Below are 116,328 nucleotides of genomic sequence, written 5' to 3' on the forward strand. Positions count from 1 at the left end.
TTACTGCCCGAGCTGCCAGATGTCGGGAACACACACGTATTTGCACACATGAGGAAAATATGTTATTACAGCACATGACGGAGGCGTAAGGTATGCCACATAGATGCCCAGCACGTGTCATGACCCACTTAAACTCGGCAGGGCACGATGAGGGTGCTGTTCATATACTGCAAACTCAGTTATTATTTTCAATAACAAATAAGCATACTATATTTACACTGCATTACAATGCATGGGAACACCAGAATTTATCACATTTCACTGCAGGGGCAGAAGAGACTTTCAACCTGTGCTCTGCAAGACAGGCAAGGTGCGACCACTGCCCCAGGCGCAGCAAGTCCACGGAAAAGAGTAGGAAGGCTTGGATGTACATCCCCTGAGAAGGCTGATGGTTTTAGCTGCTTGGCCATCATGAGCAGGGTGGTCACAGCTACTCCCTTTCTTTCCAAGGACTCACGTCACCAGGAGGTCAGTCAACCTGTCCCAGATATTCCCTTGCAACACCAGGACCCTGAGGTGGTGCCCCTGTGCCTGCACCATTTGCAGGAGGTCCTGGGTTTGAGCACAAGCAAGACGACTGGAGTATTCCCAAATTAAAAGTATACTCTATGGCCACAAATGATTTGGTGCATGGGAAAGATTAATTGCTGGGAGCTGTCTGGATTGATGTACTCCCAAGCACTCCAGATACTCCAAAACAGATTGTACCTTACCTCCCTCCTCCTCCAACATGCATCCCATGAGCCTGAAAGCATATATTGATGGAGAGTTAAATTTTCCTTCTGGCTCATTATTTTTGTTGGTGACCACCACCATTTCCTGCTAAAAGAGAGAATCTATAAATACTAGTAGCCCTTTTGGAATGACAGTTTAATGGCATTCCAGAAGAACAGTCAGAGGAGCTGTTGGGAGTAGGGTTAAAACACAGACAGGCACAAAGTTGGGGGCTTTCAAGCAGCTGGCTGCAGAATTCCATAACATTCAAGTCCAGTCGCACTTGAAACATGGTCTATCTTAAAGTTTGCTGGATTTCCCCTGTCACAGATTACCACAGTAGCAAGACAAAGTTGGTGCAAATAGGGCGTTTGGGTCTGCGTAGAATTTTTAATTAACTGGTATAATTGGAAGAGACTGTTGAGCTTCTGGAAAGATTAGGTGGGGGTTTCTAGACCTGAAAAAACTGTCAGGCACCTTTTACCCATACTCCATACATTCCTCATTCTCTGTGAAAATTCCCACCTTTCTCCAGTTCAGCTTCTGACATTCCCCTTTGTTTGCACTGACTTTCTTCAGTTTCCCTCCTGGAGGGTTTCTAACATAGGCTAATTTCCTTTTCTTACTTTCATTTTTATAAGGTCATTTCCTGGAATTCAAAACATCATTTGCTCAATGAAGACCAGTATTTCAACAGTATTCAATATGATACGAGGTGCTTCATACTCTATAAAGTCCATATACAAAAATGCAAACATCCTATATGTATCAGCTATTTCTATTTTTTTGCTAACAGTAGATCTCTGTGACAGAAATATTAATCTAGTGGAAATAACTGAATCTAAAGAAAATTAAAGTACCTTTTTGTTATGGTAAGAACACTCTTGTTTTGTTGAAAGCTACCATTCTGCCCTCACTGCCATGAGAGAAGAGTTTGCACACTTTGATTACACAGACACAATCAAGCTCTTAAGATTAAGTAATACTGTCTATACTGTAATACAGCTACTTAGCATTTTTGTTCATAGTACACATTTTTGCTATTCTAAGCTGCAAAATGCAGAAGTCTAAACACACGCATTTCTGTAGAAGGAATAATGTAGTCAGTGGGTGTATTCCATGATTCACTTATGGATACATAACTTTCAATTTTTGCTCTACCCTGTATTTGTTTCATGAGAACACTATTTTGTTAGTAATGAACATTTTCTAATTAGGTACTGATATTTTTTTTTTATAATCACTTTGAAGATACACATACAATGTTATATTTTATACAATCTTTATTGTATAAGAAATTATTATAAATGCAACACAAATTAACATTCTCCAAACACAAAACCTGCCTCTTCTGTTGTTTATAATAGTAATAGCTTTCTTTTCTTTAGGATATAATGGCCTTTCAGATGAACTGAGACTTCATCACAGCAGTAAAGATAAAAGGAGGTCACAGAGATTATTCGAGCCAGTCAAAGACTAAAAGAAACCAAGTATTGAACAGTCAGCAGGATTATGTTATTAATAAAAACCAGCAGCTTCTCTCACTCTTATTATGTCATCAGTTATCTAGGAAACCTTAAAAGAGTTGTTCAATAAGGACAACTGTGAATACCTAATTAAAAAGTTCTGTATTACCAGAAAAGGCTGACACCTCTGTGATTACAGGAAATGTCACTAATACACAATACTCAACTTTCCAAAAGCTGGTAAAAGGTTCCTCACCAAAAGTTTTAAGGACACTAAAAAAAAACAAGGTAAGAGGAAATGGTTTTGCACAGACGTGCCGCTGATTAGACTACAGGAAAGAAAGACTAGGGACTCACTAATAAGGGGTCTCGTGGTAGAGGGAGGGAAGTCACCAGTGAATTCTGCAAAACTTGGTACCATTTTGCAAGTTGATATGGCAACCTTATGACCAAGAAAGCAAGAAAGTTTGCTGGCAATATCTCAGATACTTAACACAAGGGCCACCAGAAGAGCTTCATAAGAGCCTTAGAGACTTGGTTAAGATGACAGGTAAAATTCAGACAGATGAATGCAAACCCAGGTACACAGACGGGAATCTTGACATTGAGTACAGAATGATAGGCTCTGAATTGGCTATTACCATTCAGAAGCAAGATCTGAATATTAATAGGCATAACTTTGTTAAAGCATCAGTTCAGTATGCAACAGCAGTCAGAAAAACAAAGTTACACGGTAGGAAATACTAGGAAAGGTATAGAGAACATTACTGTATAAACTGACAGTTAACCTATATGAATGCCCCTTGTAATAGAGGTTTCCCCATCACCCAACTCCCCTTCTTTGAGAAAGGCTACGGTAGATCTTGAAATTAAGTTCTGGAAAATGACTCTATGGATATTCAGAGGTGTGAAAGCTCTTACATGCACGACACAGCTATGTAAACTCATCAGTCTGAAAAAGAGATGACTGAGGAACAGATACAGTACATCTACTGTACCTTGAATGGCTCATGAAGGCTGGACAGCTATTGATAGTTCATTCTTTCTTCCAACAAAATGACCAGGAGTCAGGTATTAACAAAAGTACTAACAAAAATGGATTTTTTTCAAGTGTTGCTTTGGCCCTCTCTATACTCAGAAGTACACTACTTTCTCCAAATTATTAACAGACATGCACTGCTTTGAAATTGCAATAGGCTTTATAGTAAGTGCTCACAACTGAAAAGGAGTGCAAGCTTCCACAGAATGTAGTATGTTATTCTTTATTTACATGGGTACGTTAATCAGGATAGGTGTACCAAAACCTCTTTTAGAATAGGTACTGTGCTTTGTGAGCTCAGTAAATACTTTTTTCCTGGAATAAAGCATAAACATTCTAGTCCAGTCACTTTCCTAAGCTTTTTTAGAATGCTGAAATACATAAGAGCAAATTTAATTCCCATCTTCTCAGCTCTTGATGCTGCTAATCAGATCTGAGGCAAATGACATTTTAATAAGATTTCTGAACTTCAAGTTTTCTACCTTTAAAGTTAACTAGATTGTACAAAATGTCCCCAGACAAGATGCTCTCAGATATCCTACAAGGGTTTTGTCTTGGTATTCTTCCTTCTAAAAAACTAATTAATTCAAGCACTGGCCAAGTAAACTTGGGTTTAAAGTCCTGTTAGAAAACTGTGAACAATTTGTACAGTCATTTTTGCACATTCTGGACTATTTATCTGGGGATGTCATCATGGAAAATCTTAAGGTTTCCAGGTAGTATAAAAAAAAAAAAGTAGCATCTATATTTTGTACAGTTACATTGTTATTTAATTTAATTGGTGAAACACCAAGAATTGACAACTTTCTCATCTTGTCTATGCTGCATGTATTCTAGTACAATAGCTGCCTAGGAAAGTACTGTGTATTGTTACTAGACCCCCCTGTTCAAATACAGTCCTTATATAATTAATATGCCTCTTCAGGATGACTTCTAAAATAAACATTAGGACATGCAGAAATGTAACAATACACACAGAAACCCACATGGCCAAAAGGACTAACACATACTGACATAGATTTACTACATAGATTAGTAGATTACAGCAACAGATTAATTCAACTTTACGCAAATTTCTGTTAGAATAACTAAGATAGCAACTGTTGATTAAAAGTCAAAATAAATAATAAAACAATAATTCAACCACAAATTATTAATACTAAGGTATCCCACTTTTTGATCTACTTTAAATTACATGAAGAAGATTTTTCCATATTCACTCAGGGTTTCTATATCGAATATATGGAAAGCAAGCATGGCATCTTGGATTCCTGCCCTCAGTTTAAAAACAGGCACTTTGCCTTATAACATCTGACAGCCATTCTTTAGAAGCATGAACCAACCTTTCCCATCACTTGCAAATAATAAATAATTCGGTAAAACAAGATTGGATTAAAGCATGAGACTGAAATCCCTCTACTCCCAGGCACACTAAATCCATGAGAAACAGGCATTCTGCATACTAATACAGAGACAGTATCACAAGCATTTCAAAGAACTGCTTGACTGTAGCATATGCCTCAGCTCTCCACAGCAATACCTCCCAGAGTGACCCCGTTAATTAAAACCTGTGCCAGAACACAACCTGTAGGCACCTCTCCATGAATCTGGCAAGCAGGGTGTTCTCAAGTTCCACACAGTGATTCGATTAACAGATAAATACATCCCAAAGGGTAAGTGTCCAAAACATTTTAAGACAGTGCATTTTAAGTTTCCTTTGTAGCCAAAACATTCTCATGTAATGTCCAAATTTTCCACTTCGAGTGAGCTCCCAGTGCATGCAAAACGACTTAGAATAGACTCAAATTATTAGAGTCTAAATAGCACCTAATGCATCACCCCCTCAAGTGGCAAGTGTCAGTACTGACAAATCTGAAAATTAAAACATGCCTCAAAAGAATGTGTCTCATCGAGAAGAATAGTTTTGGTTTTTCTTTATGCTATTAATTATTTTAAATATCACAATATGTATTCTACATATCATTATCCTAAACTAAGGAACCCCAGTACCTTAATGTTGGCTTTTATTGTTATAGTGAAGTGTGTCACAATATGCGTAATTGGAGTTAAGAAAGCATCCACTGCCTAGGTGGAAGGGAGGAGGAATATCTTTCCATTCAGAAGGCACACAAGTCAAAGAACGTTTACTTGGGGATTGGCATCTGTGTCTGCTCCACCTGATGCAATGAAACTAAATATTTTCCTGTTTCTTTAACATTTAGGGGTTTTGAAGCCACCCAGCAGATCTGTAGGTAGGTAGTCAACAGCAGCTCTAACCCAAAGCATACTTAAAGAATAGTTCTTCAACTGAATCAGTGAGTCAATGATTCCACTGGTATCTAAATTACAGCTCTAAAGGAACCACAGAGGAAAAATCCAGACAATCTATAAACAAATAATGGGGGCTAACCATTAACTAGTCAATTCTTAGAATATTCATACAAAATGTCCTGATTTAGTTCAGATTTTGCATACAGTACACTTGCTCTGACACCTAGTTTTTCTGATTTTGCTTAATCCAAACAGGCAACTCCTAAGCTTTTTGAAAGTAAATAATCAGTAAAAGTAGTCTTGGACTAAGATTTTCAGGCTTCTTGAGCATTCTCTTTGTTCAGAGTCGCATTCTAGGGACATGTTGGTTGATATTAGTCTCTGCAGAAAACTGGGATAAAATTTGAATTAAAAAACCCAAACTAATTAAGTCTGAATTCTTAAAGCATATTACTGAGGTGGGTTTTCTTTAAAAAAAAAAAAAAAAACACACACAAACAAACAAACAAACACACCAACAAATAAACAGCAGTCCTGCCCTGAAGCCCCATGATTAAATGCTACCAGTACACAGGGAAATAACCGTACAGGGCAAATCATGCAAAAATTATGAACATAATTAATGTATGTGATTATAAGATCAAATACTACATATAATATTTACTTCAAGAACCGATGGACTCTCTGATTTAATATCACCATAGCCTTAGCACAACTGTAAAAATTACAGCGAGTACAATTACCAACTGCTTTGTACAAGATACAGAGTAGCTTTTTACAATTAAACCAAACAATTTTAGGATATAAGAGTCATTTAAACCAATTTACAAATCTCTGTTAGGTCTCCAAGACTTACAGAATAAGGATTTGATCAAGAGATTGAAGACAATTGCAAATTTCCAGGGACTTCAGTAAGCAGTAAAATAGACCCCATATTCTTAAAGAATTCAGGTGGAAATTAACAGGATTTCTTTAATCTTGAAATATAACTTAATTAGAGGTCTAGAATTAAGAATTAAAGTTCTCTCCTTTCATGTTAATCTATTTTTCTTTCTGAGAGGATATAAAACATTATATTCGAAAGCTGCTTACCAGTTTGCCATTTAGATTTGTGTTCCAATTAATAAGGCTGTTTGGAGGCACATGAGATTGACATTTATTCTAAAAACAAGATAACACTCCCACAACATGCACTTACTGAAATTAAACCCTCCCCCCCTCCCAGGGGTCCCAGACAAAAGGATGGGAGAGGAAGAAAAGAAAATCCACAATATACAACAGGAATCATTAAGTTCCAGCTTGCCAGATGACCTGTGTTCGATGTATACTACCACCTGCCCTCTCTTTCCTACCATATCACTTCTTAAGAGATTAAGACCTTTCTAATTAATCAGCAAGTACGATAAACATAACAGTTTATGCCCTGGTATATTGCATTTGTATTACAGGGAGACAGGTGGAAGAAGCACAGTTATAATCCATTAGTGTGACAGACTGGAGGAAAAATTAACATCAGATTTACATCAGCCTTTTGAGTAAATGGATAATAGACTTCCCTTTCCACCTCTAAAGCTCCTACCAGCATTGCTAGTTTTGAGAGCAGAAACCACTGTACTAAGAATGGTCTGGAAAACATACAAGAGCTGCTAGAAACTAGACTTTTTACCAGTCATCTTGTTAAAATCTATGCCAATACTAATCTGGATTTAACCTTCATACTTCCGTACATTACATTCAGTCCCTACTCTGTCTCTGCATGAAGTCTTAAATTGGCCTAGTTGAATCCCTCACACAAATTATTAAAGGACACGGAAAGGCTATAACTGCATCTACAAAAAGCAAACTCATGGCTGCCAGAGTAGAAGCCAAATTCAGGATGTCCCCACTACTGACTGCCAGCTGTGACTATTGCCTTTGGAAGCCATTGGCAGCTGTTACAAAACAGCGGATCCTTCCAGCTCCTGTACTTTCTTCTAGCAGCATGCTTGGTGGCTACGCAGCTCCAGGATCCAGGTCTCAAAAGCTTTCTTTATGTCAGCCTTCACTACTGCTCTAAGTGACTGTTACTGTTGGGCTCTAGCCTGCAGATTTTTTAATTTCTCAAATATCACTCTTTGTGTACAGAGTATTCAATGCAGTCTTAATGGTTTAATTTAAAAAAATACACCTTGTGGATTTTTTTTTTCCACTGACTCATACTGCAGGTCTCCCATATTAATTTTGCAGACCTGTGGCATACTTGCCATTAATTTCACTGGCACAGATCTTTGTCATGTGCTAAAAGAGACATTGTACCTTCTGCTAATCAAAACAGAGGATAGAAGAATTGTGACTTAATTTATCAAAAAAAGTTACATCTTCAGCTAAAATACTTTCCAAAAGGTTTGTAATAAACACTTGGTCATCAAGTAGGCCATTGTCCATGACTTTTTTAAAGAGGAAAGCATACCAGATGGCTTTATTCTCAAAAGGCAAATCATTTTTTACTTTCTCTTATCTCCAAAATGTGTGCATCAATTTCACTGTTCCTTCCCTAGATATATTTCTTTCCTATTACTTCTCATGCATAGTAAAGAATGAGTGAAAATTTTGTTAACATTTGCTATGGTTAATGCTTTTTTTTTTTTTTTTGCAACCCGAATCTGGTCTTAGCATGACTATATGACTACATTTCTGTCCCATTAGTCCTAATACACAATATAGTGTTTATGCTGGCTGCACTAGTATGGACAACACCTAACTCAAGGTAAAACCTATCAATAGAAAGCTACCATACTTAAACTTGAAATGGAGGAACGATTACATACTGGGCAAATGGTTTGCATCACATGGTACTGTTAGCCTCAGAAATTATACACTGTCATTTAACTATGATTTCAAGTACATTTCTTAATCTTTAATTCTTTAGAAAATAATGTAATAAACATTTATATGTAAAAATGAATTAAAGTAGCCTCCTAAGTGGTAGAACATTTTTCTAAAAATGTATTTCAATATAGCTAAACATGCCATGAAGTCAATACAGAACTGACACACTACTGAAATTTCAAGGAGTTAACACGCCTATGAAATTTGTCCGTAAAAACATATCTTAGAATTCCAGTAATTCCATTTGCTTATTTATTTTTCTTGCTTCATAAATGAAAAGAATTGCATTAATCTGGTCATATATTTAAATTAAATTCATCCTTGCACTTGAATATTCACTCCTGGCAAAGATGAGCTGCCCTCCCAGGCAAATGCTACTGTATACATGGATGTGTAACAGTCATTCTACAAGACAGAAAGGCATAGACTGAAGAATGACAAAGTAACAGGACTGACTAGCAGGTCTCAGCATTATTTCTACCCATCTTCTGGCATAACATCTCTAGTCTGTGAGGGAGTAAAAGGCTTTAGGCTATGTCCCAATCTGGGAATACCAAAGTCCCATGAATTAGTCTGAAGACAGATGAGGTAAATAAGGAGGGGACCAAGTCTGTGTAAATCCAAAACTGACCTTACCCTAAGCCTTAACAGTCCACCTCTGAGTACTTACCCTGTCAAAGCTTGGCTCTACTTACAGGTTTCTCAGGTAGCTCTCTTATTTATATTCTTCTGATAAACCCAATTCCGACAAAATTACTTGAGCTCCCAGTTCAATTCCAGCTAAATCAGCCCTTGGTGGTACCAGCATATCAACTAAAAATATCCCCCCAAATCCAACCCTATGAAGTAGAAATGACTCATCTGAAAACAGCTTCCACTCCATCCCATCATATAAACCCAGCCAAACTCCCACCTTCCCAAAATGAGATTAAAACATTCTCAGAACATGACTTGGCTCCTCTGATCAGAGAATGGCACTGTACCAAACAGTGGATATTGTACGGATTTTCCTCATAAATGTTGTTCTTATAAAGCTCTGTAAGGAAGTATACTATTAAATATGAAAATATAAAACTGAAGTACTGTTATCTTAAGGGATACATCTAAAACTCTGTATGTGTAACTAAGTTTTATTGCACAAAAGAGAATGTTTTGTTTTCTCTTTCAAGCTAGACATATCAGCAAATACAGTCAAGGTGTGATAAAACTAAGGACTTGAAAACACTGAGTAAGTGAAAATACTAATAAACACCAATTATGAGACTATGGTATTCAAGATAGCCAAAAGAGATGAGAATACATCACTATGTTCAAAAAACATAAATCCTTTAACTCTCTTGAGATTTTGCTTCTGTCAATCACTTGCAGCATTTATCAATCAGTTGTTACAAATACTAAACAGACAAACCCCCACTTCTCATGACATGGTGGCATTCAGCTGTCCATCTGTGGTTTAATTGCACACTTCAGGACCACAATCCTCTAAAGTTAAACCAACAGATTTGTCCTTCTGAAATTCAGTTGGCTTCCTAAACTTTCTTTTCTGTGAGAACATGCAGACAATGCATTAGCTCAGCTTGATGAAGCACAATAGATATTAAAAAGAAAGCAAGCCTCAAAAATGCAACATATCTCTCACTACCACCCTTGAATGACTGCTGCCTATGCTTTTTGTTAGAAAGATTCAAAGATGCCAGTAACCGTACAGCTGTTGACTCTGTAATAACAGACGGTAACAAGACAGAAATAATGAATGCTCCCTTGTTAAGCAGTTTTGTTTGCACTGTTCCAAGAGAGGTCTGCCAAGAACTTTCCATGCAAACCTTATTTTTCTGGGATTTGTAACTTGGCTGCAAAATAAATCCAGCACGTTAATGCCCAGTTCAAAAGCATTCAGTATACAAGTATTAAAATATATTTCCAAGGTTTTGAATAAATTAAAATTACAATAAATAAGGTAAACAATTTCGCACTTCATATATATTTTTAGTTGCTTTATTGAAAAAACCCTCTGGTCAACAAGTCTGTGCCCCAGATCATTATATATTTTCTAACCCTTTGGTATTTAATAAGTCTAAAGTATTGCAGTATGAAAGGAGACTTTTGTGCTGTAGGTCAACACTCCACTGACGTGTTATTTTCTTTTTAAGGAAGACTATGAAATACATATGAAGCACTCATGGGATTCTATCTGCTAAACAATTCAGTGGATTAAATCTGTGCTAATTCTTAATACAACTCAGCTGACTTGGGTATAAAGCCAGGTTGTGAAAAAATTGGCTGAGTTTAACACACCATTCTTACAAAACATAAGCCTAGAATTTCCATGTTGAATTATGTGGGGTTGTTTTTAACCAAACAATTCAAAGCTTAGAGCTGTGCAAAAGTCAAATTTCAGTGTTTTGGTTTTCTTTTTTGGCACATGACCCATTAGGACAAGGTCATTTTGTACAGTTCCTTGCCAAATCAATATTGTTTCCTGTGTCAACTAGCAAGATACATAGAAATTAGATTTCAGGCACAACACAGATTGGAGCTGCAGCTAAGGAAGCTCTCTTTCAGGCAACAGCCAGGCAGCAGCCAGGCAGCTATGATAGTTACCTGAACTGTGAAAAAGTGGTGGCTTAGCCTTACGCCTAAGAGGAAGAAGTTTAGGAATTCAAAACTAAGAGACAATGAAAACATAACAATAAATTATAAAACTGTTCTGGATATATCTGGTGAGATAATTTTAAAGGAAGAACTGGAAGGAACAGGGCCATAAAATACCATGAGACAGAATAGCTTAGAAATGTTTCTGCTCATTTTCTTGACTAACTTGGGTTTTCCTCAGGAGAATATGCCTAGAGCACATTATCCCCCAGAATATCTCTACCTACCTTACAGTTCAATGCAAATTAAAATTAAGTAATCCTATGAAACAACAGTCCCTCTGAGATTACTTGCAATTCAGCCAAATATGATGGATATATAAGGACTTTACCATTCTTGAGGAGTTTGTATGAACTGGAGTAAGTCGCAGCACTCGGATTCTCATTCTGTTCAGCTCCACAGTAAACTACAGCCACAAGGGAACAGCTCCCCTTGACACTACTGATGTAAATACTTGAATATAGAGCACTACCTGAACAAGGGAAAAACGTATCTAGCCAGACATGAGGCAAGTAAGAACAAACAGCTCCTACCAGATCAGTAGAACTTGGAGCAAAAAGGCAAGGTAGCAAAAGGCTTCTCTGTTACTGACACTATCTGCTCTGCAAGAAACCATAGAGGTAGTCAGTGGTTACAAGAGGGTGTTGGCCCTGGGAAGCATGACATGTCTTCCTTCAATGATTAAAGAGCCAGCAGAAGCACAGACACAGAGCATCTCCATACAGATGGCTCTTAATCGTCTGTTGATACACAGGAAACCTGCTCTCTTGCAGCAGTGAGGATGTTTCAGTGGGACTGGGCTCTCTTAAGTAATGAAATCAGAACAATACAATAAAGTCAAAGCTTTATTTGTTACTGCTTGCCTACTCTTACAAAATCTAGAACTCTATCATTCTGACTCTGAACTAAACCAGTTCACCACTTTGTTCTGCATTTCCACTGTGACATCCTGACCTCTGACTAGAATTTCTACGACCTACTACAACATAAATAGCATTTCTAATTCTTATTTTTCATCTGTTTGTGCTTAAGTATCTCACCTTCAGTCCATCCCTTCACTCAAAGAAGTCAAACAGTATTCCCAATTACACCAGCACAATAGCACTTAAGACCTTGGTGGTTAAAGAGAATAAAACATGGCAGTATGCCTTCTACCTTGGATACGCTTTCTTACTGAGCCAGTTTTTGCTCCCCCATCTCTTCTGGTGACCATGACTTACTGCTTTTTTCACTTCTGAAAGGGCATACTACCAGCTGGGACAGAGACTCACAAGTACCCAATCTCAACAGTTGCCCGATGCATAGCAAAATACTCAGCAGAACAAGCTGAACGTATATCAACACAGGGTTCATTGCAATGAAATCTGTTCTGTTACCTTACATTCTCCAATCAGTCAATTGCTTCCTTTTTATTAAGAACAAATAGAAAAGCAGGAAAGAGCTTTACACAAACAGAGAAGACTTGCCAGACCAAAGGGAAACTGATAGGTGTATACCCCAGCAAGTCCCTGTTCTTGTATAACAACTCCAGGGGTTACTTTTCTTGTTTCATATAATGATTGCCTTGATTCAGCACGGTGCCTACTAGCATACCCTTCCCCAGGCTGATTCTTCCCTCATTTAGTAAATTAACAGCCACAGTACAGTCCTTACAGATGATAAGACAAACCCTGGATCATGGGGGATTACGGAAATACTGTGCAGAAGTGGGAGTCCCAGGTGTACTTTGTTTGTCTCAGACTGCTTCCAGAGCAGCAGCCATCACAACTAGGGCTCAAACATTCCCTAAACAGCAAGTTTCAGCCTGCTTGCCCCCTTCCTTCATCCATATTCAACTACACTGGCTAATACAAAGAGAGGGCCCTGTTTCTGACACCTGTGATGATGAGGGACATTTCTATTCTTTCTGCCAACAAGTGGAACCATGACTGTTCCATGCCCAGGTGAGACAGATGAGGTAACACCCTATGCTTTAACAGAGCCATGTATATTATATAGCAAGAATACCATGAGGACAGAATAACCAGAGAGATGTATAAACCTTTTGTAGGTAATTTCTCTTTTGAGACTTTCTAGAAGAAAGAAACCATCCAGGTTATTTCTTCAAAAACAAATATTCTGCATGACACCCTTAATCTAGAAACACAATTACGTACAAACTTAATCATGTCTGTAGCACCAGTGATTTCAAATGGGAACTACACATAGGATTAACCCGAAGCTTAAAAAAATCCTTGTGAGAGGAAAGTTTATATTGATATTTATACACACACACATTCAGTTTAAGACAACTATTAAAATAATTGTTGCTCTTTCCATGTTTCTAATATATATTGAAATAGAGCATTTAAATCAAATTGTTCTACATGAGGCTTAGACATCTACAAACATTTTTGTATATTGAAAATGTTTTCAAATGAACTGTAAGGCATACATCTTGTAAAGCTACCCAGAAAATATCATAAACAAATTAAGTTATGCCAAAAGAGAATTAAATGTAACAGAGTTTTATGCTCTCAGGCTGTGATGAGGTTACCATGCATGCATAATCAAAATCTCCAATACCACCAAGGGTCACTATGTATAAATGAAAGGTTACAATAAACATCTTTGATATAGTCTTTCCACAGCCACTTTTTAAACAGGGTACCAGCTATTTATACCTGCTCCCTAATCTAATCATCAAAATTTCCTCAAAAACATGCGATTTCTCAGTAAGTTAAGGGTAACACAGAAACTGCCTAAAAAATTCAGTGAAAAAATGGATTATGATATTTCAAAGAAGATATATAGGAAAAAAAAAAACACACTTTCATTGGGTAGTCTCCTATGCTATTCCCTTGCTTTCCTCTCCTCATCCATCTTCACTACCATCCTTTCCAAAAAGTAATTCTGCTGCGATTAGAAGAGCAAAATTCTGGTGTCATTTAACAGAGCATTCTTTTCTATTTACTGCTGGTCTCATTCAAACACACACAGGCTTCAGTAGAAACTGAAAGCAGGGCCAAAAGATGGGAAACTGAAGTCTATTCATGCTCTGCTAATAAATCATGTGTATGCTCAAAACAAATGAGCTTTTATGAACGTTCAGATCTTTCTTCACATATAGAAGCAGAATTTAAAAAAAAAAAATCAGCCAGTCACTTCAATGGAGTGCAGTTCAACAGGAAAAGTGCACAATTTACTATTCACTCCAGTTCAGACTTAGTGAAAAAGTTCTGCTAACCGATTTAAACTTCTTATACCCAAATGCACAATTTGAAAACTAGACTCATGTCCATTTTCCTCTGAACTGGAGTGCAAATAAAGCATTACCTAACAGGTAACATAACGGTAATAACATTGCATTTTATTTTTGTATGAAGTTTTTTTTTTTTAATGTAAATTTCCAACCGTATACTTATTTTACAGTACAGCTAAGCCAGCTCTAGTATTTAAAGGTTACATTCATAAAATCACACTTAGGATTTTCCTTAGAAAACAAGTCAGGTACTAGGTGGCCAGAAAAGAAATAGTACACAGATTTCACTTACTGAAACAGGGTAGAATCTATTCCACATGTTTTAAAGTTTATAATAAAAATATCAGGTATAGCAGGGTATTCGCTTTCTTCAGACAACCTGACAACAGTGGAGTGTCAAGAAGGAGAAAGCACTGGAATTAAGGAGTATTGCACAGCCCACTTGTGACGAAAAGTCATCTAAAACCCCCTAGCACAAGTGCAATTCCAGGAGATGGGCAGAACACAAAAGCAGCCAGCGTGAAAAACAGATTATAAGATCTTAAAAATAAATAGTAATAATAAAAAAAATCTCAGAAGACATCAAAGTAACCAGAGAAAAAGACAAACAAACCAGCTATCCATGGGTGTCGAGGGAGCTGAGAGGTTTTGCCTCTCACAGACCCCAGGAAAGGGACAGACATGTTGCCTGGTTGGTGTCTCAGTGGCATTGGGCCAGGCAAGATGTAGATTCCCCCCCCTTCACAGAGCTACATTTGGTCAAAGGCAAGTTCAGGAAATGAAACCAGTAGCATCCAAGCATTAAAAGAAGTGACTGTTCGGTAACACATTTGATTCTCATTTGGCAGCTTTTTGGTTGTATGGATTTCAGTAGTAAATGAGCTAAAGTAGCTATTACTCTACCTTTTTCCCCATTTTAATTTTTAACCATATCAAAATCACAGGCAATCCAAGTAAAATGTCACACACTTTATTTTCCTTTTGAATCCTGACTCTACTAGAATCTGTAAAGCTGCTAAACTGTTTTCTTCCCTTTTAAATGCCTCAGCACTTTCTGATTACAAATTAATAAAAGAAGTTGAAAGACAATAATTATGTAACTGTTCCTGTACTTTTGTATCATCCTGAAACAGGAAGAACATACACCACTCCAAGATTATGCTTTGAGAAAACTCCTAGTTTGCAGAAACCACATACATGCATCTCAGTAATAATGCCAAAGAAGTTTAATAATTCAGACAGTCATTCACTTGACTTAAAAATATAATTTAACGCTTACAGTTTTACTGGGTTTACCATTACTTATAAAGTATATTTAATACAATATCATAAATTTAAGAGGCTGGAATATCAGTAATTCCACTTCACAAGTCATCCTTAGGCTGCAATAACCTTACAGAATCATTTACAGATTACCTGTTCAACCTCACATACCCAACACAAAACCTGCTGAAGTCAACAAGCATGTTTAAGGATCACATCAGGATGTGACTGGTTCTTGGTCTTTATGTTGGCAGTCTGTGCATGCTGCCTCTTCGCCAGAGGTTATAGGCCACAAGGCGCAACCCTCCTCTCAGCCACTGCCATTTCTACCATGACTGGTATCTCTAAGCCAAGGCAAACAGATAGGATCATCTTAAATAGGCAAATTTGATAGCAGTAATTAAAGATAATATCCCCATGGTGCTATTCCTAGCCTTTTTCCAACATCAAGACTGAAGCATTACAAGGCAGAATAGTTGCTGTGAACTGCTCTGCATATGGATTTGCCCTAATAGAACGAGCTAATCTGCAATGGGAATAGTTTTACTACCCTTCGTAGGTAGCCTGGTAAGCTGCCTGTTCACTAGCACTCAGCCTGGCTATAGACAGTGCCACTGCAAACACAGTAATGGCATTGTTAATTTAAAACATTTTACTTTCTCTTTATCATCAAGTATTACGAAGGAAGAAATTACACATGAAATCTTATTCCAGCCTGAACACTCTCTGTAATTTAGCACTAGCCTGAATTTAGTCTAAGGGCCTCTTCAGACGCTAAGTGAATCTTAAAACAAGTGAAAAAAACAGAGGTATAAAATCATGAGTCAAGGCTCATTCCACTATCTCCCAAGGTTAAGACTATTAGCAACAACTGTCATCCACACCACTATTCATAGCTTCACGGTGATATTTGTTCCTGTGGCCTGACACTGACTACAGGCTTGGTACACCCACTGTGTAAACGGCTAGACACATGAGAGTGAAGAATCAGGCCTATGATGTAATTACAGGATAAAACTAGTCAAATGGGTTTCTAATTTGGGGTAGACTGAAGGGGGGGAAAGGAAGAGAGAAAGAAGTAAAAAAAAAAAAAAAAAAAAAAAATCTATGAGCTGCTTGTTTTAATCCTTAATACTTTGTCCTTCCGCTTGGAATGAACTTTAAAGTAAAAAATACTTTGCAGCAGAAAGATTGTGTACAGAAGAGAGTATCACTATTTAAAATATTTTAAGACAGATAAACAAGAGCAAAGCAGAAAGGGATGACTCCTCACTCAGTTTTTCTGTTTATCTACTCTGAACAATTAAAGCAAATTTTAATAATTTTCCATGATGACTGTTGGTATCTTTGACAATGCAATAAGCAAGATCACATTTTTGCATGTCTGCAAAAGTAGAACTGGCACAAGAACTCCAACACCTGGTGGTGATGGTGGGTTGTTGGTTTGGTTGTTTTTTTTTTCCACTTACACATTACATTTCATATTCATGCATTCACTTCTAAGAGCACTGACCAAATTAAAAAAACACTTTGATTGCAGTTACCACAACACAGCTTTTTTAGATTTTGTTCTCTGACTCTGAACACGCTTCATCAGCACTAAGGCCGCACCCACAAAAATTTCTGCATTTTAAATTGGACTGGTAGTAATGCTCACATATGTACGTATCCATAATTGTATCTATTGCCATTTTTTGAGATGTATTCTCTAAAAAAAAAAAAAAGAAAAGTGAACATTGGTTTAAGTAAGGGACTCACGATTGCAAGAATTTTAGATCAGACGACATTTATTTGCTTCAGGTAGGTATCACTAATCTCAGCATATACTACAGTACATAGGTATATGTGATGTTTTGCAAGGAACAGATGGTAAATACAGGAGTACATTAAATATGTGATGACTCCTTATTTGGATTATGCCTCATTTCTGTAAGAAAGCTGTTTCTGAAAGTTTCATATTATTTTATAGGGACTAGTTTGTAATACTTTGACCTCTCAAAGTGGATCCTATACCCATCATACCTAAGTAATGGTCTTATAGTTTTCGTGAACATGTTTTCCTGTAGTTTGATCAATTTTTTCAGTATTTTCTTAGTCATACAAAAAACCACATGAGCAGGGATCAGGTTCATTTTTTTTTCTAGCTCTAATAATTTGAGGTTTTAAAGCTTATGAATTTCAGGTGTTTGTTGTTAAATACACAGGAAGAATTAAACTACTTTTCTAGTATAAATGTAAAAAAAAAAAAAAAAAATCAGTTAAAATAATGTTAAGTGTCTAATATAACTTATTTCCAAATCATATATAAAAATAATCCAGGAAAATGCGCAAACGCAAGTTTTAAATTTAGTTGTTGAAAATTAAGCACATACACTTCCTAAATTACACCTGTATGTTAACTTGGTATTATTATTCCTATTTCTGCTGCAGAGGATCTGCGAATTTCAGTCATAAGTGTGCCAAAGCAAGGATTTCTACACTTTCCTCCTCACCTCGCTTCTGCTGAATACTACCAATAGCAGCTCCTAGTTTTGTAGCTAGCTATGTACCACTTATGAGTTGTATGCATGACAGTTTGGGAATCCCATCCCAGAGAGCATGTGGGGAGACAGTGAGCAATAATCTCTTCAAATTTTGCCCTCCACAACCCTTTCATTTCCTCATAACTAATAAATACACATTCAGGACAGTAAAACCATAAAGGTTTTACTGTGACTATGGCCTCAAAATATTATATCATTGTGCACAGGAAGTACTAGAAGCATACATAGCCATTAACAATGGAAAAATCTCTGTCTGGATCAATTCACAGTCCACTTTAAACAGAACAAAAAAATAGTTTGGATAAAATATTATTTGAAACCTTATAGTGTCATGCTATGACTGTGTCTAAATATTCTTTTCCAGATTCAGTGGGGCCAAAAATACCCCCAAACCCCACCCACCTCAGACTGCCATACTCCACTGCAACAGTGGACACTCGCTAAATTACCGCGGGGGGTGGGGGGGGAGCAAAAAAAAAAAAAAAAAAAGACAGGTTAGCTAATAATTACTCCAAGTCAGGAGTGGTCCTTTGATGACCAAAGAAAGCTCAGCCAGATAAAACACTAACTACAAAAAGAAACTATTAATTTTTAGCCAGATCAGCTTCTTGAACTGGCTCACCACACAACTGCTAGAGCACCCAGGTTGGCAGGGAAGGGCACACTTCTACATTACACCAACCTAATAACTATTCGTTGCCAAAATGCACAAATTTAGTACCCTCTGGCGCTGCTGGTCACCCAACTACACAGTGCCCGTACAAAGGCGAGGCAAGGCCTCGCCATAGGCAGCAGCATAGCCGCACCCTCAGACCCGCACTTCAAAGCTAACTCATCCAATTCTCTTTCAATGCAAGCCATTAATCACCCAGTTACTAGTTCCTACTGTGACTAATACTTCTTTCCACACAGGCCACTGTTAAAGTGATTTCATAAATTTCCAAAAACAGCCCAGGTACTTGTGAGCGAGCTGGCAGATGGTCTCAAGGGTAAATTATTAGTACTGCCTGTTATTGCTGTTATTACGCAAACAGGCCCTGAACCATTTTAAGGCTCCGTCATTTTTCTACCCGAGTACCGGAGAAGTTATATATAGACGCAACTTAAACCAGGAGGGACAAATACACGCGAGGCGGACGAGCAGCCTGTCCCCTCGGCAGCGCTCCCTGCCCCCGTCAGCGCCGCCCCGGCCCACCGGGCTCCCGGGCGGCGAGGCGGCCGCCGGCCCCTCAGCCCTTCCCTCACACGCCAGCTCCCGCTGGGGCCGATCCCGACCTTCCCACAGGACACCGCAGAAGGCCAACGGCTGCGGGCGTCGAGGCTCGCCAGGCCCCGCTGCGGAAAGCGGCGACGCCGGCAGCGGCTGGGCCCCACGGCCGAGGGACTCCGCCCTTTCCCCCACAGCCGGGCACCGCCAGGCCGCCCCCTTACCGGCGGGAAACACTCCGCCCCTCTCTGCCGCTGTCCGCTGGGCTGAGCCTTGCCCGAGCTACCTCAGCCCGCCCCCACCCGAGGCACGACCCATCCTGACCGACCCCGCCTGAGGCGAAGACTCAGCCTAGCCCGGCGCCAAGAGCCCCCTTGTGGGGAGGGGGCGGCCACGTGACCGCTGGGCCGCCCACCCCGCCCCGCCCCCTCGCGCTCCCCGCCCCACCCGAGCGGGAAGGCGGTGGCGGCAGCGGCCGTGGCGTTCGCGCATGCGCAGCCGCGTTTCGCCCATCCAGTGCGGCAGCCGCGGGTGGAAAACCGCAGCGGCAGCTGCTGAGGGAAGCCGGGAGCGTGGCGCGGCGCCTCGCTGAGGGGCGGCTGAGGGCATCGCCTGGGCCCGGGGCAGCGGCTGGGTAGCTTGCACTGCTCCCAGCCGGCTGTAGCCTGCCGCTGAGGTGGAGCGGGGCGGTGGGCTGCGTAGCGTTTTGGGGCCGGTTCCCGGCGTTTTGACATCTCGGTGCCTCCGTCGGGGCCGGGAAGGGCCGCGTCCCGGTTGGTTGCGGCTGCGGGGGCCTTAGCGGAGGCTCCCACCCCGGGCCGGAGGGCTGGCGGCCGCGGCGGCCTGGGAAGCCCAGCCCTGGCCGGAGGGTCTCCCCGGGGAAGGGGGGGCCGGGGCCGCCAGCGGACGTTTTTCGGGGTGTGGGGGGTGGCGGCGGGAGTGAATTAAGACAAAGAGCGAGGAGGAAGAAGAAGAAGAGGACACTCGGGCTCTGCCACATTCCAGTGCAGAGGAAGGCGGGAGGCGGCGTTAGCCCTTTACGGACAGCTGGGTTCAGCGCTGCCCTCAGCTGCTGTCGGCGTATTTACAGACGTCTCTCCCGGCCGCGGGAGGAGGAGGGGGAGGAGGAGGAGGAGGAGGAGGAAGAAGAACAACAACCATGTAAGTTCCCAATTGCCGGGGGTCTTGTGGAGAAGATGGGGGATGCCGCAGACGCTAAGGAGATGAGGAAGACTTTCATTGTTCCTGCCATCAAACCCTTTGACCATTATGATTTTTCCCGAGCGAAAATCGCCTGTAATCTCGCCTGGCTGGTGGCCAAAGCCTTTGGGACAGGTAGGTGGCGTCTTCTTCTTCCCTTTCTTTGATGCTGGTTCCTGCTTGGTTGCTTCGCTCCTGAGGACGTGCGAGCCCTTCCCTGAGGAGCTGGGAAGCGGGGGTGGGGTGGGGGGAGGAATAGGAGGTGCGTAGGAAATGGTTTGGGGCTGTTCCCTCGTCTTTAGGTTCCCTTACACCTTGTGGGGTTTTTTCGTTTTCGTTTGTTTTTCTTCAATTACCTGTAATCATTCTGTAGTAGTACCACTGTTTCCATTAGTGAGTAAATTTTGTGTATTGGAGCTAATACAAATCTATTTGAGAAATTGCACTATGTAAGTTGTGTTTTATTTATTCCCCGGCTCACACTCCCAGAATGCGAAAACACACCAGCGATCCATGTTTGTCTGTTGTCTCGAAAATTTTCCTAACATTGTTTATGAGCTGAATTGGGAGCTAGCAATGGAAATGGATGTGCGCTGTTGGTTTTGACATGTGTGAGAGTAGCCTGTAGCCATTTGAGAGGTTAAGCAGTAAGAAGCGTTTCAGGAAAAAGAGCGTTTAATGCCAGGTTTTGGCCTGCACAATACAGAAGGCAGCCCTTCTCTGCAAGCGTAAATGGAATTGATTGTAATGCCTCCGAAAGGCATTACTGCTCTGTCTTTGAAAACCTGGGCCTTGAGGAATACCAGACCTATTATTCTATGCCAGAGATACTGTTGGGCCTTGAGGAATACCAGACTTCTTACAGAGGTCTTCTGAGGGAAGCATTTTGAAAATTTACCAAGCTGGTTTTGTTTGGTTTTTTTTTGTTTGTTTGGGGTTTTTTTTGTTGTTGTTTTTGTTTTGTTTTTATATAGCTGTAGTGTATTAATCACTTAATTTTCTGTGGATTAAAAAGAGGGGCTTTCTTTGAAAGGTGAGTTAGATATTAACAGTCAATGTTTTTACCCCTGTTCTTTGTAGAATAACAGGAAAAAGTTCCTCCTTCTGGAATTTTGCACCTTTTGCATTTTGGGCCATAGAATTGTTATGTATTTGAACAGGGTTAAAGGTGTGCCTTGGGAACTGATGATACTTGATGTGGTGCTTGCAAAAATCTACTTTCAGAGTGGTTGAACCTAGTGAAATTTCAGTAAGGTCAGTAGCTACTGAAATAAAGTGCATGTTCATCACTTTAGAAAGAAAAAGAAGATCAAAATACTGTTTCCATATAAAGATTTGTCAGTAAACTCTGCTTACTTTTCTATGTGAAATCTGGGAAAGTATATAGTATTTTATATATGGCTTTGTTAGCTATGAAGACATGAGAGGGAAAACAGTAGTAGTAGTAGTGAAAATCCTTGGAAGTACTTGATTTGAGATTTTCAGAGGTCATTATCTGTTTAGGTAGCTTGGTTCTGTAGGCTCGACTCATGGGATTCTGGGTGTACAGTGCTTGTGCAATTATATAACCCAGCTTTCCAACCTGAAAACCTTTTTCTACTGGAGTTTGACAAATTCTTAGCCTGTGGTTCAAATGTTTTGGTTTATGTTAGTTTAGTTTCTATTGGATGTGTAAAGCAACTTGCAAGGTACTTTTCTGCTACTTTCTATAGAAAGTGTGATCCAATACAAATTCCTTTACCTTTTTCCTCATTACTGCAGTTGTTCTGAGATGCACAAATGAAATGTGATTAGAGGAGATAATGGTCCATCTGCTCTCTAAATACTGCCATAATGTAATAGTAGGAAGGGAGGTAAACATACACAGTTGTAGTATTTCTGATCTCATACTTCTTCCACTAGGTTGATATCTCTAGTAGCCTCAAAGAAGAGTTTGTGGCTGAAGTAGGGAAAAACAGTATATAGGACTTGCATGTCTGCAATAAAAATGCTTCCTTTATGTTTGGAGCGAAACAGAAGAACTGACCTTCACCTTTTCCAAGAAGGAAAGAAGTTTGGGTTTGTTAAATTATTTTAGTTCTTTGGACTAGATCACAACCTCAGTTGTATCTTCTACTTATTGCTATATCCATTTGTACAAAGGAAATACAAAGGATGATTACTGTGTTTATGGATGCCACTTTTCATTTCTTTTTTTATCCCTGAAACGTTGGAATTCCCTAAGTGGGCAGGGGAAATGAAGTATTTTTCCCCACCCTCTCTGAAATAAATTAATGCCATTCATTTTGATTAATGAAAAGCATAAGTTGTTGCAATCTCGTATCCATTGAAGAATTCTAAATCATTATCTATCAAATGGGCACATCTTTCCCTGGACATATTTCACATTCTTAAAAGCATATTTTAATACCATCAAAACTGTGGATACAGCTTGGCTAGGTGTTGTGAAGAGAATTCTTTCTTGAAAAAAGACTTTGACATAGGTAGTGTTCATTAACATGTAGTAGTGACTTCTAATTGATATCTGCATCCAAAAACTGAGAGACCAATTGTATATTGCTGTGGTCCTCAGTGAGGCTGCAAGAATAGAGTCTGGTCCACAACACAGGCAGGTCAAAGTAAGTTGTCTTACTAGTAAGGCATCTTATGAGAGTAAGAGCATACTAACAGTCATGTTGAAGATATCTTGTATGAAGATTTTTTTTAAGAAATAGTAATTGAAGACAGCATTCATATTTAAGTGTTGAGGGAGCGTAGGATTTTGTGCCTTGATGTTTTGCTGCAAGAAAATGTATCAGTGTTAGGACGGGTGTCCTGGTTAAATGTTTTGTAATAAGCAAATGATTTAAGTGACCCAACTTGCAATAACTGAAAGGGGGAAAAAATAACAAAAAGCGTGAAGTATGAAAGGGGGAATGTTTGACCTTAGAAATTAAATCTGCAAACATTAAATTTTAGCATTAACTCCCAATGCTGCGATTTAACCATTTCAGTTTAGAAAAACTGCTTTCCAAAGAAGTGGTTGAACTGTACTGATATTATATACTTCGACTTAAAAGTATACCGGGACCTACTTTATAGGAAAAATTTTAAAAAGGTCTTGATGTTGTGTAATTCTGTGTCCTTTCTATTTCTAAAACAACAGAAGTGGATTTCATTATTTTGGAGTGTGAAGTTTTTGTCTTCTCGCTCTACTGCAGTCATAGAAAATGCGGCTGTAAAATTTGTTATCCGTCCACTGACCTAAAGACAGGCTGAGCTAAATATATATCGTTCATGACAGATGTTTGTTTAGCCTGTTTTCTGAAAATCTGTAATTATGGACATAGCACGGTATGTCTGCTAGTCAATTTGAATCCTTATTTATCTCTAAATGTTAGAACAGCATAATAATCTTGATGTCTTTTGCTACACTGTAAACCTATTACTTCTTTTATTCCTGTAGGATCTGAGAATGGTGGGTGCCTTGCTCTTTATAACGCCTTCCACATAATAAGAACAGTGTCTCCTCTCTGTTCTGCTGTTTAGACAAAACAGACTTTTTTCAACTTCATTTTAGTAAGTCAAGCTTTTTTGGAATCTGTGTTTTGGTTTTTTTTTTTTTCAGTTGGGTTCCCCTCCTCACCCCTGTATTTTTTCTGTGGTCAGTTGTGCATGGATTCTGTCCTTGAACCTAGATCTAATGGTCCAGTACAGTGTAGATCTGTAAAATTACTTCATCTTTCCAACCTGTAATATTCTCATTTATTCAGTAGAATATGATGTTTGTCATTTTTGCATCAGCCTAGAATTGTTGACTCATTCAGTCTGTGATTCACTGTAGCTCCATATCTTTCTCTGCAGAACTGCTGCCTACTCAGTTGTTCCCATCTTCTAATTGTACAGTTGTAGGTTCCTGCTTTGCAGCTATACTTATATAACTCCATCCTATTTTCAAACCACTTCTTCCACTTATCAAAATCATCCTGAATTATAATTTTGTCCTCCAAAATGCTTTCAGTCCCTTTGTAGCTTGGAATCACTTCTCTAGAACCTCAACTAGTATAAAGGAAAATACTAGTTCTTGTACCTTGAAGTACACATTCTTCCCATTTGATACCATTTGATAGGGACCTCCGAGTACTCTTGGAAAACTTTTTCAGACAGCTTTGCATCCAATTTTTAGTTACGCAGTTAAGACTATCTCTGACATGTATGATTCTCAGAAAATAATGGGAACAATTTTAAAGTCAAGTTAAATCTGTTGCTGTTCTACTATCCATACAATGTATTACCCTGCTACACTAATAAATTTCACCGATTTAACATGAGGGTTCTTTTAACAGAAATAAACTGAAAACCTAATAAAAGCTGCACAAGTCTGAGTGCTTGTCTTAAACATTGTTGTGTTTTCTGCAGTCAAAAAAATAGTCCATCCACCTTTTAACGTTACACTTGTCCTTTATAGGTGTCTGAAGCAACAGATTACAAGTTACATCATCTGCAACTAAACATTACCCAAGAAATTTAAAAATAGCTTTCTTCTGATGATTAATATTTTCAGAATTCACATGCAGCTACTTACTGCTGTTTGCACATGTTGCCAGTAGAACCATGAAGGGAGGAAATGAACATTGTGTGTCTGACAGAAACAAGTTTTAACTAAATACTCTCATCTGTTAAGTTGAGCGTTGCAGGCCAGAACATCTTTTAATCTTTTCCTAGCAGACCTAATTGCTTTGCTTTTACTTAGTATGGCAGCTAGCAAAAGCTTGTGCAAGAGTTTGGAGTATAAAAGCAAAATGTTTGAGATTCCTGTGAGGAACTGTTTTTTAATTGATTCCTTTCCATAGCCTCTCTAAAATAGTTGCTGACAAATTGATACTTGGTAATCTTACTAAAATCAGTTGATCATTTACTGAGGTGGTCTGCTTAGAAGTTGATCCTATCAGTCCTTTCTGTAGAACACATTTAAAGCATGGTTTGACTGTAGATCCTTTTTTAAAGTAAATAAATAATTGTATGAGGTTCTGGATCTGTTAGGTTTGGCAGTCGCCTGAGGTTGTAGACTGCATGTACAAAAGTGCAGGAAGGTGAATTAGTTAACAGTTGTCAGGATTCTTACTACATGATAGACCTCAGGTGGGGTAGTTTATAATCTGTTCTTTCAATGACTTCATGTCATTGAACCTATTCGTCTTTACAACTGAAGTGCCTGTCTGTGGAATGTAATAGATCTGACAAAGAGACTGTAGCCAAATGCTCACCTATGTCAGGCGATGAGATGAAATATATTTCTTCTTCTACCTATCCCTGGTTTCTCTTCTCTGTTTTTTGGCCATCATTGCAGTTACTACTGCAGATGTATTTTAACTGCCCCCTCACCCCAATTTAGGGTAATGTGTTGGGTTACGTTAGTGATGCCATGTTTAAACGTGGCTCTCTTCCAAACTTGAAGAGTATTTATTTATATGCTGTTAATCAGGAACTTTTCACATTTCAATTAGATGTTATGTAATTTCATTTCTATAGCTAGCTGGTGGATTTTAATGAGCAAAACTGGATATAGTTTCACTCCTGAAGCTAATAGCTTTTAACTACTTGCTTTGGTAAACCCAGGTAAACATGAATGAATATTCTTGCTGATTGTTCTGGAAAACGGGGCTGGGGCGAAAAACCTCCAAGACTTAGTAAGAAAAACAGAGTAAGTTCTTCCCCCCTCTTCCTCCTCCCTTTTTTTTTATTTTTGGACAATACATTATTACTGTATCAGGTGGTAATAATAAACCTTCTACCTTTTTGCTACAGACTTGTAATGTAGTGTTTGAAATCTGTTTGCCTAATGTAAGAATTGTATAGTTCTAGCTTTTTCCTATGTGTTTTCTTGTTTTCTTTTTTTTTTTTTTTTTTTCAATTAAAAGCAGTCTTAAACTAGGAGAACTTGTAAGCCAGACACCAAAGCAGATGTGTCAGCTCATGTCTATCTAGTTACAGCTGGCAAAAAGTATTCTTTGGTTTAATAAAGTCTTATAATAATAATTTATCTCTAAATTTCTGATACAATCTTTTGCCCTATTCCATAGTCTATTGAAATCATATCTTGACTATTACAGTCATCAGGGTGCTAGCTGAGTGAGATGGGATTGTACCTACACTATTATCTTTATATTTCTCATACCTTACCTTTCCCAAAAATAAGTTCTGAAGGCATTTATGCTAATAAAAATTGAAACTTTTATTGCCAGGGTTAATTCTAAGTCATTCTTTTGTTTATCAAAACCTGAATCAATATGCAGGTTTTAGTAAAGTAGATGATAAATTTTCCCAGACATATGACCAGACAAATGCTGTATGCTTTGTGAGTACTGCTTCCTACTGTACTACTGAAGACAGAATATTGGACTGGGTAGATAATTAGTGTGACCCAGCAGAGCATTTCTTTTGTGATTCTCAGTGCTCAAAAAATAACTGAAGTCTGGGTGGGCTATAAAGGTAGAGCTTGTGAATGTTTTGTCCTTGGATGTTTTTGTCTTTTAGCTTTTGTTTGTTTCTTTTGTTTGTTTGGGGTTTTTTAGTGCAAAATCCCTTATAAGTGCAGAACTGCTGTCAAAGCAGTGGATAGTGGTCTATCTTTGTGGCATCTAAAGGCAGGAAGGTCAGATCTGTTCATTCACAGTACTTGTGTGACAGTAAATCCAAGAATCTCTCAAGTTCAGTTTAGTTAGGTGGACAAAGTTAAGAATTGTGATACTGAAATTCAGTCTGCCATAAATTTATAGAGGTTGACCTTTTAGATACTTGCCCCTAGGCAGAAGTACACCTACTGTCTGCTAGCCAAGAACAATGTAAGTAGGGGGACTGATTCAACAAACCAAAAAGTAAAAATTCTTTTTTAACATCAAATGTCTCATTTCGTTTTCTGCTTTCTGATTAAGTCTTGTTCCATGATTTTTCTTTTTTCAGTAGCATCAGTTTGATCTATGGGTTACTAACCTGCTGTAAATCTTAGAACTGGGGTACTCATCAGAGCCCTTGAAGGTATCTCCAAAATAAAACAGCAAATTGAAATGTCTCTCTCTTCTATTGAGGCAACTACAAAAATTCATCAGAAGCAAAATAATATAAATCAGGTTTCTCTGACCTTTCCTCAGTCCTCAGACTCTTGATTTCCATGCAAGCTCTACTCTCTTCTGCCACACTTGTCATTCAGGCACCAGAACCCTTGTTGGCAAGCGGGAGTCTGAATGAAGTAGCTTAACACTGTTACCTTATGGCCAAACCATACCTTTGCTGTCCTGCAGAAAACTGTCAAGTAATTGAGTCCATTAAGATTTGGCATAAATTCATCTACTGGCTTGCGCTAGGAAGTGGTTAAAGGTATTAGTCAGAATTTTCATGACATAATTATGTATTAAATCTTAGTCTTCTACAAATATTTTTTTTTTTCTAAATATCTTTGTTGATTGACATCAGTAACCTGTAGAGATGGAAGTTTTCTAGGCTGAGGCTTAATGTGGCCTTGTGGCTCCCAAGAATGATGTATATTTTAATTAGAAAACCCATGGTGAAATATTTGAATTTGTTTATATGATCCTCTGCAATTAAAAAAAAAAAAAAAAAAAAAAGACCTTGTTGATAAAGACTTCTAAGGTTTTGGACTTCCTTAATGCAAACATTCATAAATCTGGAATTGTTCACTCTTATAAACTTGAAAAACTCCATAATCGTGTAACTCAAAGGGTTGTATTCATCTGTGTGGAACTTTACAAAAAAAACATTTTGTTTTTAAAGAAAGTGTAGACTTTTCATATTAATACAAGTAGTTTTTTTCCAATGGAGGAATTCATACTACCCTCCAAGGAGTAATTCACGTTTACCTGAGGAGAGAATTTTGTTTATAAAACAGCTTTTAAAGCTAAATTCAGGGGTGGGAGCCATGGATTATTTTTAGATGATTCCTTCCCTTTAAAATGGTCTGTTTAAATGGAAAGTTAAGTTGCAATTATATCTCATGGCTGGGAGAAATAACAATCCCTTGTTTGCTTTAAAGCTTGCAATAAGTCCTTTCATATTTTATTTTTTCCTTCTCTAAAGAGAGCATCTGCAGGACTTTTGCCTCCATTATAATTTATGGAAAAATTACCTGAAGATATATTGAATATTGTTTTAAAGTTAGCCTGATTCTTAAATTTACTTTATTGTTTTGGGATAATGTGATATTTCCTTTTTGTTCTTTTCTCTGTGTGTTGAACTTGTACATTAGCTTAATTTATTTTCTTCACAGTTCAATGTTTACAAAATTCAAAATCTCTCTTTTTTTAAACCCATACCAAGAAGATATTTCCAGAATTGAAACCTGTGGTCCTCTTGCCAGTTTTAGGAAAAAATTATGGTGAAAGCAGTCTCTGGAGATCATCTGGTTTAACCTCCTGCTCCAAGAAGAGCCGGCTTCAAAGTCAGAAGAGGCTTCTCAGGGTCTTGTCCACTCAAGTTTTGAAAGTCCCTGCAGATGGTGGTTTTGCAGCCGAGTCCCCAGGCAACCTGTACCTGTGCTCTGCTGCTCTCACTGTGAAGAATCTTTTTTACTTCTATCCAGTTGAAATTTCCCTTGTGGCAGCTTGTCACCATTGCCATTTGTCACTTCACTGCACAGTCCAAGTCCAGGTTTCCGAAACCTGCCCGTTGGGTGCTGGAAGAGTGTGGTTAGATCCTCCCCCGCCTCTCCAGCAGAAATACAACCGCTTCCCTTGGTGTCGTCCGTATTTTATGTGTTCAACTCCCTGAACTCGGTGTCCCCGATATATCTCTCTAACATAATTGCTGTACTTTGCCACAAATTTCAAGGTCAAATCGTACTTTATGGCAGTATGTGCAACAATGTATTTATTTTGAAACTGTTCATTTACTTGAAAGACTCGTCAGCTGGGTGAAGGAAAGGGACTGGTAAAATGCATGTATTGGGAATTAGCCTTAAGCATTTTTCTCTGTCTAACAGAGCTATTTAACAATCTCCAATCCTGTCAGAATTGGTAGTAAAGGCTTTGGCCTTGTTGGTTGTTCTGGTAATCTGCTGAGAACTGGATCTAGCCTTGAAATTCCCCTTTCACAGGACTGCAGAGGCAACGCATGCCGATTCTGGAAGGGCTGTTACTTTGAAATCACTAATAAGAAGGGTTTCCTCTATGTCTAGCTGCTGCACTTTTTGTTTTTTAAAACTATAACAAAGTGAGAATGCAGTTGGAATCTTCTATCAAAATCTATTCTGATATCAAACAGTTTGATACACATTATAAATGGGGAAAAGTGCATGTGTTTCTGTCTGTCCAAAGGGAACTCTGACGGGAATTTTTGTGAAGACTTCTGATCTTCTTACAGCAGGGATTCCTTACTTGTATGCTTTTTGCATGTTTTGTTGTTTTTGTTTTTATCAACTCGGAATATATCTGTAGTCACACTTTCTTTTCCTAGCCCCTTGTTTCTATATTCTATTTCTCTAACAAATTTATTTTCCAGTTTTATTTTTATGAACACAATAAGTTTCTATTCCAGACTTATTTTTGTGAATGTCAATGAAGTAAAAGAAATGCCATACATCTAATTTTGTCTTTTGCTGTATTTTTCAGAAGCAGAAATATCCTTTATAAATTATTCTATTTGCCTTTGATAGTTATAATCTTGATTTTTTTAAAATTTTTTTTTAGTGTATTGAGGTTTTCTTTATTATTAAATCCCAGTAGTGGATATCACTCTTTCATGATAAATGCATTTATTGCATCTTATCTTGTCAGTTTAGGGTATGTTTTGGTGGTACAGAACATCAGAAATCGCTCATTAACAGGCAATGGGTTTGTTATTTCCTGTCTTCGGATTTCTCTTCTGGCTCAAATTTTCAGACTTGAAATCTGTCATCATCTTCAGTGAGTCTAAAACACAGAGTATGTGACTTCTGTGTGCGTATCTAACTGCTCCTGCCTAGAGGTTTTTTTCATATGGGAATGAGGCTTTTTTAGGTCTTCTAAGAAATTGCAAATGGCTTTATCTCTTGCTCCTTGTTGCCCCCTGCCCCATCTAACTTCCCATGTGATTCAAAAACGGGGTGTGGTGGTTTGGAGTGTTTTGGGTTGGTTTGTTGGTTTGTGGGTTGGTTTGGTTTTTTTTTTTTCAAAATAGGCAAATTCTGCTGCCTGTGCATTGTGAGATATTTACAAAAAATGTTTTCTAATCCTCTGTGGCTTGAGGAAATAGCATGAAGATGCTTTAAAAGTTGGCATTTGTAATTATATAGGATAAAGCCATAATGAGGATTGAGCTCCTGATACCAAGGTGGAGATGGATCTTGAGGGACTTCAGAAATAATGAGCTTAATGTTTAAATAGTCAGCCTATAGACAAACAGGGAAAAGAAAGAAGGACAGGTAGGATTGAGATAGATGGAAATAATTCCTAGGGAAGCAGGTACCTAGTAGCTTCTAGTGTTCCTTAATTGTCAGTGCTTTTTATAGTAGTGGATGGCTGTAGGTCCTATAGAGTCAGTAAGTGAGGCAGGGAAGCGGCAAGAGAAGGTTGCAGTATCATAGCCTGACACTGATAGGGTCTTTTTGTTAGTAGTTTTATTACTATCTTTTAAAAAAGTAATGTTGTTAGGCATTAGACTTGTATTTTAAAGGGGAATTTAATTTTGCTGACAATATATTTTGATCTGTATTCTAAAACAGATCTGTCGGCTTTCTAGCCAAATTTAGGCTCCTGGTGTAAGCAAATTATAAACTGTACCTCTCTTCCCCTTGATATTCTGAATTGGCAAGTAAGAAGTGATATCTTATCCTTTTTTACCATCCTTATGACATTTAAGAAAGTATGTGTTAGTATTTCTTTCCCTTTTTGCACCCTGTAAGGCGTATCCTCTCCTTTCACAGCTAGAAGGCAGCTACCTCCTCTTCCAAAGCCCATAATGGAAGCACATGGAAGCAATAGAATATGTATGAGGAAGAAGATAATCTGTCATTATCTTGTGATGGCATGTTTTGTTTTTCTCTCTCTCCTGCTCCACCCGTAGTGGGCTGTTTACTCCACCCTCTGCTTCAAACCTCGTCTGTTTAGCCATTTATCCAGCTGAAGGCAAAGGGGTTAGGAACCTGGAGTTGCATCGCTGTTTTCCTGTCTACTTTTTTCCGTGTTGCAATTAAATAGGCTTTTCCATTTGGGCTCAGGAAAAGAATCACATGCTCTTTATCCCATAAATGCTGTTGGCTTAACTAATTTTACACCAACAGAGAGTGGAATTCTTACATGGGGAAAATGGAGCATCTTGCAATGCCTGTGTCTAGAATGTGAAGTCTGAAGCCATGTCTAAGTTATTTTCCACTTCACTGGTGATATAAATTAATTAAATATGGTACTAGATCAAATGAAATTATAACTATTACTTTTGTGGTAGAAAATTATAGTCTGCCTGTATTGTGTTAGGTAAAGTATTTGGAAAAGCTGTTAGATTGTCTTGGAATGCCAATTTTGGGGTTAAAGTCTCAGCATAAACTTGACAGAATCCTGCATAGCTTTCTGTGGGTACTAAGCAGTTCATTGAAAAAGGAGGAAAGCCACAATTTTAGGAGAAGTCAGTAACGCAAATAGACAAATAAGAATTCAACATTTTCTCAGAACAAAATTGATAGGTTTTTTTTCCTCTTTTTCCATTCTTTTAAATTCCAGTAAAACATCCGTGTATTTATGCTTAACTGCTGGATTGTCATCATTCTGTGATGCATGACCTTCTAAATAGGTAGTATAGTAATCAAATTTCTCGTGCATATATGAAACCTAGAAAGCTGCTGAGTGGAAGCTTCCCTTTTCGTCTTGAATTATTCTGTGCTAAAATACAATGTTCCTTTTCCATTTTATTACTGTAGCAGAGTAAGGGCTTTTTGTTTAAATGGGTGTTGTTCTGCCTTTGTGTCTCACCTATATACATATAATGTTTTTATGCCAAAGGAAATGAGAAGGTTTGGGCATGTATTTAGGGAAGCCAAGAAATTTTAAATAATGATGCTGTAAACCACAGGTTGGCCTTCCGGTGTGGCCTTTGCAGTGTGGAACTCTTTTTGAATTTTTCTTAAATTTGTATTTATAGTTCAAATGTTACATTTGTATGCAATTTTCCCTAGTGTTTTATATCATGATGACTGGTAAAGACTCCGGCCTTCCCTTGAATATGCTTTCTTTAACATAATTTTGAGTTCATAGGTATAAAAAAACCCCTAATACTATATCTCTTCTTTCTGTTACTAATGCTTTTTTGTGCGTTTGTTTTTGTAGAAAATGTTCCAGAAGAACTACGAGAACCATTTTACACAGACCAATATGACCAGGAGCACATTAAACCACCTGTTGTTAACTTGCTGCTGTCTGCAGAACTCTACTGTCGTGCTGGGAGCCTTATTCTCAAGAGTGATGCTGCAAAACCACTTCTAGGTCATGATGCTGTTATACAAGCCCTGGCACAAAAAGGCCTTTATGTTACTGACCAAGAAAAGTTGGTGACTGAACGAGATCTTCACAAAAAACCAATTCAGATGGTGAGTGTTTAAAGCTTGTGTGTTACGTTTTTTTTCTATTCTTCTGTGTACTCCCAATAGCTACGTATCTATCTTTTAACATGCATCATTATGTTGAACTATTTTTCTCAAGAGCTAATGTGATTCATTACTGGGAGGCTTGTGATTGGTTTGGGTGGTGGTTTTTTTCAGTCTCCTTATAGCTGTCAGTGCCAGGTGTATTTCCTCTGTAGTAATGCTTGAAAACACATATCATTCTACTTAGTTCAAGTGTTATATTTTTAAACAGAGCAGTGACAATACGGTCACTTTGATTTCAGTTTTACCGCACTGACTGTCAATGAATATTTCTGTGTTGGAAAAATGGTTCGAAAATAGTTTGGTTTTTTTTTTTTTTTCCCTCCTTATAGAAAGCTTTGGTTAAAAACCTTAACAAAAAAAAAAAGTTTGGATGGCATAGGCAATTCAACCTAGTAACATTCAATTGTCACCAGTTACATATTAACTCAATGTAAAACACACAACAATGGTACATTCTTTCATGGAGACACTTAATAATATGTCTTTGCTTTATACAACTGCTAATTAAATCATTAGTTCAACAGATGAATGGTTCTATTACTAAGCTTTTAAGTCGTGGATTTTCTTCCTTGATTGGAGCTCAGTTTAAAAAACAGTATGAATTGTCTGGCTACATATGGCCAGTCCTTTCCTCTAGGTTGTTTAAAAAATGACACTATGATAGAATAAGATTCAACTATATTTAAAGTGAAGTATTTAAAATTATTTTCACCTTTTTATTGCTTAATATTTAATATAGAAAATAAATAAAGTAAACATAAAGTATGATACTATGAATGTTGACAACTTCTAATACAGAACTTAAGCTTGCTCATTGGAAATCACAAGCGAATTTTATTGTGATATCAATGGAACTAATGTTCCTACTATACTTGGAGGTATTTATGGCACAATCTGGTCTTTTCAGATTAGAATACATTGGACACAGGGAATAAAATGTCTAACAAAGAAAGGACTTCTATAAGTTTCCTGTCATCCATGAATCTGGACTTCACAGTCTCATTTTCCCAGGGTCTTTTTTTATTTGAATCTACCCTCTGGAGTTGGCTGACTGCTCTATTTTAAGTCCTTCAATACTTTTGTGGTCAGTGACCTGTAGCTACTGCTAGAATGGAGGTGTGTGAAAATTAATACAGCTATGTTTTTATTGTCAGCTTATTAGCAACTTGTATTTACTAACGTGTAAGAAGACTAATAAATATTTGGCAGAATATGACTAGAGAGTCTTTGATCGGTTGGTATCAACTGATAAGTTGCAGAGGCTTTACAGATGCAACATCAAAGCTACTAATTAGCAATTAATGATTTATTCCATACAGTATTGTCAAGAAGTATTAGGCCTCTTAGTTTGCATAAATGTTTTCTAGAAGTGGCTGTAGTTAGTTGCTGTGATAGAAAGATTTAAGTTCTTTACATCCATTTTGTTTTTTATTTTTAGTTGAAAATTCTTTCTTGCTCATAGCATGCTTAAGATCTGAAGGCACAAATATTTCAACAATAGTAATAAAACTAGTCAAGACAGTTTTTCCTTATGATTAAGCTGTGATCAGTGAATGCAGATAACTTGAAATTTTGTCAGTCTCTTTTTTTGATCTTGATATCCTTTTTAGTAAGGAGAGCTCAGCAAAGAACAGGTGGCAGTTTAGTAAAAGAAGCTGTGGATAGCAAATGAGACCTACTGAAGTGATACAAAATTTGCAGGACACTTGCAACAGTTATGGGTGGTTTAAGAATAAGCATTTATAATGTTCATCGAAGTCAAAGCATTTAAGAGGTTAAGAAACAAACTTTCTTGCTGTTCATGGTTTTACAGAACTTAATTCTGGTTTTGTTTCTGAAGGAAGATAAGGTTACTGACTTGCATTTATGAGCCTGTGGTTTTCCCATTTGATTTTTTTTTTTCATTTGATCCCTTTATAGTTGTAAGAGGCATCTCTTCTCAGAGTTCTCAGTTGAGAAAATGTGTCAGTATTCTCTAGTTCGGTTTGCTGGTCTTCAGTTCAGTAATTAATGTTGCTTAAAATGCATTTCAGTAGCAGTTTTGTATTTCCCCTGTGCTTGAGTGGGTGTTTGTGTCTGTCTTTCCTGTGTTGTCCAGCAAGTAGTTATGCAAGCATCAGTGTCATAACAGTTGACATTCTCAGATTCCTACTCTGCCCAGGTCACTTGTCCCCACTCCAGGACCAGCGACAGATGAGTGTACTGATGCTGTTGCACTAGTTCACAAACAGCTGGGCTGTGACAATGAGAGGGGACACCGGAGTGGAAACACAACTGGCTTGGGCAGAAAGGCAGACATGTCTAAAACAACTGCTACCAAAGAAATGGCTGTGGAACTGTAGTCTCAATACTAATATTCTGAGCCTAAGAGTTTTAATTTGTCATGCCATGCTCATATCCCTATGCAAGTTCCTAGCAGCAATGATACATTTTAATTGGGAAGTCTCAACCTTCTTCCTTACTATACAATTAGCAGAGTTGGCAGAGAATTTAAAATCTGGCTGGTGCAGTATTGACAGAGTCTTAAAATTATCCCCTTGATGCCTCCCAGTACCTTTTCCTAGTGTTCCATATGTCGCAGTTTCTACAAGTCCTACAAAGATGTTTATCCTGTTTTAGAGCATGAAAGTATTTTTCTTTTTCATTTATGTAGAACAGAAAGTTTGCATATGTAATTAACTCATACATTCCTCTGGTAGACCAGATTGTGTTAAACCTATGTTCAGTATAATTTTGAGCAATGTAACAGAAAATAATATGATAGTCTTTCTCTTTGCTAGCCTGTCTTCCCCATAAATAGGGGAAAGATGTTGGTGTTTGTTAGAGGTCATTTATTGTTATCTGCTCAGATGTACTGCATTTCTGTAGCTGGAAAGGGGTGAATTATAACATAAAATGAAATTATGGAAAGAGATTTGAGTATAGCATGTTTTAATTTTACTTGTGTTTTATAATGCATGTAGTTGTGGTCAACAGACTTGGAATTGCTTTTACTTTATATTTGTAGCAGTGACGGCTGTGGTGATTAATTGATGATTTACTTCATGTGTGACTTACTAAAGCAAGCATGTCAAATTTTGGCCTTCTCTGTTTCTTAGATAGCTATGACTGAACCTTTTCCTAGGCAGCACCTCATATATTAAAATCTTTGAAAAGTCAAGGAAATGGATGTGTTTCTTCATGCACTGGGGTGAGGATAGATGGTAGATTTCTTGTGAGTCACGACTGATGTAACTGCATTAGTATCTAATTTGAGAAGCTGCAAATTTTTGTGTTTGTGTATGTATACTGTATATATGTACATACATGTATGTATATACAAAAATGAGTTTCCTCCAATGGAATGGGATTAAGAAAGAGGCACTTGGGACATTAACTCACAGTAACAGGTGCAAAGGCTTCTGTTAAAGCCTCCCCTGTGTAGGAGTAGGGAAGTCCATGTGGAGTCTAGTGTGTCTTAGTCTTTCTTATGTTTGGTTTGTTCACATGTCTTATATTTGTTTTTCTGATAATATTGAAAGCTAGGTTATTCTTTAGTCTTGCTCTGATTTCTGTTCCTGAGAGATTGCATCTTGTGATAACGCTATAGAACTAGTCAGTGGTACCTCTATTTCTGTTCTCCATGTATTGCAAGCTACTAAAACATAATTCTATGTTTATTTTTTTAAAATCTTCTTATTTGATAGGATCATCCTATTGCCTTTATTTTTGGTAGGGGAGCAAAAGAACCAAATACCGTGTTATTACTCTCCAGGTTGAAATGCATATGGTCTTGGCTCTGCTACATTAGACTTTAAACAGTGCAGAAATAGTCTAGAGCTTGTAATTGAAACAGTGTGGAAGCAAGAACCAGAGTATTTTTCTCCTGAAATTATATTTCAGGTCAGGAGTACAAAAGGTATTACTTGATGCTTAAAAAGTTTACAAAAGCTAAGTTGCGAAAATATGAGGAAAGCTACTTATTTCAGTTGGCAAGTTCTAATTGCATTTTAAAAAATAAGTCTGTCTTAAGCAGGCACTTCCATATGGAAATCATATGTGAGATTTTGACAGGCTATAGAAGTCAGAAATACCTTAAAATACAGCATGGTTCTGCTAATTATGCAATAATTTTGTTTTAATGCTTCCAGATATAATATGTATAGATCACTGTTCAAGTCTAGATTAACTTTTATATTTCCATGTTGAATTATATCTTTTAAATTTTACATTTTTTTCATGAGCCAAAGTGACTTAAGCCTTCAGATGACAGGTACACAAGAGGAAGGCAATTCAGATTTTTTCATATTTTTTTCTCATGTACATATTTGATCTCTTTATGTTTAGAAAACATGTATATCTGTTCTTACAGGGTGAACCAGATGAGACTTTTAGACAAGTTTCTGCATTATGCTAATAATTTTATATCAACTGACTAATGTATTTGACAAGTCCAATCCTTTTAAGAGAGTTCTGATACTTAATCAGGCTGGCCGTTTTCTATTCATATGCTGGTGATCTCTTTCAGTTTGCCTCAAGTGGAGGGAAGAATAAACAGATTCAGTGAGGAATTAAGAAATGCTTTCTCTCCCCAAGCCCCTGAAATACACTTCTGCCATTTGGGGGAAGGAATAAAGAATCGGCATCTTAGTTCTCTGCTGCCTAATACCCTACAGGGAAACTGAAGTAGCATAGTGACCCAAGCTGTGGACTTCTGTACTGCCCAGTCTCTGTCCCTAATGTGGCAGGCCACGACCAGCTAAATTTCAAGCTTGAGGGGTAATAATGTTAAATCTTAAATATCTGTTTGAAGCCACTGTGTGTTGGGGGTTGTACAGACACAGTAATGTTACAGACTATTACCAGTTCTGTGCCAAAAATCTATTTTCCTACCCTTATGGTTGCATATTCACGACCCTTTTAATCTGACAAAAACAAGCTACTATCCTGCAAGGTTTCGGGGAGCTGAGGGGAGAAGAGCAGTTTTAGATATTTAGTTCTTAAATAAAATTTAGCAACTAGAAAGAGGTTAGTGAATACCCTTTATATAAATACTGTCTTCAGGAAAATATGCCATAATTTCAAATATTTCTTTGTATCGTCATCTCAATATGGGAAAATATAAAAACTGTACTAAGCTTAATGCAATCAAAAAGCGTAACTTCTCTGTAAATCTGAACTCCAATTTGGAGAAATAATGTTGCAGAAAGATGTCAACCAGGTGAGCAGCTACCTTAAACTTACACCCATGTATAATTATTTTTGAAAAGTACTATCATTAATCAAGAAACACTTAAATCCTCCATACACTTCCACAATTGTCAGACAAGATGCGAAGGGAGTGAGAGGCTCCCACAAAACCCCAGCAATAAGTCCATAATAGCTGGTAGGATTAAAAATTGTTACCTCCCTAATTCCAAGACATAATTTGTGTGTATGGGGTTTTTAATATAGAGAGTAGTGTTCTGTCATCCAAATTGTTTATCCATTTAGCTGCAAATTATTTTTTTTCCTTGAAGATGACTTCTGTGGGGAAGTCTGACAATAATTCTCTTTGTAGCAGTTTGTGAATCTGGACTGTAACTGAGGTATAACTAGGTGTGCCTGTATTAGCTTTTTAGTACTGATCAGGAGCGTGCTTTTGAGACACATCCATGTATTTCTCCCAGGTACTGCACTGCTGGTTTGCATTGTGGAGTCATCTCAGGGAGCTCAATTTCTTTCAGCAGCTAAACTGGAAGATGTGCTCTGGGGCGGCACCTACGGTAGCCCACCTGCCAAGGGGTACTCGTTACACAGGACTAAAGTAGAGCAGATTGAAGTGAATCACCTGAGAAGGGAGCAGAGGCAATTCCTGGGACCTTTATACTGGTTTTGCTTTTCTGTTCTGCAGTACTAATTCCTAAGTTAATCATAGCCAGCAAAACTTATGTGGAAGGAAAGGGGATAGATAGCGCTGGTTTTGTACCCATAGCCAGAATCTGGCTCTTTCTGGATAAGGTAGCAAGCAATAAGTGGTTAACTCATCCTGCAATCCAGATTTTTGGTCTTTCTGTCGGACTGCATTCATTTGAAATGACAGTACCTCTCATCAGTGGAGTATTTATCCTTGATGAAGGACTCCAGCAGCTCACCCAGTTAGCTTGCAGCTACATGCTGCAGCCTCTGCATTTTCATGCTGTAGAATTCCTTTAACTCTGTAAGGCAACAAAAAGTGTACTAACACTTCATAGAACAAAGAAATAACATGTGGCTTCTGCCCTGAAGAAATTTTTTTCTGGTTTTAGGCATGATGTAACAAGTTTTCATTCCTTTGCTATTGTGAATTATTTGTTAGATGAGGACACGTAAAAAGAATTTGCAGTTACTTGACTTTGGCCCATAGATACCATTATTTGTTAGTTAAAACACCAGATTCTAATATTAACTGACTTGTAATATTTAAGCATCTTGCATAGTACTATGTTTCCCAGAAGATTAAAATAATAAGCAAATTATAGTGGTGAAACAGAACCTGAGTTTAGTCTAATGAGTCTCATGTACCGCATAGAACCAGTTGGTTGTGATTTTCAACTGGGGATAATGTAATCTTTAGAAGTTCCGTATTTTTTTTTGCGCCATTTCTGCTGTAGACACTTGGGTTTAGACTCATCTCTTCACACACATTCCTTGTAAGGTTCTCATCTGCTTGGAAACAGTGATCCAGTATTTTTGCTGTTTTTCTTGTCAGCTAAACCATCTCACTGCAGTCAGAAACAAACATGTTTGACATACAAAGCAATGTGGCTACCAAGCTCCCTCAAGCACAAGGTGCCAGTTCACGCTTTGGTCATGGTAACTGCTATAAAGTTTATTCTGCTCTTACCATTTTAACTTCTAACTTAATGTCCTGCTAACTTTTTTTATGCAGCTAATGTTGACTCATAGCCTGGGGATTTTGTGTTGCCTGCTGCTTGTTGTTAATTATGTTTGTCTTGTATGTAGAAAATCCTTTTTTCTGTCTTTTGTAAATAGCAGCAGTGACTCGGGATGTGTTCTACAGTATGTTTGTCTAGAATTTAGTGTGTGCAAAACAAATACAGGTTATCAGTGTGAGTCATACTAGAGTTGGTTTTATTTCTGTAATTTTCTGGGACTGCAGAGTGTATTTAATCTAGGCCTGCTCCTTTTCTGACACTGAGCTCTACGACTGATTATTTGCCACTAAAGCCATTCTTTTGCAAGTGATTATCTTGGCTGCAGTCAAACTGAGTCACTTCTGTGTTTCTCCGAGCCAGTCGAAAGAAACTGCAGATGAAATAAAGTTACATAATTAGATTGTTCTATGCTTACTTTTATTCATATGTATCTTAGCCTACAAATAGTTGAAAAGAAAAATTGCAATAAGGTACCACTATTTATTAGAAAGATCTCTTCTGGGACAAAAATAGACATTTATTCTTAGAGAATCCATTTTGAAATCTGTTTAACAAGGACTGTCTGCAAATAAAGGTGGGAATTAACTCCAAAAGATAATGTAGATATCTGTATCAGAAATTTGTGGAGGACTTATGTAACCACAAAGTCCTCTACAGCATCCTTCGGGTTTTCATGGAATGTGTGCTCAACTTGTGCACCAAGCAAAGCAACTAATGCGAACGGTAGCAGAGCTACTGACACCAAAGCTATGTCTGTAAAGAATACAAAGTAGGAATTCTTTGCTGGTCATTTCCAGCAACTCTAGAGCTAAAAAACTGATCCTGCCCACTGGCTTTCATGTCTGCAACTCTCCCCTGAAGGCCCTCTATATTTCTTCAGCTTTAATTTTTGTTCTTGTGATTTTTTTTTTTTTTTTTTTTTTTCTTCCTGCATCCTTAATTTCAGTACAAAAAACTGTGTAGGATTTTGGTCTTATTCAGGGTTCCAGCAATGTAGCTAGCATTTCAAATTTGTATCGCTAAGAATCCTTGCATGGAAAATAACAAAATCTGATTGTTCTTTTTAACAACTCTTGTAGGGTTCATTTCAGTTGTACAGAGCTATTGAATAGACTGTGCTGCTTGTATTGAATTGAAAGCATGTTCTCAGGACTGCCAGGATATCCCTGATCAGAGGATGGCCTTACATTTGCTTTTGCCGGGTTAATGTAGTAGGCAATGTTCAGAAATAGCAGCACATTATTTCATGTTTATTTTAATGTAAAATTGTGGGAATCACATTAAGTCTTTTACTAAAATGAGGACACAATATTGAAGCACATCTTCCAATCAAGATACATAATATACTGAATAAACCAAACTGCTGCTGTTGGAATGATGACAGGAAATAAGGTGAATGTGTACCTCAAGATAAGGTAATACCTCCCAAAGTCAAGTCTTATGCCTTACATGGGAAAATAAAGCAGTGCATCATTATTGACTGTTGTCTGTCTTCCTCACTTCATTGCTATTTAGGAAACACTGAGTGCTGTGAGGGCGGAAAAAAATAGGTGGTATTCTTCTGCCTTGAGCAAACAAAAGTTTTGATCCAAATTACTTCTGATTGTATTCTTAGTGTTCCTTCATATGCTGCTGTTGACCTAGGGGGAGGAAGAAAAAGGAGGTGGGGATTTAATAAAAAAAATAATTAAATAAAGAAAGAAAAACTGAAAAACAGACCAAAAAAAACCCACTCGTGAAGCCCAACAAGGAAGAACCATTAAAAGACGGTATAAATTATGAAGGAAAGATGGTATGAATTAAAATGCCAGATACCATGCAGAAAATGCTTTCTAAACAGGTCAGGTTCGTTAACCTTGAAAAAAATAATATTTTGTTAAACACATTTTAAGAACATTTTCTTCCTGTTTCAACAGCACCATTAAGTAGTGTGGTTCAGCTTTTGGCTGTTGGTTTGCTGCTGTGAACTTTCTTTGTATCTCTTTAAATATGTGAAAGTTATTTAAGTAAATTGTTTAGGAATGGTCTTACTTCTCCTAGGTTAAGTATATTTTGGAGTATAGTAACAAAGCTGTTTAAAAAAAAGAAGAATCTATGAATTATTTTACAGACTACCTAGAAGGTATTTCTTCATCAGTTAGGCTATATAAATTACACTAAGAGAAATCTTTCTTAATACCCATCTGCTGGATAGGGGAAAGCTAAAAATCTTGCATGGTTGTACCAGGCAGTTACTTGGTTAAGAGCACTGCTTTCTTCCTATTATGGAAAATAGTGAGTTGCTTTTAGCAGGAGGTGTGGGCCTGTCATGTAAACATAAGGAGAGCTTCACTACCAGCTCTGTGTAGTAGATACACACAGCAACAAGGGGACAAAACCACACTGACTGTTGAAGAAATGCAGTTTGTGCTCCCCATAATGCAGCAGCTGCTCCAGTACAGTACAAAAGCCCACTGCTAATCTGCATTTCTTAATCTGCACACGTGAACCTGGCAATCTGCCCGCACTTATCAGCAAAAAGCACATGCTGTCATCACAGTCGATGTATCATAACATTACAATCTTTGTTCCTACAAACTCTGTGAAATTTAATAACATTATGGGATTATTTTTTTTTTTCTGCAGTTGAATGAACAAAATGTTGTAATGTCTCCATATTATGTCTAGTCTTTTTGACGCTTAGGGAGATGGAGTAAATAGCAGTGCACTTCAGTCACATGTATGAACTGATAGGTTTTCTATGAATTATTGCGTTTATATGAAATAGTAGGAAAATTTTGCTACCTTGCGGAAATAATCTCCAAATTACCCAAAGTAAAATCCAATAGAATTGGTCCTATGTAAATAGAACAATTTAAGACTGGTATTAAAACATTATCTGGTAACTTGTTAAACTATTTAAGTTATAAATTGACTGTAATAGTGTTCTTTAACAAAGTGACTGTCTGCTTAAGTGTGGAAGATTTTCAGCTTTCCCCTGTCCATCAGAAGGTCATTAGAAAGGGTATCTTCCAGTATATTTCTTTGCCTTCACAAACCAGTGGATAAATAGCAAAGTCTACATCAGAAAGAGGTTCTACAACTTAGTAATTTTTAGAAGATTGGAAAAAGCTATCTTTATCACAATTTATATAATCATCCAGCAGTAGCTAGAGGTCCAGATCAGTCAGTTGTCAAGACTGATGACATCTCTTAAAAGCTGAAACGGCAAAAACTCTTTATAAGCTTTTAAGGTGGATGTTTGGAACACAATTTAGAACACCTAGTAGTCAATATTCATGAAATAAGTATATACAATGTGAAGTCTGTATTGAAATTTTTTTAACTATTTGGTTTGATAAAGAACTGTTTGGTTCTTGATAAAGAAGTGGAAGTTTAAAAATGATTATGACCTTTAAAAGAAGAAAAAAATACAAGAAAAACTGAATATGTACATATTGGTTAAGCACATAATAGTGGGTCAGATTAATTTTACATGATGCAATTATTAAACACATATAGTATGTAATATGAAATCTCATATAGGAACACCACCACCACCCCAATCCCCCCCACAATCTTTATTCCAAATGTCCTTCATTTGGTGCCAATCTTTCTTGACAGGTTATGCTAAAAATGGGACCCAGGATTCTAACTGGGACCTTGTCAAGACTTGTAGGGCACAATGGGTACTGGTGCATTTTTTTGCAAGCTAGATTCTGCGGTTGATGTGCCCCTGTGTGTCAGCAGCCTCTTTTGTGGCAGTGTGACAGTCATTCTATGGTCACGTTCAGGTGGTTGTACTCTCTAACCTCAGATCGTGTTCACCAGTCAGTAATTTACTTGAGTGTTTTCCACCCTGATGCAAAAGGTTAATACAGGCTTTTTTTCTGACACTTTTCTCTGTCATACTAACATTATTTTGAAATTGAATATACTATATATTAGTGACATATGCTTTGGGGGAAAATGCCCTGTGCTTGATTTCTCTTCTTAAGGGTGTGTTGTGAAGGAATAAACATTTATAAAAGCTTCCCGGTCTATTATATAGAAAGAATTCTGTATATCTGGGTGGTATGTTTCTGTGGTATTATTTTGTGAAGGCAGCCAGCTTTTGTAAGGAGCTCAATTAACTTTTAAGCATTGTGTTGCATTAACACCTTTGATGCTCTGGGAAAGAAAAAATAAAGGTAGTGAAAAACAGGACTATGTGGGTTTACATCCCAGTACATAAAAGGGAAACAATGGAATGGACAACATGCTGAGGGAAAGAAAATTCAGTTCACAATTTTGAACAGATTTTACTTTTTTTTTTTTTCCTTTTTCTTACCCCTCTTAACTCCCCCATTCCCCGAAGCAAAACTAAACCTGTCTAATGATATTTAGAAGTTCCCAGTAAAGACATGTTTGTGTATGTGAGATAAAAACAAAATAAAAATGGTGTGACTGCCCATAGAAAGACTGTAAGTTAATGTAATTCAGTATATCATTTTGTCAGGGAAGCCTCATAACTTCTGTGTTGCTGAATTCTTTATGGTAAAATGTATCTAATAAGTAGGTATCTACAAAGAATTAGATTATTCAAACTCTTGGTTTTAGTTTTTCTTCAACAGGAAGAAATACAGGGAAAACTTAACTTGTGGTTGGGAAGTAAAATAGTATGGTAATGATGGAGTTGATGAAGAAGTATGCACAGACAATAGCAAAGAACTGCTAGAGAGAAGAAAATCCTGATGCTGAAAGTCCTACTCAAATTACTTACTGAACTTGCTATCAACTTTAGTATAGTAATTAGACAAGAATGGCATCAGTCAAATTACTCGGTGTCTTCTGAGGTGTTATGGTGTTCCCAGATACTCTCCAGTACTTTCTTTTATTTTATTGTTAGTTAACATCATGAATTGTATTTTCTCTAAGTCAGCAAACACATATGCCTGAAAATTTTTACTTTTCCAGGTCAAAGCTTTGGGGAAAAAAACAATCCCGCTAAAGTACTATGTACTTTCAATAAAAAAAAAAAAAAGCTAAAATAATACCCATATGCCTCTAGGCATTGAGGCATAATTTAGTTTTCCCAGAACAGAGGGAAACTGAGAACTTACGTAACAGGCTACATGTGGCTTGGTATTATTGGCTTGTACTGATTATGGGGAAGGGAGAAGGATAATACAGCCTTGCTTGTTCTAACAAGATCTGATGTCTTAATGACTTAAACACAATTATGTTCTTATCGTACATATGGCTGTAGTGTCAATTATTTTAGGTTCCTTTTCTCAAACAACTTTAAACGTTTCCCTTACTGGAGAAGATAGTACCTTTCTGAGTACTATATAGCTTGCATTTTTTTCAGCTAAGATAGGACCTTCCGTTTCAGTGTGGCTTGTTTTGATTCTCTTCTTACCTTCCCAAATTTAGAGGGAGAACTGATGAATCAGAGGAGTACAGAGATCTTCTTCCTTAGCTACCTCTACCACAAATTTTGCATTGTCTTCAAACCTGATCAGTGGTGAGGTTTTTCTTCCAGGACACTGGTAAAAATAGTAAGAGATGGTGAGCTGATAACTCATCTCTGTGGTGTTTCTTGGAAAATACACCTGTTCATTGCTGGTTCTGTGCTCAGGGTTGCATTTTCAGCTTAGTTGACTAGATTATAAATCAATTTAATGTATCCAGCATTAAACATTCTATTTAATCAGCATGTATCAAGTTAGATGCTTTGCACTCATAATTACAGTCTTCCACTTTTCAGTTACATTTATAAGTGAATTTAAAAAGTGGCTTATGTTCTATAGGTTCATGTTTTATTTAGTATTATCTTTTTATTATCTTTTTTCTTTCATAAATCAAGCTGCTTGTTGACTCTGAAATTATTTTGCATGAGAGCAGAAGGAGGACATGGGGCCTTAAAATTATTTGTATTGTCTTTTGATTTAAAAAAAAAAAAAAAAGGTAAAAATCCATTGTTTCATTTCTTCTAGTCTTTTGAAATGTCCCCGGTGTTCTTAGCATTACTGAAAGAATACCTCAATATGTACAGAGAGCTCCTCTTGAAATACTTTATGTAACTTTTAAAATATAATATTTTTTCTTTCCTTATTTGCTCTAGACTCTGAGAATGAAGATGTAGGTTATGCATGAAATTTGCAGTCTTGCAGATAATCTACAGGCTATCAATAATTAATGTACTTTTTAGAAGGCAGAATTAGAACTCTCTTGAAAAAACTGAGATGCTAGTATCAGCTTGCAGGTCACTGTGTATACTCATAAGAGAATTGAGGTGTTTCTATGTAGGCTGCTATTTCTTATCCTTAAACACAATGAGTGTCGTCAGTCATCAAAGTAATGAGCCGCAAGCTGTCTTTTTAAGGCTGAAACCTTGGACAGCAGCACAAAGGACTACCAGCACTTACTGTCATTTAGAAAGGTACTACATTCACTGGGGTGATAACAGCATGTCTCTCCCACCAGTTACATCCCTTTTTCCTTTATGAAGCTCTTGGTTCATAGTTATCTTTAGATAATATTCATCTTAGCTACCATCTTGATGAATAAATTCAAGTTAAAATCATTCAAGACTTTTCATATTATTTTTAAATTTATTATTTTTTAACCGTATCATCCCTTTTGTTGTCTTATTTAAACTGTAGTTTTGTAGAATTTTTTTTTTCCTGCTAGTTATTTTATCTGGAAAAATACCATTCTTCCAGTATAATCACTGACTATATTTGCCTTTAAGTTTTCCTGAAGGCATACACTGCTGATTTCTTGTTCTTTGCATCGCTTCTGTACCTTTCCCAACCCTTCTTTGGAAAGAATTTAAAATATGATCTGAATTTGCAAGTTTAATCCTAGTCAAATGATAGTTTGTCTTTTGTTCCACTTATGGATGGCCTATATCTATCTTCTGCTGGTTATTTAATTTACAAATTCTTTCTTGTACAAGTTCTTACAAGCATATTGGAGATAGCTGCTGGACTAGAGGAGAGCAAGCCAAATTGACTCCTTTGCCAAAGGGAAGGCTGAAGTGCAGGCCAAATAGCTATGGACTCTGAGCTTCCTTCCTGAGCCAGCACATATTACAAATAGTTCAAGAAGGCCCTCTGGATGTAGGTATGAGGAAAAATGGGAGAGATTAGAGGGCTTAGGATGGGAACTGGATCTTTTGGGAGACTTAGATTGATGGCTGGGTGGGAGGAGAAGTAAAGTTACTTCTGAGACTGGAGCACACTGTCTATCAATACACAAAGCTTTGTTGTCACAGAGCAACTTAACTTCTTGCCGCTTCCCTCCTTTTCATTACCAAAAGATAACTAGAGCCAAGTGCTTGGAGATGCTTCCTGAAAGTGCTTCGGTTATATTTTCCAAAAGGCATCACCAATCTGTGACAACCCTAATAAAGTAGAGACCTCCAGATCTGTGTGTAGGCATGATGTGATAAAGCCTATTACCAGGAATATCTTTTTCCAGAAGGATGATAATTTTTTTTTTCCTCCCACGGCATAACTCCCACCTCTCCTCCTCTGCTTCTTGCAATGGCATCAGTGTACGTGGTACTTTACAGATTAAAATAATACATTGCTAATCTGTTGGTAACTAGACATGACATTATCTCTTACCTTATTGTCATAATTTCTGGGCGCAAAATAATGGATTGCTATTAAAACAGGAAAATATTATACTACAGAAAACTATGGATTATAATAGTTGAACTTTTTGAATTTAATTACTTAATGTTAGTCTAGTTATACATTAAACTGATAACTGATAGTGGTTACTAGTATTACACTCAGTTCAAATGGAATTCAGTGATAAAATGTTTAAGCAAAGGTTAGCTTTGAGAAGTAACAAGGTGAAAATAAAGTTCTGTGGTGCACAACTGAGGGAAATGCCTTCCTATGAAAAGTGTTGAGTTGCTGTGCACTATATGAGGGGGAGAAAACCTTTTCTTCATTCTTATTTTTTAATTGGCAAAGTACAGGACCTACAGAGCAAGAAAACTGCATTTCTTTACAAATTTGTCAGTAAAATATCTTCAAGACTTGCTTTCATTGCACTGCAAGCAGTATTGTAACTAAACCAGTAACAGATGGGGGTCACAATTTGCTCTTCTCTAAGTCCTTTTCATTGGAATAGTCGGTCTGTGTGCAGGAAAGATTGACTGGAAGTCTTCTATTTTACAGAATAACTGACACTTCCAAATGGGAATACTTGTTGAGAATGTCAGAGGCTTTCGGAGAATTTAATCTTAAAATATTGCTTGAGTATGAGGAAAAAAAAAATCAAGTGGAGAGTGAGCTGTTTTTTTCACAGAACATTGTCTGAAGTCTGCGAATATAATAAATGCTGTCTGAGGGTGTACATTTTCCCTAAGAAAAAAAAAATGTTATGTAAATCTATAATAAGATATTTAAATTCTAGACAATATAAATAATGGTATATCACAGTTTTTATATGTGACCTGAAATAGATAATACTGAACTTCTCAAATAGGTTCTACTATTAGAAGAACTAATTTAAAAATAACAACAGAATTTACTTTGTGTGGCATTTTAATGTGACAAATATATTAACAATTGTGCGAAGATGTACAATGCACCTATACTTTAAAACTGCCACTCAATTTTCAATTGAAAAGGCTGAATGTGTTTATGTAGATAGTATTTACAGAAACAACACACCAAGTTATTTCCTTTTATGAACTTGTCCAGTTTTGTTCCAACTGAAACTGACATGTTTTAATTCCTGTTTAAAATGTGTTTACAAATACTGTGACTACATGTTAATCACTGTTTTCTACAGTGGTTTTAGTGGAAGAAATTTCAAAGAGCTTCATTTACAGTTCTTAGGTGTTGAGGGTATTCTTCCTTTATAACATCTGTCACACAATTTTGCTTGTTTTCTTTTCATCCCAAACTGTGACATTTTTCTTTGAAAGAACTATTTCACCCTTAGGTGAATCTAGGTTATTTCTTTATCTAAAATCCATTTAAATTCGATACAATATATAGTTAATAAATAAAAAAATAACTGTCCAGTCAACTTACTCTGCCGCTTTTGTCTCAGTCTTAGGGTGTGAGCTGTGTGATTCAGGATGTGTTTCTTTTCAAAGTCATGATAATGGTGAGCATGTGATAGATGCTACTAGATATTAATTAGTGATTTGGCAAATATTTTAAGTAGGTTTCTCTTAGTCTTAGTTTTAGAATTTTTCAGAAGGTTAGTTTTATAACAGCATTGGAATGACTGCTCCCTAACGTAATGGGGGGGGGGGGGGGGGGGAGTGACTTAGGCTTTTATCTGGCATTGATGTCAAACTAATTATACGAACAAGTTGTCTGCCTCGTATCCTTTATTCTCCCATCTAAAAAGCTCACTTCTTCCCTGTGCATTGAAAGTAATCTAACTCATTGGAGCCATCAAGTTATATGCACTTTGAGTGGAAGTTTATTTTATTCCTGTTACTTTAAACATTAGTTTTTGTTATGAATTGTTTAACTTGTTTAACTCCAATATTCGGTCTCAAAGGTTAACTTTGCTACTTGCTGCTGTGAAAAAGTATGTCACAGTAGACTGGTATATATATTTACAGAAACTGTTTTTGCAGTCTTTTACATATTTCAGATGCCTTTTTAGAGGATGCAATAAGCTGCATTTGCATAAATAGTTTAAAAGTGATTATATATTGAAAGGTAAATGATATTTTGAGGTTAAATTTGAAAGCTTGGTAGGTCATTTGTTTTTCCCTGGATTAGATTGTTGTAAATTTCAATATGCAGTCGATAGCCCATAAAGTAGGGCTGCTTACTATTTCAGTGAAATGTTTATTAAATTAATCAAATACAGAATAAAGTCTGGAGACTGAGTGAGAAGACTATAAATTTGGGCCTATGTATAGTTATCTATATTATTTATTTGTTTTTGTGAAAGAATTGTTTGTCTTTATCTCATCAAGCAGCATGTTTTACCATGATTATATAGCAGTATATTTGCAAATATGAATACATTCACTACTGAATGTTGTCAGTACATTCATTATCAGTAATTAGGAGAGAGTTTAAATTGTTTCATCCTGCATATTGTTGAAATACCAAGGTGTAACAGCAAGTTTTCATGTTGGATCAGGGTAACAGTGGAATGAAAAGGTTCCAAGTTTATAAACAGCTGAAGAAGACTTGTTAGGCAAATGTCTGGAACAATGAACAACTGGTATTTGTAATGATTGATTACTCTATAAAAATAATCTATTTAAAAACAAACAATTTTTAATCTAGACACCAGCATCTGTAAAATAAATTGGGAATATTATTTCTGTATCTTACTGTGCACCAAAAAAAGTAAAAAATTGGTGGCACTTCCAAATACTGGAAAGCTAGGAAAAGTGAGAGTGACATTTTCATTTGTAGTCTCGGGACTCTGGCAAAAGCATGATACTAGTCTCTAAATATGACAGCCTGTCTCATTCACATCCCAAAAGGGTAATGCTGTTTGAATGACTGATTCATTCTCATTGTTTAAGGCCTGTTGTAACATTATTTGTTATGTGCATTTAAAGCTACATCTTATTCCTGTAGATATATTTGTGTTTGTGTGTAAATGTGTACGTATAAACAAATATCAAAGAGTGGGGGTTGGGCCAAATCTACAAACAGGAAAAGAAGACATTAAGAATGTGTGTAAAGAGCCCGAAGTTTTAGTTCATTTAGCATTAGGTATGTCCTGGTTTCAGCTGGGACAGAGTTAATTTTCTTTCTAGCGGTTATTGTGTTTCAGATGTGGTATGAAAGGAACGTCAATAATACATATTGTTTTAGTTGTTACCAGCGATGTTCATAGTTTTCAAGGACTCTTTTCAGCTTCCTATAGAAGCTGAGAAGAAGCCTAGACAGAACAATGGGCTGGCCAATGGAAGATTCCGTACCATAAGCATCATGCTCGGTATATAGATGAGGTTAGACGAGGGGCTGGCTTTCGTGGCCACTGCTCGGGACGGTGCCAGTTCACCGGGTGGTGAGAGTGATTTGTGTCATTGTTATTATTGTTATTTTCCTTTTCTGATATTGTTCTATTAAATTGTCTGTATCTCAACCCATGAGGTTTTTTCCCTTTCACTTCCTTTTCTCCCTCTTCTCCCTACATTTCTTGGGAGGTGGAACAGGGGGTAAGCAAGTAGCTGCATGGCCCTAGTTGCCAGCTGGGGTTAAACCACAACAAGTAGCACTTGTAATATGTTAAAACTGGCTTCTATTGACTTTTCACTGTGGCTGCAAAATGAGGTGTCACTACTTCTATGACAGACATGACTATCTGAAGACAAATATCCAGAAGTTAAAGATCACAAAATTACTGAACGTAAGAGTGAAGCTGTGAGCATTCAGCTGGCTGTCAGTGTACTTCCGAGACAGTTATTTTTTTGTCCTTGCCCTCCCATTATAATCTTGAAACAGCAGTAAAAACAAGTTCTGAAGTCCTGTTGCATGGAATTAGATGAGCATGCACTTCACCAGAACTTCACCACTTCACCAGAACTTGTAGATAGAGTTTGGATTTGTACTATTTGATTTAATGGAGTCATTGACAGAGTAGTAGGCTTTCATATGCAGTGTACATCATTTAACAGATGAGAGGCATTTGCAAATTGATGTTTTGCGTACCCTTAGTTGTGAGACTTAAGGAATCTTGCGTTTTATATTAGCTTGTTTAGATTAGTATATTTTAGTGACTACATGCTTGCTTTGCTAGGAACAAAACCTAATTTTTCCAGTTCGTGTCCCCATCCTACACGATGATTTTCTTTTTGCTTTTGTTCAAAACCCAAAGAGTTGAGATAAGATAGCATTCAAAACAACTTTTAGAGTCTGTTGTTGATATACTTAGAATTGCCAAAAGAATTTATAGTTTACAGAATCACAGAATCACAGAATTATCAGAGTTGGAAGGGACCTCTAGAGATCATCTAGTCCAACTCTCCTGCTAAAGCAGGATTGCCTAGAGCACATTACTCAGGACTGCATCCAGGCGGGTCTTGAAAATCTCCAGGGAAGGGGACTCCACAACCTCCCTGGGCAGCCTGTTCCAGTGCTCTGTCACCCTCACCGTAAAGAACTGTTTCCGTGTATTTGAACGGAACTTCCTGTGTTCTAACTTGTGCCCATTGCCCCTCGTCCTGTCACTTGGAACCAATGAAAAGAGCCTGGCTCCATCCTCCTTTAACCCACCCTTTAGATACTTGTACGCCATAATAAGGTCTCCCCTCAGCCTTCTCTTCTCCAGGCTAAAGAGTCCCAGCTCTCTCAGCCTTTCCTCATAAGGGAGGTGCTCCAAGCCCTTAATCATCTTAGTTGCCCTTCGCTGGACTCGCTCCAGCAGTTCCCTGTCCCTCTTGAACTGGGGAGCCCAAAATTGGACACAGTATTCCAGTTGTGGCCTCACCAGTGCCGAGTAGAGGGGGAGAATGACCTCCCTCGACCTACTGGCCACACTCTTCCCTATGCAGCCCAGGATTCCATTGGCCTTTTTGGCGACAAGGGCACATTGCTGGGCCATGGATAATTTACTGTCTACCACAACCCCCAGATCCTTCTCCTCCAAGCTATCTCCCAGCAGGTCAGCCCCTAACCTGTACTGGTGCCTAGCATTCTTCCTCCCCAGGTGCAGGACCTTGCACTTGGTTTTGTTGAACCTCATTAGGTTCTTCTCTGCCCAGCTCTCCAGCCTGTCCAGGTCACGCTGGATGGCAGCACAGCCCTCTGGGGTGTCAGCCACCCCACCCAGTTTGGTATCATCAGCAAACTTGCTGAGGATACACTCTGTCCCCTCATCCAGGTCATTAATGAATATATTAAACAAAATAGGACCAAGTATTGACCCCTGGGGGACACCACTGGTTACAGGCCTCCAACTAGACTCTGTGCCACTGATCACAACCCTCTGAGTCCTGTCCCGCAGCCAACTCTCAATCCACCTCACTGTCACCTCATCTAGCCCATACTTCCTCAGCTTCCTAATGAGGATGTCATGGGAGACAGTGTCAAAAGCCTTGCTAAAGTCAAGGTAGATGACATCCACGACTTTCCCCTCATCCAGCCAACCAGTTATAACATCATAGAAAGCTATCAGATTGGTCAAGCACGATTTACCCTTGGTAAATCCATGTTGACCACTTCCAATAACTTCCTGTTCCTCAACGTGTTTGGAGATGACATCCAGAATGAGTCGCTCCAATACCTTCCCAGGGACAGAGGTTAGACTAACCGGTCTGTAGTTCCCTGGGTCCTCCTTCTTGCCTTTTTTGAAGATTGGAGTGATGTCGGCCTTCCTCCAGTCCTCAGGCACCTCTCCTGTTCTCCATGACCGTTCAAAGACGATGGAGAGTGGTCTAGCAATAACATCCGCCAGCTCTCTCAGCACTCGCGGATGCATGCCATCAGGGCCCATGGACTTGTGAATGTCCAGCTTGGCCAAGTGGTCTCTGACCCGGTCCTCCTCAACTGAGGGAAAATCTTCCACTCTCCAGACCTCCCCCTTTGCCTTATGTAAAGAGAATCCCAGTATAGTCAGTTAGGGATTAATTCAAAAGCCATTGTAAAGGTCATGTTAATTAATGATGAAAGTATTTTAAATAGCATCCAAGTAAAAAGTTTGAAGAATCACTATTATCATGATCTTTATTTTAAACCATTTCATAGTTATAGCTAAAGCTGTCTGGTAGATCAGTATGGTCCGGTTGGCTGCCAGCCAGCCTGCAGCCTTTTCTGCAGTGGGTATGGGAAACGGGTATCTGAACAGCAAACTCGGTTCAAAGTGCTTCCTGCTACGACTGTAATGTCCCAGCACACAGCCTGATTTGCAGCTCTCAAGCCTGGGTGAAGGATGGAGCTGGAAGCACATTTCCTGTTGCGTGACGGCATGTCCTGGGATGGTACAGGGAAGTTGCAGGCTACAATGCACAGAGAAGAAAGGAGTTAGGGATGTTAATGTTCCTCTTGTCTGTAGTAGCTGCTCTGGTTGAACCTCTCTGTGCTCATTCATTGGAAGTGCAAAACTGATTTTGTTTTGTCTGTTTTTTCAGTATAACTAACTTGCATTAAACAGCTACTTTCTCATCTGCTAAAGGCACAATCAAAATAAAGTTATTTGGATTTAATAGTGAAAACGAAGTACCTGAACTATGTAGCAGCTGTTATACCATATGTTTTTTGATAGTCAGTATTTATTTTGCACCCAAGTGCAAAGAGGATGAATGCGAAGAATGCCAGACACAGTAGAAAGATTGTATACTAATATGAATGTACCTATCACTTTATCTTTTTTTTTTAATCTTTTTGTTATTTTTATTTGCAGAAATTGTTGAAAATCGAAAGCTGAAATTGTCTGTATGAAATGAAGCTTACTTTATTCAAAGTGATGCAGGTGCATGTGTGATTGATGTCCATCAATAATTATAAGCTTGTGAAACAGTTCTTCAGTCATCTGAGATCCCTCACTTCTGTACCTATACCTTTCATCTGTTGTGGGATAATGAAATAATGCTTTAAATTAATCTACTATAGCTGCATTTTATACATTAAGTACTTGTTACTGGAAGCTAAAATATCACAGCGCCCTCTGTTCAGGGATAAACCATATGTACTTTCTCTTGTAGGCTTGGCATTTGTCTAGCCTGTGTTTTTTCTTGGGACTCTAGCACCTCTTTGCCTTGCTTCGTATGTGTGCATATGTATCCAACATAAAACTTGGAAAAGACTTTTCACCACAGCTCTTAAGTAATATGTCTCAAAATAGTGACTGTGTTTGAGGATGAATACAGTGAGCTGTATGTAGACGTTAGGAATGGTTTGAAAAACAATCACAAGTGGTTTGTTTAGCCTTAATGTAGGTTAAATTTATTGAAATCCACTGTTTGAATGTTTTGGCAGGATTTGATTATGCCTGGGTATAGAGAGTGGAAAGATGATAACACAAGTTCTTTTGGAAATGCAAAGGTTATTCATTATCTACTGTTAAGAATGGTAGGGAAAATTCCTGTGCCAAAGAGGTAGCTATACGTGATTGTTCACTTTGTAGTCACGTTTCCCATAACATAGAACATAACTAATAATAATGCAACATGTTGTAATTCAAGTGGAAATTACCGGAGAGAATGATGTTAAAGAAGCAATTATGATGAGTACCTGTTATAATCTGGAGCAGTGAAGGGATGAGGTGAAAAAATAAATTGAATTCTGGAGAGTAACATCAGCTGTTTTCTTGTTCTGCTTGGAATTAATATTTAATAGCAACTTAAAAAAAACTTTGGGTAATTTTAACACTTTCTTGTGATGTTTCTTGTAGTCTTGATTACCATGAAAATACTGCAAATGACAAATGCACCAAATAACTGATTAGCATCAAAATCTATATCACTTGGTGTGCAAGTATATGATATTTGGGGAGTGGGTTTGTGTTACTTAATGGCTATAAGACTAATCAGTTTTGCCAGCTATGGAAAAGTATAGCAAATAAGCAAATAAAAATCCTGATTGTTGTTTATAATACAGTAAAATATTAAGAAATGAGAAACCAACTGAGTAACAACAGTTCAGCTTACTGTTATATCGTCTATATGGCAGAGCAATTAACACTGTTGAGCAAACCCCAAATTATCTAAACCATGTTTTAAAGTACATTTTAAAATATTGACAAGTTTTAATTTTTAATGCAGATTAAGTTTTTTCTGCCCAGTCTTTCATATCTGTAGCATGTACTGTAAGAATTTTCTTTGGCAAAATTGCTTATTGATTTGGATTTATAATATGTTTTGGATGATCAGGTAGACACTGTAAAGTATATTGCCTGTTAGCTGGGACCAATAAACGTGCTGGGATAGTTCTTTAGTGAGAATTGTATACCATCTTTTCCAATAGTGTCCATTCCATCTTGTACTATCACAATACTGATTTTTACTTTTTGAAATACTATAAATTGACCTACCTATGCAGACAGACAGTTTTTTTAGGTTTGATAAAATTTTCCTTTGGGTATTTAGGTAACATAAGTTACGGATACTGCCTTCAATTCTGATATAACATACTTGAAACCAATGATTTTTTAAATCGGTTGCTAAAATGTCCAGTAATGTATCTCACATGTAGTTCAGACAAGTTTCTCAATAATCTTCCTTTCCCATTTAAGGATTATGGGATTACAGAGTCTGGATGCTTGAAGAGAAACAACAGATGTCAGTCAATTTATAATTTTAATGTGAAGGTGGTGTGGGAAAAATCCCAAACAAACCAGAAACAGAGCAAAATAAGGCAGACAGAAATTAAGAAAAAACCAGGAACCAATAATTTCTACTTTTCTTGGATTAATTTAATCCAATTAAAAAAAAATCAATTAAATTCTTGCAACAGCACCTCTCCAGAAATTTTGGCCTTGCTTGATGTCATTCCTCTGCAGTCCTTAGTATTCACACCACTTTATTCTCCAACTTTTCTAGGCAAAACTGTTTCGAGTTCCTCCAAATGTTCCAACACCCAAACAACCCACCAAAGACTTTAAGACTTTTGTTCTGTGGTTGTAGCCTTTTGACTGACAAAACAGTGTAGCTACTCAGTCAAACTGCCTGACTTTTGCCAGTAGTTGTGTGCTTTTAAACACACTACATCCTTGCGTATTGTTTGCATGGGACCTGCACTCACCCCTCCGTGGCAGTATGTGACTCTGCTGATGTGCCTTAATGTTTAACAGGCTGTTGTTCATTTAAGAGTGGTTATAAAATACTTTGCTTTCCTGTTCTTTCCCTCCCTTTGTATCCCCTCTTCTTCCCAGTTAACGAAGTGATTTAATAGTTGAGGTTCAGTTGTGGGGATCATGCATTTTGCTGAAGCAAATATTTTCATCATTATGCGAAGGGCTTGGGTGGTTTCTGGACAGAATGCACTGATGTGTCTTGTGCTTGTAGCGGAGGCTTCGTATAATACTATTGATGTTTATTGTTGTTCTTGAAAGCACAGCAAATATATTCTAGTCACCACCTTAAGTCATTGAAATGTGCCATTTTGTAAATGAAAGGAGTTAACATTTTTCATGTTTCTGTATTGTGTTCCTCTGTTCAGCTGTTTTCTTGGTTTTGTTTCATTTATCATCCTGGCCTCTTACTCAGCTTGCCTTAGTTGGGGAGAAAAGGAGGAGTGATATTTTGCCGAAGAAAATCATTGTTTACTACAATGTGAATAGGTTATTGTTGCAACTGACTTTACTGTTTTGAGAGCTACTAATTATGCAACACCTCCTGGAATATTATGAACCAAAAAGGAATGAGAACATGATTGTGTGTTTTACTGTTTTAATCTTTAAATAGACACGTGAACTGGCGGTTATTTCATTACCAAAGGGAGGTGGAGGAGTCTCTTCAATTCATTTTCATGTCATAAAAAGTATCAGTTTACAAGCAGATACTTGTGAAGGGTGAGAACAAGCATCATTTTAATGTGGTTGCCATTTAACTGAGAAGTCGTCTCTAGTCCACAATGGTCTCCTGTTCTATCTTAATGCTTTGGAAAAGAACGTTCTAGTGTTTTCTATGTGTAGGCCACAAGCTAATTGTCCTTTTCATTTTTAAAAAGAAAGTTTTCTTGGAAAGAAAATGTACTTACTGAAGAAAGTATCGTATCTATGACTATTTTTCATGCCTTTACCAAAGTAACTTTTAAGAAAAGCTTTAGTTACTATTCCATTGACCTTCCCATCTTTGTGAAAAGCTGATAGAAAGACAATCCATTGCCTTACCTGGTACACTGCTTAATTTCTAAATTATTTTCAAAGTGGAGAAATGGTTGACCACAGAAGTCTATATTGTTGGTGTCCCATCCTCAGAACAACCTTTTTCTGTCTACCAACCTGCTCCTGTTGATCTGCAGTGATTCCTTACACAGACATGGCCTGTATGGCCCTATGCTGAGCAGAAACTTATAGTGATAGGGAGTACAGCAAGATGTCCTGCAAAAATCTACAGCAGTGGATGAAGTGGACACCCCTAAGTGCAAGTAATCTATTAAAAAGGATTATTGGTAAAGCAGGATCTCTCTGAAGGCATGCAGATTGCTTATTCTTAAGTATAAATTATATAGCTGAGTTCAGAGTGAGTTAGGAAGATAAAAAAAAAATCATAAAGTTTACAGTAAAATAATTGTTCTATACCTGTGTGTGCATATGTACGACTCTTTCTCTGAAGAAACCCTACTTTACTTCAGAGGTTAAAGATCTCTTAAAGCTTGGTGTTTGGATTAACCAAACAAGTGAAAAGGCTTTTGAATGTTTATCAAAACAACCCTAATGCATCTTTGCCACTTCTGCTATAACATCATTGTGGATGTCCTTGTGTAGCAGCCACTGTTGCGGCTGGCCTGTCACAGTCCTTTAATAAGTAGATGAAAAAATGTTGGTCAGCTGTCTGGTTTAGTAATGCTATTAGTCAGCAGCTTGTCACTTACAAGGTTTTACTATATTAACAGCCATAGAGATACAGGCTTCTCGTGATCGGTATAATTTTCTGTCTGCTCTAATTTCTTTAATGCTGCTGATAGAGTTGATTTAAGTAGGAGACTCAAAATTTCTTTTGGCCGTGGCTGTTATTTTAGAAGTAAATGTTTGACAAGGTCAATTTCCCTCTTATGTCTTACTGTGCTGTGTTATGGTCTATAAATGTGATATTCCTATAAACCTTTGAGGAAAAGGACAAATAACTCCTATTCTTAACATAATTGCCATTACAATGAGTGTGATGACACTATTTGTCTGCCCTTTTTATGGTTAGAAGCAGCAAGGAAATTATCAGGAGCCAGTTCATATGCAAATGCAAGATTTCATATTATGGTTTCATCTAAAATTGAAGCTAGTTTTCCTCTTTTTGAGGATAGTATGTTGAAATGACGGGACAAAATGTTTTGATTTCTTTAGCTAATATTTTCCTAGATTAACAAAGCAAGCTAAGCCAAAGAAAGATTCCCATGTTTCTGTCCTAAAAATAGACTTTTGTACAGTTTAAAAAAAAAAATCACAGAAACATCTCATAGGTTCTTGAGCAGCAACTTTATAAAAATATGGTTATATTTGACATGTGACAGAATGAAGTTGTCCCGAGGTCTTGGATGCTTACATGTCAGAGGCATTAGCTTCAACACTAATTTTTTTGTTTTATCTAAGATGCAAAAAGATACATTTCCCCAGCATACAAGACAAATACTATTTTGGACCAAGAATGATGGTGACCTCTCAAAAATGAAGATGATGAGTTTTGCAACAAAACCCCAAATCTCTTGTTTATAGTTAAAAGTTGTTCTTAAAATGCCTTCCCTGAGTAATTTAAGTCTCTATTTCCAGTATTGTATTTTGGCAAGGGTCTTACATGAATTCCGGGGGGGGGGGGGGACGACATTTCCTGAGGAAACTGTGTAGAATGCAGGATTTAAGATCTCACCCTGGAAGGCCAATCCCAGAATTGTGCAGATGCTGCCACCTCACTATAATGTTAGTAAATGAAACATTAAAAAATCACATGTAAAGGTATACACAGAAAAACAAGGAAAATTATAAGGAGCCTGTTCAGATGAAAAAGTAGGAATGTTTCTTATTGACTCTTCATGCAAAAATTAATGCTTGTTTCCCCCTTTTGAAAGATAGCATCCTGTTTGTTTTCAAATTCTCACACAGTCTTGTAACAACTTAAATTTTTATGTGGTAGACTGAATTATGATGGATTAAAGTCTGCATCATTTTACACTTTTATTCTGGATTTATATTGTAACAGAGCAGCATGACAACTTGTAGTGTTCAGCTGGGCTTTAGGTGAGTTGCAGGTTTTTTAGCAATAATCCTGGAATTTAGTTGGAGATTTCCATTGATGACTTGGCCCTACGTTGATTCTTTTTTGGTTTGAGAAATAAGGGAACCACAGCTAACTTTGTTTCTCCTCTTATAGGAAAGCAGTGTTCTGTATTTATCTTTATTCACAAAAAAAAAAAAACAACAAAGCACCTTGATACAAATAGTGATACTGACAGGTCAGTATTTGAAGCAAATGAGAGCTACATAGTCTTTCTCTATGTTTTAGTTCAGCCATATGTTTTCCAGGAGGCTGGGATTTTGTACTGAGGAGGCTACCAGCTAACTCTTAACATTATGGGAGACATTAGGTCGTTGCCCAAAAAGACTGTAGATTCTCCATCCTTATTGATACTAAAAATTTGACTGGAGAAGTCCTTGAGAAACTTGAGCTAGTTGGACTTGTTTTGAGAAGGTGGTTGGTCTAAGTTTTTCTAGGTTTCTTTCAAATATTATTTGAATTCCTCTCCAGCAAATTGTAGAAAATTAGAAACTTCTTACATTCTGTCTCAAACTGAGACTCATACTAAATTGCAATGAGTAATCAACCTTCCAATCTGTTGTGTCAAACGTGGTAATTGAACAAACCAGTATATTGTACTATTCATCATTGTAATTAAAGCATAATTTTTTCTCTCACTCTCATTAGTACTATGTGCAGAAGAGCTCATTATTAGAACTTAGTTCATCAGAACCCAAGGCCACTGGGCAATAGAAAGAAATGTGTTAAATGTTGAGAATTATATAAATTTTCATCCTCTGTATAACATTAGGCAAAATTTTAATAAATTACTGTGGTGATACCAAGTTGATGGTGTGACTTCTACCAGATGGGTCTTTTACATTCATTCAGTGCTTTAAACCTTATGAAGATTGTGTAATAAAGTGTGAGAGTAGTTTCATATTGAGAAAAAGGCAAATTAGTCAGAAAGCATGGTCTATCAGTTACCTGAGCAACAAAAGCTGCCATTCAAAAATGGCTATCAACATTTAACTGTGAAAGGGATTAACTAGAAGTTTATGCTGCAAAGTTTCCAAACTAGTCAGCTCTGATAACGTACTGAACAGTGGCTGAGTGGCTTTGTCAGTGTGACTTGTAGCATGCTGTGACACAGTGCCAGGCTAAGTCATGCACTAGAGAAGAAGTGCCTCTGTTTCCTCTTCCACTCTCATCTCCTTGAATAAGTACCCCAGCCCTACTTTTTTTTTCTTTGGAAACTCAGCCTCTTTTCTCTCTTTCCCTTTCTAACTTCCTCTCTATAGCACATCACCCAAACCTGAACTCTTCACCCCAAATTCTGTAGCAACCCAGCTTGTCTTGTCACTGCTCTTGCATCTCCATGAGGAAATGGTAGTTCTCCAGCGCTCCTCAGGCTGTGTTCCTTCAGCAGATGTTCTGAGATGAACAGGCTTGGATACTTCCTGGTGATAACTGCCTCTGGAGGTGTTTTACCTGAGTTGCCAGAGAAGTTAAACCACTGCTTTTAATGTCATTACTATGCAGGTATGAGTGAGTCAGGAAGAAGGAACTACTTTTTATTTATATATGGATATAGTCAGTTTATAACAAAGCCCTGTTTCTTTTTCCCACTCCTGTATTCTTCAAAGATTAGTGGAGATTGTTGTGCCAGAAGAAATTCAGATGGTATTTTATATAATTACTGCTGCTTCTTGGTTTAAATGTCCAGAGCATGAGAGCGAGGAGCCAGGGCACATATGTAACAGAATATAAATTTTTGTAAGGGATTTTTGTTTCGGGTTTATCTGGATAGGATTTTGATGGTGTGATCAAGGAAAATCCTCAATTATCTGCAAAAATAAAATACTCTGGGAAATTTGAGGCTGATGCTATTTATTCATCTAAATGTGTATAACCATCTTGTTACCAGTTATCCTACATTACTTTCTTGTTTTAGTTTAACCTGTCCAACTACAAATGATTTATTTTTGAAACATGGAGTACTTGGCATAAAGGCACTTTAGTACCTTTGTGGGTTTTGCCATTAGGCATTTGATTCTTCTGGTAAATAGGATACAGGCAACTTCTGGAGTAATTCTTAAGTATAGTTAAAAAAAAAAAATCAAAGTAGGTAGTGTGAAACTATAAAATATGACAAAATAAAAATAATGTGATGAGCACTATTTACTGGTTCTTGATTCCAGTGTAGGTTGTGAAGTTGTTTTGTTTCACTATGAGCTGGAGTGGAGCAAGGTCTTACTTGATTATGTGATTCAGAAATAATTTGGGGATCTCTGTTAAGTATTTAATTACAATTGAGTTAATAGATCAAATTATTAAATTCCCTAACAAGCATAATGAGGAAACCTTAGGTAGAAGAACTTAGAAGTGCTATAAAAATGTTTAACTCAGCAAGTATCCATACTTAACAAATCCCTTTTTTTTACACATGAATTACATTTTCCATGTCAAATGTGTATAGTCAGTCAAATAATCACGTTTTACATATATTCATATAATCGATTACTGAATTTTGAAAGTTAACCAAATACAGAAGGTTATCATAAATATTGAAAGCTAAAACCATTCCCTCCACCTTGCAGAACCTGCTACAATGTGTTTAGTGTGACTCAGTGATGCCCGTTCTTGCTGAACAAGCATCTTATCAGTCAAGCACTTGTTCTTGATGAAAATGCAGTGAGAAGGTAATTTGACATGAAAGTTCCATGGCAGGACAAGAATAACTAGACAACTGGGGTTATTTTAGAATTGTGCTAGGCACAAGTACTGCATGAGGCTAGAAAATAATTAGGTCCAAAAATCATTAGACGGGGCAGAATTGACTACTTCAGACTGCTCCTTTTTGTTGATTGAAATTTTTTAAAACTATTGTTTCCTTTGTAGTATCAGAATTGTCTTCATTTTACTTTACGAATGTTGGTGAAATGAAGCAATAGCTTTGAAATTTGTAATAGAGTTATCACCTATTGGCTCTACTTATGAATTCCTTCCTCACCTCCTGCATTATCGAGCCTTGGCCTGTGCTTTCCCTGCACTGAAATTCTGCAATTTTCCACTCTTAGTCGAGACTTGGAATTTAGGTTGCATCTCATTATGCTAGCAGATTCATTTGAGCCTTGGATTATCTAGGGAAGGGTCTTTGGAAAAGGGTGCCTGGGGGCTAAAGCTACTCAGCCTCCTCAAGCTGAGTTCATAGGATCCACAAGAAAGCTGAATTCAGAGACATGGGTTAGTGTGGGATGTAAGGAGATCCTCACTGTGTTCTCGGCACACCCTTTCACTAGAGTTGTCCTGTATGTTTAATCCCTTACTCGCCTGCCGTTCCAGTATTTCTTTTACCCTACGTATCAGCAACTTTGGGTTCGCCCCGTCTTTTCTCCTTAAGTACATGTCCTAAAATGGTTATTCCATATGATCAATACCTTCTAGCAGTTATAAATTCAGTGGCTGGTTTTTTTTGTGGAGATGATCGCTGTCTCGGTTACTATATTCTCTTTTTTGCTTTTTTTCTTTCTAGTTATCTTTGCTCTGTCTTGATAACAACCATTCTGTGGTAATAATCAGAAAAGGAAATCATAGAATCAGAATTGTCTAGGTTGGAAGAGACCCTTGGGATCATCGAGTCCAACCATCTACCCTACTCAACAAAGTTCTCCCCTACACCATATCCTCCAACACCACATCTAAACATCTCTTAAACACATCCAGGGATGGTGACTCAACCACCTCCCTGGGCAGTCTATTCCAATGCCTGACCACTCTTTCTGTGAAAAATTCTTTCCTAATGTTCAGTCTAAATCTACCCTGTTGGAGCTTGAAGCCATTTCCTCTTGTTCTGTCATTAATTACCTGTGAGAAGAGACCAGCACCAACCTCTCTACAGTGTCCTTTCAAGTAGTTATAGAGAGTGATGAGGTCTCCTCTCAGCCGCCTCCTCCTCAAACTAAACAGTCCCAGCTCCTTCAACCGCTCTTCATATGATTTGTCTGCTAGGCCCTTCACCAGTTTCGTTCCCTCCTCATCACTCGCTCCAGCACCTCAATATCTCTCTTGTATTGAGTTGCCCAAAACTGGACACAATACTCGAGGTGTGGCCTCACCAGTGCTGAGTACGGGGCACAATCACCTCCGTACTTCTGCTGGCCATGCTATGGTATACACAGGCAGAACATTAATGGGAATTTCAGTTTCAATCGAAGAAGTGTTACTTGAAGTTAGCATTACCAGATCAATTATTTTTTAGGAATACACCAAACATTCAATATATTTGTAATCTTAGTGCTTACTTAGTGTAATATCTCCACAGTAAGTTTCATCAAACCCGTGGAATTTACTCTATACCTTACTGTTGCTGAAATAGCTGGCTCACCTTACTGGTTTTTGCTGTATTGTGAGAAATGTCTGGATCCGAAACCTCTGTTTTCAGCAGGTAGAGGCAGTTGGCTACATGCATAGCTATTGATACAAAGGTGATATAAATATTCTCCCAGCTAATTGAGGAGACCTGATCTCTTCTGTTCTTTGCTCAAGTGCCTGATCCAGTGTAGGCAAAATCTTTAGGGAATATAGCTAAAAATATGTGTTTGGTTGTACAAGGGAGAACTACAGTGTGAAGACTTTTTTTTTTTTTGAAGAAATATGACCAAATTCCTTCACATAATTCTTGCTAAAAATTCTTGAAGCATGACCAACTTCCATAAGAACAGAAACACACATTCCTTTTTACAAAAGCAGTATCCTGTCAAAAATAAAATCTTTTCTCCAAAGCATAGAGAGACCATGGGACTTTTTCTTTCACTAAAAGACTCAAGAAAAGAGTAATTTATTTATTTTAGCATGAGGATAACAATTATATCCTCTGTTTTCTCTCTGCCTTTCTGTCTCTTTCTTTAAGCACCATAGTGGGAAGTGGTGCTGTCAATGATTTTCCTGAAGGGGCAGGCCAAAGGAGAACTCCTGACTTGAATATTGTTTAATGGAATATGAGAAATATCCTTATTGGTTAGGTAATAATATAAGAGCTCTCTGTAATATGTAGTATTTGTCCATAAGTATCTGTGTGCACAGTATCATACACAATTTTTGCTTAGTACGCTTTTTAATGAAGTAGTTTGCCACTACTGGTGGAGGTGGAACAAGGTCCATAATCAAAGATTAGGCAGATAGAGAAAGCATTAGCAGTCATGCTCAGAATAATTTTTCTTCTACAGTTCAGTAAGTTTCTTGCTGAACTATTCAGCAGTAGAAAATAAAGCTGTGGAACCTACGTTACAGTGCAGAAACTAACTAGTAATTACACGAGATTGTAAAGATTACTGAGTTAAAACTCTTGTGTTCTGTGCAGGGTGTAGCTGGGAAAGACAAAACCATATTTGTGCCTTAGAAAATAAAATACCTCTGAGAATCCAACATTTAGTATTTTTTTTTTTAATAATTTATAGTGTGCCATGTAAGACTTTAGTACTTTGCGGTGTTGTAGTGAAATGATCAAAGAATGAAAAGTTGTTTTTTTTTTTTAATTGGCTTAAACCAAATCTCTGCTTAACAAAGTTTTGTGATAAAACAGTGTATTACTTTGTGTTGTTCACTGCTGAGGTGTTGATTTTGATTATTATTTTTTTTAAAGATATTTCTCTAATGGTTTTGTATTCTACTTTCTGTAATTTAATATGTTACTGTTTTTTTATTATTATTGTTTAAAAATGATGATTTTATTTTATTTTTTTTTTCCAAAATCATGCATCCTTATTCAAATATGCCTTGCTGCAGTTCTGGATGTGGGAGTTATGCGACAGCATGAAATCCTGCCTTTTCTTTTTGTGCTGCGTGTCAGAATGCTGACATCTTGGAGGAAATAGCAGTATTTAGAATGCCATCTTGGTACCCAGTCATCAGCAGCTTCTGGGGAGTTGTATTGCAGGCTTGTCCGGAGGAAGAAGACATTCCTGAGCAGCTGATCCTAGTTTCTGCCCAGCTCAGAATGGTATCTGTATTTCCCCCCAGTTATGAAAGTTTGCTTCCTTGTGTCATAATCACAGACCCAACTAGTAAAAATGACCTCTCTCTCTTGCTTTTTTTAGCTGTGCATAGAATATGCTGTTCAGTGAGAGATGCGCAAAAATTGGAACTTTATTTACTATCAGTAGCAACTTCAGCAATTATGCTGATAAACCCTGTGTTTGGAACAGTAGGGTACTATTTTTGCAGTGCAGTTTTTAATTTAGTCTTTCTTGTTGAGCATAGCCAATTAAAAGATGTAAAAGAATGCAGATTGTCTGTCTCTTTCCAGAATAAGTTGAAGAAAACCAGTAGAGCTGTATTTGGAATTAAATGGTTTGTCTTTCAGTGCCTCCTTTTTTTAAACAAACAATCAAATATTTTAGGTATAAGTTATCTTATGTGCTTATCCTTAGATGGTCGTAGTTTTAAATATTTTTATTAGTAAAGAAATTATAAAATAAAGTTCTATTTTGCTAACTGGGAAAATACCAATTTTGTAGTTTGTTTCTCAGGATAATAGATGCAAGCTGACTCAAATTCCTCTTTTTATTATTTACCATTTTTCAAAAACGTCCTTTTGAGCATCCTCCCTGGATTATAATGAAAATAATTTGGAGTCACTTGTGAGACTCTGAAGATGCTCTATTTGATAGCTTATATAAAATAAAAAGTGGTGACATGGATCCAGTCAGTGTGACTAAAAGTTTATTACACTTGGGTTTGGTACTACAGAATATTATCTAAGGTCATCCCTTTCATTGTTCCTTCTGTTTGGTTAAGTAGCTTGCAGTTCATTAATAATTTGCTAGAAACATTGAAAATATGACTCAGCTATCTAGTTGTAAATAATTTAATTTTCTTAATATATTTATAATGTACTGAGCATATTGACAGTTTTAGCAACACTTCAGTGGCTTTCTCTCTCCATTGGCAATCCAATTCATAGGCATGATCAAGTTTTACAGAGAAACTGATGATCCAGCATGGGAGGTGAAGGCTACTGATTCCATCTGGGAGAGTTGCCAGTGACTGCTTTTCTTGCAGGCTGGTCTCAAAGCACTGGCTCCCTGTAGCTGGTGAGCTAGTTGTAGATCAACAGTTGAGGAAGAAGATTCTGCGTCCAAACACGCTTGGAACTTCCTTGGTTGTCAGACCTCAACTGCAAGGCTGTGTCTGCCCTGCAGGCAGGGGATGAAAACAATCCTCTTGTGCAGCAGGCAGTCCGAGCGGTTCTGGATCAGTAGACATGACTCTTAGCACACCTCTAGCGGTAGCGCTCCATACGAGGCCACTCTTATGTCTGGATGGGAAATGTGTTTTGTGCACTACCTTCTCTTTAAAAGCAAATCCAGCATTTTCTTGCTATTTTAATATCTCTGTTTCATTTTCTGGGAAGGTTCTGGAAATGGCACAAGGTTTTAACCCAGGCGCCGTTCAGACGAGGCAACAAAGATACAGCAAGGAAAGACCATTAGAGCCATGACCCCTGGATGTCAGAGACCATCCAAGCCTTCCCTTTTTCCTTCCTGTTTTGCACTTGCTAAACTACCCTTTGTCAATCTGAGCTGGAAACTCCTGCAGGGCTGCATGGATTCGTATGACTGACTGGGGCTCTACAATCTGTTACAAGGTTTTTGGATTTTACTAGTAGTTAACGTGATACTCTGTTTGAACTCCTCTCCACTGCATTGCTGGGTCAACAGAGATAGGATTGAAGTATGGATAGAATTGTCGTGTTTCGCACTGGAGTGCAGGTTCTTCAGGAGACTGGTCATGGGCAATGCTGTCTGTCTTTTCCTTCTTAAATACTTTGGGTGGCAAGAATTCAGCTCCTCGGCTCTTTCCTTCGTTTGCATCTAAGTGCTTGTATCAGAAGTTGTCCACTAAAGGTCTGTAAATAAATTCCCAAGGCAGATGAATATGGTGAAAAGATTTTATTCTGAGGAAGTCAGTGGTGGCAGGAGTGAAGAGGTGTTGGTTCCTAGCCTAGCTGCACTTCTTCTGCTAGGAGCACGGATGGAGTGTGTGGCAGACAGGGGCCTCTGTTCACATCGGGGGTCCAGAGAGAATAAGCTTGTTCCAGGAAGGCTGGCTGTTAGGAACAGTTTTGTGAATATCTTTAGTAGATAAACTAAGTGTAGTTTGCCTTTTTTTCAAAGCCAACTACATTTAAAAAAACCAAACAAACAAACAAACAAAAAAAAGTTATGTCCCGCTGCCTGCTTCTGAGGTCAGCGTCATCACTTCTGTTGGTGATACAAACACTAAGGGCAGCACAAAGTCTGGATCTGTTCATCTTTTTCCTTCTGGGAATTCTGGAACAAATGATGTGCATGTACTACCTTAACTATGATTAGGTAGCATATTGCTGTGTGACTCACATTGTTCATTGCTGTTGCCATGGCTGTTATAGCTACCTTGTGAGATGTTTATATGACTATTTTTTTATAGAATTGAAGTGATGGTGTTAACAAGCGTTTGAGATCTTTGTTTGCATCGTAAGCTGTGTTTAAAGGCAGTGTTTTAAAAAATACTGTCTTTGAAAATTGCTGTGGTTCATGGGAAATGTTGCTTAATACTTAGAAAGCTGTTGCTGTTCTTCTTATGAAGCAGAAACAAATCTGTTTAGCTGTAGGCACTGCCTCTACAAACCGCCATCATTTTCTTATGTGGTCACCAGAATCTAATGTAAATCCTGGTTGTCATCCTCCATTTTTTGTTGCTGGTTTGTGGTTGGTTGTTCGGGGCGGGGGTGTCTTTTAAATTATTACAAACAGTGAAATAGCCATTGTCTTTCAATCCATAACGACACCAGGAGAAACACACCTCCTCTCTCAACAGAAGCTGTATTTTATTTATCAGTGTGATTATTTTAAACCTAGTTGTCCATATGTAGTTGGATCTGCATAAGATAATTAGTTTACTAGAAGAAAAATAAGTATTTTCTGTCATGTTGTTCTTTACTTAAGGTTAGTATAATTGTGTCTTCTTCCTGGATTATGACTTTTAAAATAGATAAACTTCTACTTATTAATGCAGCATTTTCATTATGATGAAGGTTGTTTATCAGGCAGGCTCAGCTTTTATTTCCAGTACAAATAACATTGGTTAGGCAAGGGTTTTTGTTTTCACTAGAGTGACAAACTTAAAAGATCTCTTTAGCTCTGTTAAAAGTGATATAATGTTTGAATCATGAAAATTGCTTTTTCTTTCTATTTCCATTTCTTTATTTTTGGTGTAGTTTTGTTGTACAAGTTATTTTAATTTGCAATAAGCATTTTTTTTTAATTAATGTCCCTGTGCTTTGTATTACGTTCTTAAATCTGTTATTTGTGTTTGTCTTTCATTCAAAATCTGACGACCATACAGAAAACTTGTAGCATTTACAGTTTTGGTCTTAGCATGTATGTGCCTATGTTCAGAAACGATACGTAAGAAAGCTATCTTTTGATTTGCAAACTAATTAGGTATTGCTGCTTCTCTTTGTAGAGTGCTCACTTGGCCATGATCGATACTCTTATGATGGCATATACCGTAGAGATGGTCAGCGTTGAAAAAGTGATTGCGTGCACTCAGCAGTATTCATCCTTCTTCCAAGCTACAGATCTACCTTATGACATTGAAGATGCTGTCATGTACTGGATAAACAAGGTATAAGTACTGGAAAAGCAAGCTGTGATTGTCTTTGTATTCTATATGACTTGATTAGAGATGAGTGGGTAGGATATGTATGTATGTAGGTATATCAAGACTGTGTCTGATACAGACTGTTCCTTCATCTGCTGTACTTGAATAGTAAAAACCAAAGTTTGCAGAAATAAGTTAAACACAGTACGTGAACCAAATAAATGTGAAGTATAAATAAATACTGTAATATACATTACATATGACATCTTAGCAGTCACTGTCATGTTGAGATGCCATGACAGATGCTTGAGGGTCTCTTTTTGTCTCTTTAAGAGTTGTTGTCTTATTGTGTAATTTATCATGATAGAAACCCAAGGTATTCTGTTTGTATTTCAACACATCTTGCTTGAAGTGATCAGCCTTCACTGCATAATCAAATCAAGTAACAAGGATACACTGTTAATCAAATGTGGTCAAGCATAGTAAGGGGCACGTTAATTTGTACAGTGTGAAGCCAACAACTGGTGACCCCAGACTGCACCTGAAGCTGACATTTGCTGATTATTCTTCAGGGCTATAGTCTGAAATATTTGTTTAATCCTTTCGCTTAACTCGGTGGTAGTGATTTATAGACCTTTTGAAGACATAATTTCTATGACTTGTTTCTTAGAACAGACCGCAAAATAAACTATTTTGTCTCTAGGTAAATGAACATTTGAAAGACATAATGGAACAAGAACAAAAACTAAAAGAGCATCACAGTGCAGAATCTGCAGGAGGTCAAAAGGTAGGTGTAGGAGTTAAAATATTTTAAACAAGAATAAGCATTTATGTGTAAACAAAAAATACTTGCATACAGTATGCATAAGTGACTATTCATTTGCAGACATAGAACTTTTAACTGCTCGTTAAAGAAAGCAAACTTTTAGTATTCAGTCATTTTGTTATGGTTTTATCGTTTCCATGAAAATACCCATTTAAATTTAGCACTAATAGAGTTGCACTTTTTATTCCCAGTTGTCCTTTTTGACAAATAAATCCTTGATGGCAGGGAAACATATGTTATGGTAGTAAGAAATTTATTAAGATTAATGAATACTTCTGAATTAATTAAAACTGTAGTCAGATCTCATATGAAAAAGATCACCACATTTTTATTCATGATTTTTCCTTGTGAATTGTGTGCATCTCAAAGAGAAGTCTGTATGTGGCATCATGGGAAGCATTGCTCTGGCTATGATCCAAAATACTGGTTGGTGACAGGTTTTATTACATATACAATAAAAACAGATTATGTTTGATTCCCTTTCCTAACATGATTTTTTTTTCCTTTTGTTTGCGGAGCTCAGTTAATTAAATAGCATTATACCCATCAAAATATGGAAGGATAGCATACAGTTCCGGAGTATGTAAAATTGGTTGCTTCAGAATGAGATCATTTATCCTATTGTAATATAATTATTATTGGGGAGTCGGTAATCAGTTTGAACTCCCTTTGGTATTATCCCTGCACTTGAATGCAGAACAGATTTCCTAGCTATTGCAAGGCTGTAATCCTAGTTCCCTTTCTGATCTGTTTTCATGTAAGCAGCTATCTCCTTTTCAACGCTACTCTGAAGGAGTTGCCAGTTACTTGGCTAGATTAGAAGTTCAGCTTCAAAAAGCATGAATGCAATGAATGTCCTTGCACTTGTAGTTTCTTTTTAAATATAAGGAATGATGAAGGTTAATTAGTAAGTATGTGACTCAGCAAAGAAAATGGTATTTTTTACAATAGTAGTGTGACCCTGATGCATATATCCTGATATGGAAAATTCAATCTGTGTTCAGTAGTGATAATGGCATAGAAATCTGGAGAATAAGATGTCCTTGACAAGTTCATATCTCAAATTTAGATAAAGTAAACGGGGGGCGAGGAGATAACCTATGATCCTCTTTCCTCTAGTGATTTTTCTTTTTCCTGAAAATAATAGTAGCAAGTTTTGTGTGTTTTTTAGGTCACTTTGAAAGATGAGAATAATCCAAAGTGCATTAGAGTCTTAATATGGTAAACGAAGATATATCAAAGAGAACATTATTATCAGAGCACTGCCATAAAATTATCTGTGTTTGTAAAAATTCAGTAATGTTTATTTTCACTTATATGATAGTTTGCATTTTATATTAGGAATAGCAAGATAAAAATTTTAGTTTATAATTTACCTTTAATGTCAGCATTCTTGAATCAACTGGTGAAAGACTTGCTATAGTCTGTAACTCTGATTTCATAAATGGAGCCAGTGGAATAAAACTTTTACGTAAAAATGGTATATGCATTCGTGGTGTTTTTCATATGAATTGTGAAGCTATAACACAATCAGAGCCCTGTTCTATTGGTCAATGTACAAATTCATTTGCAAAATAGCAAAATCATGCTATGGTTGCCATACCATGGAAAAAAATTGTAATTAAGGCCTTCTCTACACTGAGTTTCACATACTGTTGTCCTAGGTAGAGGTTATGTTATTTGCCTCAGTGTGGGATTCAGCTGCATAAATTACATTGTCAAGTACAACCCGCCATGCTAGGGGCTTGTATTAGCATAGCTTTATTAGCTAAAATCTCAGCATGGGCAAAACCTCGGGCTCCATTTGACCCCTAGATGTCTCTTCTGACAGTAAATTTATTGCAGATCATGGTTAAAAAAGAAAAAGAAAAGAAAATTAGGAAGTAGCCAATCTTCACATTTAAGTACATGAGAAAAATGAGGATAAAGTTACTTGGCTAATGAGGCAAAATATTTTTACATTAAAATTTCAGTGAATATAATGATAATATGGAATCTGCATCTAGAAAATAAGTCTAGAATATGAAATATTCAGTCAAGTCTCTTTTGAAGTATTTAAGGAATCTGAATTACTGAAATTTTTGTTTTGCGTGCAGGAAGACAGCAATGTATTTTCAACTCGTTCAGATTATTTAACTCCAGGTTTTCTTTGAGAAAAAAGTCTAATTCAAGTGATTGCTGATTTACTATGAAATTTCAGCCGTTCTTTTTGTCGTATCCCTCACAGTATTTCCCAAATTTCTACTGCCTTTTGCTAAAGCTAATGGTGATTGCACACATGCAAGCACCTGAGATTTAGAAACACATTAAATGCCGTAACTAAAACCTGCATTTCTTAACTGTGGCTCATATTGAATGCTATCTTTCCAAAGAAAACTGTAAGGCAGATGCATTGGATAGATCAATTGAATCAAATCAAGTTGGTCAAAGTTTCTAACAGGAGTTTCAGTTAAATTATGATGTGGCTCCTGTCAAGCATCTCCTAGTATTTATTCCCAAATACCCGGGTGTTTTACCCTGATTATCCGTCTCCATATTGCATCAATCCATGCATTTCTCTTTTTATAGCACAGAATCAGTGACATGTCCTGTTACTTTATGGCATTGACCCTACCTTGTATATCTCAGCAAAGCTGTGAAGTAACTGTAGCTAAATTCCTTTACCAGGTTTGAGTATTGCTGAAATATGTAGATAATTTTTTATCTGAATACTAATTAGTGTGATTTTATTTTTTTTGTTTGTGTTTGGGGGGGAGGGGACGTGTTGTCATTTCATGCTATGCCTGGGTTTAGTTATTAGTATCAGTAGATTTTCTTAAATTAAAAAAAGGTGGGTGAGGGGAATTGAATTTTGCCTTTGTCTTAGCTAAAGCAATATTATACAGTTTTTCATTTTTATGGAAAAATTAAACTATACTTCTATATATTTATTAAGTATAGCATTTTGTATGCTCATATTACAGCTGTAGCTTAATTCTTGGTATCTGAATTAAATTGTTTTATTTTCTTTCTTTGATTTTTTTTAAACTCCTAACTGCTGCTTCTATTTGTATTTTAAAACTTAGCACGCAGGGGAACTTGAACATATCATTGTGCCTCTTTTCTGTCTTCCACTGTCCTTTTCAGGTTGGGGCTCTGCTTTGTAATTTAGGTTCTCCATGTTACCACCACAGTTAGCCATTCAAAAGGTGATGATTCCATTCTAAAATTGAAGAAACTTTGCAATCTTCCTCATGCTTTAGCACCTTCAGATATTTAAGTTTCAGAGTTCCTGAGGTATGGTCAGGTTTTGAAATGGAACTAAATTTAAATTAAGAATGCCTCTTCTGCTGATTTAAAGAGATGGCCAAGCAAACATGGGAAGAATAGATCATTCTAGTCATTAGTTAAAGCTTTCCTTTAGTTTTAATTTCTCACCAAGAAGCAGTGAATTTATGTACTTAAAAGGTGAAACAAAGTTAATGAACAGACTCTTTAGTTACGTTATCATTTCCTACTGTGTTTAATTCATAAATTTATCAATTGCAAAAAATAATCTCAGCATAATCCTTAAGCCAGCCAAATCAGTGCCTTACTGTCTTGTTACAAATCTGTGGTGAACCTTTTTGCAATAAATAGTAAATCTCTACATTTCTAAAAATTGTAAGCATCATCTACACAGATTAATAAATGATACAACTGGTAAAATATGCCTATTTTCTATTTCTGGGTAAAACCAGTATTAACAGATTATGAGATTGCTTTTGTTTTCCTTCACTTTCTTCTGCTGCTAGCTTCCTGTAGAAGATAAGAGAGGAAGGAGTTTGTTTGATTTTTAGTTCCAGGTAGTCCTCTGTGGATCTTGATCAGCTGGTGATTTGTGGTAACCTCGTCTTTTTCTGGTAGAGTCTCTGCATCTTCTTTCAAAATTAGGATTTCAAGTTTTGTAGTGAATAGCTTTGGTTTTCAGGCTTTCATTGAATAATATGTAGTGAATGTATGGTTGCACTGGTTAAACTACTGATTTTCAATGTAGTTGAAACTTTCTCAAAAACCTGCTATTTTTTCATCTGCTTTTGTGATTTAGACTGAATCAGTCTTAACAGATTTAAGCCAAATCAATGCAAATCCCATGAGAGAAACAAATGTAAAGAGTAGTCATCCAAAGACCTGAATTCTTTAAATGTTTTTTAAAATTAGTTTAAACAGTGTGACTTTTTGTGTGAAGGTAAAACACTAACGCCATAGTTCCACTTTCAATTTAATGTGTCATAAATCCACACTGCTAGCAAAAGCTAACCTGTCAAGAAGAAAAGTTTGCAGCAGGATCAGCTTCTTGATGGAATTAATGCAATTAATTCACAGCTGCATGAACACAAATGATGGTGCAAGGAAGATGGCAGATACAAGTATGTAATGAATGGCATGACTACCATTTTTTGGCATCATAGGAGAAATTTATACTGAGTTAAATTTATCATAGTCATGTTTAAAACCTTTTGTTAGGGGGGATTAAAAAATTCTCTTGTAAAACTTTAAGGCCTCAACTTGAGGGACTGTTTTGTTCTTTTTTTTTGTTTGTTTGTTTTGTTCTGTGGTTTTGTTGGTTTGGGGGTTTGTTGTTTTTTTTTTTAACACTGGGAGAAGTCACTTAAGATTCTCTGCTCATTTTCTTTTATAGTGACTGATTTTTTAATAAGTTCCAGGGGAAAAAAGTTTATTCCTGTTGATATAAAGTCCCAATTCAACAGATGCTGAATTCCCATTATGTTATCCAAGACATTTCAGCTTTTCTTTCTCTCTTTTTCTTTAAGTGCCTTTACAAAGTGTATATTTATAAATCTTATAGTCTGTTTGAATTTAAACTTGATTATCTTCAGTCTTTCAGCCTCTTGAAGCATATTGAGAGTCATCTCAACCGCAGTTTCAGCCAAGTGCACAAATAAAAATATATATTGGCTTGCTAGTTTTGGGTTCAGTTTGTACTGTAACAGAGAGCTAGTCTTTGGAATTGAAACAGATGTATGCTTTTTTCCAAAGAGTAGTTCTTCAGCCTATCATTAAATAGATACTGATGAACCTTTCGAGTCCAAGTCTCAAATACGCTTTCCCTTGATAAATCAAAGAATGTTCCTATCGGTGTTAAGTAGAATGATAGGCAGCCCAGGTCTGGTCTCTATCCATTTACTTAAAACCTTGGTCTGTAATGTGGCTTAGAATTCCTGAGAGCAGTTGAAAATTAAGATAATTTGTTTTCAAATTCATGTACTTTTCCATACCTTGACTGTGTTTCAGGGAGGTGAAGAGAAACTGAACCCTATGGGAAGTGCTGTAGTTGGGTGTGACTAAAATGTCTAGAGCTGCACATGCACATGCATCTCATAGTTCACTTCTTATAAGTGGCTTTGGGATTCTTCTTTCTTAACAGTCCAGTTAAATGGAGGAGAACAGTGTTGAGAATAGACATGTTACTAATGCACACCCTTTTGTGTACAATAGCTTTTTTCATAAAAGCTTTGTTTCATTACTGCAGTTATTTTAAGGGTTTTATAGAAGTGCAGTATTTTAATAACTACATAAAATAGTAAGCTTCCATAGCAGTTTTTTCCATGGTAGTTTTAAAACTATTTCTTCACCATTTCCATAAAGTATTTCTCTTCATTAAAAGAAAAATAAAATTCTTTCCTGCACTTCGGTAATTGGTTTCAATTAAAAAAAAATAATTCTACAATGAAATCAGTAATGGTGAAGTTTTCTGGGTGTATTTATAAGGCTACATGATTATTTTTTTTCTTAATAGTATAAGTACTATGCCAGAATAGTGTACAGAGTTACAGAAAAATTCACTGACTTCAGTATGCTTAAGATTAAGCTTTTAAGACAAATTTGATATTTGAAAAACTTTTTCTTTATAATTTGGTGTTGTATTTTTTTATCACGTATGAGTTTAGAATTGTATGTATCAGCTCTGATCATTTCTCTGCCAGTAGCCAAAAATCCATCTACATTTCAGGTCATTGCACATCATGCAGCTGATGTTAATGTGATTTGTCATTGCAAAAATATAACTGCCTGCACCTCTTGTGGTTCTGAAAACTGTCATATGACTGTTTAAAAATTTTGTTAAATGTTATAAACATAACTGTTTGACTTGAAGTTACTAATGCAAATTTCACTGCAACTGGTTGTACTGTATTACAGTGTGTTTATACCTTTTTTTTTCATTGCTTTAGCTTCCCTGCTTTTCCATATGTGCTGCTGGAGTTCATTTTGATACTTGCAATATCATGACTTCAAGTCTCAAATGAATTCTTCAGTCAGATTGCATATGTAGGGTACAATTAGATGTGTGAAAGCATTAAATAAAACTGCATTGATCTGACAATCTTACCTGTTCATGTGGGAAAATTATAATGTTGATCTACAAAGACTGTAGATGTATTTCTCCAGTGTTATTTCTGCTAATTAGCTCAATACGCAGAGGTTACAGTGCACTGATGCTTACTATTAATTTACAATTCACTGTTATATAAAAATGAGAATGTTAAAGTAATTTATGAAATCTGATAAATTGATCCTTTTTTTCTTTGCTTTTTGCTTTTATTCTTTTTTCCTACTGCTTCCTCTGAAGTCTCCTACCAAATGGTTTTGGAAACTGGTTCCTGTAAGTTTGCCCAACTGCTTCACTTTGATCAACTAGCTTATTTTGGGAATGGCTTTGTCCATGTCATGCTGGTCTAATCATTCATTTCATTTATCTCTACAAGATAATTTGATAAGAGATTGCTCTGCAAAGGTGTGCATAATACAGAACCTTGTTTTGCAGTGTAATTGTGCAGCATAAGTGCAAGATATAATGCTGGAAAAGGAATTACTTTTCAAGCAGTCAAGTTCTCTGTGGGTTTGAATAAGGCAGTGCTACCTGTTATTAACTAATGTCAAATGATCAGTTTTTTTGCAAACTACTTTTGATAAGCTTTCAGTAAACATATGCTATTTGATATTGACTCTCTTTTAAAAAGAGACTTGCAGAAATAGTTTGATTGTTGATGCTACATGGAATATGAAATTCGCTGATTTAACAATATCCAATCTTTACACCATTTGTCTAGAATTCCCTAATTTTTCAGTTGATTTAAGGCTGCTGTTAATCTCTCCCCACACAAAGTAACCCAAAGCAGTCTACTTTAAGTGAGACTATAATTTCACTAAAAGCAATAAAAAGTAACTGTTCAGGTCTGCAATAATAATAAAGTTTGTTTTCTCTCTGCTGTGTCATTACTTTCCTCTGTCATATAGTAATTCACCCATGACATGCATTCAGATTGTTTATTCTACCACAGGTTTGGCTGAGAACAAAATGGTCAGCTGCTTAGGTATATGCAGCATTGCATGTTTCTGGTCTGAATTCCAAAGAAATAGTTCTCATCTATCTTTGATCTAAGGATTACCAAATAACTGATCTAGCAGTCCCTCAGATATTTGTTGCTGTAACTAGTAAAAGATTGTTCAGACATTGCAAAGAGAATTAAAAATAACAAGGCAGTTGCATGTAGGTAGATGGGCAATTTTTCTATAATGCTGTTACAGTTGGGACACGCACAAATACACTGCTCTTCACAGTATAGTCCTTTAATTTTGTTTTGGAATTAAGATAGCATCATTAAATGGAGAGGATAATAAAAAAAAAAAAAAGGCTGTCTGTTCAGAAATTTAAGCACATTATATGTTTTTTGTCTCATTTCTACAAAATAAGGTGGCTACTTCAAAGCAGATTCAGAATATGGTTTTGTTCTATTTTTGCCTAAGGTGTTAGTTTACTAATGATTCTCTTCCATTGCATAAAAATGATATTAAAATATAAAATAGTCTGTTGAAAGGCTAACTCTGATTTGTCTACCAGCTGTCCAACTTGAACTAGTGATATTGCTGTTATCCCACCTTGTTGGTTTAGCAGACATACAGTTGAAACCCAAGTGCTACCGATAGTATAGAAGAAAGGCAGTGGCTTAAGCTGCTCTAACGGTTCAACTAGACTTCTGACCTCTTTCCTTACACGGAGCAAGTGTTTCATAGTGAGATGGATATTCCTGAGAATACAGGAAACTGAAAACTTACTCTGAGAAGTAAATTGTTAAGGTGTTATCTACTATATGGTTAATGCATAAGAGCGTTCATTATTTACAATTAACTCAGAATACAGATGAGCACTTATGACAGAGTAGCTGGTGTGCTGTTGGTTCATCTTTAGCTGACCATGTTGATATGCAAATGTCTCGACTATCCCGAGGCTTGTTTAAGTGGAATAAGCTCAAAGATGCTAAATCAGGCTGGTTTAGGATCTCAGAAACAAGGTGCCTGTATTAGCATTTATGTTTAAATTAGCATGAGAGCTTTGTAAAAAATGTAGAAGATGATATTTTGCATTATTGCATCCATATTTATTAGCAAACATTGCAACTGATGAGAAGAGTTTCTTCAAATGGAACTTTATTAAAAATGCAGTGCAATTACCAGTGTCTCTTATTTTTCAGTATCATTTCTTTTATCTTTTCAACAAAATTGAAACACGATGCTTGTTATACCCTAATGGACCTAGCATATCAGGTTATATAAGTTTATTTTTCCTGAAGTAACGTGCCTGGTGTGCTCCCTACAATGAATTAAGTCTTCTTTCTAGGTCCACTTTAATGATATGACACAGTTTCCAGCATCTGCAGGCACTGTTCATAAAGCCAGTGAAGGCATCATTAAAGTGGCAGTAGACTTTTTCACAGGATTTACTGTGCAAGACCACTGTATTATCAATTTCAAACATTTTTGAACACTTCATTAAAAAGATGGTATTTAAAAGAGTATATGTTACACAGGGCTTGTTGGACTGTGATGTTAGAGTCCGTCTGTATCCTGTATCTTTTATCATTATTTCATAATTAAATTGTAATATTTTGTAGACTTAATTTCAGTCATTTTGAGGGGGAAGTACATGGACATATTAACATGGCATTTGAAACTTAGAGATTTTCATCAGAGTGGGTCATTGGATTGCCATAGAGCAGAAAAGAACGAACTTTCACTGCAAGCATAATTGGCTTATTTCATTAGAAATAGTAGGAAGTATCACTAAAATGGGGAAAGAATATTAATAATGCATGAAACACTAACATGATTTTGTTTGGTGTTAGTGAATATTTCCCATAGCATGCAAAAATGGCATTTTCATTTTTATACAGCGCATTTGACACATAAATACCAGTACATTTCAAGTATGAAATAAAGACTAACTCTCAGTGGGTTTCTAAATATCAATTGGTTAAAGATGTCTGATTAGACATGTACTTCTGGACCAGCTAGAAGACACTGACATTCACTAAAGATAATCCCATGTGATCCTTGACAGAAATCCAGTGACAGTAAGTATAGCCTTCAGGGTTAGTCTGTGGTTCCACAGACTCTTTTTGCCAGCAAAGCTAGCTTAAACAATTCCCACCCCACCCATAAAACCTCCAGCCCTGCCCACTCATTCACTGCAGGAACAAGGGAGAAGAGAGATGATATAGCTGGATGAATGGTCTTACCACGCAGCCCCATCAGCAATTAATTGCTCCAGCACAGCCAAAAGGTGGAGAGTAGGAGGCAGGAACTGTCAGCTTCAGTTTTGCTGGGAAGAGGAACATCCACAAAGGCTTCGGAGTCCCTACAGGGAGACTTCCAGTTGAGTGTGTATAGATGAATGAAGATAGCGTAAAATTAACTCGGAAACACTCTTGGCATCATAAGTAGTTCCATAGTATGAATAGAAACGTAATCCTTCAATACTGTTTTACAAATAAGTCTTAGTAAATAATATTAACAAATTACAATCTGTATCGCTTTCTTCCACCTCCATTTGTTTTCCCAGGAAGAAGTGAAAAGAAACTAAGAATGATGAATACCATTTTTTTAAGTACCCCCCCCCTTTCCTTCCACCAAAAAAGAAGCCCATGAACAATATATTCTCTGCAGATAAATGCTATCTTGGTATTCTGAACTAATGATCTCTTTATACATAGAGTTGTTTTTTAAAATGTTTCCTTTTTATAAAGGGACCGTGGGCTATATATGACCGTGGGCCACTGCAAGGTCATAACACTTGACCATTAATGCTTCTCTGTGTTTACAACATGCTAGTATTTAAAAGGGAGTTGATCAAATGCATAATCCCTTGTTTCTGAATTTGTCATTAAGTCAGTTATATGAATGAGATTTTGGGCAAGATTCTTACATGTGTTAACTTCACAGAGTCATTTGACTTGCCAGTAACCTGAAGTTGTATCAGTTAAGGATTTGTCTCATTGTGTTTACACGCAGACCATTTCTGATTGTATAACAATGAGTGTTGAATGTTAATTAAGGTATATGATGTTATTTAATTCAGTGTGCTAGACAGATAATAAAAATATGGTAGTTTTGAAGGAAAGGGTCAGTATTAGCATTGTAGATTCCTTTTCTCTTAGATATTATTTATGCCATTCAAAATGGGGCATAACATGAATACTTTTAAGAAATTTAATACTGAGAATATTCAGCTATTTATTGAATACTGCTTTTCCACTATCAGAGTGTAAAACATACAGTATGAATCTGTTTCTTCAAATGTTTCAGAGTCTTTGTCTTTCTAAATTTCTTCATTCTATATTGTAGGCTCGTTACAGGAAGGAGCAGACATTGCTTAAGCAGTTGCCCTGCATTCCATTGGTGGAGAATCTGCTGAAAGATGGTACAGATGGTTGTGCTTTAGCAGCCCTGATCCACTTCTACTGTCCGGATATCGTTAAACTGGAGGGTATGTCTAATGTGTCTCTCAGCTTGTAAACATACGTCCATAAAAGTTGAAATGTCTGTGTTTGATAACTATGTGAAGGAAGGTGCTTAAATACGATATACAAGAGGCATCATTTGTGTGGTGAGTTTAATACTAACCTTGTGCCTATTTATTTTTACATTTAAATAAGAACATATCACACTAATATAAACATACAAAGATATATTATTACAGATCTGACTGTGGCAACACATTTGCCTTTGTGTTATGAAACTTGAAACCACCTGGAAAAGTCTTATTCTTGAAGCTGCATAAATGCTTTCTTGTGAGTCTGAGCAGTTATAGATATAAAACGTGGAAGAGGTTAGAGTTAGTCAAGCTCTGCATACCTGCACTGCATGGCAAGTAGCTGCTCTGTGTTGTGGGCTTTTAGTTCACCTGATAGTTAGCTGTATCATTTATAGACTAAACAAAAATATATAGCGTAGAATGTGTTCTGTAATAGCAATTGTCTGTGATGATGAGCAGCTTCATCTTGTTCTTTTGCTCAGTGGCCTGGTAAAGTCATATCTTCCTCTTGGCAACAAAGAGGCTCATGTAGTTGTAAAATGTCTTGGCAGCTAACACCCATCATTCGCTGCCTGTGTTCTGTCCACAATACCTTTGATGTCGTGGGAACACTTACACAGAAGCATCCTGAGAAATCCAGGAATACGAACAAGGGTATAAAGACTGCTAAGGACTGAAATTTGGAATTCATCTGCACAATCACTTTATAGAAAGCTTCCAGCACAGTAGGTGCCGAAGATGAAAGACTAAGATGCATGCATTCACCATTCTTCTTCAGCTTGTGAATTTCAAAAAAGACAATTTTCAATTTACATAAATTTTGCAGCCAAATACATACTATTGTATGCAATTAGGGAAGAGCGAAAACTTGAGTAGTGTTGAATGGGGGTAACACCTGGTTCCTTCTTACTGTTTTAGCATGGCTGAAAATACGGACAGTCTGCAAGATCTTGTATACCTTGCTGGACCACATATATATATATACCACCAGATTCCTCCAGCATCTGACTTTAAATAAGACAAGGCACATGTCATCTTTGGAACTTTAGTTTTAATGTTCTTGTTAGGTGTCCTGACATCATCTTCCCTAAAGATATATGAATGTATGTGTCGTTGTCTCAGAAGTAAATTCAAAAGTACTCTGAAGCGACTAGAAGCACTTTAAAAGACTTTGCCCATCTGCTCTGTATTTAAATATCATTTTTGATGCATGTTAAGTTCACTACGATTTGGTTCTGTATTGGAACTGAGGAAGGCAGGTAACAAAAATGCACATGGAAACATGCTTAAAAATGCATTAACAAAAAAGAAAAAATATTCACCTGGAGTTCTCTGTAGTCTGAAATAATTGTTTCTTCTCATTAAGACTTTATTTAACTTTCAAATCTAGGTTTCCTTCAAGGAATACAGGACTAGAAAGGGCTCCCTATGTCAGTAAGTCAAGAAATTGGCTACTGTATGAAATTATATAATCCCTTTCATGAACTTACCATATTCTATTTTAAAACTGTCTAGCACTTTGAAATCTATACTCTTCTTACCCACTGTTGCAGTGCTCCATTTTTTTGCATGGTTTTAAATCTTATTCTTGTTTTCTACCTAAATGTGCTTGTAGCCTGTCTACGTGCCTTTGCTGTTTTTCCATCAGTGCCCTTTGGCTTGAATAGCTTCTCCTAATCTGGTGTCTACCTTTTTGAAATATTTTCTTTTTCTTGTTTTGCCGGACTACTGAACTAAGCCTTTTCAGTCTTCCCTTCTGAAGTGGAATTCCATTCTCATTCTTATCCTCAATAGTCTTCCTCTGCAACTAGTCCAGTTTTGGTTCATCTTTTTTGAATATGGATGGTTGTAATTGTACACAGAAATCCAGACTGGCATCTTGTTTCTGCTTCTCTGTTACTGCTGGAAATAAATTTTCCAATACATTTTAGCATTATGTTTGCTTTTTTTCATAGCTGCATGATGCTGAAAGCCCTTTACATTGGCTAATAAATGATACCTTCCTACACTGTATCACTTTCAAGCAGTGAATCACAATAGAATTTTATTAGATACAAATGCATGACTTCATGTTTTGCATTACTAAATTTAACCCCATTTCAGGCAGTTTAGTTAAATATTTTTTTCCATTGATCATAATCTATGGTGTTGGGATCATGGAATATGTCTGATTCCATCAGGATGGGAATCCTTGTCCTGCAAGCATCAAAGTAGATTCATTGTCTGAAGAAACCTTTTATCCTAAAGAATTTAAAACTGTTATGTGGAGCTCTGTCATACATTGTTGCTTTAGGAATAAAATCTGGTGCATGCTCTGGAAGTATATTTAATTTTCTTTTATTCAGTCCTCCTTTTTACAAGGACTGGTGTTTTTTTTAGGAAGTTATTATTGCTACTTAATTTTCCAAGAAGTAGTCATAAAAAGAGAATGGGAGGTTAGCTGAGCATGAATAGTGTTCAGAGAATACTGTATAACTACACACTAGACTGTTGTTCCCTGCTACCACTTCTTTGTCATTAAATAGCACTTTCAAACAGAGAGTGATAATTCATATATCAAAGACTTCATATCCTTGTAAAATCTCATAACAAGCATCTAAATCCACAAAAACAAATACATAAGACTAAACTGGTACTGTTCTTGGGGGAAGATTCAGGGTTAATGGTATTAAAATGTACTTTCGGGTCCCTATGCAAGGAAAATGAACTAGTATGTATGGAGAAATGGAGAACTTTGTGAAAAAGTATACATTTCCTACTGCCATTGCTGTAGAGAAAATCTAATTGAAAAAATGTATATTAGTGATTCAATATGGCAAGTGATTAAAAAGGCAAAGCAGAAAAAAGATATACCTGTCAAAAGTGAAAAAACACAATTCGGGTTTAGAAAAATGTCTGAAGATATAAAACTGCAAAGATAAAATGTAGAGTTGTCATTTCTTAAGTTTCTGAAATAGAAAAATAAAAGCCTTCTGGGGAAAAAAAAATCAAGTCTGAATTTATCCAGAAAATGCTCCAGAATCCAGCAAAGCAAAAAGCACTTTTTGGCAAATCTGTAACTATATCTAATATTTGCTTCTATTCTTCCTTTTTAGATATTTGTTTGAAAGAGACAATGTCTCTGGCTGACAGCCTGTATAATCTGCAATTGATTCAAGAATTTTGTCAGGAATACCTTAACCAGTGTTGCCATTTCAGTCTTGAGGATATGCTCTATGCAGCTTCTTCAATAAAGGTAAAAAAAAAAAAACAAAAAACAAACAAAAAAAACCCCGAAACCATAAAAATGCAAGCAGCATCCACAGGACTGTTTTGATAATGATATATTTAGTATTTTTTGGTCTGCTGCTATACGGCTGTATGAAAAAGCATGTCACATCTCTTGTGGTATAGCATGCAACACACAAATTTCAGCAGCATGTAAAACCACCTTCTTCTGGCAGGTATGTTGTTCTAGTAACTTCAAAGTTTTTTAAGAAAGCACTTGTGAAAGTATCTATAAAAACATTGATTTTATGTGAAACTATTTCACACTTCACCTTCTTTCTTATTAATCATTAATTAAAGTATGTTATCTGTGATATTTCTGTTAAAAAGTACTAGTGATCTGCGTTAGTTTTTATTAAGACTTTTGCAAAAGGAAAAAATATTGAAGAGTTGTTTATGGAATTATTACTCACTATTCTGTGTACACAATAATTTTTGGGGGGTTAACCTTAAAGCTTTTTCACTTTTGTGAAAGTATGAACTTCTGAGTTAATTTCATTGAAACATGTAACGTGTTTATGCCCAGAACAAAAGCAGGAACAAAATTTCAACAAATGCAATTAAGTGTTTTCAGTCATTCTAAGATTCTGCTCTTTCTAAAAGAAGAAAAGAAAAAAAGTTTTGCTTATTCTATCATTTCTTAAGCCTGTGTGGAAAGACAAGGAGTAATCAAACTATTTCTTGCCTAATTGTAGCTTTAATTTTTCATTCTTGTGTTTCTCTTTTACTTTCTTCCATTTAAAACTTCTTTGGTTAAGATTCTTGTTGGCCTGCCTTTAGGGAATGAAATATTATTTTTATGGAGTCAGCATATCCATTGCAGATGGGATGTAATTGGTTTCTAAATATCTGGGTCATTTCACTGCTTTTATGATCTTTACAGCAGTCTCACAAGCTGAGTCACAGAGGCCAGAGCCTGAATACAGCTTTGTTGTCTCCGGTAGGGTTGAACCCAATCCTTTTCAAATAAATAATGAGCTGCCAGGGTGAGTAAGGGCAGTAGGACCAGGTCCCATAAGTCTAGACTGCTTAGCTGTTGCTGTTTTATTTTGTGTATGCAAAGTTGCACAGTGACTGCTTTCAATCAGCTTTTGGTGTTTTTAAATTTCAGGTACAGTGATCTGTCTACCTACTTGTAAAAAGCCTGCTGCATTGCAGTCCCTCTTGCCTGTAGTTTCCCAACATATGGTCCTACAACCATATTCAATCATCTTGAGTAGGACTCCTTCACTGCATTTTGATTGTTTCTCTCTGCTTACAGATACGTGGAATAAATGGAATGCATTATTCTTCAGTTTAATTTGTGACAATAATACCATTTTTTATAGTACTGGTTTGAATTCTTTCTCAAGGCAGTATGCACTATGAAGCTTCAATTTAAAAAAAAAAAAAAGTAACTATATTAAATATTTTGTCAATATCCCAATGCATCAGACTTTACACTTCTAAAATGCTACAGACTCGGTAATTTTGCTGTTTCTGAACACTGTTTTTAGAGGGGATTTAGATTTCTTTCAAAGATTTAGTGTATTTCTAGAACCGAGAAGGCCCTTCTGTGATCATGTTTTTACAAGTTGCTGTGGTGTGGATACTTATTTAGATGTAAATGCTACAAAGAAAGGCTGCCAAGTTTTTCTTCTAAAACTTGGCACGGAAACTTTGGCTAGTGCTATAAACTCTGTTTTTCCAGTGTTAAGAAGTAATTTGCTTTCAAAATAAATTCATAGTTAAAGGAGCTCTTTCTTAGTTTTCCAGTGCATCTGATTAGAATAAGTTTTAATGAATGTACATATTCTCCAAAGAATTTTATTGTCACTTTGAAAAAACTTGTATTGTAAACAGCTATTTTAAATATTGCATATTGAATTAAACTAGTTAGTAGAAGTCACCTTTATCTCAGTTTACAAAATTTATATAGTACCAAGTTTTAGGATTTATAGAAGCATGTGCCTTTGTTTCAGGTGTCTTTGTTAATCAGCAAAACCTTCTATTTGTTTTCAGGGTGACTCATACTGTACAGTAGGTGGCACTATGCTTTTGATTACAAGTCTGTTATATGCATAGTGATGACAGAAGAAATAAAAAGAACCAAACTGCTGATATGTTACTGGAAAAAGCCTCAAGAAAAAAATTACAGCCGAGTTTTTGGAATGACAATGCTGTGCATTGTGTGGTCCTAGAAATTACACTAGGTATCCTGACTTCATGCTAGTCCTTGAGAAAGAAGAGAGCAAAATCTCTTTCTTTTAAGTGATCAAGTACAAAGTGCATACCTTACATTCTTTACTGGACGCACTGCGCTGTCCTGTTATGTTAAATCAAGGTAGGTTGTAGACAGTATATGATACAGAAATTTAGTACAGGACTTGACCAAGGTGATTGTGCCCTCTTTTTGCTTTCCCATCAAAATCCGCAGAAACAAAGATTCATTTAAAACTTCACTTAACTATCCAGAGTATTTGATATAGGCCCTCAGATTTTGCAGCAGATGAAACCATTTGCTTAGTTCTGGTTTAGCACAGAGGGGAAATAGGCTTTGTCTGGCTTTCTAGACAGCTTTAATGTGTCATAATCAAATGAAGCAGAAAGTAAGTTTCATTGCTCCTCACTTGCCCATTTCTCCTCCTCTAAGAAAAATATGTTTGTGAAGTTCTTCATGAGATGTTTACTAAGGCAGGGCTATTGATATTAAAGAAAAAAATATTTGAATACATTCCATGGATGCTTGAGGCGCTACCAAGGGACCATACTGGTTCCTGGTGGTTTTCCTTTGAGACAGGCAAACACAAGTAGAGAGAGATTACATAAAAATAATGACAGTATTTTCTGAATCCTCCCTGCATGTTTAACAAGAGGAAAGAATAGAAAACCTTGGATCTCTCTTCAGTTGTGCAAATTGCTTTTTTGTCCTGATCCTCCCTCTTCCCTTCTCCTGTAAGTAGTTTTATCCTGAGACAGGATTAATTTTTTTTTTTTTTTAAATATCTTGTTCTTCACTTGTATTTGAGAAAATACACAGAACTGAAAGGTCTGTTTTATTGTTTCTTGACACACACATGTTCTCCCTATACAAAGAGCAAGTTTGTAGAAATGGAAGAACTTGCATGAAGTGCCATCACAGGAAGCGCGAACCACCCTGCAGAACAGTAAAGACTTCTATATTGCTTTGGCCAAACAGTTGGTTAGCACTGCAGTGTGATAGTCAGTATGTAGCATTTGTGGCTTGAATAAAGGTCTTATGGAATGTATAATTCCTGAAAGGATGTTCTGTGGGACATATATGGTCCCTGAATAGAAAGAAAAAAAATGTCTTACATGTTCCATTTGTCATGTGAGATATGTTTTGAAAGTATTTCTAAAAGAGATCTTTGGTCATATTTGGTTATATTCTTGATATTTTTAGATCATTCACTGCCAGTTTATTCTAACAGGACCATAGGATTCAGACCTAAGAACAAGTCATTTATGAGGTTAACTGGCAGAGGGTACTGACAGACAGCTTGAATCATTTGATGTTTACCATGATTTGAGAGCTCATGTAGGAACTTGGCATTGAATCACTTGATACACAGTTAATTATTGTCTTTTGTAAGTGCTCTTTTATCTGAGCCTTCAAAAATGTGTAGGGTTTTGTTGTTTTTTTTTTAAATAGTGATCCTAAACTTGTGCTACTGATTTAATCTGCATGTACGGCTGTACATTCCCTTTTCATTGATAAAGGATTGACTCAGGGCAGGACACAGATCGCAACCAATATTAGAACCCTTTTTATTGATTCAACTGCTATTATTAATAGAATGAATAGAATAGGATGACCTGCTCATTAATAGAATAGAATGCTTCTATTAACAGAATAGAAGTGGGGGGTCATACTGGCCCACAACTGGCTTGTGGGAAGGTGTCCAGAAAGTCTCTCAAGGGGTCATTTGTCTCTTTAAGTGTGTATATACATATAAACGCGTACTTTTTGTCTGGGTGTAACAGCTACTGTCCTCGTGGGTGTGGTTAGGGTTATACAACTAGTTGTTGACATCAGCATGTGCTGATGGCCTTGTACAAATCTAGCTGAGTCCTGCTGTTCCGAGTGTGTGGGTTCTTGGGTATTCAACAGGGCCACAAGTCTCTGCAGCCTCTCGGTTCTTGGGAGTCTTTCGCGTGCTGCCCATCAGCACAGATGCTTCCTCCCTTTGGCTGCTGTTTTCTGATAACTGTAGAATCTGATCACCCAAACTCATGCAGAAGGCACATTTTTTTTCAGAATGAGAGCTTTCTGAATGTGAATTGAAGCAAATCTGAGAGAGGATTGCTGTCTCTTGTCTGTGGAGGGTGTTCCTCTGACTTAAATGTGGGCCGGACTCTAAACTGTGCAGAATCACAACCAAGCACATGGAATAGGTACCTTATTTTTGCGCTTAGTTACTAACCAGGGCAGACAGAACAAACATTGCCACTGTGAAGCACCCAGTAAGCCAGATGAAGAGGCTGGTTCCAGAACTTCCTTTTTTCTTTTTTGTTCTATTGCTAAATTGAACAGGAGAATATAATATCTAAAGGATTACTGTAGTTTGTTTTATACTAAAAATATTTATTGCTCTTGAAGTTTTGAAGGCTTGCACTTTCTTACGTAATGTTGATGGTGACCTTGCAGACAACGTCAGCAGAAGCTATAATCAGCACCACATCCTCCGAGATGTGAAAAATAGCGTTCAAATACATCACATAGATAAATCCTAGAAATTAGGGGCTAATACGATGTCCACAAGTGTTGTCCAGCTTTCCCTCCAATCTCAATGAAAAAAGTCACTGCCAGTCAGGCTGCTAACCTGAGCCTGAATTTGCAGTAGAAGCACGCATATGGACTCCTGAGGGACCTGGGAGAGCAGCTGGCTGTGCTTGGTGAGGCAGTTAGGTACGTATGGTGGGAGTCGGTCCAGGGGTTTGATTCCCATCTGGCTAGTTTAAAAGGATTCGGGATCAGAAGTGAAAAGGAAGCTTCAACCAGGGAACAGTTCTTTAAAAGAAGATTTCTCTCCTGAGAAGGGACCAAATGTTCCTGACATTATTTAAAGGGAAGCAGTGTCGTCTGCTTTCACTGATGTTAATCAGCCAGTTTTCCCACTTCTTTGTTCTGGTCTGAAACAAGGCATGCTGCAGTTTTCAACCTGAGTTGTTGTGGCATTTATTAACTTGTGGCAGGAGATAGGACAAACTGGTATTGCATGGATCATGCACAGAACTGTAATTTGGCCTTCTCCCGAGAGTTTGAAACACGCCAATTTTCTTCAGTCTTGACGCATTTATGTTGGCACTTTTATAACATATAAACTATGGATTTGCATTTGAAGTAACCTACTTTCCTGGCCTACTGAACAGAGGTTTTAATGTGCATCATGATATAAATTTTACAGTGTATTTTTATGCTCATTTTGAGAAAATTGCTAAAAGCATCTATGGCAGCTTTTGCATTCCATTTTAGTGGATACAAGCCTGATTACAAATTATTTGTGTATATGACCTTGTAGTTATTATTCTATAAATATGCAAATCTAAACCATAAATATTAGAAGGATATAATTTATTTTAAGTGGCAAGGTTGGACATGCTATTTCTGTTAGCTAATTTGATTTAAAAATTAATCATGGTTTTAAAATTGTGGAGGAGGAATAGAGATATTAAAGAAAATAACATCTTTTTTTGTATAAAATTTTATAAAACAAGCTATCTTGTCTCCCTTTGATACAGAAGCAAGTAATGTCTTTAGATTTCATACTCAGAATACTGGATTTTTTTTTTCAAAAGACAATCCTCCAAAATCTGTTAAAACAGAAGGATTTTTACTGTACAGTGCCAGAAGATGCAATAGATAAAATGTAACCAGTAGTACAGCTGACTACATACAACTAATGAACAATCTGCAAATATCAAATGGAAAAAAGGAAATCAGAATGTTTAGCAAATAAAAGCATCTATGAAGCTGCAAGTCCGCCATCTGCTGTTCAGTGGTTTTGAGCCAGTCTGAACTGCTCAGAGCTTAGTTATATTTTAGTACTATTAAAATACTGCTGAATATTTTGAAATGCTTCTGAATATTTTTGTGTATAAGTGCATGTGATAATCATGTGATGAGCTATTAGAACTTTTGTCAGCATAATCAAAGCAAAATCTGTGGAAATAATATCTACATTCTTTCTAGCCCTGGGTAGCAGGATTACTACAGACCCAAAGTTAGTTTTTCCAAAAAATTAAGTTACTTATCATCAGTCTTCCTCTTTGATCATTATTATTAACATCCTTTTCTGACTAAAAATAACCTGTGAGAAAATGTGCTTTCCATCATGATGTTTCACCATCAAACATCTAAAGTAGCCTCAGTTCTAAGCAGGCTGTGCAGCCAACAGTTTTGGTTTTACTTCAGTAAATACTGCTTTGGAAAAACAAGCTGTCTTGCAGTAGCTCAGGACTGTGTAGGAGATACTCTCAAGAGCAATATCGGAGTCCTTCATAAAATATACACACTATTAAATGTAACATTTTAACATAAACATAAGAAATTGGAGTATTTAAATACAATATTATTTCATTATTTCATATACAAGACAAAGTTATGATTAGAACATTTTATAATTTGTAATAAAAAAACAAGTTAATGGAAAATTTGAGGGGAAGTAAGGGGAAGGGGAATATTAAGAGAAAAATTGTAGAAATTGTAATATTTAGAAATTGTAGTATTAAAAAATCATGTTTTTTCTGAGAAATACATCTGATTTTTTTTTTTATTGGTGCATATTGCTTCTTAATGAAATCAGTGTGTGATACCAAAAGTCTATGCTTAGCATTTTCTTTGAATGGAAAAGATTTTGCTATGAACTTTTCCTCATTCAGTTCTGTTGTGCTGAATAAGCAGAGATGGGGTTTTTCCTAGTCTATTTATAGCTTGTATGTAATAACTACGGCAACATCTGGCCGATCCCTTCACCGTATACTAAAGCGTATGGGCATCTTTCAGTCTAAGAGTATCCCTTTGCTGGAATAAAGGCTTATCTACATTAGAAATATTCAGGATAAATAAATCTGAATCAAAAGTGTCAAATAGATATTTAAAACTATATTTTCAAATTTACTAATACAGAATTGAATACAAAGCAGTTTTCTTCTCTTTGCTACTGGATCACAGAAAGCTTCATCTTTCTGCTTAGATTTTCCTGCTGTAGCTGGTGGATTGGCAACAGAAGGCTTACAGACTTTGCAGCCATATATGCCTGAATCAACCAGAAAATTTTTTAATGGGACAAATAAAAAGTTAAAATAGAGGCCATGTACCACTGGTTTTACTTTCTCAGAATTTGTCTGATTTTTTTGTTAAAGAACTGACAGGTAAATCATTTGCTGTACTCTTGTAACTGCAATTTGTTAGCTGATATTTAATATCCCTGATTCCTCTAAAATCCTTCAGAGAAGAAATAACATATATGTTGAATATGTAGGTCTCTTGCCTACAGAGTTGGGTGAAATTGAATGAGAAAACTATTTTTAAGTTTAAACTCATTCTTAAAGACTATGTGCGCTTATTTAAGGTGCCCAAATGCAATTCTTAATCTGCAGCAAGGTTTTCTTGGAGACAAAGGCAGGCCTTATTGCTAACAAAGGGCTGAAAATCAGAACGATGTCCTATGTTCTGCTAACGAGAATGTTTCATGTGTATAAAGATTGCTCTATTAATATCTATAATGGCAAAGTCTATACTGAAAATCATCTTCAGTCATATAAATGATGTAGAAGCCAACTCTATTCTAAAAAAAAACAAAATAACAGCTGTCCTTGATCAAACCAAAGGTCCACCTGGCACCATATCCCGTTTCCCACAACAGTTTGGCAATGGCAGAAGCCAAAGCAAGTAGAGAATACCAGGGCAAGCCACGCTTTTTCTTGTGAATAGGTTTGAGAATTCTGTCCCATACCATGTAACATTATGTACTCAACTAACAGCCTTTATTTATAAGCAGATTTTTCCCTATATTTGTTTGAAAGAAAGAAAAGGTGGGGCGGAAATAGGTAATTGTCTGCTTTTTTACTAAATCAGCTCTGATTTCTTTGTGTTACCTCAAAACTCAGAAGATACATTGCTTTCCTTTGAAACTCTTCTCTGAAGCAAATAAATTCCACACATTCCCTGAGATACTATTTTCACTTCATTTCATTCTCAAAGATAAATAGAAAGAAAGATACCGTCTGATAGTTCACAGAATCACAGAATCACAGAATTATCAGAGTTGGAAGGGACCTCTAGAGATCATCTAGTCCAACTCTCCTGCTAAAGCAGGATTGCCTAGAGCACATTACTCAGGACTGCATCCAGGCGGGTCTTGAAAATCTCCAGGGAAGGGGACTCCACAACCTCCCTGGGCAGCCTGTGCCAGTGCTCTGTCACCCTCACCGTAAAGAACTGTTTCCGTGTATTTGAACGGAACTTCCTGTGTTCTAACTTGTGCCCATTGCCCCTCGTCCTGTCACTTGGAACCAATGAAAAGAGCCTGGCTCCATCCTTCTTCAACCCACCCTTTAGATACTTGTATGCCATAATAAGGTCTCCCCTCAGCCTTCTCTTCTCCAGGCTAAAGAGTCCCAGCTCTCTCAGCCTTTCCTCATAAGGGAGGTGCTCCAAGCCCTTAATCATCTTAGTTGCCCTTCGCTGGACTCGCTCCAGCAGTTCCCTGTCCCTCTTGAACTGGGGAGCCCAAAACTGGACACAGTATTCCAGTTGTGGCCTCACCAGTGCCGAGTAGAGGGGGAGAATGACCTCCCTCGACCTACTGGCCACACTCTTCCCTATGCAGCCCAGGATTCCATTGGCCTTTTTGGCGACAAGGGCACATTGCTGGGCCATGGATAATTTACTGTCTACCACAACCCCCAGATCCTTCTCCTCCAAGCTATCTCCCAGCAGGTCAGCCCCTAACCTGTACTGGTGCCTAGCATTCTTCCTCCCCAGGTGCAGGACCTTGCACTTGGTTTTGTTGAACCTCATTAGGTTCTTCTCTGCCCAGCTCTCCAGCCTGTCCAGGTCACGCTGGATGGCAGCACAGCCCTCTGGGGTGTCAGCCACCCCACCCAGTTTGGTATCATCAGCAAACTTGCTGAGGATACACTCTGTCCCCTCATCCAGGTCATTAATGAATATATTAAACAAAATAGGACCAAGTATTGACCCCTGGGGTTCAGTGTAAAAATGTTAATTTTCTCAAGTACAGAAAGTTTTATAGGACCAAAATTTAAGAAAGCTTTATTTTTAAAAAAATGTCACATGGAAATATATTTCTGGGTTTCAGTATTAGTTTATAAGTTGCAAGTGCTCTTGATCGTCTTGTTAGTTTGTAGAAATTAAACCAATAAGTTTTTTAATTTATATTTTTCCATTTAAGCTGTGTGAAATGTTAAATGAAAATAGCATAAAATGGAGAAAATAGACCAGGTATTTGAAATTATTCAGTGTTAACGACATGAAAAAAGGGACTAAGTACACTTGCCTTTGTAAGTATTGTTAGCTAGATATTATTGGGTTTTATTTCAGAAAGATTTTCTTTTTTTAAACAAACTGTTCTAAAAAGTTGTTTAATTATGGTTTCCCAGTTTCATGTGTAAGTAGAGGTTTGTATTTACCTTTTCAGACTTCATAAGGCTGGTGACACAAGTCTGTCCACATGCTTGACCCAGCTCAGGCCTGGATGCTCGTTAATCTCATTCAGTTGATATTTCTAGATATGAAGTAGCACTGAACCATATGGATGTAGCAGCTTAGGTCTGTGATCATTTGGTCTCTAAACTCATCGGCCTTCACAGTCATCAAGACTTCTGGTCTTTTGGCACTCCTTATTATATACTTTTGCAGCAGAAACCGCTGCTACTGCTTCTGCCTTTTTTTTCTATTGATTTGTTGTTGTTGCATTTCATGTCACCAGTTGTTTCTTCCTTTTCACCTGTTTTTCTCCTTGTGTTAAATCTGATGGCTACCACACTTCTGTGTTTCATAGCTGTGTAATGGAAAAATACAGTAGGGAGATATCAGCAACATATTAAGTGTGCATAAATCTTTGGAGAGAAAACCTTTCTCTTGTTCTAACCTGCATTGAACAAACGCTGTTGCTGGGTTTTGTTTTGCATTAAAGACTTGTAAATTTGGGTAGATCTCCACAAATGTGGCAAAAAGCCATGTATTTGACACAAAAGCCTAAATCAGAATCAAAGTTCCTGCCCTAAAACTAAGGGCTACCAGCGTTTTTCATGTTAAAAAGCTCTGAAAATTTTATTGCCTAGCCTTGCAAAACAATGAGCTTTTCACTACTCTTTTTTATGGAAATGGCTAATGTGTTTGACAAGCATCTTTTTCCAGCTATCCTGTAGCTCTCTGCCCTGCCTGCAAGACATCAGGCCTGAGCATATGCTGATTATGAAACATTTCAACCCAAACAGTTACAATCTGGTCAAGTTATGCATCTTAGATAGTTGGTGCTACAGATTGGTCTTACTGATCTCATTTTCTAAGAAATCAGTAGAGAAGAGATTGTAAACTGGATGAAATGCAGAGGCATATCCCAAATGCTGCTTAATCTAGTTATTTGCAGGCTTGTATTCTAACACAAATTTCTTTTTTTTTCTTTTTTTTTTCTTTTTTTTTTCTTTTTTTTTAATAGAGCAACTACATGGTGTTCATGGCAGAATTGTTCTGGTGGTTTGAAGTGGTGAAGCCATCATTTGTACAACCTCGTGTTGTTGTGCGTCCCCAAGGTAATTATATTAAGGATTGGTTTCAGCATGCATGTTTTTAATATGTGTGTGTACAGATTGCCATTGTGTTCACAAATACAGTGAATATTTTCGTTAACAGGATTTGGTGGTGTACAACCCCCTTAAAGAAGGAGCAAAGTACTCTTTCCTTGTGTTAATCTTCTTCTCATCTCATAAATCATAATTAGATTTTGTTGTCTATTACCAAAAACTCATTTAAATTGTTGTGGTATAATCACTTGCAAATTTTCCTGACCTAAACAAGCCTAGAATCCGTTTATGCCCATGCAGGGATTACAAACATAATAAGGAGCCAAGAATAGAATTTAGCCTGAAGAGCTTGTATTGCTGAGAAGATACCAAGAAAAAGGAATATAAATCTGGGAAAAGTGGACAGATATTTAATTGTAAAATTGCATTTTTTACCTAAGTGCAAAGGCACAGTCTTCTCTCAGTAAATTCTCAAATTTAAAAATCCACCTCTCGGGTAGATCTTGAGATCTGATAATGAGTACAGAGTCATGGTAACTTAAACATTCATACATTACTGCTGTGATTGTCTCTCCAAGAGCTAGGAAGAGATTTTCATTGTGTGGCTTTTGTACCTTTTTTTAATTTATATGCTTTATAGTACACACAAATCAGATTTAAATCTTTTAAATATTGCTAACTGATTTAGGATATGATCAGAATACTGTTTTCTAGCTGAAAAGTCCATCTAAGGGTTTTGGGAAAAATGTTTTTATCAGAAGAATATCTTCTGGAGGAAGAATATTTGTTTTTGCTAAAAAGATTGTTTCCTTTTAATATTGTGGCTCTTTAATTTTTTTTTTCTTTATTGTTTTTCCCTTGCCTTTTATAGTTGTTTTTGTCGTTCTCCATTCCCTTAATTAGTACCAATATGGGAACTTTGGAAGACGTAAAGCTGAAAGGAAGTGGCTGGGTTTTAATCTAAATGATGGAACCAATGAAAATCCTTAAATTCTTTGGAAATCATTACTTCAGATAGCTTTTCTACTATGGATTTTAACTAAATACTAAACTATAATAACTTGAGCCTTGTTCTTCCTGGCAGCTGAACCTGCAAAAGATGCAGCTTCTGCTCGGGGCTTGAATGCTAACAGAAGAAATTACGTGGATGGCCCATCTGGTTCTGACTTCGTAGCCAGGTAATGTCAGAGAATCACTAGTACGGTTTCACAATCTTCTCCTTTCTATTCAAAATCAAACACAGGGGAGTTTTATTTAGTTTGTTGCCTTTTTGCAATGCTCAATGATTTGAGTTACCAAATATAATCTGTAGAATTTTGTGGAAGATCCCATAGTTCCAGCTATTTCCTCCACTGCCCCATTGCACGGCAGGCAACATGTTTGTGTTTGTACAGTTTATGTTTGGCACTTGGACAGCATGCTGTTGTCTTACCAATTTCCAAAACAACCCTTATGATTCAGCAGAGAAGTGTCATATGGCCTCCCTGTCATCTTTAATTTTGTGTGGTGCTGCTGACCAAGTCTGCTCTGAAAAAGCTATTTTTCAAGAATTCACAGCAAATCTTCCAAAAACGGTGAAGAAAGTAAACTAAGATAACAGCAAGAAAACCACTGAGTGATGGTTTTAGTTTGGTCTGATTATGTTATTTAAGTACCATGAAGGTCAAACAGCTAAAAATAATTACTTATGTTATGATGAACTTGCTTGTGTTATGATGAACTTCCCAAGTCTTGTAAGCATCAAGAATGGAAAGCTAACAGCTTTATTAAATATGTTTTGCATTATTTGTATTTTTTGTAAATACATGTGAAACATTATTTTTAGTGTCACTGTTACAAATTTGGAAGCAATATAAAAACATCCTGTTTCCCTTGTATTCTCATATATTTGATAAGAGGCAGAAATTGCTCGTTAGGTCTTTTTAATCTTTCTTTTTACAGGGTAAAGAAAGCCTTCCAGTGGTCTGATCTGAACATAGTGGATGAGGGGTAGCATAGCATCATTTATAATTTGAGGGCAAAGGTTTATTGATTGTGTCTGAATTGACAGAAAGGAGAAGGATAAAATTAGCATTTTAATTGTATATTCAGCAAACTGTTGGTTGCCAACCCATCTAATCCTGTACAGCCTTTTCTGTTGGTTTTGGATGTGACTTTCAGGAGTGGGGGTGTTTGGTTGATTTTGGGGTGTGTGTGGGTTTTTTTTAGTATTTAGGAATCTACGCTGACTTTAATCAAGGAGTAATATTTCTTACTATCATTAAATGCTGTGATTCTGAATCTTTTTTCCTGTGTGTATCTGAAGTGTTTCCCTTGTAGACAATGAAGTTATTTTAGCGTAAACTGAGCATATAGCCAGGAGAACAAGAAACAGTAGTTTTGAACGTATATTTTGGAACAGGGATTCCTAAGGCCATTTGCACCTTGCAAAGCCACTGCTAGCAGTCCAACAAAGGGCTTGTAACTATGACTGTCCTACAGAACAAAGAAAGGTTAGCAGTAAAAATCACTATTTGTATGTGGCTTCCAAACTGATGTCCCCCTTTTAGAGCCTTTCATGAACAAAACTTCAGTGACTTATCTTTTAGAAGTTCTGTGAAGATAGTAAATCATATGTCAGTTACACTTAAAACCAAATTAAACTAAAGAAACAGAGTTCTGTGCCATACTTACTCTTGTGCTTGTAGTGATCACTGTGGAGATTTTCTTTAAAGAAAGTTAGTAGATGAATACTGGACAACACAAGAGAAGTCTATCTGTAGCCTTGACTGTGTCAACAAAACAAAAAAATACCAAACAAAAAAAAACCCACAGCTGAAGCCCTTAACTGTGCATTGATCCCTGCTGTGACAAATTCTGTCAGTAACATAGTATCTTTTTCATCCAAATAAATCTACTTTTTCTCTAAATGTGTACATTTTGGCTGTGCAGATGGTTTTGGCTTCTACACTGAAGAGGACTGATTGGAAGTTTTATGATAAGCATCTGAATTCAGTTCATAAACACTTACAAAAGCTTTTATGTTTCTTAGTGCCATTACCATTCCAAATTTAACTATCAAGTCTGTAAGTTGCCACTGTGTTTTGCAATATTGCTTATGTTTCCTGAGACATGTTCAGAGATAGAGTAAAAATCATTGTAAACCCCTTATGGGCAGTGGATTGCATATTGTACTAGCTCATCACAACACTGTTTTAGTGGCTCTACAAGTGATGGATATGGTTTTGTGTTGGAGTATTATGAAAGCAATCCATGAATAATAGAAAGAGCTATATCTTTCCTTATAAACCAGTGTACTTCATCCAACTTGATGATACTTCACTGCATTGTAAGACCAAGGAGGGGCCTAAGAAGTTATCTGAGATGGTAGGAATCTAACACACAGGCTGCAGGTTCCCTGGCAGAACAGACCTGACTGCAGGATGCTGTGGTCCTGACCTTCCTCCTTGCCCCGACTGCACATTCTTGCCCCCTCGAGTGCTTCACGTTGTCATTTCAATGCACAAAGACAGAAAACTAAACCAGTCGGGAAAAGTGAATTTTTTTCTGTTGGCTTAGCTTGTTGAAATGACTCAGAGGATTGGATGGAGAGCCAGATTCAGCGCAGAGGAGGGAGTGGGACTGTGGCAGCAAGCAGTTACAATGTCTGAGGTTGCCATGGAATCACAGTCATGGTGCCAAAATCAGTCTTTTCTTGAAAGAAAATGAAGCGCATTGATTTTCTTTGTGGTAGCAAATTTTCATAGGCGGCTGGATGAAATTTTGAAAGTATGCTTTTCTTTTAAGATAATTTATAGAGATTATATCTATAATTTTTAAATTTTCAAAGAAATCTCAAATGCTATTTAAAACAGATGTTTCATGTAGCTATTAATACAAAAATACAATAATGTATGAGAACCTATTTTGAATAATTTAATATATACATATGGAAGATGCTTTTGTAAATTGTAAACCAGCAATATTTTTCTTAAATCGAGGTGTATATCCTTTCCACAGATACTGTTTAGAAACATTTCTACAGCATACTGTAAAACTATAAAAGCACTAAACATATTTTGAAAATTACTGATTGAAAGAAGGGAGTTTGGGAGTCTGCTCTTCAGATCAATGAATAAAATTCAAAACATGAAAGGATTTAATCCAGCGTGGTTTTGAAGTCTGGCTTATTTAGAAGTGTTTTACATACAAATGCATGTGTCTTAATGCGTGTGTCTTTGTTCTGATGCTGAAGACGCACCTTGACCAAAACACTGAATTATGTTAATCCTATTCTGGATTAACACAGCTCCAGTCTATTACAGACTTTCTCTGTGAACCAAACAAAGGTATCTGTTCTAAGCAGAAACGGAGGAAATCTTTGTAATTACTGTATTAGTAATGAATATATTTTTTGTGTTTACAAAGTCACGTCTGTCACAAAATCTCCTTTATCTGCTTCTAGTGCATATTGCGGTCCAGACACAAAGTAGAAGCTTCAGATTAAGGAACTGAAAAGAGATGCATGAAAAGTATGTGGTATTAGCTGTAGCCACTCAGTTTTGAGGCAGTAGGAATTGCCTTTGTTGATGCTTATGTTTGGGTTTTTTCCTAAAATCAAATATAAAAATGAAGACCAACTAATAATAACATTTACATGAAATAAATCAGGAGACAAGTATGTTAACAAAACTAATGACGCTCTGTGGCCATCTGTATAGGAGAAATACCTTTTTGAATTTTTGACTTAACGAGTTACCTGTATTAGGTCCAGTTAAAGGTTATAACAGCATTCTCTTTTTAGTTAATAAATTAATATTTCAAGAACAGAATTACACCTCACTTTCTTCCCTGTCACAAAAAATCAATCTGCTTTTGTGTTGGCCCAGGACATGAGGTCTGGTTGCCCTTTTGTAATGTGGCTTTTGATATATTACTTCTAAGTTAATGTTGCTTGCTTTGTAGATTGGAAAGTCCAGCTTATACGCCATCTCCCCAACTGCATACACCCCAGCAGCCTTATTCATCTGTTCCAGGTAACAATTTACAAATGGGTGGAAGAGGCAATGAGACAAGGTGTCATCTTCTGAGTAAATTGCTATCTTGCTTATATTTAGTGACACATTATTTATGCAGAAATTACTGGGAGAGCTTTACATGAAAGGCTAATGGATGAGTTCTGTAATTTGTAAAATGTATAAATGGGAAGTTTGGTTTTGTATCTCTTATATTGTATATTTTTTTTAATTTGACTTCTGTTTATGCGGAATATGGCTTACAGCAAGTATTTGTAGTATATTTCAGTAGTATTTGTAGTATATTTTACTCAATAGTAAATTCTTTCAGGGATGAGGGGTATAATATATATTCAGGATGAAATTGACTCAGTTGGTCTACTTGTATTTTCAATATAAAAACACTTTTCTTTGTCCCCATTGCAGTGTTCTAAGTAGTGAAGCAAACTAACTTGTTAAAGCAACAGCAGGTGATGTTAAAATAATTTTTCATAGCAGTTACCTTGGGTTCTATTTTAATTTCACTTAGGAGTCATCAGAAGGTCCACATCGATGTCTTATGTAGATGGGCATGTAGGGACATGGCCGAAAGAAAAAAGGTAAGTAGTCTCACCATATGAGTTGGTGAAAAAAATATTGGTTTGGGTCATAAATAGTAATAAATGCTCTATTGCAGTTTGGATTTTCAGAATCCTGTAATAAGAGTTCTTGTAAGTGACATGCAAAAGTAGAAAAAGAAAGAGAAAACCATATAATGGATTAAGAACTCTTAAATCCCTGAAATATGAAAAAAATTCAGAAATAAATCATCTATTTTTTACATTGAAATGAGGTATACTTTAGGTATTTTAATTGTTGGCATTAAGGATGTTCACATTTACTCATCGCAATCAACTAAAAGTGGTAAGAGTTGGCTAATGAGCTCAGTAGTATTTAAACGTATTATTTTGGGGATAGTAAGAACAGTCAGGCTGAATGTTTTGGTTTTCAGTTAGACTGGTCATAAACTCTTAATCTGTACAGTGTAAACTAAAGTTAAAATGGTAAGAGTTATAATGGTGGGTTATTCAGTAAGTATAAATAGTGTCTCTCTTCACACCTTCCTTCTGATCTACCCAGAATTTATTCCAAATTAATAAAAAGCATTGGCTGTAGCTGAAGAAAATGCTTTTATATTCTACTTTATTGTGCATTTTTCATTTATTATATTTATGGCTCTCTATTAAATAGATATAAATATATCTGTGTATTTATATATTATATTATTATGTTTGAGGCTAGGCAAAATACTGTACACTTAACAGTGCCTTTAATACTACAATCTTAATTGTAAAACCGAATGACTGAATTTGAATATTTCATTATTATTAAACATGAGTTGCTCAGTTATTTCCTTTATTAATCTATATTAGGTCATCATTACACGGAGTTTCATTTGACATTTCCTTTGACAAAGAAAAAAGCATTCCAGTGTCTGCTCCAAACAGAGGAATTACTAGATCTGTGAGCAACGAAGGCCTTACAGTAAACATGAACCGCATGCCGAAACATATTAGAAAAAATCTGTCATTCAAACCAGTAAATGGAGAAGAAGAAAACCAAGATATTGAAGAGGAAAAAGACGTGATAGCTCATAAAGACACAAAGGCCAATCAACCTCGTAACACAAATCAAAAGAATGCCAATGAGAGCAGCCGCTACAGGTTTCCAAATGGAGCTCTGCAAAACAGGGCAGTTCTGGATGATTTTGGCAATCAGATTGAGACACCAAGCATTGAAGAGGCTTTGCAGATAATTCATGACACTGAAAAATCTCCCAGAGTTATCCAACCAGACCAAATTACAAATGGATTCTTTCTTCACAATCAGGAAATGAGCATCTTGAATTCAAACATTAAACCAAATCAGTGTACCCCTGATATAATTACAGACACAAAAGGTGCTCTGAGTCCTGTAACTGACAATACAGAAGTAGATACCGGAATACATGTCCCTTCGGAAGATATTCCAGAGACGATGGATGAGGATTCTTCTTTGAGAGATTATACTGTAAGCATGGACTCTGACATGGAAGAACCATCTAAATTTCTCCAGGATTATGACATGAGAGCTAGCAATCACAGAGATCAATTAAGTCCCTGTCCCAGCTCAGTAAGTACTAAATCACAGGCAGGCAGCAGTGCTTCTTCAAGTTCGGGGGTTAAAATGACTAGCTTTGCAGAGCAGAAATTCAGAAAGTTGAATCATACAGATAGTAGAAGCAGTGGAAGCAGTTCCCAGAAAACCACACCAGAAGGTTCTGAGCTGAACATCCCTCATGTGGTTGCTTGGACTCATATTCCCGAGGAGGCATCTGTTCCTCAAGGAAGAGACACTACACAGTTACTGGCTTCTGAAATGGTACATCTTAGGATGAAGCTAGAGGAAAAGAGACGAGCCATTGAAGCACAGAAGAAGAAAGTTGAAGCTGCATTCACAAGGCAGCGGCAGAAAATGGGAAGAACAGCATTTCTTAATGTTGTGAAAAAGAAAGGTGACGGAGTGTCACCTCTCAGAGAAGAGGCAGCAGGAGCTGAAGATGAGAAGGTATTCACTGACAGTAATCGGTTGAAAGAAACTGAAAAATCAGATGAACAAACTAGTAAGACTTCAGAATTAATAAAAGAAACCCCTGAAAATTCTCACAGCAAATGGTTAAAATCTCCTGCTACTCCCATGGATGCTGAAAAGCAATGGAATTTAGCAAGCCCCTCAGAAGAAAATTTTAATGAAGGAGATATCTTAGAATATACTAAATCTATTGAAAAACTAAACTCTTCCCTACACTTTCTACAACAAGAAATGCAGCGTCTATCCCTTCAACAGGAGATGTTGATGCAGATGAGAGAGCAACAGGCTTGGGTAATTTCTCCTCCTCAGCCTTCTCCTCAGAAGCAGATTCGGGACTTTAAGTCTTCATCAAGGCAAATGGGAACTCCATCTCCTATTGCACCTTTCTCACAAGAATCTCCTCGCTCTACACATCAGTCTCCACAGTCTTCCAACAGGAAGAGTGCCTCTTTTCACATTAAAATGCAAAGGACTCCTAGGCCAAATGAACTGAAAATAACACCTCTAAATCGTACCTTGACTGCCCCCCGGTCTGTGGATAGTCTTCCCCGTTTGAGAAGATTTTCTCCAAGTCAGGTTCCCATTCAGACTAGATCATTTGTTTGCTTTGGAGATGATGGTGAACATATAGGTGAACCTCAGTTAAGGGGAAATCTTTTGAAGGAAGTCAAGCCTACAGAAGCAGGAGCAAAAGAAGAAGGACCAAAGTTGCTGAAACAGTGTGAACAGAAGTTGGAGGAAAAGGAGATTAAGCCTATTGAATCAAATGTTTCTGAAGTATTATCTCAGCCTATCACAGAAACTGTCTGCCTCACCCCAAATGAAGATCAGCTAAGCCAACCAATTTTACCAACACCAGCTCCCAAAACAGCTAACTTAATTGAAGTTTCCCTATCAGATTTGAAGCCACCAGAAAAAAATGAAGTATCTGTTGAGAAATATGAAGGTGAGAGTGATAGAGAACAATTTGAGGATGACCAGAAAGTGTGTTGTGGATTCTTTTTTAAGGTAAGATACTGGATATGTATGTCTGCTATTAAGCTTTCTTTGAAAAGGAAATTCTTAATTCAGATATGGATTTCAGTGATAGATTTCAACTGAAGTCAAAGCAGATGGTTCTGCAACTCTAAATGTACAAGCATATCTTTTGCACTTGATGACTAACTTGGCATCATAGGATTGGTGAGATTCTACCATACTGCAGTTCTGAGCATGCCAGAGTATCCCTTTCCATTCATAGTTGTGGAAGAGTGCTTGGAGTTTTTGGTGAGGACGATGCATGCTGAATGTAGATTTATTTTTAACATGAGCTTTGGTGACCTTAATTAAACATGCTTACATCTCACCCTCACTTCCCCGTCCCACCCCCAAATTTAACTAAAAGTTTTTGAAACACATAACAGCCTGCATTTTTTTTAAATGTTGAATGTCTGCGAGTTGCACTTTGGAGAGCCTTTTTCTCTGTCTTGGCTGGCTAAGGAAGTACAGTCTTCCAAGACTCCCTTTTGAAATTGTTATTTGGGAGCACTCCCTGTTGTCTAGACACTGAAAGCCATCAAGATTTCGAATTTCCATCTTGGAATACCCCAAAATCTTGTATCACATATCTGAGATGTGCCTTGCTTGTCTGAAAGCATTCCTCAGTTCTGACAAAACACCTGGGTTGATCAGCAGAACATACTTCTGTATGCTTCATGGTTATTGCTTTCTGTGATAAATTACCCTCATCTCCATACAGGTAGAATCTTCTGAACTGTCACACAGAAGTTTATGCAGTGTGGGATCTGACTCTAAACTAAAACATTTCACTAAGCAAGTCTTCTCACATTAGTGTTGAATTTTATGTTTGACTTGGGAAGGAAAAATTGCTTTGTGAAAAGCTTTTAGTAGTCTTAAGAAAAATCTTTTCAAATAATCTTATTTCAAATACTGCAAAAGTACGTTAAAATATTGCAACCCGGTGTACAGAATTAAGTGTCTAATGACTTGGCAAAATCAGTTGCTGAATTCAGAGGTCTTAATTTTTTTCGGTCCTTGTTCTTCAAATACTGTTGCTGCTAGGATGATCAAAAGGCAGAAAACGATATGGCGATGAAACGAGCAGCATTATTGGAGAAGCGTTTGAGAAGGGAAAGAGAGACTCTGCTTCGAAAGCAGCAGCTGGAAGCAGAACTAGAACATAAGAAGGAAGAAACAAGGTAAAACTACATGTCCTGATCCAAATGACCAGTAACGGTGAATGTAAAAATGTCTGACTTAGTTAAAAGTGTAACTTCCGTGTCAAAAAATTGCATCTTAATATCCAGGATATTTAATCCTTGAGCCAGATGTGCTGAGGAGCCCAGCTGAAGACACATGCCAGCTGGTCCTGCAAAATCAGCAGGTGGCATCAGTCTGTAGCTCAGACTCAACATATGAGCCCTGCTGGCCTGAATGAAGCTCCTCAGAGCACCACCCTGCCCTGCACTTTATGTTCTGAGGGAGAGTCTGTCACTTTGGGCTTCTTTCTGGACAAATGCACAGTGCTCACTCAGTTACAGCAGTCAAGCTAATAAACATAGGTTTGATTTTACTAGTAACAGTATCCCAAAAAGTTTAAACTGTCTGACAATTGTAAAAAAAACCAAGTTCCTCTTACTGATGTCTGAGAACTCTGAAGTTCCAAAAATCTGATGCCTGTGTTGTCCTTACTGTGCTAGCTAAAACTGTTAATTTGGAAAGTTTCTACTGCTGAATTTATTTGATAATTTTTTTTAGACGCAAAACAGAAGAAGAACGTCAGAAGAAGGAGGATGAACGAGCACGGCGAGAATTTATTAAGCAGGAATATATGAGAAGGAAACAACTAAAGCTTATGGAAGAAATGGATACTGTCATAAAGCCACGTTCCCTCTCAATCAAACAAAAAAAGCCACGTCCGAAATCCATTCATAGAGATCATATTGAATCACCTAAGACACCGATCAAAGGTCCACCAGGTAACAAATGTTCATGTGGAAAAAGAGTCTGTTCATGCTAAAACACCAGTTTGTGTTTTGGTACTAACAAACACATGCATTTATCAGTCTTGTGCTCAACTGAAGCTGCACAGGACCAAACTGGAAGGCAAAATTTGCCAATAGAAATGAAAAGATGAATGTCACTTACCTGCTATGCATGCATGCATATATCAACAAAGAAAAAGGTTAACTGTATGAAAACCCAGCGGAAGCACCAATGTGTGTTGCAAGTTTCATATGCACCCGTGTATTCTTCACTAATCCCTTCTTGCTCCTGTAGAGCTAAGAATTAATAAAAGTTGGGAGATAAGGGATCAATAAATAAAATGGTGATTATAAGGTAAGGGTACTTAAACTCCCACTTAATACAGACAAAATTAAAAAGTTACTTTTTTATTTCCTGTTTTATTCTATTTTGCTTACTTACCTAGTGCATGTATATTTATGAACATAGCAACACTAATTGTGTGGAACAACTTAGCATTCTTTTAGATATCACATAACTGTAGTAATGATGGGAAGAAGTATTGACAATTGACAATTAGAAAAAGTAACCAGACTGCTCAGTGATCCTTTTTGTTACAGCATCATATAGCCTTGTCGTTCTGCTGCATTTTCTCTAGCTGCTTCCCTCTGTCTTGCAGTGTAATTTAACATGCTCCCTTAACACCTTCCAAAAATCCATTCCAAGCTTTAAATTAAGACTCTTAAGCTCTCTTTCATGAGGACTTATTAACTTTGATTGCATTCTTTGATTTGCATGGTGCCAATATTTCCATGTCCGTACTTCTCATTAATGCTTAGCCCGAGACCATCCCAGGTGGCTGCAAATGGCTGGGTGTGTCAGCAAGTGTTTAGATGAAGTGCAGCACATATGCATGCAGGTATATCATGTATGGGTGTAAGAGTCTCATATATAAAAGCTCTTACTGACTTTCTGATGGATGCTGGTGTTGGGTCTAATGAACAGACTCTACTACTTGCATAGGTTTATAAGCCTTAACTTTGTTTTTATCCAGGTTCACAGCTTTATCGTGTTTTTTCAGTATCTAGTCTTTCATTGGCATCGCTGAATACAGGGGACAATGAGAGTGTGCAGTCAGGCAAGAGAACACCAAGGTAAAGCTAAAATAACCGTTTCATTTAATAACATTTGATAATCAGCTATGTAAAACTAGCTTGAATTTTAAAGAGGTCATGTATTTATTGTGTACTGCAAGAACTGGTACGTTCTCCTGATTTGAGACATTGATAGTTTCCACTGTCAGGCATTAGGCAACTAAGCCACGATCATTTGTTTCACAAATTTAACTAAGTAAACCAGTTAGGCAGCTATAAATGAGGTCAAACCAAAATGCTTTTCACACAGCCTCTTTAATTCACCTGCTTGTCTTTAAGTCTCAACTTGTGGATATTTTATTAAACCTGTATGCTACGTGCAGCTACATAGATTCTTTTCTTTTTTTAACACAGAAGCTTCTTTTCTGATTTTTTTTCCCCTTGACAGTTGTACAGGGAAGTATTGAATGTTCACTAGGACTTCAGCCTTTTCCAAACACCAGAATTTATTTTGCATTAAAAATCGCCTGAAATAAAAAGAGATAAAAATAAAATTCATAATTTTATATACAAAATCTATAATATAATTCAGAGGAAATTATTACTTCTGTATAACTACTTAATTATATTCAGAGAAATACTGATTTTTTGTATAGAAAAGAAACAGGGAAGAAAGGCAAACTAGGTAAAGGGGTTTGGTAAGGAGTACTACATGTTATGATATCACATGTCACGTTACCATGGCCACTCTGACATGCCTGCAGCTGGTTTCAGTTGACTTTTCAATTTCCTTGATGTCATGAGAACTGACTTTCTGGTTTTTACATACAAAACCTTAATAAAATGATCGAAGTATCCTAACATCTCTTGTCATCTCTTTAAAATGATCAGTTGAGTGTTTTAAAATATGATAAAATTCAGTACAAATTGCTGAAAGTAACAGAGTTGAAAGAATTTTCAGTATCTTTCCAAACCAATACTTTCACCTTTTCCTTGCATCAGAATTGTCTTTTGATGATCACACTGAGTGAATTTCAGTGATACCTTTGAGGCCTCCTTCATGCAGGTGCTAATCACAAAATGTATAGGAGATATTATAAATTCAATTTTCATCTATTGCTGGTTTTACTGGAAGTTGGCATGCAGATAAATGTTCTTACAATAACGCTTTTTTCCTTAATCTGTGCTATTAATGCCTTTTTTCTCACTTAGAAAAGCTTTCATTCCAAGCTGAAAATTTGACTGGCTTTTACAGTAGCCACAATCAAAAAAACGTTAAGTATCTTGTAATAATTTCAGAAAACATGACAATCTTGCTTAGACCTTTAAATGCAAAACTATTCATGTTTGAGTGCTGTCGTGGTTTAGCCCCAGCCAGCAACAAAGAACCATGTGGCTGCTCACTCCTCACTACTTTCCATGGGGTGGGGAGAGAATCAGAAGAAAAAGGCAAAACTCATGAGTTGGGATAAAGACAGTTTAACAGAACAGCAAAGGAAAGAGGAAAACAACAATAATACTGATTAAAAAAATACACAAAAACAATTAATGCACAACTCTTCACCAAATGGAACCTGAAATGCCCAGCCTGCTCCCAAACAGCAATTCCTGCCTGGTTCCCCCCCCCTCCTCCAGCCAGCTTCCCCGGCTATATACTGAGCATGATGTCACACGGTATCCAATATGCCTTTGGCTAGTTTGGGTCAGCCATCCAGGCTGTGTCCCATCCCAGCCTCTTGTGAAAGTTAGCCCTATCCCCATCAGAACCAGGACAGCCTGAAGAATCACAGCACCAGAAGTTACTGCTTGTGAAAGCAAAAATTGGAAAGGAAATTATTTTGCTATCTTAAATACAACAGCTATAATTACCACAATCTGCAGTGAGAAGTACAAATGAACTAAATTTTTACTTCACATTCATATTTCTATCACAAACTGGTTTCTTTACTACATGAGATAATGTTGTTTTGCTAGTACCAATGTAAAACCAACCCGAATTCCCACTTGGTAATAATATTGCACAGCCTAGAATATCTATTAGCTTTCTGTCCTTCAGATGTATTTACTAACATCCACCTCACCTAAATGCCAACTTCTTGCATGACTCAAAATACTTTATAGGGAACATGAACTAAGTTATTTGTTAATTTCTTCTGTAAATATTGTTGGTTTATAGTCTACAATTCAAATCATTGTGTTCTACCTCAGTACAGTTTGACTTCCTTTCATATGAGAACGCTTCTCTGCTGAACATCGTAAATTTTTTTTAATAGATTTTAAAATTGATGTTTAGGTCTGAGTCTGTGGAAGGATTCTTATCTCCAAGTCGCTGTGGTAGTCGTAATGGAGAAAAAGATTGGGAGAATGCATCTACAACTTCATCAGTCGCCTCTGCTACAGAATACACAGGTCAGTGACAACAATATTGAGAAAAGCTGGCTATTAGTGGTTCTATGCATGAAAAGTTTTCAGTTATCTTTATTTGGTTTCCTAAAATTTGATTGAGGACACTTTCGTAGAAATGTTGCTTTAACCTCCTTTAAAATAGATGGTAACAATACAAGGTTAAAATTTTAAATCCAAAATAAAAGTACTGGCTCAATGGCATTTGTGATAACCATAATAAACTGCAGTTAGGCTCAGAACAGCGAATGGGGTCACAGATCACTGTGCACTTTAGTAGTCTCTCTAGCAAGGCAAGAAGAGTTGAAATTTAAGCTCAATTTAGAATAGAGTTAGAAAAAGCAAAAACCAAATTGCAAAAGGAAAAAAAATCTGCTCAGTAATATGAATTTAAATATTCTGCACCCTCTGTTTCCAAACAGATCCTTTGCTGTTTATTAAAAACTTTACAACCTCACTTCTAATTCTTTATTATATTATGAATCAAACAATAATGGTATCTTCATCCCTTTTCTCCAAATATACAGCACATGATGTTGCAAAGACTTTGCATCGTTGGGATTATAAAAGCTCCATTTTTGCCCACCTAATATCACTTTGTTTGGTAAAGGGTAAAATAATGTCAGGTATTTTCGATCAACTTTTAGCAGGTTTGATTGATGGGGCTGCATAGCTCTGTCTGTGCTAGCAAATGTTTATTTTGAAAATAATCTTATCTCCTTTCCACTGAAATGACTGCAGGCTGGAAAGGCAAAGGGTTCACTCTGAAAATCAGAAAGTACTTACCTGTTTTTAAATCATGAAACTGCAGTCAGTGTGTGCCGCACACATGTCAAATTAAATTACAGGAGGGATAGTGAAACTTTGCTTGTGTGGTCTCTCAGAGTTTTCTCATGAAGACCCACAGTGCTGAAGATCATCTTCTAATATTTATTATGTAGAGCTTATTTTTAACGTTTTGTTGTTCGTTGGAGAAAGTCCTCTGAGGAAAAAATAGATTTACCAAGACTGCCAATAATGATGATTTAATAATGAAAGACACATTTGTAAGCAAATTCAGTAACAGCTGCAAGAATGACATTTTACCTGTTTGTGAAATTTGTGGTCTCTAGCCTAATTCTATTTTATTCCTGGATCTGTATTTTTATGCATGCAAAAGATCCATACCAGAAGTGCTTCACAGCACTTAAAGTAACTCTTTGTTGGCTTATTGATTAACTTTGCTGATTTGTCATTCCCCTTCCATAGGACCAAAGCTCTTCAAAGAACCCAGCGCTAAATCCAATAAGTATATAATTCAGAATGCACTGGCACATTGCTGCTTGGCTGGAAAAGTAAATGAAGGTCAAAAGAAAAAGATACTGGAGGTAAGGGTATTTTTCCCCTAAAAGCATAAACACCTAAGTCAAACCACAGTCAGGCATTAGGAAGACACTCAGGTATAAATGCAAATATTGAAAGGAATTTTCTGAGGTTATGCTAGCTCTTAGAGAAAGGCTTGAGTAACTTAATTTCTGTGACTTGCTTCCTGTGTAGGAAGAAAGGTTCTCTAGTACTGTAGAAACAATGGCTGTCACGTCGTACATGCAGCACAGGAAGCTGAATTAATTGGCATGTTAGTTAATAGTTACTACTTGTTTAATGTGGGAACTTCAATATGTAGACTTTTATCATTTGCTCACAAACTTTTTTCCTCTAACATGAAAAATACCCATCTTATACACAGAGATCCTCACACTGGGACCTTTAGAGCTAAAGCACAGTTCGCTCCTGAACAGAAAGAACTGCAGTACATCTCTCCTAGGCTTTTTTCCAGTTTCCAAGCAGTAGGGCAAATTCAGGACTTTCTATTACAGAAAGGTGCCTTCCAGCCTTTTCTCTTATGCTAGTATAATCCTTTCTAAAGGTGCACAAATATTGTACAGGTGAGAAGTCAGGGACTGGTGTGTTTCCATGCAAAAGGAGTAACGCAGAGTCTGAGGGTTGAGTAATGGGACTTTTCCTGTTACCAACTGTGACAAATTTGACAGATTAAATAGATCAAAGAACACAGGTACTTGGAATCTGGACTTAATTTCTTTTCCAGAACAAATTTCACGACAGTATTTGAATGGATTTAGGGATGACTGAAATCCCATTTTAGCACTGGAGGATCTTTTAGGCATATCTAAATTTCCTGTTCCCAAACTTGCAACTATTGGACCTGCATGATGAAATGGATCAAAGAATTTTTATCTGGCCTACAAAAAAAATGGCTAGGATGTCTGTTCTTGAGGTACGACTAAATAAGTGTAGCTGAAATTGTCTAAATAAGGTTTTGCTTGAGAAAGATAGCCACTTTATCAAAATTCAGCTAAGTGAAGCTTAGCAAATTCTAATGATTGAAAATAAGGTCTTTTAGTCAACAGAGTTAGACATAAGTTTCAGCTCTGGTAGAAAACAAATTTAAAATGACTGTCCAACGATTTTAACTGTTTTCTAACTACAATGCAAAATTCATATTGTGATTCTTTTTCTTTCTTTCTTTTAAAGGAAATGGAAAAATCTGATGCCAATAATTTCTTAATCTTGTTCCGGGATTCAGGCTGCCAGTTCAGATCTCTCTATACATACTGCCCTGATACAGAAGAAATCAATAAATTAACAGGAATAGGTCCCAAATCTATCACAAAGAAAATGATAGAGGGACTGTATAAATACAACTCTGACAGGAAGCAATTTAGCCACATACCTGCTAAAACTTTGTCTGCCAGTGTTGATGCAATTACCATTCACAGCCATTTGTGGCAAACCAAGAGACCAGTAACTCCTAAGAAACTTTTACCCACCAAGGCATCGTAGATGGGAAAAAATTTGCTTCAGACAATTGTGATAAACTTGCACTTCATCTTTACTGCCTATAGGAAATAGATTTCTAGTTGCCAACAAGACTCTTAGAACTTAAAACTGGACACCAAGTTCTATTATCATGTCCAACTGGAATGTAAACACAGTGTTTAGGAGTGCAGAAGGTTATCGCTTAGGTGAATAATTACGAGTGATTACAGAAATGTTTGACTTGTGTGGAGATTTCTATGTGCTAATACAATATATAGAGTATATTTGCTCTGTATTTTGATTAGATACACTGAAGCACTGAATGTTCCTCTTAGTGACTCAAACTACATTTTTTTACATCTGTTGCCTTATATGTTTGTATTTGTGCTTGTCTCGAAATATTTTTTCTTTCACTAAAGAAATACTTCTTAATATTCTCAATACCATTGAACTTTGCATACTGACTTACAGTAAAGACTAAATGAGAAGTTGTATGTCACTACAGAACAGCTGAATGGGTCTGTTCTGCAAGATCCTTATTGTGTGCTGCAACAAAATCAAGATTCATTCCCCTGATTATTTATAATTCTTTTTCAATTAAATAGTACTGATTTGCTTATAGACTAAACAGCAAAGGAAAAACCTTTGAACTGCTTGAAGTTTCCTTCAACTGAATTATTTAACAACTCAGGGTATAGTTAGGTGATGCAATTATTCCTGTTTCGGTAAGTTGCCATCCGAGATGTAATGACTGACCATGTGCATGTTCATAATACCGTTAAAATGCAAAGTAGAAAGATTGGGTAGACCTCTAAAAGAATTTAAGCAAATGTGCAGTATTTTGCATTGCTCCAGATGAAGGGCGAGCACACGGTCAGGTACTGCTTCTCCAAAGAAGGAATAGGAACTTGTGAAACATTCAGAACTAGATCCCTGATGTTTGCCTGACAGAACACTAAAAAATATTCAGAAGAATCACAGAATTCACTAAGTCACAGATCTTTCAGAAGTTGTGTATCTAATGCCCATTGATTTAAAGATCCAGGCCACTGTATGTCCTTCCTGCCTTCAGATCTGCCAGCTCAGACTTAAATCAGTTTTCTAGGGAACAGACATCTGGTAAGGATTTTCAATGTGTCTTAGTAAATTATTTTCTTGACATGATCTAACAGATGATGTCTTGTGACACTTAGCAACTTTAAATACATATGGCAAAAAAGCCTAAATGACATTTCAGTACATTTATAATATGACCATTTACAAAAACAAACTCTAGGTGTATTCAGTATTAGTTATAAAGGGCTGCATTTTATTTCAAAACAGTGTTTGATTATTTTATAGATCACTTCCGTTTCAGTGTTTTTTTCTCTTATAATTTGCTTTTTACATAGCACTGTTCTGGGAAAAAAACAAACAAACAAACAACTACAAACTTGAAGCCTCCCCTAAATCTGTGGCTATTTTGATAATGTACACCAGAGGATTTGTTGGGGGAAAAAAATCTCATTCTCAGGAAAAGACTTGAATGATTTGTGATTCTGTTCTGTTTCAGTGTTGTGACAACTACATTAACATAAGACAGTATTGTGCTATAAGTATGTAGTCCATTCTGTTTCATGGGGAGACTAAAACTATGTTCATATTTCTCTCATTAAAGTGCTTTGAGAGAAACTATGCCTCACTACTACGATGTACTCATTTACTTATATAAAAGATGCACAGGAATGAGATGTCATTAAGCAGTTTAGAACAGTAATTTTTTTTAAATTATTATAAGGCCTTAGGCATCAATGCATCTGGGTTACAAACATTTTCTCAAAAATGCTGTCAGTTTTACTGTAATTTATGTTCTTATATTTATGTATATTTGTTAAAACTGTAAAAAAAGAAAAAACACTTTAAAATACATGTTTAATATGTATGTGGCTCAAAACTATTTGTGGTTGGCTGAATTCCTACTGTTTGCATGTATATCACCAGGATATGTATCTCTTATATTTCAAGTGTATACATATTGTGTATATAGGCTATAAATAATATTAAAAAGGGGGAAAGAGGGTTTGCACATTCTGCCTGTTAGACAGTTCCTACAAATACCGTTGTAGGAACATCTTGAATAACAATATGAAACTGTGTATAATATACAGTGATTCAAGAAACCAGGTTGGAATTAACTGATACACATACGGTGAATAACTTCAAAAGAAGTTTTATCGTGGGAGGCTTTTTATTTCTAAAATCTGTACTATGATTGAACTGAAGATTTGCAACACCACAAGGAGACACGCATCAATCTAATCAAAGTGAGCTTAAATACATGACAGGAATTCTTGGAGTAATTTTAAATATATCTGAATGTATTATGAAATTTACATTTGTCAACAGGTTAAAGATTTGTGCAATGTCTAAAAGTAGAATGTGAATAATGCAGTTGAAAATTTAATTGCTCGCAGTATAAAGTTTTACTTAATACAGGAAAAGTAAAGCTAGATACGCTTTTCCTTTTTAAGCCTGCAAATTTTCTAATTACAGTGGATCTTTGGTTGGGATCATGTTTAAAAAAAGAAAAAAAAAAAAAAAAAAAAAAAAAAAAGGAAGCTTTCCATAAAGGCCAGTATTTATCACTGACCTTTTCAGAACACACTGGTGCTTTCATCAGGGGTATTATTATTGTTGCTACAACTGAATTGCCAAACTCTCGTCTTAGTTTTTGAAGCAAAATTTCATATTCTAACAGTCATAATAGCTACTGATTTTTTTTTTTTAATGTTAGTACGACTGTTAGTTTTTATTATTTGGCTGTTTAAAGCCAAATTCAGCTATTTAATTATGAATTAATGGGCACTGTTGCAAAATGTACAGTGTATTGTGTGCTTACTTGTCCACTTCTATGGAGCATAGCTTCCATATTTTTTCAAATGCTGTGCTGTAAAATATTGTCATTGCTACTTATGTGGTACAGTGTAGTTTTTTCCTTTCATTTAAATAAAAGCATGGCACCAAAAGCACATTTTTATGTTTTCTTGATTACAACTAAATACAGACTGAAACTATAAAAAGTTTACATTAATGTTTAAATGTTGTTTCTTCTCGTATTTCAGTAACATAGGAATTGTAGGAAATATGCACCATTTTCATTCCTCCTTTTGTTCCTCATTGTTTGTCTTACTTTCAGTATAATTTAGCTTTCTGATGTTATCAGAGGGAAGCTATTGAAGAATTAGGCTTCTCCTTTCATTCTTGAGGGGCTTCTCATGTCATTCTTTAGGACAACAGTAGTGTTACTGGGTTCTTTTCAGAAGCGAATTTCACATTTGTAAGTCAACTGATAAACTCCTATGCTCCAATTAGCTTCGTAGAATTGCAGAATTGTCTAGGTTGGAAGGGACCTTTAAGATCATAAAGTCCAACCATGAACCTAACACTGCCAAAACCACCACTAAACCACGTCCCTCAGCACCACGTCTACCCATCTTTTAAATACCTCCAGGGATGGTGACTCCACCACTACCCTGGGCAGCCTGTTCCAATGCTTGACAACCCTTTCTGTGAAGAACTTTTTCCTGATATCCAATCTAAACATCCCCTGGCGTAACTTGAGGCCATTTCCTCTTGTCCTGTTGCTTGTTAATAGCGAGAAGAGGTTGGCCCCCACCTCTCTACAACGTCCTTTCAACCTCCTTTCAGGTAGTTGTAGAGACAGAAACTTACTAGTCAGTGTAACAGGATTGCTTCAGAAGGGAAGGTTTGCAAGATGAACTGAAGTCTTGTCTTCATCAAGACAGCTAATAAAAAATATGACTTTTAGTGAAATAACTTGTACTCATCAGTGGTGTAATCTTGAATAGAAATAGCGTCCAAAAAATTGGATTTGTAAATTAGCAATTTTTTCCAGTCCAAATCATGCCACTTCGAGGGTGTTCCTGCTCCGACAGGGGGATTGGACTAGATCTTTTGAGGTCCCTTCCAATCCCTAGCATACTGTGATACTGTTTTGTATTGTCCTGCTGGGTTGCAGATCAAGACTAAGGACTTGCTGAAAGGGGACATGACATCACTGCACTGTCAACAGGCAGACTGAATTGTTGGGCTAATTTACACAGACAAAGAATCTCTAAATTTCAGAGCTATTCAGAGGGCAGCTTCAAGAAATCTGATAGTAGGGCTTTTAGTACTGAATTAAAAACTAACGCGGATGAAAATGAATAGCCTTCCCTCCTCCCCCCAAAACAGGTTATTTTTCAGCCAGCTCAATCAGTTCCCTGTACGACATCACGAACAGGCTGACACAAGCAAGGAATTGTGTTGG

At 36.8% G+C, this 116,328-nt stretch overlaps 1 protein-coding gene across 1 annotated transcript; it reads left to right on the forward strand.

The window, feature by feature from the left end:
• Positions 1 to 20,387: 20,387 nt before the first annotated feature.
• Positions 20,388 to 115,023, forward strand: CAMSAP2 (calmodulin regulated spectrin associated protein family member 2). Its single transcript, XM_082484042.1, has 18 exons — positions 20,388 to 20,599; positions 32,755 to 33,014; positions 69,282 to 69,443; positions 70,123 to 70,206; positions 76,856 to 76,888; positions 80,908 to 81,049; positions 84,193 to 84,332; positions 95,053 to 95,146; positions 96,222 to 96,315; positions 100,082 to 100,152; positions 100,649 to 100,730; positions 101,544 to 103,749; positions 104,803 to 104,939; positions 105,499 to 105,719; positions 106,787 to 106,859; positions 109,093 to 109,208; positions 110,451 to 110,569; positions 111,735 to 115,023. The coding sequence occupies exons 1-18, from the start codon at positions 20,461 to 20,463 to the stop codon at positions 112,041 to 112,043; spliced, it is 4,482 nt and encodes a 1,493-aa protein (XP_082340168.1). The 5' UTR covers positions 20,388 to 20,460; the 3' UTR covers positions 112,044 to 115,023.
• Positions 115,024 to 116,328: the final 1,305 nt, after the last annotated feature.

Source organism: Vanellus vanellus, assembly GCF_965231255.1.
Source record: "Vanellus vanellus genome assembly, chromosome: 5".
Classification (NCBI taxonomy): domain Eukaryota; kingdom Metazoa; phylum Chordata; class Aves; order Charadriiformes; family Charadriidae; genus Vanellus; species Vanellus vanellus.

What these genes read in the sequence shown, in the direction of transcription:
- CAMSAP2 (XM_082484042.1), top strand. Translation starts at nt 20,461, where the DNA reads ATGGGGGATGCCGCAGACGCTAAGGAGATGAGGAAGACTTTCATTGTT. An exon ending in ACATGGCCGAAAGAAAAAAG is followed by an intron (nt 100,731 to 101,543) that starts GTAAGTAGTCTC and finishes AATCTATATTAG; the next exon opens with GTCATCATTACACGGAGTTT. An exon ending in CATAAGAAGGAAGAAACAAG is followed by an intron (nt 104,940 to 105,498) that starts GTAAAACTACAT and finishes AATTTTTTTTAG; the next exon opens with ACGCAAAACAGAAGAAGAAC.